The sequence below is a fragment of the Pseudopodoces humilis genome, chromosome 8 (genome assembly GCF_049639895.1).
Source record: "Pseudopodoces humilis isolate 2021_Gansu_Grassland_sample_001 chromosome 8, ASM4963989v1, whole genome shotgun sequence".
Taxonomy (NCBI): Eukaryota; Metazoa; Chordata; class Aves; order Passeriformes; family Paridae; genus Pseudopodoces; species Pseudopodoces humilis.
Window position 1 is genome coordinate 14,205,933 of NC_142207.1, and position 110,006 is coordinate 14,315,938.

At 46.0% G+C, this 110,006-nt stretch overlaps 1 protein-coding gene across 2 annotated transcripts; it reads right to left on the reverse strand.

Annotated features, from left to right (window-relative positions):
* Positions 1-824: 824 nt before the first annotated feature.
* Positions 825-93,631, reverse strand: MARCHF4 (membrane associated ring-CH-type finger 4). 2 transcript variants are annotated; one of them, XM_088059041.1, is made up of 4 exons: positions 93,173-93,631; positions 26,808-26,969; positions 17,756-17,948; positions 825-1,241 (listed from the first exon to the last, which is right to left on the reverse strand). In XM_088059041.1, exons 1-4 carry the CDS (start codon positions 93,629-93,631, stop codon positions 880-882), a joined length of 1,176 nt encoding a protein of 391 aa, XP_087915167.1. In that variant the 3' UTR covers positions 825-879. The 2 variants fall into 2 exon arrangements, 1 of the variants encoding a protein (XP_087915167.1); XR_015773111.1 differs by lacking the exons at positions 825-1,241; positions 26,808-26,969; positions 93,173-93,631 and adding exons at positions 17,318-17,601; positions 20,298-20,426.
* Between the last annotated feature and the right edge of the window lie 16,375 nt (positions 93,632-110,006).

Below are 110,006 nucleotides of genomic sequence, written 5' to 3' on the forward strand. Positions count from 1 at the left end.
AATCACACCAGTACTTGTGCTTGAAACACCTGCAGAACATTTGTACAAAATTTGCCAAAAATGCCTCTACGTCAAATAAAGGTCATGGAGCGCCCTCCCCCCTCCCAGTCCTACCCTCACAAGCCCCTTGTCAGGAACATTATGAAAAAAACAGGCTTCTTGGTGAAATTTGGGTATGCCTGGATTTTGTTAAGATTTTCTTAGTGAGATGATTCAATCTCTCTTCTGTAAGTCAATACTTGAAAAATCCCCAGCTGTTTCACTTCCGGTACCCCACAGTAAATCAAACAAGGCTCCAGTGACTCATAAAACAAAACAACTCATAGCCCTGGTTAATTGGAGTCTGGAAAATAAAAACACTCCAAATATTTCGTTCTCTTCCATGTTTCTATAAATCTCACACTATGTGTGTGTTCGTGTGCGCGTGCGTGTGTGTACGGGGGCTGTGCACAGAGCGTTACCTATTCCAGGTAACGGAATTTGTAAGACATGCTAAACCGTCTGTTCCTCTGCTTCCCCAGAACTCTGCCTACTCAGTTTGTAGTCTGTATTGCACTTGTTTTGTTGGTTTTTTTTTGTGATTTGTGTTGTTATTTTTTTCTTTTTTTTTTTTTTTCTTTTTTTTTTTTTAAACAGGCTGGAAAACATTAACCTCTTTAGCATGAGTGTGCAGCTCTCCCTCCACCTGCTTTTTTCCTTAGCTGGCCAGGTGCCGCCTCTTATATCTTGTGCAGTTACTGAAAAAAGAAAAGGAGAGAAGGAAAAAAAAAAAAAAAGAAAAAAAAAAGGAAAGAGAAAGAAAAAGGCACACCATGCTCCTCTGCTTTATGAGTTCTTTGTCTCCTCCGCTTCGTGTTAAGGCCTCCTGAATTCCTCGGCTCAGACCGTCGTGACCCTCATGACGAGCTCTCTGTTACTATTAGACTGACTCCTCTGTTCGTGAGGCCTCAGGTGGCTGAGTATATGCAGGATGGTATAAGCACAGTGGTGGTCAGAGAGGGTGCCTGTGGCATGGCCGGCAGCCCGTGCCCCGCTGTCGGCTGGAGCGGAGTTAGTGGCTGTACCACCAGTGGAGGATGAGTGGGTGGTTTGGGAGGAGGGGCGCTGATTTGTCCTGGTCCCTGTTTTTTGCTCCTCCATGTCCTTTGTTTTGTCATAGTTCAGCACTTTCCACTGCTGATTGACCGCCTGCCACCGTTTAAAAATCCGGTAAACCGAGGGCCCTTCGTGTATTATTAGACCTGGAGGGAAGGGGGAAAGAAATAAACATAAAACACAAACAAAACTTTAGAAATAACCACAAACCTTCCCCAGCATCTTCCCCCAGTTAGCTGGTTAAGATCAGCTCTCCAGCCGGTGCCTTCTGAATGATAAATCCTGTATTTTAATTACTGACAGGCAGAGCGCTGGTGCTCCTCCTCTGCTGGATCCCTTTTCCCCCTGAATTAAAGGGATTACAGTTTTATCTCAGCCATCGATAAACAGATCGTAAATGGAGCACAGTGAGTTCTGCTCTTACAGCAAGAGTATCTGTTTACCAACAAATGCCCAAGGTTTATCTCTCACTGGGCTAATTTTGCATGCTGCATAGGCATGATTCACCAAGCCCAGGCGTGTGTTTGGAGGGGGTGTAACTGCAGCTGACGTGTCAGTGACGGCTGCTGCACCAGTGCCGTGTGTGTGCACAGCCCATGTGCACACCCCACACAGCAGCAGAGCAGACACACATGTGGAAGCCAGAGGCAGCAACTGAGCCGAAAAAGAGGTCTGTCTATACCCAAAAGTGGTTTGTTATCCAAGGCAAAGTTTTGCTCATCTGCAGAGCAGGTACCTCATTGAATGGCTTCACCATTCTGGGTCAGGATCAAGACTACCAAAAACCTTTCTAAGAAGAGTACCTCTCCTGCCTTCCTTCTTGCTTGCCTTGCAAGCATAAAAATACAGTAACAAGACCCACAAGAATCAATCCCATACCTGAACAAAGGGGCTGACTTGACCAACAATGCATAGAGAGATGATGGACACCACAGAATTAAGTGGTTTACAGCTATTCCTGATTAACCAAATGCTACAGCTCTACCCACCACCTACCTTTTCCAGACAGTTCTAGTTTCTGATGGCAGATAATTACTGGAGAAAACCTGTGCCACATCAGACCCCAAAATATCTGAAGGTCACCTTACCCTTAGGGCTCCCCATTACTCACTGATGGGATGCAGCCACTTGGTTTCTTAGTGTCAGCATCTAATGTTAGAGAGTTTAAATCACTGCTTCAGTACAGTCTGAGTTTCCAGCCTCCCTGGTTCTAAGCATAACTAGGAGCCCTGCTGACTTGATCACAGCTTAGTTTCAGGGGGACTCACGTTCATTGAAATGGGGTGCTGAGCCTGCTCACTGGCTGTAGAAGTAACTCCATTGGATAGCTTGTATGCAGATCTGACTATTTTGGAACAGGGAATGATGTAGGGCACTACAGTACAAGAGAGCTCTACCCTCTGGTTCCCACAGGCCACTAAGATTGCACAGCTGTAACCCTGTACTGCTGCTGGCTTTTTATAACCAAACCTCATGATGTCATAACAGAAAAATGTGGGTTTTCCTCCCTGCTTTGAAACGTGGCTGAGAATTCTGACGTGGTCTGATCAAAGCATCAACCATAAAAAAGCAGGACTTAGGCAAAGCCTGCAGATCCAGCCAAAGAGACAGAGCTTTGAAGCATGCCTGAAATGGATCAGCCCATGACAAGGGACATTAGACATACACTTAAATGAGCTGTCTGATCAGTAATGAATGAAATTCCACTCTGATCAATGTTTCTCAGTGTTTCTCAGAGACCACTTTAAGCCTGGGATAAAAGAGCCAAAATGAAATGTTTTCTCTTTGGCTGTAGAACATCCTCCATAGAATCAAATCCATTCTACAAAGTATTAAACATCGAGCCAGGATTGTAAATCTATTCTTAATTACCTTATCACAAATATTTAATGCGCAGCCTGATTCAAGAGGGCTGTTTATAAAATTCTTGTTTGTTTGCCTTCTAATTATAAATGTTTATGATCTTATGCAATTAACTGTGTGATGCTGATGGATGGGCTGCTGAGTCAACTAAGCAGCTGTTTTCTTAGATAGTTTTGGTTTCCAAATATTTATAAAAGTACAAAATAACTTGTTTTCATCTATATTTACTGGGCACTAAATTACTTATCGATTTTCCAGTGTCAAGCTCAGGAAGCTGTAAAATTATGAAGGAACCAAATGGAGTGGTGGGCATGGAAGCGGAAGTAACAGTGATTCATTTACAAGAGGAAGTGCCAAGAGTAAGCAAGAATCTTATCAGTTAACATCAAGCTGCAGGATGCTTAATGCTCTCACTGAAACAAATTTTGTCTGCCTCAGATAAATTAGGATTGGAATTCCTACATTCAGCTCTGTGCATCCCTTAACAAAGACACCCCTCCCTCAAGAATCATTCTTGTTGACAGAAGTGAAATGTTCAATTTAAAGGCCAGAATTCAATGGGAAGTCCTTCAGGAAGGACTGTATTCAACTTGAGGTGTCCATTTAGAAGCAATTATTCCATAAGCCAAATCCTCTGTGTGAGTGTGTAAGATTGCAGGTCAGCGTGAACTTCTCTCTTTGTTCAGTCCTCAACACAGAAAAGTCTCTATCAGAGTTTCAGATGGATTCTAGGAATATCCTGGTCCTTTTCTACTCCTCCCCATTTTATCTCACCCTCTTCTGCTTCACAAAATCTTTTCTCAGTGGATCCCCTGTGAAAACCATCATTTTCAGAAGGAAAATTTCTGTGAGTTGTACAAAAAACTTGTTACTCCAGATTGTTGCCTGCTTCATGAAATCCCTAGTTTCTAGTGCTGGTGAAACATGGGAGTGAAACTCCCATGGAATATGGGCACTCATGATGTGCTGCTCTCTTTCCCATTTTCTCATATAGAGACCTGGCTGGACCAGCATTGGATGAAATTCCTTGATCTGAAAATTGTTGAAAGCTGGACTCTCTTGGGATTAGATGAGACAGAGGTGCATTGGGTCAGTGGGCTTTTAAGAAAACTGATCAAGAGAAAGGTTCTCTTCCAAGGACCAGAAGGGCTGCTGGAAGAACACTGGCAGATGTAACAAGGGAGTTGTTTGTACCTCTGAATGGGGAAGCGAGGATCAGTTGCTGTACCACCATCCTGTGAGATTAACCCAAGGGGTTGTGAGCCTCCAATTTAAAGTAACTTTGGAGCAGCAGTTTCCCAGAAATGACATGATGTAAACTCCTGAACATGGTCAGCCTCTGCCACCAAGTGATATTTTCCCCAGAACTTTCTGCCTCTAATTAACCTTCCTCTTATTCCAACACTTGCCATGCATTTTCTTGAAAGAAACAGGTAAATTTTTGGGGCAGGAACTGTTTCACCTGTTTGCCAGTAAAGAAAACCACCAAAACAGGGCTTCTGCTGATAGTGGGTGGCACATCACCTCTGCACTGACACTCATATTATCTACAGGAGGAAAAATCACAGTCCATTCCAGCCAGTTACCTTCTCAAAAAGGCCCTGTCCTGTCACCTCTTGTTTCCACCTTCAGCAGGACTCTACCTTTTTGTTTTTCTCTTCAAATGCAATTTCATCTCAGCCAGACAGCTGCCATGCTTTACCCTGTTTCTGTTGCTTTCATTATTGGGTGTCAGGGGAAGATTATGGCAGCTGTGATCAAAGCCTAATGTTTGCCTCCACAGCAGTTGTGACTCAGGCCAAAGTAAACCAAGCTTTCTGGGAGATAACACTTTATTTGCCAGCCTTTCTCTCTGTTGACATCATTGCATACACAAACCCTTCTCTCCCTTTCTGTGAATTCTTTAATCTTTTGTGACAATCTCAAATTTCTGCACTTTTGTTTCCAAAGCTCCACCAGCTCAGCCCTCACTTATCTTTTTGCCTTAATCTTATCCTATTTGCTCCATCCTTAGTTGCCTTTTATCTTGACCTAAGAACAGGAAAGTGGATGATGATAAATCAAGAGAAGAGAACCAGAAGGATCTGTTCCAGGAAATAAAGACTTGGAAAGGGGTATGTAGTGTCTGGCATCCCTCACCATTGTGTTCAGGTCAGTTCCAGCTGAATATGACAAGTTCTCTGAATAGCCTGGCATACTTAGATGCTCCTGTGGCTGATACTCAAGGCTACAGAGCTGTGGTCTTCAGGAAATGGGGAAGAGGGTGAACCAAGGAGCAGGGAGAGGTAGTTCTGTAATAGAAAACAATGTCATAGCATCAATGCCACTCTGTACTTGGGCTGATTTGGAGGACAGTTGTGAACCTCAGAGCTGACCAGGCTGGGAATGAGGTAATGCTCTTCTCCTAAATCCTGTTCATCATCTCCAGAACCTCTTCATTTCATCCCCCTTTTTCTGCAAATGAACCCCCCAGCAGGGTGCAGGTCCCAGACCAGAGAGGTGCAGAATCAGCACTGTAACACCCCACCTGCCTTTCAATTCCCTGATAAATAAATAAATAAACTTGTATGTCACTGTCTTCAGTACAGTGTCTGGTCCAGCTTGCATTTGGGATTCTGATTTCTCATTCCTAAAGGTAATGCTTTGCATTTCTCTTTATTCAATTACATCTTGTTGATTCCTCCAATTTGCCAAGATAATTTCAAATTTCAAATGCTGATCTGATCCTCCAAAGTGCTAATAGCCTTTCCAAGCTTGGTGTCATCTGTGAATTTTATAACAGCACATCCTATTTAATTATCTAAATAATTAATAAAAATATTGAAGAGAGCAGAGCCTGAAGGACTCTCCACTTGAAATGTGTTTCCAGTTTACAGCACACCACTGACTACTACTGAGAAAGCAGTTTCTCCATTGGCTCTACACATACATTACAGTTATTTAATCTAGAGCATGCTTCTCTGGTAGGAGAATCCAAAGCACCAAGAGCACTGCCCAAGTCACAGCATATTAAACTAACGACTTCCTCCTTAGCCACTAGCACAATTACCCTTCCAAATTATATCTGGTTATACTCCTGTGCTCACCAGTTGGTTAGCTAAAAAATATTCTGTATCTTTCTATGAATCAGTTAAGCTGATTTGCCCTTCATTTTCTTGATCCTCAGTGCCTACCTTCATTATCTGCTAGAGATAATATTTAAAGCTAGGTACTCTGCTTGCATTTCCCTGGCTGCCTGGCACCTCCTGCATCCTCCTCAAGTTCCTGATGATGAAATGCTCATGGGTCAGCCACTGTTCCTGCAGCTTCCTCTGAAGTTCATTAGGACATGCTGACAAGGACAGAGCTAACTCATTTGAATATTTTTGAGGCTGTTCTTTTCTGATTCTGCCCTGGGCTCCTTTCTCCTCATTAAAATTATTTTGGTTAAGTTTTGAGGACTGAAATAAAGGCAACATTTAATTATTTGGCTCTTTGTTATCAAATACTATTTGAGCTCTTAGACTTGCCTTGTTCTTCTTCATGTATGCTTATGGACCCAGTTCTTTTTGCCTTTTGAATCTCTGGATGGTCATCTTGGGGCTCAACTCTGACAGCTCCCCATACCTATGTGATTTCTAGAGCCTTTTCATTAGTTGAAGGTCATTCTTTCTGCCTTTTGTGTGATTGCAGCTTCTGATTTTGGGTCCTCAAAGAGTTCCTGATGCAGCCTCTGTGCTCTCTTCCCACGCTTCTGAGCTTCCCCTTGCACAGGCACAGTTTGCTGCTGTGCCTTTAGTATCATCCCTTTTGGCAGCTGGGAGCTGTTCACAGCTCTTTTATCCTTCAGATTCTCTTCCCAAGAGACACTCACTGCTCTGCTCCCCTGGGGCTGCTGCCGCTGCTTTTCTGGAGCCCATTATCCTCACATCTTACTTCAGCTCTGGAATGCTTTCATGAAACAGTTGCTTCCCATACAAATTACTGATACATTTAAATTTTCAGGGAGTCTTTGCTTTCTGGGGAAATTGAACAGGAAGTATAGATTCCTTCGTAACTGTCATCTCCACTCTCCAAAATACAGGTTTTGTCCCCAGAACAGTCCACCCTGCATACAGGAGTAGTTCATAATGGTTAGCCTGGAACATGTGGTGCTGTCTTTTAGACATTTCTGGAAGCTGCAAGCACTGGACCAGTGATCAGGATTTTTCTAGTCCACAAGACTTCAACCAAAGGTCTGCTCTGAATAATGCTGGAAATGTACTAGGAGGGTGTGCAAACTTGGCAATTGCTAGCATTGAATGAGATAAAGTATAAATTGAAAATGTATTCATAATGATTAGAGCTCGAATGAATGCTTAACATATGGAAAAATAATTAGCTGATTATAATCAGGAATTTTCTTATCAATCATTCTCAATGCACTTTATTTTTTTTAATGTCTAAAGAACTGATTATGTATGAATCTGAACTGTGTTTTGGCTCAGCAGAACTGGGATGTCTGCATGGCTGGACTCTGTGGAGTGCTGTTATCACTGGATGACATGGCCATCATGGAACCCATGGATCTGGGGAAGACAAAACACTCCTTCTGCTAAGTGCGTTCACTGTAGTGAGGATTCACTATCACACGGCTTTCCCAGCAGTGGGAGAAGATCCATGCTCAGATCTCCTAGGCCACAGGCCCATGACTCCAGCACAACTGCAAGTGAGCCCCTCAGAGACTGATACCTCCTCAGAGACTGATACCTCCTCCATGGCCAGGGAAGAGCTCCCACTAGTGCACACAGAGAAACTGTTCCCAGTCCTGATGAAGTATTTTATGGAGGTTTGAACTCTTCCTTTGGGTCACTACAGCAAAATCAAGCTGGGCCATAACCTTCAACTGCTGACTAACCAGAAAACCTTGTGTTTATTACAGCTCATTTCTCCTTGTTCAAAGGCAGCTGTGCCTCAGAACTTCCTCAGTGCCTGGTGGGGCAGGACACCCTCCCTCAAGTGCAGTGAGAGCCCTTCTCCTTCCCTACTCCCTCCAGTCCATCTGGCAGAGCCACGGGAGCAGCAGATCCCATCTGGGCAGGTCATTATGCTGTGTCCCAATCTCTCTGCAGCTGTTAACACCCACCCCCAGAGTCAGCAGGAGCCCTGTCAGGTGGGACATGGATCCAGCATGCTGGCACCTCAAGGAGTCACCACAGCTGCTGCTCCACCAGGTGAGTGATCCTGGGGCAGACTGTGGGGGGCTGGGAGGGGAGAGAGAGCTCTTTTACTACTGCTGGGAGTGCCTGGTATGGCAGCTGGCAGTGTGTCTCCCCCAGGAAGCACTGTGATTTTGCAGGATGTGGCTGAACTACAAGACAAGAAACAATTTCCAGGTTGTGACACTGCAGGATGTCACGAGTTCACAACGTGACACAAGTATGCAGCAGTGATTCCTGTGTGCACAGGATGCCACAGGCTCTTCTTGGAAGTGGGAGCTGTCCACCCCACAGACATGGCATTTGTAGCTGTGGGAGAAGGAAGGCTTTATCCAGCAGGATGAATTGAGTTGACAGGTAGGACTGCCTGTCATGGGGCTTGTCAAGCTCATGGGAGCTGGGGGTAGGGTGCTGTAGGAGCATTTGGGGAGCTTTTATAGCTGCAAAATAATGCATCTTCTCTGCAAAGTGCTGCCTCCATCTCAGGGCAGCTCTGCTCATCCATGTTCTCCCCAACACATGGGCTGGGCCCTGTGGGGTTGAGCTTGTATGGCCCAAAATAAGGAAATGCTGGCAAAATTAAGGAGCTGAGAAGAGATGTCCAATGGAAATGAAATTTCATTTTATTCAGCACTCCCACGTGGTTTGCTTGCAATGGGAAAATAACAACAGCTGTCCTGCAGAGATGTGACAGAGGAGCTGGGCTGACCCCTGGAGCTGCACACAGCAACACCATGGCCCAGGAGATGCCACAGTACTTCCAGCTGTAAACATACAAGTTAACAACCACTACAGCTTCCTCCTCCTGCACTGCCTAGACCAGTACTTTTTTACCCCTTGCCTCAAAACACTAATAAAAACCACCCTAAATCAAAACAAGAAATAACAGTGAAAATAAGTAAATTGAAACCCAAAAAAATCCTTGCTCAGGCAGTAAGTAAAGCATAAACCTAAGTACTCCTATAAACTCAGCTGGCTGTGGACAACTACAGCAAAGTGGATGTTGTTCCCTAAAGGGCTCTTGTACTCCTGTGGTATTTAATTCACAGGGCACAATAAAGCAGAGAATTAAAGGGCAGTCTGTAGTTATGCAGGCAGCAATAAATAAGACTCTTCTTGGAAAAAGCAAGTAAGTAAACAGATATGGGAGCTTCACCCACAGAACAACCCCTTGCTTCTGAATCATGCCTTTTCAGCACCATTCCCCACCTGTGTGTCTACCCATAACTGTGCCAGGATGGGAGGGATAGGGCTTGCAGGCAGTACTCATATACCCTCTTCCTCTCCTAAAGTTTCCCCTCCTTGTTTTGTAGCTAGGACTGGATAGATCCTCTTGGAACCTTTTTTTCTCTCTGAATTTAAAATGGATATAACAGCAACACCCCACATCTTGAAAAGTCTTTGTTCAAGAGGTGAAAGACACTCATTGTGTGCATGACAGATACTGCAAGGTCTTTAAAAGAAGGGAGTAAATGATAATTTCAAGCTACATTGAACAGAGCACTAGTGTCTAGGTGATTTTATGGGTCTTTTATACCTCCAGATTTCCAGATATTCCCCAAAGAAGTCCATGGAGTTGAATATTCATGGTGAGGAGAGAAAAAGCACGTGGCTTCCACTTCATTCTGTTTGCACAATGGAAACCATTCCTCCGGGTCTGGAGGAATTCTGAACCTTCCTATGCCATAGCCAATGTTACTCTGACCAAAGCACTGCCTGTGTAGTCATGCTGATCCTCAAACATTCCAGGGACACTCTTTTAAAAGGAAAGCTAGATGACACCACTGTGCCGCACAGGGCTTGGAAATCTGCCTTCACACTTGCTTGGAGTGAGACCTGAAAAAGTCACATTGTTCCCCAGAATGGAAGAACACATGTGTATTTGCAGACAGGTTAAAATGTTTCATTTGGAATTTAATTTTTTTTATATGTTGTATTCCAAATTCTGACAATGAATTTGAAATACTCAGCATGAGCAGTCATCTCTAAATGTTAAATCAAAATGCTTTGTTCAAGAATGATCAAAACATGACATTTGCTTATTGAAAGTAGAACTAATGCCTCCCTCTCTGCTTTTATTAGCAAATGAAATTCTGTAAGGAAAAATGAGAATAGTTTCACATTTTTTTCATTTTCTAAGGGATGCAGGTCCTGTCTGAGCCAAATTCCTCCAGACTATTCCAGTACTCTTTCACTAAGAGAAATACAAACCAATTAGGAGAGACACAAAGGTGAGTACAGATCACGTTTGCCATCCCCCTGGGTAATGCAGGACACATGGGCTAAATTAACCTGAGATGCCTCTGATGTGATATGTTGGCATGTGCATTGTGATGGCTTCTACTGCCTCACTAGAGTGAGATGTGGGCATCCTTCCCCTCCAACATACAGGAAGGCATCCCAAGGATGTGAGGTGGAAGGTGTTCAAGGTGCAATTTGGCCAGCCTTTTGTGGGACAAATGTGTTCCTGGGTGCAGCCTGTCCTGTGCTGCTTTGTTCTCCACAGCCATGACAAAAAAAGTCTTCAACTGCAAACCCAGAATTTCTGTGAGATTTCCAAAAGCCTTTCTTTCACCTTGGGTGCTGTGGCCTCTCTGCTCCCTAATAATGTCCCCACAGGTCTCGCCTCGCCTTCTCCCCTGCAAAGGTCTTCACCTCTCCCACAGTGGCACTATTCAAAATTAACAAAGGTGGTAGAAGCCAAGAGGACAAGGATCTGTTATTTCTGATCTGTTTCTAGCTAGGATCTCTAGGAAAGAAAAACATGGTCCTTACTTCTCTGCAAATACAAGGGTTTTCCATCAGAGCTACAGACTTTTATGGCTGCATTATCCAGGTAAGTGAATGCTGACAGAGGCTGAGGGGCAGGTAAGGGTTTACCTGCACCTATGGGATCTGCCAATGCTGAGCTCACAAGTATGACAGCAGTGAAAAAGGAGCTGAGTGTGGCTAAACTCACAGCAAAAGTCTGGAGAAGAGCTGTGAAGAACACAGAAGGGTTCTTGATGTGGCCGTGGCTGAGCAGAATGAATTGTCCCATCTGGCATAGTATGAATATTGTGGATCCAGCTCTGCCATGGGGCAGAGGGGCTCAGGCTGTGGCTGTTGTTCATGGGTCTTGGTGCAGGAAGAAAAGCACTGCTTCAGGGAGTAATCTCTAGGAAGAATTAAGTTTAGCAACTTAACCCATGGGCCTGTTTGCAATATTCTTCATTACAGCCTTTTGTATCTGTGTTGAAAGATGGCTCTGCTGGTAGGTAGTCATCATCAGTCTCTAAGAGGTGATCCCAGAGATGATTAATGTGGCTTCATATTAATCTCTTCTTACCTCTGCTTCTGGCTCCCCACTGAGCTGGGGACACACCAAAAGCAGCCTCATCCACTATGCATGGTGGGGGGTGAGTCCCCTGTGGTCTCATCTTTGACCACAGAGTTAATTCCCTTGCTACAGCCACAACAGCCTGCCATGGACCACAGCTTCCACCTCCAGGAGTAATGTGTCTGTGGGATGCAGTCTGTAGTAGGAGGAGTGACAGGACAGAAGGCAGTTGGAAAAACACAGCCTGGCACAGAACTGAAGACTTTTTTCATCCCTTACTAGATAGCACAATTTGTGCAGCTGGCATGGGAGATCCTACCAGCTGCCTACAAGGAAATTTCCTGCCATAGTGTAGAGGTTGTGACAGGCCAGATGAGTGCTCCTGCCTCTGCCCACATATGGAAACTTAACCCAGGGACACCAGGCACTTGATTTTGTCTAGGAATTTAGTGACCAGGAAAGCACCATTCTGATTGTAATGTATCACACTTGAAAGCACAAGATGCAGTTCACAAGGCAAAAGAATTTCTTTTTTCCCTCAAAAGAAGTTAATTATGTTGCCCTCATTAAATGCTAAACACATTGATCCACTGGAGCAGAGAGCACCATATGGTTATTCACGATAAAATACATCTCTGGAGCCCTGTTGCAACAGTGGGACCCTGCTGGAGATGGATGTGGGGAAGGGGTGTGGAGCTGAATGCACACATGTGAAAGCCCAGGTGCTGCTCGGATTGTGCTTGCAAGCCAAGTTCATTCCCTGCAAAGAGGGAGAGGGTTCAGAGCCAGGTCCAAAGCTGTGTGTCTTTGCTCAGCAGCGACTTGCTGGCTCTGCAGAGCGGCCGGAGCTGCGCTGGAGTCCTATGGGCACATGGAGCCCCTGCAGCCCTGCCCACTGCTGGGAGCACACAATGCACACGTGCTGGCTGCCCTCTGCTCTCTTATGGAACAATCAATGCAACAGTGGATAAAAATAGGTCCCTTCTTTCAGGGGCAGAGGGGTGGCTTGTCTCGATTTTGCCAAGCATCCAGTGTTCCTGGATAACAGCCAAGGAGTCGGTGATCAGATTAGCTTTGCAGCACTGCTTCTCCTGATGCTGGCCCAGCTACAGGGCCCACAATGATTGCTCCCCAGGAGGGACCCTGCCCAGCTGCATTGAGAGCCCCATAACCTGCCTGTGGGGACTGTTCCTGTCTACACAGCCTCTGTACAGCTGATAGATCAATGATCTGCTCAGTGTTTTTTAAAGCATGCACACTGTGGCTAAAATGGGTGCAGTGGTGAAGCAGGGCTCACAGTGAAGAAAAGGTGACTTGGCAGCCTAGCTTTGTCCCAACTGCCTGCTCTGAAGGTGGGACCTGGATCTGGCTACTCCAATTAGCTCCAGTTTACATGCAAATTAGGTAAGATGTGCATAAAGAGCATGGCAAGGAGTGCATCAGGCTGAAAGTCATGGAAGACATCTGTATATTCTCACAGATCTTATCCAGGTATGCCAAAGCCATGCACATTTGCTATGTGGGCTGCTGTCAGGTCTCTCCTCCAAAAACTGCTGAACTTCTCTGCCTTGTGGTCTGCCTTTAGGGTGTCATCAAGCCAACATACGGGTTTAGTGCTTCCTCAAAACTGATTCCTTACTGCGGTAGCAATTCTTCCAGCTTTGTACCCTGGGGGACTGTGCAGACCTGAATGAAAGCATCTGCTTTCCTTTTGAGAAGGCGATCAATATAGATGAAGACCAAGACCCTGAAGACACCTCATTTCTCAGTTTCATTTTTATTTCATTGTGACTTTGACTCCTAAATCCTTTGAATGCTGAGGGCCCAAGTGACCTGGCTAGATAACACCCTGAGGCTACCTTAGCCCGGCATTTCCTCTAGAAAACAAAGCTCATTTAAAACAAAACCCCATTAGTCTTGGCAGGAAGCTTGAATTGTCACTGTTTCAAGGAAGCTCCATTAATTACTGCTCCCACTGCACTATGAAAGATCAAATGCTGAGGATCGTTTTTAATTGGCTATTGATTTCTTATGTTATTACCTATGGTTGTGCTGAGATGCTGTCAGATGTACTGGATGCTTTTGATTATTCTTTTTGGCAGCTGGGATTAAAAACAGCAGGCAGACATTTCCTGATCTGTAATGGACTGCCATGGTGTGCCAACAAGAATCGTCAACTGGATGAATGGTCCTGCTCTGCCTATCTTGTGCTGCTGAGCTGCAGTGCAGTTTTGAAGGCAAATACCATCAGGGACCAGGCAGGGAAAGAGCAGGAAAAGCTTCAAAGAGCACAAGGATTTACTGCTTTCAGAAGTGCACTGCTGTCAGCACCGAGGCAGGGTGAGCCAGGGAGCAGGGACTTGGGCACGGACAAAGCAGAAGTGCCCATCAGTCATTGATCCAAGGAGAGGCAGATCAGATTACTTTTGCATTGCTGGGGATAACCCCCAGCACGGCAACCTCAGGGATGTGTGATCCCAAGCAGGCAAGCACACACAAACCATACCGACACAGCCCTACACACACAGCCTGCTAATGGCCCCCCTGGGACATGCTTCTCTCTCAGAGCCCATCTGGGGATGCCTGAGCCTACTCTGTGACATGCTCTCATTAGCTGGCAGAGTTCCTCCTTATTTAACAGGAGATGCTTTCCTGTTCTCCTGACCCCAAATGACACCTTGTTCTACAAATGTCAACTTCCCCTAATTGCACTTTGACAGAGAGAGAGGCAAACACTTCCTTCCCCCTCCAAGGACTGTCATTTAATTAACAGGCAGGTATCTCTCAGGATTTACAGTCCAGATCTGAGTTGCTACTCTCTCTACTCAGTAACTGAGGCCTGTGAAAGCTCATTCAATTTATCTGTGTGTTTCGATAACCATATTTCTGCTAATCTCTTGCTATGCCAGCTTCCTGGATTTACCTCTCATGGACCATGGAGAGAGCAGTTAATCAAATGAACAGTCCCCATCTCAGTTCTCATTCCCTTCCTGGTTCCTGATCTCAGACATCTGTGTTGTAGATGACTTCACAGCAGAGCAATACCTATGCTGGCACCATCACCAGTTTCTAGTTTAATCCAACCCTCATATCTGTTCTACAGACATGACCAGAGATAGCACAGATGAAAGAGAGAACAGAATCAAAGACATCGAGGCTGGCTGGATATCAAGAAGCATTTAATTTGTTCCTCCTTCACAAACTAGGATCATCTCTCTGCAACCTGTTCTTGACATATGCTTCCTAACAGGTTCTTAAAAAAAATCCAGTACTGGAGGTTCCCACAAATCCCAAGCAATCTTTTCCAGTGCTTCTTGCCCTCCTGTTAGATGTCTGAGAGCAAGGGGGAGAACAGTGCTGAGAGGCCGTCTTGCACATCTTGCCCAGATGGACATAGCTTCTGGTGCTTGGGGCCATACCATCTGTCCTGCTGGTCATGAGGAACAGACTGGTTTTACTTTGGTTGTGGCTTTTGTTTTCATCATGGGTGAAGAGGTAGATAATGGTTCCTGTCCCTTCCAACTGTTTTTGTGGGTCATGCTAGGATCTAGAAAATTCCAAAGAAAACTAGTATATTACTGAAGGTTAGTGGCTGAGGAGGGTCAAATCCAGACCCCTGGATTTTGTTCCATGTATCAATAGTCTCTGAGTAAACAGACGTATTTAGAGAGTTTAGCTTGGAGATGATCTGACCATATCAGAACAAATGAGGATAACACCAGCCAAATGTTCTGTGCTGAGGGAGCTCTATGTGCAAGAAAGTACTCATGCCCTCACCTTTGACTCCACACTGGGAAGATCAATGCTGCCATGGGATTGCCCATGCAAATTGCCACCTAAATCCCTTACTGACTTGGTAAAGAGGAGATCACACAAAACAGCTGGGCAATTGCTGACTGCCTGTCTGATTTTAGTAACACCTCTGCAGAGTTGGTGACTTCTCCAACACTGAGACTCCACAGTTCCAGGGGATGTGTCCTGCTGAGCACCTCTAGTGACAGGGTATATAAGCCAGCCTCCTGGACAAGAGTCACTGGATACCCAATGGATGTGAGACATCCAAGTACAACTGAAGTGCAAAGTGGCAGGAGCTACAGAGGAGCTCTGTTTCAGCACATCTGCTCTTCAGTAAGTACCTTGTCTTTCAAACCTCTGCTCTGCTAGTGAAAGAAAAACTTGGGGGTCAAGCTGATGGTAGAAGCAACTGGAATTCATACACTTACTGTAGGACCTATGGTATCATATTCTGCTAGCTATGGCTGCCCAGCCTGTTACAAAAAAAAATGTACAGACAGCATCTTACATTAGCTGGAAAAAACAAGTGTGGTAGAACTGAGTGCACCTAATGTCCTGCCCTTTCCCCATGACTGAGCATTTCTTCCTAAATTTTTCCTACCCACCCACAGGCTAAGTAACAAAAGAGGAAAAGGGCTCTACTGCAGAGGAGGAGACACTGAATTGCACAGACAACACTCCAGTATTTCAAGATCCATTGCCACTGTAATTATCCATGTGAGGTTTTATCCTGAACTTGCAGAAGTGAACTAAAACCCAGGGGCAAATAACAAGAGGCTTTGGGCCATGCTGGCAGTCAGGAGCAAAAGTTTCAATCTCCAGAGCTGCCTTTGACCACTTGTGATCAAAAGACCCTACATGAGACAGCAAGGTTTGCAAGAAGGTTGAAGAGAGGGGGGAAAAGCTGTTCAGCAGTGAGGAACTCACTTCAAGCCTTCTAGGGAGACATTGCTGCATCCATCACAGCTGCACAAAGTTATAATGAATGAGGAATTCACCTCAGTTGTGGTGTTCATTGAATGGGTTGGATTGAAAGGGACCTTAAAGATCATCTTATTCCAACCTGCTGCCTTGGGCAGGGACACCTCCCACTACTCCAGGTTGCCCAGAGCCCTGTCCAGTGTGGCCTTGAATATTCCCAGGGGCTGGGCACCCACAACTTCTCTGGGCGACCTGCTCCTGTGCCTCACCACCCTCACAGTAAAGCATTTCTTGCTAATATCTAACCCTACTCTCTTTCAAATTAAAGCCATGACCCGTGTCCCATCACTACATGCCCCTGCCCTAAGTCTCTCTCCAGCTCTCTTGTAGGCAGCTTTACATACTGGAAAGCTGTATCCCCAGAACCTTCTCTTCTCCAGGCTGAACAACCCCAACACTCTCAGCTTGTGTTCACAGGAAAGAATTCCCTTAGATCAGTCCCTTCCCCTGGCCTGACCTGGCCTTGCCTCTCAGTGGGAACAGAGCAGCCTTTTGGCTAGTGCTACTGCAGTCCCATGAAATCTGCAGGGCTGAGGAGAAGTCACTCAGAAAAGAGAGATGACCACATCAACAGTCACAGCTCCTCTGGAAGATCTCATTTGTCACTGAGTTTGATCTGGGCAGGGGAGGAGGAGGTGGGGAGGTGAGTGAACACACACGCTCAGCTAGTACTGAGCAGAGCTCATTTCCACTGCTGAGCTGGGAGAAGCAGCAGCAGCAACAGTTGGGATTGCAAAGAACAAAAATACACTACACAATCAAGTTTTACACTGCAGGGTGGCAGGGACAGAGGGCTGGCAGCATGCACATATGGGCTTTTCTACAGGAATGGAGACAGAGCTCACGTGCTCCAGAACATCCCCTCTTCTGGATAAGCATGGGTGGGCTCCTGGCAGCACGGGCAGACGTGCTGCACACAGCCCAAGTGAAGCCAGTGCTGGGCGGCTGCTGAGTGCCGGGTAAGAAAACCCACGTACAGACATGTTACCTCACTGCATCTGTAATGCTTCCCACTGGCTTTTGAGCTTGTGGGAAAGCCAGCACGCCTGGCACCCCAGGACTGCCAGCTGTGCAGGGAGGAACATGAGACAGGGGGATACCCCAAGTCACGACTCTGAAATGTTCCCGGGAATGGGACGTCTGCTTGTTCTCTGGCTGGAAAAAAAAAAATCAAAGCTCCCAGCTTAGGGCATTATGCTTAATAGTGACATCAGTAGAGATGGAAATAAATTTATTTCCCCTTAGAGAAAAATAAAAAAAACCCTGCCTCCCCCACTTCTTGCTCTGAAGAGACGTCTGTTTTTCTCTGGTGTTTTTGCTGGTCCCTCTGCCACCCCAGCCAAGGAAACATTCTGGGGCCACATAGACGAGCTGAGAGAACAGTGAAAAACGGGTCATAAAAGCACAGAGGAAGAAAAGCTGTGGACACTCAATCCAAGCCAAACTGTACGGGCTGGCTCCCCACTCCTCTCCACAGGTGAGTGAGCGGGCGGCCGTGGCCACGCTGGGAGATACGATCACCCACCTATACAGACAATGTCCATGAAGCCGTACATTCCATAGCAGATCTGGAAGAGCAGGTCCTGGCGCTGCCACTTGGCTGAAGGACTGAAGGTCGACCAGATGAGCCACGAGATACTGGCGATGAGGAAGAGGGAACCCAGGATGGCCGCTGCTATCTGAACCTTCTCAATGACCGTCAGAGAGATGGCCTGCCACTGTACAGGGGTGGGGGACAAGAGGAAGGGAGGAAGGACAAAAGAGATTAGTTACCTGGAGCACAGCACCATTTAAAACCGTTGTAGTGGCTTTGGAGATCTCAAAGAGCACCTATGGTTTTTACCCTGTCCACACCTGGGATGGAGCATGGCAGCTGTTCAATAGTGCATGGCCTTGGGTTTCTTGACAGCACTGCCAAAGAGGCAATGGAAAGGAATCCTGCATCTCACCAGGAAAGCACAGCAACCTGAGTGAGGCAGGACAGATGAGGGCAAGACACCAAAAATAACATCACCGTGACAGTAGATCTCTGATGGCTATCACAAACCAGTTCAGTTGCTCCTTCAAATAGAGGCCAGGCAACATCCTCAGCCCAGGATATCCTCAGCCAGTACCATAAGAATAAGTATCTCAAAGAACCAAGCTTTCTTTTGAAGGCCTCACATGAGCTGGCTCCGTGCCACTTTGTAAGATCTTACATGATCATAGCTCTAGGTAGGATCTCACAGTGGCAATGCACATCCCACAGAACTTGCTACAAACACAAGTTGTGGTCAGGACACCCTGCCTTTAGATGATGACATATTCAGGCTGTGTTCCAAGGTAAACATCAATGCTTCTTCCTCAGAAAAAGAAAAAAGTAGAAATAACTCCTCCAAATCCATTCACTTTGTCAAATAGCTTTGTATAAGCTACATTATAAATATCCCAAGTCCTGACTCCCCTTTGTCATCCAGCATAAAACCTCCCCACTCAGATTTACACTGCTGAGACAACCGTCCTATAAAACCAAGAGCAGAAATTGGTGTCTTTAACAAGAGTTGGGGACATGGTCCATAGCGTCTCCTGCAAATCAAAAATCAAGCGTGTAAACAGGCTGAGAAGAGACAGTCTCTCCTGGCATCGAAGTATATAGGCCACCTCTAGCTGTGAGATACATGCCCTTGAAATCACACTGGGACTGGCAGGAGGATAAACAAAGATGGACTTCAACCTCCTGAAGATACAGAGGATTCAGAGGAGTTGAAAATCTTTAGCCTAGATTCAGTCCAAATTCAGTGTCCCTGTGAAATGACAGTCTTGTGAGATCTCAGTGCACTGCATGTTTGTCAAACACAGCCTAGGACAGCAAGATCACCCAGCAAGCCTTGTCCCATCCTTCTGCAGTGCAAGAAAGGAGTTCAAGTACTTAAATGCCCAGGCCAGCCAGGAGTTAGCAATGTTTTTTGCAACAGCTTTTGAACCCTGACTGAAGTGTGAGAAGGACAAGAAGTGACTTGTGCTGGTACAGGCATGCATGGCACTATTACCAGACCAGTGAACCCCTGAACTGAATGCACTCCCCTAAAAAGGGCTGCATTTGGAGAGGAACAAACTAGAGCTTCAGCTGGAGGCTGAGGTCTGTGGGTTGCAACTGAAGGAGATTCCTCTGCCTCTGCCAGCCTTGCTCCTTGGCTTACATCCGGCAAGGGCAGACAGCCCTCAAATTGTCTGCCATGGATGTGCAGCATCATGAGGTGGGTGGTACCAGCTTATTTGGTAGTCAGCCACAGAAATGGCCACAGAGCTGCTGAGCAGAGAGAGCACTTGTTTCCTACTGAAGCAGGACTGGGCTCAGCTAAATCCAGTCTCCTCCCTGGGCTCAGATACTCCAGACCCCTTCTTGCCATCTGCCCCAGCAGCTGACCCAGCCAAAGGCAAACACTTAGCACCGAGGACACTCAGTAATCTTTTCAACAGCCCATTCCCCACTCTGCCACAGCCCGACCTGCTCCATGCCTCCGCCAAATCCAGCCACACATCTGGCCCCTTTGTGCCACTGACAAGGTCACACACTGAACAGCCTGGAAGTCCCAATGCTGCAGGGGTGCTGGAGTCCACAGGAAAGGCACAATGGTGCAACTCCTCTCCTGACATAAAGCAGAGCAAAGGCCACCCAGCACCCATCACAGATGGGTGGCTTCTGGGCTTCTGGCTTCTGAGGATGGGATAAGCAGCTCTGCCATCCTCCCATCAGCTCGCCAGCATTGTTCTCAATACTATAAGCCAATAAAGGACAAATTTGCAAGTAATGCCATTAGCCCAGAGCTCCAGGACTAAATTCATGTGGAGGGGAAGGAGCTTGGCTATGTGCATGGGGTTGCAGTTTCACCCCTGCAGCTTTCCCCAGACCTCACCTCCCCTTCTGTGGCCTGTAGCTAACTCGGAGGGAGTGCTGGGAGCACAGCCTGGTGCTGCATGAGAAGGCTTTACTGCAGGCCCCTCACACCAGCCCGTGTGCACCCGTGCCAGCCAAATCATTCTGCATCATTTCTCTCTCTTGAGGAGGTAATGGACTGGCTCCTCACCATCTGCCTGGCACACTGCAAGGCCTCTGGTAGCAACAGGTCCTTCCAAGGTAGCAATTAGAGACAAAGGGAAGAGAAGAAGGAACTGTTTTCTACAACCAGAAGCCATGTACAACCAACACCATGGCTTTGCAGAGAAAGAGAGGCTTCACAGTGTAGCATTAAATACATTGTCAGAGGGGATGGGGTTCAGAGAACAGATGAGTTACACCTGAGTGCAAACCTCAAACCCTGCTCCCCTTGGCTGGGAACAGAGAGGCTGAAACACTGGCAGGGACAGTGCCTGATGCTGCTCAGCTGGCAGCGGCTGCTGGGAAGTTCACTGTGGTGATAATGAAGAGCCTGGAGTCTGTCAGCTGTGCCAGGAGGTAGGAGGCTCTCCCCCTGCATCTGGCACTAAGTGAGTGACACACACAGCAGCAGTCCTGACTCTGTTCAGAAGGTGGCACTGGGGTGTGATTACCCTCTGGCAAGGAGGTAAATGGGTCAAAGCCGAACATTGGGGAAAACAGCCAGCTTGCAGAATATTTTAATATTTTCCAGTTTAAAAAAAAAAAAAGAAAAAGGTAAGTAATAAATGTTGTATTTTGTCTCTGGCAACCCTGAGAACTGCAATTTAGTGTCCCACATCTACCTTGAGCCACTAATAACAAGAGTAATTATTTTTCTTTTTTGAATTCCATTTTGCTACAAATCTTAGTGTATGAGATGGAAGATCTTAGCATGAGACAGAAGATAAAGCCTGTTACCCCCATGAGTGCTCAGACAGAAAGGCCCAACAGCTCTTCAGAGGTAGAATGTGCTGATGAATTTCAGCTGTAGGAGCTGGGCTTGATGTGTCCCTGCACCGGCAGCCCTAGGAGCTCACCTCAATCACAGCACAGTGTCTTTCAGATTTCATAACAGCCTTTAGAAAATCACCCCTTTTCCTAAGCCCTCTCCACCCTCATTATGGCCATCAGACCAGGGATTTGGCAGGTGACCCTATCATCCCTGGGTCACCACTAGAGCTGCAAAGAGAGGTCTCAGCAGCTCTGGAGTCCCTTTACTGCCACATCTGAAACCCACAAAGCTCTTTGAATGCCTGGCAGCAGACGCAGCCTCCTCTCTCCAAATCTCCAGCTCAAATGTTCAATATCTACCAAGATCACAGTGTCAAGCAATCCCACCTTGTGGGGAGAGACCTAAAGCTGAGCCCTTCTTCCCTCAGTTGATAATGACTCGAGCTCCTGGTAGCCACTGAGCTGCACTGAAGTGCACCTATAACAACTCAGCTCACCCAGGCTGTCAGTCAGGGACATGACCTTTAGGCAGGTAGAAAGCTCTACAGATGCTCTGCCAGTGCTGAACAGGGCAGAACTAAGGACTTGGTGGTACCAGAAAGCTTTAAAGGCTCCATACAGGATAACAGGATCAGCTTTGTGAGCTCCAGACTCAAATGGCTTCAGAGCATGCCCAAACAGCTTTCTGTGATGGTCTGCCACCCGCACTGAAATAGTGCTCCAACCCTCCAAACCATTCTGGAGAAGCTGTCTGGAGATGTCTCTCTGTCCTCTGCTACCACCCCCCTGGGACAAGCGCTTTGGCACATCACCCATGCCTGCAGGTGCAAAACACTACTCTTTCTCAGACCAATTTCCCCAAGTTTCCCCATTTTGCCCAAACTGAAAAGCTCTACAATCCAGATACCTCAGAAAGAGCTTCTTAGGAGCTCACTTCTGACATTTATGATGACTTTAGTCAGGGTCCAAGCTGGGACTGGTGCCTTCGAGTCATGTCACTCCCTGTCTCACACTGTTCCATAACCTGCAAGTTGTACTTTAGACAAATCTGTTTCCCTGTTTGCTTCAGTGCTTCTGCTTAAAGGCTTGTAAGTGAAAACCTGCTAATGCAACACAGATAAATAATGTTGTCACTATTTAAGGCCCAATCTGTATTTCCTTTTCTTTGGCACTTGCAGTCTACAAAGGCTCCCAATCACCAGCATGAGCATATCCAAGGCAGATACTGCTTGCAGAAGATGTCTATGTTTTACTGCAGCAGCTTGCAAAGAAGTCTCGTTTGCTGGAAAAGCCTTCCTGCACTCCCCTGAGAGCTCCTCCATGCCTGCCTCAGGCAGTTCAGTTTATTTTTATTGCTGTATCTGACACGTCCCCTTAATACGCATCATTAACATCCAGAGCTGTGCTAGTCAGCAATTTAATTCTCAGACCCAGGGTCACAAGCAAGAGGAGGTTTTTCCTAGAAGGTTGGAGAGGATCATTTGTAGCACTGCTTAGGTGTGGCTCTCCCCTTCCTGCTGTCCCAAGTTCCCGGCCATCCTCCTCAAGTATGTTCTGGAGGATGGATACTTCTTTATAAATTCACCAAGCAAAATTAAGCCACTGTTGTGGCATAGCTTCCCTGCTGTACACTTACGGATGCTGTGGCTTATTCAGATACTAGAAAAGCAGCAAGGAAGAGGGGGAGTGGGGCCAAGTAATGAAAATGGGCAATGGTGAAAACCTCCCTCCTCCATGTGCCAGGGCATCTGGTAAGACTCAGGCTACAGCACCGGTATCCTGGAAAATTCCCATTATAATGCACAGGCCCCAAAGTCTCTCTTGCAGTGACTGCACCCACTGCTTGCAGCCTTCAGCTGAAGCTCAGCAGGGACCAGCAAAGCTCATGCTTAACACAACTGATTCAGCAGGCTGGGACAATCAGGAGACATCAGTAAAGTTGCCTCAAGCTTTTTAGCTCAGGATCTCAGGCTGAAGTTCAAATACCCTGTGAGCTCAGCCATTCTTGCAGATGTGTCCTGATGAAGAGGCCATATAAGAGCACTCATCAGCTCCTAAAAGATCATCACCATGGACAAAATGGAGACAGAGGAGAACACAGACCATTTCCCAACCCCAGCACCGGATAACTGGGGATCTTTGGAGCTGAAACAGCCCGCAATGCAGGAAGAGTCAGAGATAACAGTATGTCAGAACTGAACTCCTCAAAACTGCAGACAGTTGTTGGGAAGGTTGGTTCAAACAGATTTTCTCTCTGCTAACATCAGAGTGGATGTGGCTCAAGAGTGACTACAAAGGAGCTGTATAGATTAAATACACATCAGAGGCCCATTGAGGCAGATACCTACTCCACTGTGTATCAGCACCAGGGTGCAGGAAGTACTATCACGTGCTTCTAAACCCCTGTGTCTTCAGGGTCTTTTTAAAATCATAGGCTTTAAACAAGTATTGCCATGGAGGGAGGCATTTAAACCCTCCAAGCCCGTGATTCCTGTCTTGGTGACTGGCAAACCGGAGAGCAGGAAGATGGATGGATGGATGGATGGATGGATGGATGGATGGATGGATGGATGGATGGATGGACAGACAAAGCTCTGGATTTCCTGGTTGCTCACAGCTGATGGAGTATTTTTTCTCATTTGTTGCCCGACTGCTGCTTGGCAGGACACCTGCTATGTTCTCCAACAACTTTAATTTCCCAGTCTGAACAGGTTAGCAGTGTTGCTGCTTTAAGACCCTTGCTCTTAAATGCCTGCAATCCAGGGAGTGGGGTGGGTTAATTTATAGAGATTAATTCTGCCAAAATAGCAGACTAAAGGTCTCTCTCTGGTATGAAACATCATAATAGCCCGGAGGCTGGAAGGAGCCTGTGTTAATTATGCATGAACTCGGCTGTAACTTCTCTACCCACACCATGAGTCTCCAGACACATCTGGCCCATGCTGTGCTTCTGAGCACTCCAAAAAATGTGCAGCAGATGTCAAAGTGGGCAGAGAAACATGCAGGTCCCAGGGAACATGTGGGTATTGGATGTGCTGCTCTGCTCAGACCAATTGGACATGCTTCAGGGAGTCCAGGGTCTGCCAGCTGCCTGGATTTGGCTTCCCAGCAGTCTATCAGATGAGAGGATGCAGGAGAGAGGTAGGCCATGTTACTGGTTAGAATCTAGCCAAGCTCAGAGCATCACCCAAACAGATTATAATTGACAAAGACATGAGGCCTGTGTGGTCCTTGCCTGTACTATGGTTGGTCTAGAAAAAAACAGATGACCTTGACTTCTTACAGCATTTGGCCTCCAAAAATTGTGCTTGAGAAATTCAGAGATTTCTTGTAAGAATAAAGCTGGGCCCAAGTTCCAGCAGATCCTGAGAAGAAAGGTCAGGGACTTTGAGATATATCTGTATGTCCAGCTGGACTGTGTTATCCACAAGTGGGGTGCAGGCCAAGCAGAAAGGATGCTCCTCCCACCTGCACATGCTGTGACTTGTTATGGGATACAGTGCTGGGGCATGGTAACTCCTGTATCCTCTCTGCCTCCTCTTCCCAGCATGTTACCAGATGGTGAGAGCCACTGAGAAATGAGGCATTCATAGTGATGGGTTACAGGGGACCCAAGCCCTTAGTCCTGGTAGGAAGTCCTGGCCTGGTCCATCAGCCACTTCCCACAAGATTTTGCAAATTAATGCCTATGTAGCATCTGCTTCCCAGCAGTGCCTTTGTGCTGGCACCAGACAGGGCACCCAGGCACGCAGCTGTAACTCTACACACTGCATTTATTCCAGGCCAAACGTCTTTTCACTCCAGTTGCTTCTTCCCATCCTCCAAATTTCCCAGTGCTTCTGTGAGAAGTGCTGTGAAGTCTAAGCCAGAAATGTGAAGGTTCCAAGCCCTGGATCTACACAGTCCTCTGGGACTTTTGCTCCTGGAGCCAAGCTCTCTAACTCAGCTGTTTCTGCCACTCAGCTTTTGTGTTCATGGCAAAGACCAGCAGATCAGGCCACTTTCTGACAGGGGAACCCAGAGACAGAGAAGCTTTGCACAGGCTCTGAAATATGTGTGTGTGAGGTGTGAGCCTGTCCATGTGCACCTCCCAACAAATTTTAGCTGAGTGAGGAACAGGAAGTCATTGACCCATTGCCCTGAGCCACATGAAAGTGCAGAGCATTTGGAAGTCATTCATTAACGGCGGTTCTGGAGACACAAACGCTCACAAATTTGTACTCGCAAACCTTCAGTGCTGCTCAGCATTGCATCCCCAATCTGAGACACAGGAAGCATTAGGGCACTTGTGGAGCAGCTTTCCAGAAATAAACAAAAGCTGCTTTGTCCACATCTCCCCTCCTGTGTTTCAATCTGCTCTGAGTTACTAGAGCCAAGAAATTAAAATATTCTGGGTCTGAGGCTTGGGATGAAACTACTGATGTGTCCAGCCCATGGCTCATGGAAAACTGAATCAGAAGCTGTAGGGACTCTCAGAGAGCAGGCAGGTATTTTCTTCCCCTCAGCAAAATTCTCCCATGATGTCCCCCTAATTTCACTACTTCATTTAAGTTTGGAGTCCTAATGGGTTGTCCCTTTCTCCTCAATGTGGTAAGCGACTTCAGGCCTAGAAAAAACCACAGAGAGATCGCAGTCTGAAGAAGAGAGCAGGAGTTTGCATTCCCCTACTCCCCTGTACAACTGGGCACCATCACCAGCGCTGTCCTTGCCCCCTGGCAAGAGAGCGACCTGCGGAGGCGCAGGCACTGGACAGCCCAAAATCCCTACAGACATGACCCTGGTCTCTAAACCATTGTAATGCCTCTCCAGTCCAGATGATGCTGATTAAGCAGCAGTACCTGGATGTAATGTGCATCCTTACGGCTGGGGCACTAATGGTGCTCAGCAAAGGCATGCAGCAATTAATGCATCTTCAGGCATTGCTCCCGCAATAAATCAATAGCTATTAAGGATAATTTATCCCATTTTTAAGTCACACAGGTTTCCCCATTCTGAATCCTGATTTTGAATCACCAGTCTGTACTGCAACTTATTCAACTACAGTGCTTTACAGATAAGAAAGGATGTGGGTCCTTGGATGACTTTTACAGACACTCACATCAAGATGTGCTTTACCTGTTGTGTGCACATCTGCAAAAGTCCATCAAGAATCAGGCTTGAAGAGACCAGAGTATCAGAGACAACACCTCTTGTGCCATGCCATGATTGTGGGAGAGCAGTAAAGTGAAAAAGGTGAGATCGGAGAGGAGAGCTCTAAGAACCCTCCATCTGCCTCCTCCATCCCTCACGCCAACACAGCAGAGTCTCAGCAGGAGGAGATCAGGATTAATGGCACAACTATAAACACTCAGTCACAGATTGTGTGCTCTATTGCAGTAAATCCCACAGTGGCCCTGTCCTTGCATGGCCCTGGAGACAGGCACACCTGTGGTCTCCAGTGGATGAACACATTTGAATGGCTGTGAGGTGTTAGTGGAATTTTCAACAGGAGGCAAGTGAATATAGGAATTGCCAAGGACAGAAAGAGCAGACTCGCAAGGGATGCTCACAGAACCACTGAGCAGAACATGGGGCCTCTTTGGATTAAGTCCCTAGCAATCCTTTCTAAGTGTCTCAGACATACGAATCCCTGTGCACAGGGAAGGAAAACCCACACAGGTAAAATCCACTTGCTCCCAGAAACAAAAATTGAAACAAGAATAGATAGACTTTGAAATGTCTCTAGTACCTTTACCTGCAGAGGGTTCTTTGTGCTTATGGCAATGACGTGATACTTGTAGTAACACAGCTCACAGCTCCAGCAGCCTCTCTCGCTAATCCATTTGATCAGACATGGCTGGTGCGTGCACTTCACAGATCCATCACATCGACACGGGCTCAGCAACTCCCCCTGAAAGAGACAGACACCATCAGTGAGGATTCCCTCCTTCCACAGGCACGGCACAGCACAGCACACGTGGCACAGCGTGGCAGAAGCTCCCACATCCACCATTTGAACTTCCTTTTTACATAGTTTGGCTCAGGCAATTGTGCTGCTTCCATTCCTTTTCCCTCTGATAATGCTTGGCTGATGTGAACCAAGACTCAGGGATGTAATGGTCTCAGCTACTGGGGTCTTACTTGCCTTGTCACCACTGAAGGAAAACCTAGATAAGCACAACTTTTACAAGACTCCAGAGGACCCACACTGACCCCAAACAGTGGACACACCTCTGTTGGCAACCACATGCCACTAGTTCATTGCTCAGGTTTTTGTCTCTCTGCTGCCTGTTTTACAAAGTGAGGTTGGAGGTGGTAATAAATTGTGAGACAGTCTCTGCCGCAGACTGATGTCCTGCTCAGACCAGGGTAGCTTCCTTGAGCCCAGGCAGGCAAAAGGTCCTCAGATTTATCTCCACACCATCCACTTTCCCCAGACAGTCATACTGGTGAACTACAGGGCTGGCTATTTGCACCCTAGAAGCAAGCAAGAGGAGAACAAATTGTGTCCTGGCTTGTGACCCAGATGGTTATGAGTGGTGGCAGAAACACTGAACCTCCTGGCTCGGTCCCTTGTTTCTGGTGTAGCTTTTAACAGGGTATCCATGAAGACACCGTATTATTCAGATCCATCTTCTGTCATCCTGTTCACCATGGGACTAAATTCCTCTCTGCACACAAGCTCAGGAGCTCTTTACAGTTGTTTGCCATTGCTTATTCAGGTTAGGAGAGAGACATTACATTTTACTCTTCACTGTTTACTGTTTAAAAGCCATAGTAAAGATTCCAATAGTGTATTTAGCTGTGCTCCAAGATTAAAAAGGTTTTAAAGGCAGAATATCTATGGGACAGAGAAGGTTGAATCATACTTTCGGCACTGCGGAGAAGATATTTGCTTACAGCCCAGATCAGCCTCATCACTAGCCTGATGGAGCACCAGGATAATGGACCCTGGCACTGGACACTGCTGGATATGGTAAAAGACATCCATTCCAACTGCCTCGGGTTATGCACCAGATCCTGTTCTTGCTAACCCTGGTGGGAAACTGTCTCAGCTTCTAGGTCACTACATCAGGTCTCAGGACCTGAGGAACTGAGGACCCCACTGGGCAAGAGTGATACTTCTGTTTTACAAAACCTAATGCGAACACGTTAATAGTTTCATTTGTTTCAGCTAGGTGACCTAAAAATGTCATCTTTCATGAAATTTTACAAAAACTGTAAATAATTGTTTATGTTACAAACACAGCCTTGGCTCTGTTTTTCAGAGTTTTTCAGAGTTCAGAGTTTTCTGTGTTACTGGTTTTCATTACATATCGTAGGGGATACAAAGGGAGAGGGGGAACAAGGAGGGTTGTAGGCTCCATGAACCTTTTCCACCTGCAAAGGGGTGACATGACAAGCCAGAAGAAGGGAAGCAGGGAAGGATTAGATGGGAGAAAGGTGCACGTGGGAATGAGCACTGACATTTAGCAAACTCCCCATGTGAGGTCCAATTTGATGGGCTTAGGTTTGGCTGTGCATGTTTGTGCCTTGGCTGAGACTGGGGTTAGACATCGCCAGTGTGATAAGGAGCCCAGACGAGCAGGTACTGCCCGACAGGATGCAAAAGGGGAGGGACCAGAATTTGGCACAACTCCTCTGTTTCTCCGGCTCACCAAACCTCTTCCACACCAAGAGCCAGCCTGGTACATGGACCACTGCTGTGTGCCTCTGGTCTGCCCTTTTCATCTCAGCCTTATTTTCTCAACAGCTTCACTCCTCAGCACACAAGTGCGGCCCCAGCACTAAGGAGGTCACGCAGAAACCTCCCAGATCTGCAGCATCCCTGCCTTTCCACTTCACTGCTCACCAGGGTCTCTCTTGCAGGGCTCAAAATGGTGAGTACAGGACGTGGGCTTTGTCTAATGAGCAGCTGGAGGCATCGATGATGAGGGATCAGAAATGGAGCAGAATGGAGCAGGAACTAAGAGCAACAACCTCCAGGCAAAGGCAGAGGGGAAAAGCTGTAGCTACAGCCTGGACTTGCACTGGCTTCTGGGGCTCTGTAACAAATGAGTCTATGAAATCTGAGCTTCTCTCTTCAGAGCCAAGAGATGTTCACAGATGTCCTACAGCACCATGGGGACCCAGTCTCCCTCCCTAACTGGGATGCTCAAACACACAGTCTTGCCAGCTCTTACAACCTCAGGATTCAACTGTGGAGATGAGTCCCCCAGTAACTTGATTTTAGCAAATGTAGCAAAAACTCAATTTATCACATTTTCTCCAATCGTCTGAAATATTACATCCTTGTATGTGGCACACAGCTATTTTTGCATACTGTGAAGCCCAATTCTGTCCCCAGCAGGCATTTGTAAAAACACTGCCACATGCACACACGCTCACATGCAGTCCTCTACCAGCAGAAAAACAAACACCAGGGGCATATTAAAGGAATACATCCTTTGTACAGCAAAGGAGAAGGAGTCTCATTGCTGGCTGTACAGAGAGCTCAGGAACAGACCATTGGCTGTGATACGCAAGAAGGTTCTGCTGTACAGAGTCCTCTTCTGCCAAAAGCTACAGGAACACAAAAGCAAACCCAAAGTGAGACACAAATCACAACTATTAGAGATAGAAATGAAATCCCTAACACACATTTTTGCAGGTTTGTAGAAGATGGGTCTGCACAACATATTCTCCAGTGCTCAAACAGCAGTATTCCCACCAATTCCCTTTGGGGACTGCTCTCCAAAACCCTTTGAAGGGTCTATTTCCCTACTTCACAACATTTATTTTTGCAATTTCCCATGGTAGAGTTATATCCCATCACTGAGATGAGTCTAAGCAGCATTTTTCCTTTGTCAGTAATTCATGGAGAAATGCTCCCCAACAGCAAGCTTCCTCCTCAGCTTGCTCACTACCACTACACTAGTTCTTGTTCTTCTGAAACACTCAAGTGTGCTTTGGAGTCAGGGCTGCCTTTAATTTTTTCTGTTATCCAAGTCTAAATTAGCAAAAAAACAGAGTTAAAAAAAAGGAAAGGGTGCTCTGTCTCAGCCACAACCATTTCAATATACGCATGAAATACTCTTCCTTATTTCTGGAAAGAGTAAAATCCTAAGCAATTATATATAACATTCTTCCCTGTCTATCACTGTGATGGGAGCTTGTCTTGAGGAGCAGCAGGGGCAAGGCCAAGCTGAACTGGCTTTACCCTGAGGAAGACAATACTGTAGGAGATGAACCAGTAGTGCAGGTCTGCTCCAGCTCTGTCCTTCTGCTCTGGACTCCCAATCTGTACCTGCTGCAGTATGTCAAAGTGGTTAATGATTATCTGGCCCCTGCTATTTAAAGCCTACTGGGAGGAGTGCTGAGAAAGGATGGAAAAAAAGAAGACTATTGCCGGCGTGCTTGTGGTGCTCAGTATATCCAGGGAGAAAATAACCACGTCAGGAGCAGTGTCACCCCTGTTGAGTGCTGGTGGCAGTGTTTCGCCTGGCTTTTATCTGTCATTTATCAGTGCTGGGAGCCCATTTGCACACTGCTACCACAGCTGCAGCTGCTCACCCACCAGCAGGCAGACATAGGATGTGTTCCCCAGACCTGTTCTTTTAACTGCAAATTAAGTACAGCTAATTTGCCCACCCAGTCTCCTTTAAAGAGGGCAGGGCTGCGAATGACTGTGTTGCAGGGCCAGGATGTGGTTCGTCTTCTGGGTTGGCCCAGCTGTGCTGACCTATGTCTGGTGCCTGGGCTGCTCCTGAGCACCAGTTCACCTAGGAAGAGCCATGTTACCAACATCCTGTTATCAAAACCATTAAAGCAAACATTTTGAAAGCCAGTGCAAACTGTACAGAAAACCAAGATAGCTGATGGTGATCTTAAGACCTGCAGTTTTTATTTCACCTGTGCATTCCCTGCTCAGGTATGCAAAGTAGCACAAGCATCAGTCACAGGAGCAGTGCCCTGAGTAAGAGCAGGTGAATGAGAAGGTGCTGAAGGAGTTGTCCTATCACAAGGGCTGCCATCTCTCTCTGGGGGTGTACATGCAGCTGCTGCTGCTCACAGATCTGCATGCATGCATCTGAAACTGCTGGCATTTATCTGAGTTTGTCTTGTTTGCAGGAGGAAGCCAGGGTCATTTAATTTCAGGTCTTCAGCTGCGTCTCCTAAATATACTTAAATCTCCATATTGAATTTAAATGCAATGGGAAGTTTTACTACAGCAAATAAATGCCAAATGATTTCTATATTAGGAACATAATTACAGATAAATTAAGTCAAATGGCAAAGAGAATCCCATTGTTACAGAGCTGGTAAACTTCAATAAACATGTACTAATGACCACTCTGTCTTCACACACTTTTAAGAGTTGCCCTTCTATCCTTTTGAACTAAACACATGTGACTACCAGCATCTCAAATGCTTCCCTATGCATGCAAGCACTGTGCCAGCCAGCAGCAGGCAACAAGGGACATGGAATAGGTATGTGTATGTGTGTATATATATGTATCACACTGCATGAAATTCTCCAGCACTGGGGGAAATTGGCACAGAGTGCGGACCCAGACAGGAGTGGACCTAGGTCTCCTGTGATGTCAGGACAGTACAGGACATGGTTATGAATGGGGCTCTGGTGAGATGCCATTTCGCCAGGCACCCCAGCAGAACTGGGTACTGATCCCAATCTCCATCTTGGTAGAAATCTGCTGAGAGACTTTTCTTGACCCAGCTGAGGGAATACCCCAACTGGGAACCTCCCTAAAATCTGGAGAGCCTATAGGAAAATCTATGCAAGTGATAAGAAAAAGAAATCCAGACTGCCATGTCTGTCATCAGAACTGGCTCATCCTACAGCTCCCCCACAAGACCTGGTATCCCCGTGGCATGCAGAAACAGCACTGCCCATGGCAGGCAAGATCTGTGTGCCCTGGGGTGCTATGAGTACCCCCGTCCCAACATCAAGACAAAATGCAGCCCCATAAAGTAGAAGAATCCAGCTCTGGACAATTGTTTCTGTTGCTCAGCTGTGATTTTAAGTCCGTGACTGCCTGGCTGAAGCCTCTGGTGTGTGCTCTTGGCCTGGCAGCTCCCTGGGTCAGGACCATGTCTCTGCAGGGCTGAGCTGTGGTAGAAGTGTGGGCCCCTCTCTAGGATTCCTTAAGCCCTCAGCAGAACGAAGGAACAGCGACAGCTGGGTATGTCAGGCTGGGGGCTCTGAGATGGGCATGGTGGGGGCACAGCTCTGCTTCTTCATGGTCTTCTGCAATTTTCCATGGATATTAGCTGTTCTGGCAGCACAGTGAATGGGGCACTTATCTTTCACAGGGCGATGAGAAATCCAGCAACAAGCCTGAGGCATCTCTGCCATCTCCATGAGCAGACAGGGATCTCAGCTTTGGTGCACCCAGCAAAACCATCACACAGCCCTCTGGGACCATCAGGAGCATTTTCCTGATGTCTGGGAGCGTGGGCGCTGGTTGGGAAAGGGATGTGTCTCACAAGGTACTGAGCTGAAACCCAACATTTGTTCCACAGTGAGTCTTGTCTGAAAAGCCATCACGTTTGCAGAGCTCCTGATGCTCCAAAAACAACACAAATTGCCTTTCCACCCACAGAGGCTCTGCTGCAGCACCTGCAAAGAGCGCTGGGGCTGCCACGCTGCTCAGGATTTTTTTGCACCTCTCTGATGAAAACATGAAAGGTTGCAGCCACAGCTGCAAGGAGGGCAGGGTGGGACCTGCTTTGCATCCTCCTTCTGCTGGAAAACTCATTCCACCACTATCACAAGAGGCATGACTTCCCAGCTCAGCAGCTGATGCCCACAGCCTCTGGCTTTACCATGGACCAGGGAAATTTTAAGTTTTCTCTGCGCTTTCCTGTCTGCAGTGTTTTGTGCCTGTCACCACTGCTGAGACAGACAATGACAGAGGTGTCAGCTCAGAATTTGGGAGTGGGATGGAGAAGTGGGAAGGGAGACTTACCATTTTCTGAGCATTACTATTCCCCTTGGGGACTCTTCTGTCACTGCAGAGCTGGGGGACCATCAACTCATCTGGCTGCTCATCAGGATAGGAATGGAAGCTTGCCCATGTTTTAAGTCAAAACATGTTTTTTTTGGTTGAAGCTGATGACTCAAGAGTCTCAGCTGTGCTGGAGGCAGACAGTGGGTCAAATCCCTGTACCCTCAAGCCCAATAACAGTGCCGGGATGTGGTGGAGAGGCATCTGATCGGTCCCTTCTCCAGGCTGTTCAGCAGAGAGCAGGAAAGTCCCAAGAGGTCCCTGAGCTGCACCACTGCACTGGCTGCCCTCTTTACCAAATGGCCCTGCTCCTTCTCTGCCACGTCTGAGCAGGATGCTCCACAGCAAGACCCCTCATGGCACTGTCTGTGTGCCCCCAGGGGATCCCCACTGCTTATGAACAGGGATGGGAGCCACATCAGAGAGGCCTGAGGGCAATCTCCATACTCCACCTTCCCACAGGGTAAGCAACGGTGCCAGACTCAGCCAGGCAGGAGCAGGGATGGGTTTCCTCTGCACACAGATCATCTCTCTGCTCTGCCAAGGAGCAGGAAAGAGGGTGCCTTCTTTTCATCCCTTAATTGCTAAAACCTTAAAGAGTTCTGCTGGGCAGGAGGGTGGGAGAGAGAAATGAAGACAAGGAATGAAATCTCATGAAGAAAGAAGGAGGAAGAGGCTTGAGAAGTCTTGGGTGCAGAAAGCCCAGAGCATTTAGAGAGGCAGCTCTGGCTCCCTAAGACAGGAGCCTTTGCTGTGGTGACTCATCCTGGAAGCAGTCTGGAGTGGTGGCTCTGCCCTCGCTCCTTCACTGATTTCCAGGGGAAGGTGATTGAACACAGCTCCACTGAGCTTAATGTGAACTGTCAGGGAGCTGCGGCACATTCGTCTTGATCACAGAAGAGAAAACAGGAAAGTTGCAGAGTTTAATATAAAATATTTGGAAATGACCCAATCCTTTTTCATTATAAAAAAGGAAAAAAAGACTTAATCTAGGCTAGGGCTGTTTCAGTATTTATCTGACAGCAACTTGGTCGTGTGTTTGCCCATAGCCTGGTACTACCCAACAGCTCTGGGAGCTTCTTTGCCACCACTGGTAAAGGCCAAAAGAAGTTGGTTCAGGAAGGGCTAGGTGTCTCGTGGCTTAACACCAATTTCCTTCACAGGAGCAGAAAAAAATACATTTTTGTGAGAAACAGAGAACCACAGGGCATTAGGGTCTGAAGGACAGACCCTAATGGTTCCCTTATCTGAGAGGAAAGATGCTGAACTCCATCTCCACATGTGGGTTTTGCCAACAGACAGGCCCTTCTCAGAGGAGATTCCCCTGAACAGGAATCCTGACCCACCAGTTTTCCTCAGAACAAATAAACAAATGAGAGCAAATCAGAACAAGTCAGTCCTCAGAGCAAATCAGTTCCTCAGCAAACACAGGGACCTGCAGGCACTCCTGTCATGTTGTTGCCACCAGCGAATCCATGACAAAGCAGCTGAAAGTGATCCTGAAAAGCTGTTCCACTAGAACAAAGTCAAACCTCACCTGAAATATCTAATAAGGAATCAGGAATTAATTATCAATGGCCAAGGAGCAGAGAGGTTACAATATATGGTATTTATTTGCTTTTCTCTCTACAGAAGGATTTTCATAAGAAAAATTACTTGACTTATGTGTTCTACAGCCCACTTCATCCTAATGTCATTGAACATGTTTTTGATTAGCTGATTTAAGTAATTCTTACTAAATGTTGCTTGGTTGCAAGGAATCAAAAGGCAAGTGTCTCAAATATCACCCGCTGTGCCTCATCAGGTGTGATAATAGCACCAATTAAGTGAAGAGCCTTCAATGCACAGAAATCACAGTGCTGCACATGCGAAATCAAGATACCTGAACAGCCCAGAGCACTTGGGTGTTGCAGCAAGGTCAGCTCCACACTTGTCCTGAATACAGAGTGGAGCCATTTCAGCATCCCAGAGAAGAAATGTTGTAGTCTGTCATAGTCCTGGGCTATCACCCAAAATGCTGATGGCTTTAAGCTTCTGGAGATTTACTCAGAATTATTACTTACTCTTTCATGAGCTACAACACTCTAGTTACTTCTGAAAAAGAAATCCACTCTTGTTTCACTCTGGCTCTTCTTAATTAAAGTATTTCAGACAATACTTAGATTTATTCTGTGTGAGGTACAAGAGTGAACTCAATTTTGCTCCCTAGGATGTGATGCTGGGATAAATCTGATGCGACACCATGAAGCCAAATAATTCTTTCAGCACAAATCAAGTACCCTTAAGTTATGGCTTCTTGTAATAAATCTTCAATCAATTAAAGAGGTTTTCGAGGTTTTCTCTTCTTTTTTTTTTTTTTTTTTTTTTACAAATGGCTTTTTCACTAGAGAAAGCCTCATCTAAATAATTTTTTTTCTAAATATACTTCTTTTTTTTCATGGGAAAAAAAAAGATAGCAATTATTCTTTATTATCTCTAAGTTCAAAGTATAAAGTTAATGCTTTCAGAATGCAAATACCGAACAATGCAATTCTTATCCGAGATGTGCTCAGCAAATTGAACTTTGCAGCTACTTCCCTGGGAAGCTGTTCATAAAGATATTCAGCTAATGGCCATTTCAGGAAACATTATGCCATCAGCTTCTGAGGAGCAGCCATGGAAAATCCATAGAAATGGATGCTGGTTTGACTCTCCAGACGGAAGACCTCTCTTTTAATAAAGACAGTGAAACAAACAGACCAATAGGCTTTCTTTTTTTTTATGCCTTTTTTTTTTTTTCCCTCAGATAAAGCTGAAAAACTCTTCAACATTAGAGCTGAGAAAATCTGTACTCTGTAATATTCGCTTAATCTTCCTGGGTTCTTCAGGAATGAGAAAATGGCCAGGTGCTACTGGCAGCAGAACAGCAATGCGACGCTCCTTCCAAAAGTGCAGCAACTGCTCAGGAGCTGCTTCACCCTGGCACCAGCAGCTCATCAGTGGAGGGGAGCAGAAGATGATGGCAGCCAGGATTTGAGGGTTGTCCTTTTCCATAATACCCTCAAGTGATCCCCTGTCAGGACCGAGGGCAGCATGGTGAGGAACTGGGGGGACATGTGCACGTTCAGTAAGTGGAAGCCAATAATAAATAAGGTCCAAACAAAAGCACAGAGCAAACGTCCACTTCTTGAAGGCGGTGTTTCCCAGCTGGGAGCGGAGATGAGGACGTGACAGGAGGGACTTTTCCAACAGGTCTGGATGGGAATGGTTATGCAGGAGTTTTTCCTGCTCTATTTGGGATAGTCAAAACTGGCAGCTCAGAAATGGAAACCCTCTGAAGCTATGTCTGTCTCCAAAGCTGTTTGTGACTTCTGTGGCGTGAGGCAGAGCTTGAATGTGGGCTGCTGGCCTTGGGTGCACCTGGGGTGAAGGCTGAGGACAGCCTGGCAGGGGGCTGAAAGCAGAAGTGAGGTGGGAGACAACACACACATGGCTGCTGCAGCAGCCAGGGAGCTGTGATATAAAATAATGAGCGTGGTTTGTTTACTTTTGGCTTCGCTAGCTCTGCGGGACTGAGCTGTTTCATTAAGACGTGTCCTGATCCACTTTTCCTTTCTGCCTTCCAGACTCAAGGAGAAGAATATGCAATTACAAAGTTCACTCATGTAGAGCCCTTCAATTACTGGGTAACTCTGTTATGGCTTTTCCTAACGTTACAAGATTCGTGCAATAGGACATGACATCTGAAGTAATTCATTTTTCATCTGCTGATTAGCAGAAATTAAAATGGTTCTCAGAACATCCCAATTTATGTGAGATCAAGTTCCTTATCATCTTAGTGGTGAAGGCATTCATTTTTAATGTCTCAGGCAACTCTGCAAGCAGAGATGCTGAACAAAAATACATGAAGGAGGCATCAGAGGGGATAAGAGATGTCCACAGGGTCCACAGGGTGGTGGAGCTCCAGAACCTTGCTTTCCAGTCCTGCCATAAGGTCACCTAAATGTCTGGCAGAAAATCAAAATGCTTGCTGGCACAAATATGCACTGAAGGCAGAAGCACTTCCTTTTGAAATGATGCAGCTACGGAGCGGAGTTAAACTGTCTTTACTGGCAGTGAGCTAAAACCCAGCTATAAATATAAAGGGTTTCTTCTACAGGTGTCTGCCAGCAGCAGCAGAGCAGCTGCCTGCTGGATGCACTTGTGCCATGATGATGGATACCGCTCAGGATCCCAACAGGCAAAACTGCCAGCAGCACCTCTCCAGTGGGATCCAGGGAAGTACTCTCGGGGCTGTGGTGCGGGGGTGGCAGCTCAGGGTCACCCTGGAGGACTCAGGGGGCTGCAAGTCAGATGGAAGAGCAAGAGACAGCATGGAGCAGCCCAAGTCATGGGATTAGGGAGAGGATAAAAGCAGAGTGTCTCATACCATTTGGTCATGGCAAGAGTGGTCACATTGCCCTTTCATTTGCTTTCTATTTTCAAGGCATCCTGGGAAAGTAGGTGAAAACTGGGAATAGGAGGTGGGGAGCATGCTCTTGCTGACTCTCAGAAGACCATCCTCCCCACCACTGCAGGAGCCTGGTCCAGAGCTCATAAACTCACAGGCCCACTTAGCTGAAGTGCAGCGAAAATACACTGTGGGAAAAGAGAACAGGCAGCTTAATCCCTAAATCCTTTTGCCTAGTGTGACAGCTTTCCAGTCAAGAGTGGCCCAATAGGATAGAGCCAGAGGCACCACTGGCACTGGCTGCACTGTCCCCAGGGGAAGCTGCACAACATCAATTATGATTTTTTTAGTGCTGGCCTGGCAAAAGGCCTCCTGTATATGAAGCTGCATAAATCCATGCATTTCAGTCTTTGCCTGCATACATCTCCTGGAAAGCCTTCTTCTGTTTCCCTACTTCAGCTGGGGAATGCAGCTTTCCCTTTCACAGGCACTGTATGAAATAGAAAGGAGAGAAAGTAGAAATAAATGTAAGAATAGCTGTAACATTAGTCAAGTGGGCTATAGAGGCCATTTTCTTTTTTGTATCAGTCTTTTGCACAAGTTGAAGTACAGGTTTACTAGTGTGTGTAAAAGAGAAATACACACACACAGATGTGCATATATAAACAGTGCCAGGACTCTGAGGTTTCAGCACTATCAGTGCACAGATATTAAGCATTACATAGGGCTGACTTATCTGACTCTGCACTAACCTTTTGAAGATATACTGATTGGCAATTTACATACTAAAAAATACATCAACACAGAGGCAGTGTCAGATGCTAAGCACAGCTATGCTCCACTCCAGCGGTGGCTGAATTTCAAACAGTGGCCAAATCATTTGTATCCCTCAGCATGAAAGATGCCCTATTGAAATATGAATTATTATCTCTCTGTTATTGGTCTTTATTGTGCTTTGTCAAATTGGTTCTCCTGCTCTTTTCCCATGGGATTAGCTGTGTCAGATATAGAACCTGTTTGTGCCAAGCAGGATTCCTCCTACCCCACCTGGATTAGTTTAGCTCACTGAACTACATTCAGTCAGACTGGGCAGTGGCCTTCTTCAGCTACAGGTTAGGCTGCCTTTCTCTGAAACAACACATCTTCTCTGTAAAAACTTACAGTTCTCTCAGCAAGTTGTGTCTCCACACAGGAAGGGTCAAATATCTGTTCCTGAGTTCCAGTGGCAGAGATTTATGGTCCATCTAATCTGCACTCAGCTTTTAGGATGGGATTGTCCTTTACACCCACACAGCTGTTCTACTCCACTTTCTGGTGCACCAAGCCAGGAACAACATGAAAATTCTCAGCCCACTTCCCTGACAGTGACCTGCTGTATTCTGGCAAGTCTTGTCACTCCTTCACTATTGTTCATGCTGCAAGCAGCTGGGATGGAAGAGGATCGCTGGAGAGAGAAGAGGAAAGAGGGAAGTTGTTCTCATTGCTTTGCCCCGGCTATCATGAGTACAAAGGGGACAGGACTGCAAGTCCCAAGAGCTGAGTTCTTTTAGTACAACACTCCTGGGCTTTGTTATGCCAGAAAGATTTTAAGAGATTTTTGAGAGCTCCTGGGCTTTTTTTTCCTTGCCTTTGCAGAATTTGGGTTAGTAGAGAGATGAGCAAAGAAATTATCACTATCCACACATGTGTATTACCTAGGAGAAGTCCCACTAACTGTCCAGGGCAGGGTAGTCAGTAACAGTGTAGTGTAATCAGCTACTCATCTGCTCTTTGGTGTCAAATGCTGAGGAGTTGTGTGAGCAGAGCCGAGAGCATTCAGGCAAGACTAAAGAAACTCATTACCCAGCTATCACCCTCCACAGTGATGCTCCAGGAATGGGAAATGCCTGCAGCAGGCACAGATGCTCCTCATGGGCTGCAGTGTGATGGCACACACATGCACAGCCGTCTGGGGATGGCACGGGCTGGGGGAGCCCCGGCCCCAGCTCTCCCTCCCACAGCTCTGCTGATGTCCTGCTGCTGGGTTTGGGGAAGTCCCTATGTCGTGATCCTTGCTCTGTGTACCAGACTCTTAAACACCACCCAGGGACAACTGTAGACTTCATTTATCTACATGTGTCCACAGTGTGTAAGGATCTTGAAAAAACAAGGCTGTTGAAGAGAAAATCATTAAGCATGGCTGGCCACCTGTCTGCATGGACATCGATCTTCACTGGTGTGTCTTTGTTGCTCTGGCAGCTGGAGCATTGCCAGCCTAAAGCACTGGGGCAGCCAGTTCTGCTCTGGAGGCAGGTCCCATCCCTGCAGCAGCCCTGTTCACCTGCAGAGGTGCTTTAGTGAAAGCTGTTTTTTAGAAGCCCTGCCAGTGTTCTGTGACAGAAAACTGACACTTTAAGGAAAAACAAATTGTCTTACTACTGCACAGCCTCCTGGTAAGGGGGCTTCTCCTCTTCAATGTGTTTACATACAAATTCTCAGTCTGACTTCTGTGTCCTGGGTGAAATGAATGGGCAGTTGCAGATGTTTTTTTTGTTTCCAAAACGAGTACCTCCAGCTGCCATGCAAACCTGAGAAGGGCCAGTGCTCTGTGGTCCCTTGTGGCAGGGATGGCAGTGCAGGGTGGAGGTGCCCTGGCAGAGATACAACACCTGCATCCAAAGGTCTTGCCCAAGCTATGTCTGCCGTCATCTCTTGTATCCACACATTTCCACAGGTACTAAATACATTTTGAGGCTTTCCTTTTGAGGGGCAGTGAGTATGAAATGGAAGTGGTGCCTCCTGGCAAGGGTACAGCAATCATCCCAAGAAGCTGGAAGACTTCTGGCAGCCCCAGAGCCTGGAGGGTGAAAACACTCTGTGTCCTCCAGACCTTTTCCTTGTGCCTGGCCACATTCCTGGGCTCTGGCAGTCATCAAGGAAGCCGAACAAGATCTCTGAGTGGGACCTGCATCCTAGGCTTCACTGTTCAGGATCTCCAGCTATTTTGCCCTCCTGCTGCTGGAAGGAGAGCAACGGGTTTTGAATTTTTAATTTAATTCCTTCTCTTTATTTCTTTGGAGATAATGGAGATGAAAGTCTGCCTGGTAACAGTGCTGAGGAGCACATGCACACAGGGGGTAGGTCTTGAAACGTGCTCTGCTGCACTGCCACGTGTTTTAGGGCTGGCTGTATTACAAACTGAAAGCAGGGTGTCCAGGTCCCTCCTGACCAGTTCGTTTTCTGGTTAAATTCATTGCTTAATAGGAAAAAAGTAATAATCCAAGCCTGCAGCTATTAGACTTGCCCATCATAACAGAGGGGAGCTTGCCTCCCTCCTTACCTTATTAGGTTTCAAGGAAACAGGGACATAAGCTGAATGAGAGTTTCCCCAAGGTGAGCCAAAAACATGGGCATGTTTGTCACCACAGGAATGGTTTTATTTGCACAGCCTGCAGGTATCTGGGGCACACGAAGGCAAGGCTCAGTGTTTGGGCTGGAGCAGAGGAAGAGGGCAGGCAGAGGGGAAGCAGTCACCTGGCTGTAATGTGATGGAAGGGAGCGAGGTGTGAAGCTGCAGAGGAAACAGAGATGTGGAGCTGAGCTGTGAGCAGCGCACCCAGGCTGGCAGCAGCGCAGAGCTGGCCTGTGCTGCCTGCTGTCCAGAGCAGCGAGCTGGGCACAGGGAGCCAGGCACAGGGAGCCTGTGGAGATTTGTTATTTGCCTTTCCCTATGGGGCAGGGACAAACCACTGCTAGGACGTGTTAAAGTCATGCCACCTCGAGACTGCTGGCAGATCCCTGCCTTAGCCTGGGTGATGCTTTGATTCTCTGCTTCGGGCCTTGGGATTTTGGGCCTTGGGATCTCAGGGTTGATTATCTGCTCATCGTCCCAGGGCACAGGGCTGTCCCAGGCTTTGCACTGTTCCCCAGCTCTGCACAGATCCTTGCACATTGTTTTCCAAAAGCAAACACAGTGTATTCCCTGCATTAACTGTGAAGCAAACTCAGATATGCACAGGCAGTCACTCAAACCTGCCTCACTCTGCCATAAGCTTCCCTTTCCTCCCTGTCTGTGCTTTACATCACCTCTCTACAGGCATGAATTTCTTCTTTTTTGTTCCAGACTGTCAGGAAGAGATGGAAACAGACAGCTGCTTATCCTATGTCATGTCTACCTGCAGTGTTTCTCAGGAGGAACATCATATATTACAGCTGTGAAAGATGATGGGACAATACCTTAGACCAGACACAGGGAGTGAGGGCCTACAAGGGAAATGCCATAATTCATCACTGGTGTGGGTGTAGTCAGGCTTTTTACACATTGGTACTCAGTTATGGATATTGTCACACATAGAAAAGCTTCCCAGTTCCCACCAGGCAGCAGAGGGAGGATCCTAAAGTGCCCTAGAATGTGAAACAGTCCTACTACAGTTTTTAAGTATTAATATAAGCCTAAAAGCATCCTGTCTATAGGAGAAAATATTTCCAGGCACCTAACTTCCAAAAATACACTCTGAGGAGACCCCAGGGCTTCCCCAGCTCAGACCTCTCCTGCAAGGACCACACAGCATCTTCACAGCCCACCTGCAGCTGCTGCAGCATTCCACCTCACCAAGATAGACCCAGGAAAAAGCCCATTTGGTTTATTTCCACAGTCCTGAGGGCATTATCAAACACACCTGAGTATTCTGTGCACATCTTTTAAGAGTGGAAAGTGAGGCTGTTTTAGGGTTTGGATAAGGTAGTGGGGTGTCTTCTTGGGCTGGTGGCCAAGAGCAATCCCAGGGTCCCCAGGAGGGGAATCTCCATAGCTGCACTGCTTCTCAGAGCAGCTCTGAGAAAGCAAAGACCTGTCTGGGTATGGGTTTGCTATGGGTCACACAGGAAGCTTGGGAGGATTTTGCTGGCTCTCTGGTGCTGCTGCTGCTATTTGGGTGGCTGTGTCCATGACCAGCTCTGCCAAAAACCATCCTGAAATCTTTAGTAGGGCCAGGGAAGATAGAGATACATAGAATGGAGCCTGTCCCTCAAAGCAGGACAGAAGGAGGCTGAGCTCCCTTTCAGTCAGCACTGTTACGGCCTTTGTTTGGCTTCAGTGAGGTGTGGTACGTTACTCTGAGCCATGCAGGATTTGTTTCTCTGGGACAGTGACAACGTTAGGCTGCGTCTCCTTTCTAGTAGCTCACTGGTCCTGCTGCCTCATGGGGAGCAGGTACCACTGATTTTTATCACCCTCCCCTTTCTTGTCTCCATGGACATGCAGTGCCTGCATGTGCTCTGTGAACTCATTCCCAGGCATGGATTGGAAATGTTTGATAATGAAATCCAATCTAGCTTTATTGCTAAAACACAGCTATTTCCATGCAGAAGGAAAAAAAAAAAGAAAACAATGAAGAAAAAAATCTGCCAGCCTGTGGTGACCAGAAAACACTTAAACACACCTCTCATCAAGGAATTTGCCACCTGCCCCAGTCTGTGCAGCTCCTAGGGGACTGATTTGTCCTCAGTGCAGCCAGGTACAAACCGAAGTGTGAGCTCTGAACTGAGCTGACTGGGATTCCTCCTGCATCCATCTTTATTTCCTTTGGATGTTTCTCAGATAGAGAATTTCTCAAGAGCAGATTAATGGCTGAATGTGAGTAGGGAGCTGACATGAGCTTTTTAACCCAATGCTAAACACACTTCATCTTTAAGCATCTGTGGTTCAGAAGCCCCTCATAGTACTCCAGTCTCTAGAGAAGACTTTCAGCTCTGCACAGTGCAGGACTAGAAAATGAGACTGCTGTAGGTGTAAAGATTGTAGGTTATGTCTGATATACCTCACCCTTGCTGTGTTTTATGCTCCGGACTTGTTTCCTCTACCATGAAACTGAATACAGACCCTCAGACAATGGGGAAGAAATGTTTTTCATCTGAGATCTGATCCAGTTCTGATTTTTTTTTTCCTTTCTTGAACCTCAAGAGTTTGATATGATCTGGTGGCTAAAAATAACTTATCTGTCCATGAACCACTGCTTCTTTCCTGTTTAAGGACTGGAATAATGGGTCTGCTCAGATAGCTTTTTGTTGTTTTGGTTTTTATTTTTCCTGTGGGTCAGGCCAATTTTTCACTTCTATCAGGTCAGCTGATGAAAGCTCTCTGCAAACCTTGCAGTGGACTATGGGACTGCACCTACACCTCCCTGCCCTATCCCCAGGCTCACAGAAACATGCCATTGCAACCCAGAAGCCTTTCAGGTAGGCATTTACCTTTTTCTGTGATTTTGCAGTAATTCTGTGGGTTTGTGAGTTGTGAAGTGGTTGTTGGGAGTGCTGTTACTGCTCCTTGTGTTGCTGTGAACCTGTGATCAGGCACTCACCTCTGACCTCTTGTCTTGGGCTCCCTGCAAATGTAGGGAGCAATAATCCACCCACCATAATATGTCTTTAACTATCATTTTTGCAACTGACAGGATAAGGTACTGTGAAATTGAAGACTGAGACTCTTGGGAACAATTATGAAACCCATATCCTAAAGATGCTCATTTCCTTCTTGCAATTCTGTGCTTTCATTTATACTTCAGGCAAACTATTGTAGCATGTATTTTCTGAGAGACAAGCACTGCCAGCAGCAGACTGGAGATGCTGCTGAGTTCTTTGGGATGCTTTTCCTCAGGGCAAAGACTTTTTTTTCCCCTCTATTCTACTGAATGGCTCATTAGATCCTATTTAGGTGGAAACAGTACTTATTTCACTTGGGAGATACTCAGAGCTGTGTACCTTGCAAGCTCTCTCTACCTGGAATTATTTTGAAGGATGCTCCTCTGCAATACTACAGTAATTGTAAAAAGATCACCCAGGTGTATTAGCAAACTGGGAGCTTTGAGTGATAATGTTAAATAAGTGATAAGCTGTTTACTAATTTGAGGTTTATTTGTTCCCTCATGTGTGTGTGAGTTTGGAGCTGACTGCTTTCAGTGATCGTGCCTGGTTTCAGAATTGCTTGTCCTGATTTAGATTTGCAATACCCAGAGGGGGTTTAGCACAGGGGAATACCCATGCTAGAAGCAGCAAAAAAAGGTTGGAGAAGCACAGGTGGCCCTGCTGTGTATGTGGCCTGATTGCAGCTGCAAGGTCAATGAGGGAGAGTGATTATTTAGCAAAGTTCAAAGAGAAGCAATGGGAGACAGTGAACAAAAATCCCCTATGTGGCAAGGGTCCACCTTAGCCAGGATGATGCTCTTCTGGGCTGGGAAAGGTTTTCCCCTCTCACTGACTCTTGTCCAGCCTCCATGTGTCATGAACCACGATGCTTCTACTGTTCCTGTGGGTATTGGGAATAACACACCTTTATACTCACAGTCAGATAAAAAAAAAGCTTAAATGTATTCAAAGGAGGCTCTTCTAGAAAGAGAGCCCAGCTGGGTTTAATTTCAGAGGAAGGAGTTTTTGGTGCTGAGATTTTGTTGCCTTGCACAGTAGCTTGACAGTATCTCCTTAGGGAGAGCAGACCAGGGCAAGCAGCTCCGGCTGTGGTGGTGGCCAGCCACACGTCTGCCCTTGCTAACTGAAGTGAAAGCTTTTGTGTTCAGACATTGGAGCCTGCTTTGAGCAGAAAGATGTAAGAATGAAGAGAACACTTCAGCCACCAGCTCCAGCCTCCTGTTATTGCATATCATAAATTTGCTCTCAAATGTGCTCTGCTTCACTGTAAAATCAGTTCAGTTTAATGACCCAGATCCTTCTGGAATGTTCCTCCAACAGCTCCCTACTTGGTCAGTTGGAAACTCGAGAGTTTCACCCTAAATTCATTCAAGCTCTACCCATATTAAATATTCCTGTTGCAGAATAATTTGGGGGGCTTGAACTGCTCTTTTCTCTACCCAGAGTTACTTCTCTGCTGTGTATTGATAGGGACAAATCAGGTCAGCAGTTGCTTTTTCCCTGGGCTCCCAAGCTCCTGCTCAGGAGGCTGCCCTGGGTTTGTGTGTAGCCTGTTTCTGCACTATTGAAAAAGCCCTCCAAGCACGGTGTGCTCCCTGTGCTACCCTGGGCCAGCCTTGCCTGCATCCAGACACAGGTATCAATACTGCAGAGAACAGTGGGGAGACCCTGTTTTCCACTGCGGTGTGGGATCACATTTGTCTTTTTTGGTCCAGAAGCACTCTGGTCACTCAAAATCACTGATCCCAGACTTCCTCAATGAGCTCAGTTACCTTCTCTCTTTTCCAAAGGTAGAGATATCAAACACAAGGAACCATCATCTTTCTGCTTTTGATGTGTGCAGGACTTTACAGCAGCAAGTGCAGCAATATTATTTGTACCAGAAGGTGTATACTGGAGCCTTGTGAGATCAGCCTGTTTGAGGTGGAAGCCTCACAAGTTACTCCTAAAGCCAAAGGGTCTTTAAATGATGGAAACCCCTAGCTACAAAAAGCCAAAAATATGAAAGCAAAACATGAAGGAGCACAGCAGCAAAAGCCCAGATGAGCTGAAGATTTCCTTCAGTAAAGCAGAGCCCTCAGTGTCCCTCTTGTCTGTGCTTCCCTTCAAGGCCCAAGGCACACAGTGATGCTCTGAGCCACAGAGCTGGGATGGGGGAGAGCTGAGGAGATTTCCACTTCTCTTTAAGGGCAGAATTCCTATGCTTCCTGCTCATCAATTCAAATGTTGCATTGTCCAAACAATTCATTACAAAAGGGAATTAAACAAACATCTCCTTTCATTTTCCACGATAATAGTTTTATTCCCGGGAAACCTTGTTTGCTGCATAATAATTTAATGGGTAAAAGACAAATATACTGATTAACTGTTTCTAAATTTACTCACTTGGTGCAACAAAAGGAAGCTTAATCTTGCAATGATGTGATTTGAATGATGGGTACCTTTGAGAGGCAGGTCAGGATATGAGGTCAAATAAGGAGCTGTCCTGGGGAAATCTGCTACATGTGGGGCAGAGCACTGAACTGGAGGTGGAGGTTCAGACCTTTAAAACACCCTCAGTGCCATCCAGTACAAGGCAGTCCTTCTCCCACGTGTGCTCAGGCTGGCTGTGGCAATGGCATTGTCATACCATGACCTCAGGTTCACAGGATGCACAAGAGGGAAGTCTGGAGTGTGTTATTTTCTGCTTGCCATCTTTTAAAGTCTATGCTATTTTCAGACCTCATCCTGTGAAGCCAGTGGGAGATTGCAGGCAGAGATCTTGAAGTGCTGGACCTCTCTGGTGTATCACCCCCCGGAGCACATGGGCAACAGTACTCAAATAACGCTGCTAGAAAAGCGATGAGGTGGTGAACGCATTTACTAGCACCTTTCTTCTGCTGCTTTTGCAGAGGAAGGACACAGTCCCCCAGCTGATGTTTCAAATCCCCCATGGCTTGGTGAATTTGGCCTCTGGGTTTCAGTGTAGCCTGTGAACATGGCTGGTGGCCAGTCTGATGGCTTACTCTGCAGTGAGACATCTTCTGTGTCCCAGCAAGGGAAAACCCTGAGTCAACGGTGATGCCTCATTCAACGGTGATGCTCTGATGTCTGGACTGGATTAATAACCTGGTCAGCTTCACACAATAGTAAAGAGGGAGGGCAAAATCCAAGAGGCTGCCACTAAAATGAGTTCATTCAAGCCTGCAGCCAACATTCCAGATGTTCTGAATCTTCTGGGACATGTGGCAGAAAGGATAAAAACAACAAAAAAAAAACCAGCTCAGCTCTTTAACACTTAATTCACATAAATTTTTATGCTTTTTCTTATCCATGTGTCTATGGCTTGTGAGAATATGAAGGCACTCTAGGAATGCAGGCAAAGATTTAAGCCATAATCCCTTCAATTTCAGACATTTTAAAAATATAAATGCACCAGAAGAGTAACTGCGTCTCCCAGGTCGAAGAGATGTTAGTAGTATGTGAAAGGGAAGGTCAGAAAGGACAAAGAAGATTCAATCTTGCTCTCCAGAAAATTCAACAAGAAACCTCTTTTTGACTCTGCTGAAATTGGGACCTTGAAGAAAGTGTCTCCTGTTGAAACATGCTGAGGATATTTTAAAACCAGATTAATAAATAATTGGACCATCTGCATCAGAGTCTGTAAGTAGAGTGACACATGGAGGGTGTCTGTAAATGGAACAGCTTCAAATATGCAGAGTAAAATACACAGTGGAATGGATTATTTTTTATCCAGAATAGACATAATTATTGCCCATTTGCGTCTCAATGGCAAGCACAATGAGAGGCACTGCCTTAGAGATGGGCTGATTTCTCCCAAGAATGGAACAGATAGACAGGAAAAGATTGTGCCTGCCCTGCAGAGGTGACAATCATATTACTGAGACAGAGCGGGGTTAGGAGCAGTACCAAGGAAATGGTTTTCCTGAGGCTGTGGAGCAGCCTCCTATTTCCTAGTGTCCAGCTGGGCCCCTTTGCTGACAGAAGATGATATTGCCTCTAAGGCCACCAATATCTGTTGAATTGCCTCCCATCACTCCTGGGCACTGTTTGTCCTGCACTGGACAAGTGTTTTAATCAGTGTTCCTCTTGGGGCTGCAGCAGTGGTTGGGGTTAATGTTTCCCAGCCACAGCCTTCATAAGAACAAGGTCAGACCAGAGCTCACTGAAAGAAGCTGCTTCTGGACCAATGAGTTTAATAACTCCTAATCCTTCTTTCAGGTGTTTTATTCTTTTTTTTTTTTCCTCCTGCAACATCCCAAGAAAGCTTCCCAGCTGATGCATTGTGCTTTCTTGTGCTGCTTTTCTATCTGTTAACTGGGTACCCTTTGGCTCTTGTACTGGAAGAAGTGATGAGTAACTAACTGTTCCTCGTTCTTGATGTTGGATTTTATAGCTTTCTACCCTGAAGTCTCCACTACCATTCAATTGCTGAGCCAAGGTGAACTAGTTATTTAGCTTCTTGCTTTCTAGAAACACACCAAAGGAAGGTGGTGTATTTTTTTTGGGAAAAATGTCTCATTTGCATAACCTATAGATAGTAGCAACATCAGCCTTTTTTAAAACCTGAAATGAAGAGGAACATTGAGAGAGGCAGTGACAGCAAGAGAAACAGTTTGACTGAGAGACAGAGTGTGGGATTTATCACATCTAGTGCGCAGTGCTCCCGTGCAGATTCTCCATCTGAGCTTGGTTCCCTGACCTCCTGTTTTAGGGACAAGTCAGGACAGGTAAGAGAGGACCATTAAACATCCGCAGCAAATTAATTAGTCTTGACCCTTCCTCACTGAGCCATATATATTATTGAGCCATGTGGACACTGCTTAGTTTCTAGATGTTTCTGAAGGTATTTGGAGTGCAGTGTGCTCACCTTCCCTTGAACACCTAGAAATTTCTGATCTCAAAGGCAGAAATTATGCCTCAGAAAAACTGAGATGCGGTATTTTTAGTCTTTTTTGCTGCACAATCACACTGACTGGAATTTAAATTTTTTATAAATGCAAACATGTTTTTGATCAGTTGATGTCTCGTTATACACTAATAGAATTAGCTTTTATAGGGATAACTCCTTATTTTTAAATTGTAGTTGAAATTGCATTATGTGTATGTAGAGGGGAGACAGTCTTTTCTGTTTTGGTTGATTGAAATATATCTTTACTGTGAACAATGCACATCATATTTTTTAGAGAACAAAAAAGAAAAACCTGTATGTCACTTCAGCAGTTTTAGTGTCCTCGAGAGCAAAGAAAGCAGCAGCATTAGCATGAAGCAGATGCTAAATATATAAATACATGCCAAAGACCTAGAAAAGGGTCCTTACTCATGGTAGCAGTGGAGTCTATCTCTAAAAAAAATATAAAGGAGCTGAGATAATTACACAGATATAAAGACTTAAATCAAACTACAGAGGAGTAGAGCATCCCCTTGAAAAAAGGGTGAGTTCCACCTAGGTGGTAGAACAGCTAGGGATTCCAAGAACAGCCAGGCCCTAACTTTAGGTAGTGTGTGACCTAAAGAATGGGACAATGGCAGGACTGTACCCATGAGTGCACAACTTCAGGGGTGCCAGGAGAAACAAAGCCTGCAGCACCTCCCTCCAGGCACTGCCCTGTGCAACCAAGGCAAGGCCATGACCAAGGAGCTCACCTGAGCAGGTGGTTAAGAGATGATGGGAACTAAAACGTGGGACAGCATGGAGGAGTGAAAAGAGCAGTGTGCCTTGTGGGTCCCACCCTCTCCCTTGCCTCTGTTTTCCCTAATGTGAATGTCAAAGAAAAAAGCATGAACAGAGATGAATCAAAAGAGCTGTTCTGGCCAGGATGGACAAGACACATCCATGCTGCACCATCAGGATAACCCACGTTCCCTGCTTCCATCTGAGGCAGTATGAGGCCAGTTCCTGCTGGCACCAGTGGGTGCTTGGGCACAGCTCTACACTCAGCCCCACCAGCCCTCACCATGTAAGATCTTCCAGTAGAGTTTTCAGTGATAACCTGTACCCAGACCCTGCAGCTGATGGGATGGCAATACAGTATTTGTGAAATCATGGCTGCCTGTTGCGCTCTGTGGTCTTACAGTCTTAACTCTCAAGGGTAGGAAGTTAGTTTTCATGAGTAACTTTCAACCCAAACCACCTGACCATTCCCTGCTGAAATTCATGACTATGGGTTGGGGCAAGATGGCTGTCAGTCTCTGTAGGAGATTTGGGACAGGAAACACAGAGGTAGCTCCAGTTTGCCACTGCTGGTAGGTTTGATAATGGCTTAATCCTCATGCAGTGTCTCCTCTCTGCATCCAGGCATTCAATAAATGTAAAGCAGAAATAAAAGAACTGCCTCATTAAAATCTGGTCACAGAGCAGGAGATAATGCCCCTGTTTTTGTCAGATATGAAGTCATGCAAGCCCCAGCAAGGAAGGGAAATGATGGATGGAGTAAAATGTACCTCCTGTCCCTCAGACACCCCCCACTCCTTTGAGGCCCCATCAGTGGCTGCAGTGAGCACTGGCAATAATGAATGACTGGCAGCACTGCATGGATCCCTGCTGGAGAGCTGTCAGTCAGGGGCTCCCGGGAGGAAAGAGTGAGGAAATGGGAGGATCCTGATTGAAGAAATAGCCCCTGATGCAGATCTCCAGTGACTAACTCCCCACCCTCCTCACGGGATCCAGATGCAGCCCTGAGGGCTGATGTCTGAGTTGTGTCAATGAGGCTTTCTCTCCCTGCTCAGCACTGACACCTCCATCCTTTTGGCTTTATCACTCCAAACTCCCAGTTGAAGACTAGTTCCCTTGCTCCTGGCCTTTCCTTGAGCATGGCCAACACTGGAGAGCCACCTATCCCTTGCTTCTCTTTAACCAAAACTCTCTGACTCCAACCCAGCACTACTAACACATATCTGTGAGGATATCTTGACATCTTGCTCCTGCAAAACCACGTAATTTGGGGCTGTGGCCTAGAAATAAAGGTCAGCTCTTCTCCTGATAGGACACTCTTCATGGGCATTCACTGACCAGGATTCAGATCAGTGAGCCAAAAAGGAAAAAGTGCTATTTTTTTCCTGATTCCAATCCCCTGAGCACTTGGATGCTGAGAATGCTCTGGCTTTCCAGAAAGGAAGCAATACCTGACCACACTGGGGATAAACTCCCAGAGAAGTCAGGCAGCACTGAAGTTTCAGATCGGAAGAAAGGCAATGGACACAATGTAAGTCTGGATCTTAGAAAAACCTTTTCAAAGAGCCTCTGAAAAGGCCCTCTGCCCCAAGATTTAGTTAGCACTTTTAAATGCACTGAATTCTAGATATGTGCTCTGGGCAGTGCCATTAGATGAAGTGGAAGATTGGAGCTGATCTGAAGTGACCCAAAAACTGCTGAATTCAGGTCTAAAACCTCCCCTGGAGGGTTGCCCTCATTAGATTAGTCTGACTCTCAGACTTTGGTCTCTTGTGGAGATGCAGATAGGTGCAAGAAGATGAGATTCCACCTGGAGTACTGCATCCAGCTCTGGGGTCCCTAGCACAGGAAGGACATGGATGTACTGTAACAAGTCCAGAGGAGTTCCCTGAGGATGATCAGAGGGTTGGAGCACCACTCCTATGAAGACAGGCTGAGAGCTGTGGGTGCTCAGCCCGGAGAAGAGAAGGCTCCGGAAAGACCGGACTGCAGCCTTCCAGTACTTGAAGAAAGACTTTAAGAAAAATTGAGGCTTTTTAGCAGAGCCTATTGTGACAGGAGAAAGGGCAATGGTTTTAAACTAAAGAAGGGACAATTTACACTTGATGTAACAAAGAAGTTTTTATGGTGAGGGTGGTGAAACACTGGAACAAGTTGCCCAGAGAGGTGGTGGATGCTCCATCCCTGGAACTGTTCAAGGTCAGGTTAGATGAGGCTGAACAACCTGATGTAGGTGAAGATGTCCTTGCTCGTTGCAGGGGGGTGGGCTAGCTGACCTTTAAAGGTTCGTTCCAATCCAATCTATTCTATGACTCTGTGACATCCCCAGCCTGGTACCAGCTGCCTACAATGGTTGATCCATCGCTGCCCTTGGGATGTTCCCTCCTGCACCACGGTGTGTGCAGTGTGAACACACCTTCTCCCTGTCACGGCGGGGGACAAGGATGATGCAGGAATGCTGCACTGCTGGATGAGGCTGTCTTTGGGGGCACAACCTGGTGGTCCATGAAGCTGCTCCAGAAACACCATCTCATGTTTCTGCAATGAGCAGTTGCTTTCAAACCCCCCCTGCAGCACTGAGCACCCAGTATGTGAGTACAGAAGGTGCTCACCTCAGTCCTGATCCCCACAGAAACAGGCAGGGAGGCTCAGGAAAGCAGGCAATCAAAATTTTTCCTTTTCCCCCCAAATTTGCACACTGTAGTGACAGTTCATGTTAGCTGAAGATCTCACAGGAGGTCTTAGGCAAAATCTGGGTTCTACCCCCATTTCCTCTTAAAAAGAGAACCTTGAATGACATGTTATTTTTCCTGAGCAGCACACAGATTTTGGTATGGGCCAGTCAATAGATTTTCAGAGAATTCCAGAGAAGAATTAATGCTAACATAGGACAACCACCTCCAAAACTGACCATGCAGAGCTAGGAGCAAGAAAAATAATACAAAATCAATTTATTTGTGTGCCATAAACTGGAATCAGTCTGTGATAACAAGTGCAGGATGCAGATCGTGCAAATGAGGTCACTGCATGGATCTGGAGCTGAAATGTTGCAGGTCTCCAGACAGGGGTTGGTTTTCCATCTTGGCAAGATTTCGTAGACCCCAGTGTCATCTGGACTTGACAATTCACTCACAGCAGCATCCCCCTGTCACAAAACAGTTCACAGAAGTACCCAGACACCATGTCTTAGATTGCAGTATCTCTTTGGTCGATTGGCAAAAAGAGAACATGCACTTGGTGGAAAATATAGTGTACTGTGACTGTAAATACTATGTGAATTATTAATTTGCTGTTTACTGACTTCAATATTTTTCTATTCAATTATTCTCTATAGATAGAGCAAAGGCCTGCTCTGATTTTTAAATAATACGCAAATTATTTTTTGCACATATTTACAGGAAGAATTTTTGCACATCTTTTTATTTGAATAGATTTTGAATTATTTGTTGCATGTTTTATTAAAGCAGCTCTTCAATAATTAAGGAGAGTATATAATTATATGTAAGGCTACCAAATGATTCATATTGCAGTATTTTTTAGCAACACATTGAGAGTATAACCCCTCTCATATGAACTGTTTTTCAGGATTCACAAGGTAGGGGAATCACTGTCTCCCATTTACTGCTGGGGAGATGGAGGCACAGGAAGGGCAGATGGTTCAGGGGACTAAATGTCTACTTAAGAGTTAAACCCAGGACACAGGACCCACTACAGAGCTCCAGCCATCACACACTACATCTTCCTGGCATACTTTGCATTGCCCTGTAAGACCCCTAACCATACCCCTGTGAACAAAGCAATAATCGCCCTGGAAAAGGAGGGAGTATGAATAACTAAAACCCTTATTGCTCTTTGGGCATTCTGCAGGCAGTGATTGACCTCAGCATTCAGAAGAGAGGGTCCCAGGTCCTTTGTGTAGATGACATTTAAACATTAATGGCTTTAAAAGTTAGTTGGGAGAACTTGCTAACTCAGGAAAAGGAGGGCTCATGTTTTGGCTGGAGCCAATTGCACACATCGTGATGTAATCTATTCTTCACAATATACAACTCATTTAAGGCCCTGCAAGCTTTGAACCATTTAAAGCAGCAAGAGGGTGACTTTGAATGCTGTAACTGTAACATGGTGGAAAACCCTTCAGCTTAAGGGTCAGGGAGTTTGGAGATGTCCTGTTCCTTCCCAGCCATAAGAAAATTAATCCAAAAGGGAGTGTATTTCTGGTTAAATGCAGGGATCCCAGCCCAGGTTTCCATTTATTTATTAATTATTTGCAGCAGTAACCCCCAGACACAGAATAGGACTGGACAGTGATATAAATCTAGCTGAAAAAAAACCACATAAAATTGTAACAACTGATCCCAGAATCACAGAATATTCTGAGTTGGAGGGGCCCCACAAGGATCATTGAGTCCAGCTCTTAAGTGAATGGCCCATATGGGGACTGAACCCACTACTTTGGTGTTATGAACATCATGCTCTGACCAACTCATCCAAGGCAATATTTGCTCCTAACTCTTGCTTTTCATTTAGTGCAGTCCCAGCTCTTTGGCTGAGAGCTATGAATCAGGCTTCCACCAGCACCTTGTAAACATGACAGAAGAGGTCCAGGCTAGAATGGTGAGGGAGCAACAATGGCAGAGACCAGTCCTGCCTGTGGGCAGAGATTTTATGGAGCAGCCTAGCAGGAAGATGGGCACTTCAGGAACTGGAAGTTTGCTTTCCAACTTTCCTTGACAATAGGGAATAAACCCCCCAGCGATGAGCTACTCACCTGTGTTGTTTTTGTTTCTCCTCTGAGTCCTTTGTGTTGTCTGTCCTTGCTATGAGTTTCAGAATCAACAAAGGCAGAATTCTCTCCTAAACTGGACTGACACATGGACCATGGAGTCACCATGCCTCGTGGACAGGGCAGTGGCAGAGGTGAGCAGATGTCTGGGGCCCTGGGCTGTACAGGGAGCCCTTTCGATTCACCACACTGCTGCTCCCCCTCTGCAAAGCTTCTTGCATGTCACACAATCTTATTCCACCTGATGCACAAACTGGCAGAGCACATGGCTCCACTGAGTTTCTCACCTCCCCTCTGATCTCCTTCTCTGTCCTCAGCAAGAAGCTCAGCAAAGCCACAGTTACCACAGTTTGGGGGTAAATACTGGGGTGGTTACCAGCACATAACTTGAAGCCTTGTGCCCTTAACAGTGACAGTGATGTCCATTTTGGTTGTGGATTCCAATCCCCACCTGGAACTACTCAGTTTCCTCTAGGAGCCTATGTAACAAGTGTTCCTGAAAATAATGCTATTCCCAAGCTCTGTAGCTCATTTCTTCCTCATCCCAAAGAGATGTTGTGGGGTGGGCTGGATAAGGCACTCCAGCTCTCAAAGCTGTGCCTTCCCCGTCAGCTGGGAGAACTTATAATTACAATTCCCATTATTGTAAGTTGTGCACACAGCCTTGTAAAACATGACACTCTAAGCCTTTTAATTGCCATGTTTTGAATTCTTGCCAGCAACTTACTCTCCCCCACCCCCAAAGACCCAACCCCCAAAAAAGAAATTATTCAATCAAATCTGTAGCACAACACCATAGCTATAAGAGAACCCAGACTGCTGCAGCTGCAGGATTTGGGGCTCCCAAAGAGCTGTCCTGAGACATAGTTCACATGGGGCTGTAAGGTCCCTCTCACAGCTGCTGGCAAGGTCTGCTCTTCCCATGGGATTAGTACCTCCAAGACCCTGGCACGACCCAGGCTCATGGACGTCAGCTGCTTCTCCCACTCCCCAAGAGGATGTTTGAACTTAATTAGTTCAACCCCTTGATCTTAGACCCTTTTCTGGTCCCAAATGCTCAGCTCATGGTAAGACTCTCAATCCAGACTGCAGGCTGCCAGGAAAGAGTAAGCTAGCTTGCCAGGAAAACTGGGGTTCAGCACCTGCACAGTAACAGCCAAAATAGCCTAGAACCTCTCTGTGTGAACTTTACAGGCAAAGGTGGGTTAGTTCCTGTTCCCTGCCCAAATTTCAGCTTTCTTCCAAGAAGAAGTCCCTGTCCTTCAGCTCAGCCTTTTGCAGAGCACTTTGAATATCTGGCCCCATGTAAGCTGTTGCACCTTTGGTGGCAGTGACTTTCTTCCCCTCCCACCACGAGTTCCAGCAGCAGGATCCCAAGCCTTGCCTTTGCACGCCACTTTGGAGCCCTTTAAGTGAAAATAATGTCACAAAAGCAAAAGATCTGTATGCAGCAAAGACTGTGTGGATTCAAAATACTAATACTTTTTCTGTCTGGAGCATATGGGGGACCTCAAAGGGTTTTGGAAAAAATGGTGAGACTCTGATCATGTTGTGATGTGGAAAGGCAAAGAAACCATGTGCAGTCAGAAATAAAAGCAAATGGAGACCATGAAGATCCAAAAAGGAGACAGGTGTCCTGCTTGCCTTTGGCTTCTCCTACACATGGGATATCTCACTGCGATCAGAGGGGAGAAAAGGGAGCACCAGGGCCCCAGCTCCCTTTTAAGGGAGCTGTTCTCCAACCAGACAAGAAAGAGCAGAGTGGAGCACACAAAAGCACAACATGGAGATCTTCCTCAGAGCCAGGCTCTAGCAAGAGCCCCAAGAGCTGCCATCTGGCTCTTTTCTAATCCCTCACCAAGTGGACTTTCATCATACTTATAATTAGGGATAATAATTTAAAGAGATAGTTGAATAACCAAATCTGCTAATCCTTTAGTGGAGCCTCTACCCTTTAATCTCTCTCTGGTTCACTAATGCATAAAAATGTAGCTAGGCACCCACTGCCCTCATTAGAAGGAAACTTTACCCTCCTCCTCCCAGCCTCAGAGGCCTGCCAGTGATGAACAGAGGGCACAAAGGAAGCCCTGTGACTGCTTGAGACATGCAGGAACTTTGAAAACACCAGCCTGAGCTTGTTTCAAGACCGATGTCACAACCGTGGCCGGTTGTCAGGGAAACAGGTTATCAGCTATCAAAAACCATCCACGAGAGAAATGTCACAAGGAGAGATGGCAAGTGGGGCTGTGAGACCCTGCATTTGGGCAACTCTGACTTCTCCAAGCCTCTTGCTCCATCTGACCAGATGGACAACCTTCCCTTTGCTATAATTTCTGCTGTCACAAGCCGCGCTGCTCTCCCTGTGACAAAGCTTGGTTTGCCACCAATGGAGTGCTTTTGTGCATCCCCTCCAGCCCTCTTGTTTGTACCCTGGCCCCTGTGCTCCCGTGGTGGGCAGTGGGGAGCCCACTGTGGGGATCAGCAACACCAGTGCCAGCATCTGCTGGGTAAGAGCTGACGCACTTGCTGGGCGAGGAGCAGTCGCAAGTGGGAAGCCATTGTTAATTAATCAGATACGCCATGTAATGGCATTAATCACAATCAATGTATTAGACAGGGACGATGAAGATGCTGTGCAATCTCTGTCAGATAGCAAATACACCCACACATTCCAGCACAGCCACACACAGTTCTTGGGATGTCCATGCTCTTCCCCTGATCCTCTTGGCTTCATGACTGCATCAAACTGTCTTTTTGCCTCTGCTTCCAGGATCCTACCATTCTCCTCTCCCCTGCCTGCCTCACTCTTCCAGTCTGCCTGCCTCCCTCTCCCCTCTGTCCTGCCTATATTCCTTGTTTTTCTCCCATGATGTAATTTGGAGAGCTGCTCTGAGAGGCACCATCTCATCCACACACGCCTCCATCTCCAGAGCTGGCAAAGACTTTGGGAAAGGATGGGATTGAGACCTTGATGTGCTGTTGTGTAGGTGGGCAGTGCAGCCTGTGCTGCTCCTCTTGGAGCCCCTCTGCTCCACCAGGAAAGCACGTTAGCCTTCACCAGAGCTGAGTGACAGCAGAGTCTGCCTAAAAATGCAACATGCTCACCCCATTCCTCTCAATTGCTCTTCCCCATGTTTTCCTGAGGAACAAACCCCATCTTCTCTTCTCCTGGTGTCCCTCATCCCAGGACCAAAAATTTTGTAATGGAAAGGCATCTGCACTTGGTTAAAGGGTCCTTCCAAAAAAAGCCACTCCTCCCTTCCCACACACAGAGCCACAACCTCACTGCACAAGCTGGAAGAGTAATGCACTTTCTCTGGCAGCTGCCACCACAGACGTAAGAGGAATGTTTGAGATAACAAGACTTCATTTCAAACAGGAACAGTTTTCATGGCAGGCACAGTGAATAAATGTAAGACATCTATTCTTGCTTCACGTCCTGCTCTCCCTAACACATGTGGGAAAGAAAGCCCAGACATACCAAAAACTTTGACAAAGCTAATCAACAGCCTATTTAAAAACAGAAAATGCCTTAATATTGGGTTAAAAAAAAAGAAAACTAAATGCAATCCATTAAAAGCACATGAGAGGATATGAAAAACACTTTTGGAAGCTAAATAATAGTGAAAACATTTTAAAACCCCCAACAAATTGGCAGAAAAGCCCAGCGAATCATTTAGAGCTGTCTGCGCAGGCAGCATTAATGGCTGGGTAATTTATGCTTCTTCACAGCATGGTCTTGGGGCAGGTCACTCAGGGAGGGTGTGTACAAACCCACCATGTCTTTGGCTCTGGAGAACTAAAGGCCCTTTCCTGCGCTCATTCAGACTGGAGGGAGTTTTTCCACCTGCACTGGTAGCAAAAAAGCAGATCAGGAAGTGGTTTTTGATGTGGAACAAAGCAGCTTGTGCATGAGGTCTCCTGTTCCCCAGGAAGGCAGTGCCATCAGGGCAGGAGCAGTCTGGAGAGCCCCACTTGGAGCTGGGAGCCTTAAGCACAGTCTCTTGTGACCAGGAGAAAGGATGTCACACAATAGTGAGTGAGGGGCATTTGAAGAGTCCTATCACATGTGAAGGATGACAGATTAATTGTGTACAAAATGTGCTTTGGGGCTGATGAAGGCTAGCAGCTTCCTCTGAGTGAAGGAGAAAGCAAAGCAGTCACTCTGGAATGGACCATCGAGCATTGCCAGACTCCTCCTTGCTCAGCTGCCCTCCTGCTACCTTTTTCAGACCCTGATTTGTGGGGCTGGAGACATTTTTGGGTGGAGAGATCTGGGAAATAGTGTGGGGCAACAGGGGATATTTTTCATAGAGACCACTCACCCTGATGACTGTCTTACTCTTTACTTTCCATGTTTTCATGAGATTTCAGGAAAGCTGAAGATATCCATTTAAAGTGGACCTTGTGGGTTCTCAGTGGAAAAACAGAGTTGCTGGAAGTCCTTTGAGCACCAGCTGGAAAGCCTGCTGTGCCTTGGTCAGCCTCAGGAGGAGAGCCTGATTCCCAGCTGCACTGGCTGGGAAGAGCCTTTTCCTGGCAGAGAGCATTAGGCAGATTGGTGCTGGAGAGGTTGCAATGCCTGGCTCAGATGGCTCAGGTATGATGGGACTGTCACCACCTCTGAGGAGCCTGCACTGGCTGCAGGTAATGAGCTACAGCCAGAGCCAATCCCAGCTGGATTTGTCCTCACACAGCCATGTTGGACAGCCACCAGATGGATGGTGAGTGGAAGTTTAAATACTGACCTGAATGATTGACATCTTCTCTCTCATCTCACCACAAGGCCATGAGAAATGAGACAAAGCCAAGACAAGGTCAGGATGTCTGCTCTTGCAGCTTATGAGAGCAGGAGCTGGACCACAGCAAATCTCTCTCTGCCTCCTGACAGCTGACCTGGCTACTTAGGTGGGATGAAGAATGTGTGTGGAGATCTAGACCTTGCCCAGGTTCAATACTCTGAGTTCACAGGAGGCTTTACTCTGATTAAGACCCATTTCATCAACTAGATGTAGATTAAAAGATGAACTGTCTGATTTATAGTTCTAGTTTTTGAGCAGGGAGAAGAAACCAGAGATGATGAAATAGTCATAAGTTCAAAGTTATTTTTAGTTTGCTAGTGAATGAGTCTCAAATGACTAAAACAAACAAATCCAGCTGGGATTAACAAATTGTACATATAGAATTGTATACCTGCTTTTGGAATCTCGAGCCCTCTTCTTCCAGCTAAGTTTCATGCCACCTTCTTCTTACCTTAGCCACCTAATTTACTATTTTTGGCAAATAAGTTTTGGGTGTGTGAAGAATAGCATGGTTACAGATTGTGGGATATAAAATAGTGGTTGATTTACACAAGAGTTTTCTGACCTGACAATTTTTATGAAGGAGACTTTTAACTGGATAGATCAAGTTGCATCCCAAGGCAAGCATCAATCCCAAGTAAAGGACTCAGACTTTTAAAAGTAGTTTTTCTCTCTGTGTCATTCCCCTTGAAGTGGTTTCTGAATTTTTCTCCTTTGAGAACCATGCTGACTGCTAGTGGATGTTACTCTCTCCTGCTGTGGTCTCCTATATCCCATCTAGCAGAGCTAAAATAGCCCAGCATCCCTCCTTCAGACTTTGCCTTCTTCAGCTAAACACATGGCTGGTGTCTTCATCTTGTCCAATGGGTCTCCATGCTTGTGACCATGCCAGAAATCCTCCTCTGCCCTGGCCTCCCCAGGAGAGCTTGCCAAAGACATGGCCATGATTTTCCTGTCTGCATGAAACACCCAGCCTGCTCGGTCTAGCACTGACCTTTCCAGCTGCAACACTGAAAGTTCAAGTTGTTATTCCCTATATCTCTAAATACATTTCATGTAACTTCTATTATGCAGAGCAACCCAAAACAAGCTCTCATCTTCCTCTCCACAGACGATGCCTCTGAACCTCATGTCATCAGCATATTTCAGCAGTGCATTGGACCACCAAGCCACTCTGTCCTTCCATCTGTCCTGCCCCTGATAAGCAAAAACCACCATGCAGTAGCACTAGGCTCTGCCAGCAGTGTGGGGACTGCAGTTCTGCAGCTTACTCTGAAAGTGTTCAGAAATGAAGAAAGCTGAAGAGAATGCAGGTCTTCCTCAGTTACACATAATTTTGTGGGTTTTTTTCCTCTTTTCTTATCCTTTAGTTTTATAGACTATGTTTTCCAAACCTTCTCATGTTCTTTGTTTTTTAAGGTGCAAAAAGAAATGTGAACCCGTAGATGTATACTTTGCCCAGAGAAATTGTGAATGCCCCATCTTGGCAGTGTTTAAGGCCAGGTTGGATGGGGCATTGAGCAACCTGGTCTATGCTAGGTCCCCCTGGCCATGGCAATAAGGTTGGAAACATGGAATCTTTAAGGCCCTTTCCAACCCAAACCATTTTATGATTCTACATAGTAAACACCCATAACTGCTGCGTAGAAAAGAATCTTTGCATGGGGGATTTCCTCAATGTTTCACAGCTCCTTTTATAGTCCTGGATGGGATTAGCATTCCTGAGGCTTGAAGTTATGACCCATGACTTCAAGTACAAGTGGTTAAATATCCTATCCATGTGTGTTTTGTGGAAGTTCAGGGGGACATTGAGGGGACATTTTAAGAACCACAGGGGCACTGACCTAAAAAAGTCAGCACTCTGATCCACTCACCCTGCCCAGCCAGCAAATAATCTCCTTGCTTGCAAAAAAAATGTAGTCAGTGTTAAGTTACATGCTTGATTCACTGATGAATGCATTTAGCTAGGATTTATAACCAAAAATACAGGAGTCTCCTTAAACTCCTTCTCAGCATTCATAAGGATTAATTATTTTTAGTCTAAGCATTGCAACTGAGTGTATCTGCTACCCAAGACCTTTCAAAGGAGAGAAAGGGAACTGGGTCCCCATTACTTGCACAATTTCACAATTATTATGTGCCCTTACCTGCTAAGCATCATCTGTCCAACCCCCACCATATCACCTTCTTGGAAAAGCAGATTCTTCCTCTGGAGAAGTCCTGTTGCCCTGGTGCCACATAAAGGCATCACTTGTACTGCCCAATGCCCAACTCACCTACTTGACACATGGAGAGGAGGTGTGCCTAGAGGGAGACTAGAGCACAAAGCAGGGAGGCATTAGACTGCCACTAAAAGTAGTAATTTACCATCAATGCCACTGGTGTTGGCAGGCCTAACACAATTTCATAATTCTGAGGAGAGACCCAGGCAGATGACAGAAGCAGTGATTTCCCCAGCCTGGTGAGTGCCAGTGACACTTGTCTGAATGCCTTTTCACCAGGACTTGTTTGGATGCCCTTTCCAAAAGTGTCACAAGAACTTTCATTCCCTCCAGTGGGAAGAGTCACTGCCATTCTGACTGAAAGCAAGCTTCTTGAGATAAACACGAGGTTTTCCATCACTCTGTGGACCAGAGGTCCTTAATTCAGTAACACTGCTCCAGGCAGTCTGTTGGGTCTGGACTGGGAGAGTCCCCAAGTACCAGGCAGACTGTGATGACATTGGGGTCATTTCCAATGATTACTTTTCTTTATACTCCCCCTAAAGCTTGGAGCTGTTTTCTGCTTAGTCTTGTTGCACACTAATCTTTTTCTGTCCCATTGAGGATTTCTGAGTCTTGAGGACTCTTCAGTCCTTGGCGAAGCTGGACATCCCTTTCCTTGTTCCACAAACCAGAGAAAAGAGGACATGAGAGGCTTTGGGGACCTGATGCAAAACAATCTAAGCACATTAAGCCAAATCAGCTACTAAGGAATTCATGTTTCACTGACAACATGACAAAACATCATGCAAAGACACATAATTGAACATCTTTCAGTCCCCAATGCAGAGGCCTATCCCTGCTCCTGGGTGACAGCAATCACAGAATGTCCTCAGACTGCCAAGATAAAAAATGTGCCTTTACACTGAGGGAGAAACCTGTGATTGAGGAGTGTGGCTTAGCCAGAAATCCAGAGGCAGAAATCCCCTTCAAGACTTGGCAAGCCTAGTCAGGCATGACATGTCCTGGCTTTAGAGCAGTTCTGTTATGTGAAACCCCGGTCCCAGTGTTAGCAAGGTAAGAGATCATGAAAACAGCAATGGGAACAGTTATGTGAAGCTGCTCAAACTTACAAACTTCCAATAAGTTTCAGGCTGAGCTTTGGATCAATTCTTATTCCTTCCAGATTGCTTCACTCATCCCTCCTGGGTACTCTTGATCAAATCACAAAACTGCTGAGCAGATTCTTACAGCGTACTTTCTAATAAACCGTTTAGGAAAGCAGAGTTGACAGCATCTTACAGTTTTTTCTTCTTTCTTCTTTTTTAAGCTAGCTCCGCAGCCTCTGCCAAATTCAAGGATGCCAAATATGATCAGGCTGTGGATGGCACCATTCGTTTGTGTCAATCCTCTTCATACTAGATGAGCAGACAGGACATATGGGCCTATCCTTAACGAAGTGCACACAAGAAGTAAATGGGAAATTTCTGCAAATCAGTAAACTTCTAAGTGCAAGATTAACCCAAAGACTGCCAGATGTAGAAAGGAGCTGCTCTAAGTTAAGGAATTTGAGAAATGTTCTTTCACCTCCAATTCCTGTAAATCCATCCTGGAAGAAGATACAGTGGAGAGGTCTCCAAGACTATACAGTACTGTGCTTCATCTCCATGGACCAGAGTCTGGCAAATCAGCACCTCAGAGTTCAGCCTCTCAAACACAACCTACACCTTATCCTCATGTCTTGAGGTTAGTCTGGTCATCTGAACCATCTGGAGTGTACCCTGACTCTGCACAAAACTCCTACAATTTCAGAGGTGAAAAGCAGAACTGTGAGTCTGTGTTTGGGAAAACCTGTCTCTCTAGTGACTAGAGAGAGAAGCTTAATCTGCTTAGCTTAATGAAGAGAAGGTGAAGACCTGACGTGACTGTAATCTGTTGAGTACTACCACTGGGAGAAGGCTTTCAGCAGTGGAGGGCTTTTTAATCCAGTAGACAGGCAGAATGAGATCCAGTAGATGGAAGATGAAGGTGAACAGATATAGTCTAGAAATAAAGTGCATTTATTTGAAGCAGTGAAAGCAATTAGCTGTTGAAGAACTTACAGAGAGATGTGCTAGGCCCCCAAGTCCTGAAGTCTTAAACAAAAACCAGTTATATTTGAAATTTTAAGTGTCACTGGGTCTGAAATGAAGGAAACCCGACAGAACTTCACACCATAGAGAAACCAGGAGAGTTGTTTTATAAAAGAACTGCTTAAAGAAATCCATTAATTTACCTTTGTTTCCTAAAGGTTTCTGCATGGCTGTCACCTTCCAGCCACAAGCTGTGCATTGAGCAGTTACACACATTCTCCACATGAGTTAATCAGGCTCTTGATCACTTGCAGAGAGTCCTCCTCTCCACTTCCATTTCCAAGTGTTCTAAGGTACCTGTGACCACAGCTCGACTATATGTGACCAGAATAACCTGCCTCCTTTTGCAGCCCAATCCCCTGCTCTCTTCTTCTGCTACTTTCTCTCTGAATCTCTGGGGCACAGGAATTCCCTGTCTCTCCCTTGGATGTTCTCAGAAGCCACAAATGCATCTCAACCCAGCCAGAACATCTGTCTCCCACTTTGGAATGTGTTTCTTCCTGTTTCTGTGCTTGCTGAGACATGAGGCTCACACTGAGTCCCAGATGCCTCTCCATCCCCCACCTGGATCCAGTTTTTCTGGCCAAGCAACTACACTCCGAATAACAGGAAAAGTTCCACATGCTGAAAGGTTTTACTGACATCCATTGGGGACCAATAGGCCACATGTCAAGAAAATTGAGGACTTTCTCTCCTAGTTACTGCAGTCGAGGCAATGACCTGTCCCATTGGCTTTTTCCATTCTCACTGGCACACTGAGCCCTTGCCAGAGACCTTCTCATCCAAACCATTTGAGACACTTTGGGAGTCCAGCCCTGAAGCCCTTCCCTGGGGCACAACATGCTTGTGCTCTAATGCTGGCAGAAATGCACACACCAATTTGTACCTGTCCCAGTTTTCCCAGGGACCCCCAAGAGTCTGTCCAGTTCTCCAGCTCAAACTGTGAAATACATGAGCGTGTAGAATGGAGGCATTCAAAACAATGCTCAGCCACACCTGAATTATCAACCTTTGTCAAGAACTGCAGTTCTTTGGATCATCCCAGCACATGTCAAATATATCCTATTGCTTCAGCATCACTGCTGTGTGTACTTCTTTCCTCTCTCCTGCAGTCAGAGCTACCTCATCTCTGCCATCACTGCCATCTCTATAGTGTTGCATCTATGACTAGTCACACCAAGTTTTGCTCTTCCCCTTTTTAGCATGGCTTGTAATGGGAATGATGCTTGCAAGACTGCATAGTTGGTAATACACGGGCCTGCATAAAACCCTCAGTAAATAATTTTTTAGTTGTTGGCCACTTTCAACCTAACTTGGCAAGTATAAGAGGGTTCTAAGATAAAATTGCTTATGTGTCTTGAAAATAAGAGAATGCACAGAAGAGAGAAACCTTATTACAAACTGTCAGCATACAAAAATCAATGCACTGAGCTGAATTCCTTATGAGACTCTGGAGTGTCCACACAGAATGGAGAGGATGCAAAGACAGGGTCAAAAACGCCTTGGTATCCTGGAAATTGCTTTAGTTCATATGGTTAGGCACCAGAGAATTTCAATGAAAGGCACAGAGGAAAGCAGTCTTCATCAGCATTGATCCCCATTTTCTTCAAGACCTCCCTGAAGATCCCAGATCTTTACTGCTGGAATCCACAGAGCTAGGACCAGCTGCCAGCATGGGAAACAGTGTTTCCAAGGCTGTTGGTGGAGGATCCTCCCATCCTGAAGACATCTAACAAGCAGGAAGACCTCATTTTCCAGGCTTCTCTGGAGTTCCCTCTCTGCCTGCAAAGCAGCTATGTCAGTTGGTGTGACTGATGTGCTGAGGAGCAGAGAAGGCAGAGACTTCACCAAAAATGGGCTGGGAATTTTCCCTCCCTAGGGAACCAGGAGGTGTTTGATGGTTCTACTATATGAGGAAAGCCCATCTGCCAAGAGCAGAGCGAAATCCAGGACTGGGGATTCCTGCCTTGCGCAAAGCAACTCCAGCAGGACAGACTCTCAGGCAGAGCTGGAGAGCTGAGCAATGGGTCCAGCAATAGCTAATAGAGCCACTGGGACTTAAAAGTCATGCTAAGAGGGTCGCTGCTGTAGCACTAGATCAGATGTGGCTGTCCCATGCCCTGAGCCTGAGTGGGATGCCAAGAGCACAGAGTGCTCCTGCTGTGTGCAAATGTGCTCCGCACAGCTTGGGCAGCCTCGAGGGTCCTGCTCCTTCCTAATGACCTGGTGTTATGTGTGGCTGTGACACAGCTTCTGGCCACATACTGTCCCTGCTTGAGGCCGATCCTTGGACTCCCCCTTGGATTTATCAAGATGCCCAGTAATTCATTTGTCTTGGCTGCTCCTGGGATGGTGTGCTCTGTGCTGTTAATGCTTGCCCAGTGCTTCTCCAGCAGTTGTCAGCTACACTTGCATTTAATCTGTGCAAAGCTGGGGCATGCCAAACAGAAAAGCAGTGCCAAAGACTCTGCAGGTGACACCCACAGAGGAGGAGAGGAAAATAAACAGGTGTGAGAGCAAGAAAATGGAAGTACTGGACATTGCTGCATAAAGCCCACTTCTGCTGCCTCCTCCCCTCAGTGTGACAGCCTGTCCATGGACTCCCTCAGCAGTATTCCCATCCTGTGCTGGAGCAACGCCAGCCTTGATACTGCAATGTCCCTATCCTTCAGATGAGCTCTGCCTGAGGGCTATCAAATCTGCTGGTGCTGATGCTGACACCTATTAACAGCAATAGCACGGCTGGGGCACTGCTGGGATATAAATCCAGTGATGGGAATGCATTGGCAGTCAACACTGCTGCGTGGGAGGGGTCGGTGTGTGAGGCTGCATCAATGTGCATTTTGCTGGCACAGGCAAACTCCCTGCCCATGCAGAGAGCAGCTGAGCACCAGGCCTGGTGTGTGAACCAGAAATCACCCAGCTGCCTTTAGCTCTGCTAAAAACCGATGTTCCCTTCTGTTAAAGACTGCCACTGACTCCTGACAGAGCCAGAGCCTTTGTCTCAACCTGCAGAGACCGCAGCAGTGTCTGGGAGAGGCACTGGTGTACAACCCTGTGTGCGGAACCACCAGACAGAGACTCGGAATCACTGCGGCAGCAAGAAAGCGTCACTGCTTGATCTCCAGGGCCTTTGAACTCCATTTTCAATCCCTGCTCTGCATCCTCCTGCTCACAGAAAGAGCATCAGAAGGTGTAGATGACTATGTAGGCAGAGGAGGAGGAAGGGCTGAGACGCAGAGAACGCTGAGGCTCCCAGCACAGCAGGAGGAATGGAGACAGGGATGCTGGGGACATAAACAGCAATGACTCTCAAAGGGAAACTGGCAGGGTATTGTGCATGACTTTCCAGTTTTTCCTACCTCTCCTTGTTCACTCAGTGACACTTAAAGCAATCTCCTCGAAAGACATTTTTGCACAGAGTGCTGCTGCCTTTCATGTTTCCCAGGGCTGCAGCAGCTGCAGTGGGAACAGGAGGAAGGAGAGCCACAACCAGGTAAGTGCTGGGCCCTGCTCCATGTCCCAGGCATGAGCAGTGGGGAGAGGAGAGAGATTTCTTTTGGTTCTCCTGATTAAACTCCAGCTGGCTTTATTTCCCATTACACTGTTCCTCTGAAAGGCCAGGCTGCACACATGAATTTGCTACTGTGGGGCTACTCCCCCTGAAGAGGTTGCTACAGAAATACATTTATTTTAATGAGAAACCAAATTCTATGACAGGATTTGTTCTGAAATGCAGGGACATACAGGAGCTTGTCAAAGAGGTATCCCATGAATGAGTGCTATCCATCCTCAGTTGCCAGTGAGTTTAAGATCCAGGTGCTGGGTTCTGCCTGCTTTTTCAGACCAGGAGCTGGGTCTTCAGGGTTGTTCCTCCTGGTTTCCAGTTCTGGTTCTGTAAGATACCTTACTGTAACCAGGTGCTGTCAAAAAACAGGCACGGATGAACTTGTGGGCATCCATGCTTACTTGAAGATAATAGGTGGAATAAAGCACCTGGACACAATGAAAAGTCAATGCCAAGAAGATTATGATCTATTAGACAGTAAGGGTCATTAAAGGGAAGAGATGGCAAGCTAGAAAGAGTGACAAACTGCATTTCCTGAAGCTGAACTTCCTAAAAAGACCTATATCTGAATGCAGCACGTCTTCCTTTGACAGCCCTTATAGGCTGGGATGTAAAGCAGAGGATAGGGGTGACCTTTTTTCCCCGTAGGAGATAAGTAAACTGAGGCACATTCAGCCAATTAAATGGAGATAATCAGTGCATTTCTGAGAGCTAACGTGGAGACACCCAAACTTCTCTTCCAGGCCATAAACATCTGTAGTTAATGACGAAATGTTAATTACTGGCAATCAGCTAATGAGGGTAAAAGCTGAACTAATTTTCTGCTGCCTGTAATGCTACTCTAGACCGTGTTTTGCCCATCAGCTGAACTGCTATTTAAAAAGAGGATGAAAAGGAAAAGGGAAAAAAAACATTTTGGCACCTCGCTCTGCCTCCTCTGCCAGACCAGATTAGTGCAGGGGGGAAATTCTCTAGTGCAGACAAGCCCTAGTTCATCTTCCCATGTCAGGCAGGGAATCAGCTACAGGCTGAACACAGGGCCCTGCTACCCAGCCCTGCTTCCTGCTGCAATCAGATCAAACAACTTGATGGAAAGGTGAAATTTCTGTTTCTTTATGGTGCTAAGAAAAGACTCTGCACAGCTGTGTTCCCCAGAGTGGGACAGGCACAATGTACTGCCCCTCTTTTTGCCCATCTAGGGTATCAGCCCCACTCAGCCACAGCGTGGGCCAAATCACCCCCTTGCATTTTGAAGAGGCAGCTGGAGATGACCCTCCTGGAACAGTAAGCCAGCATGTATTCCTGCTGTGCATGAGTAACCAGCAGCCATTCCGGAGGAGGCTGTGCACTACTGCTGGGCAGAATGATTCATCTCTATGCCACGGACATGGCAGCAATAGCCCTGTAACAAAAGGCAGAGCCACGGGGTAATTTGTCATTATGGTGACTATCAGCCTTGGACTGATCAGCCTGGGTGCTCACATCCCTGATGCCTGCACTAAAACCTCTCACTGGCACCAAGGAGGGAAAGACAACAAGCCGCAGTCACTGAGGATCTGGCCCTAGTGGAGACTGAATTGTACAAAGTGGGTTTGGGGTTATGAAGATGAGCCACGGGGTTGGAGATTAGCTGTAGTGTTGTCTATGACACAGTAAAACTAACTTTGACTGGCACTGTGCTTTACCCTGCCATGGCACTGCAGGTTCATGGTAGCTCCATGCTTGGGGAGCAGAAATGCCAGGCTGAATCTCACGCAGGATGAGCAGCTAAATGTCCCTTATCCTCTCACTTAGTTGCCAGGGACAGCTACCTCTGAAAATTGCTAGCATCAAAATTAACTTTTAAATCTGGTATTTCAGATCAGTCCCAAGCCCTCACTAAGACCCCTTTTCCTAGGGATTTGTCCATGGCTGCTTTCCTGTGATGGCATCAAATCAGGCTCCTCACGCAGCACATCCCAAATGCTGTCCTGTGAGCCTTCTCTACACCCCAGGGGAGCATGGGCCCACACACAAGTCGATGCCATGGTCCTTCACTGTGCTCCTCCTACCTGGTGGATGCTTTCAGGCACTAATGCCCATAGATGTGTTTTCTGTCCAGCTATCAGCTGAAGAAAACTCCTCCTGATTAAGCTGATTCCCAGCTTTTTCATAAAGCTCCCCCTTTGCTGACTCACCTCCCCACTGCCACGATGCTGACTGCCAATCAACCGCTACTGCTGGTGCAATTAATTCCATCTCCCTCTGCAGCCCCAGTTCACTGCGTGCAGGGACAGCTATCACATTTCATGCTCTAAAGGGCTTAACACCCCACTACACACACATACATCCGCACTAGCAGGGTGGCCAGGAGGGCGACTGGAAACAGACTAAAGGAATTGGAGGTCTCGGAGATGAGGCCACCCTAAATCAGATTTAGTGGGTGAGAGGACAAAGCAAATGTTGTTGGGCAGATGCTTTCCATAACATAAGCCTCTTACCTGTGTCAGTGCTGCATCTGTCCCACTGCACTGTGGGTTAGGGTCACCTGAGCTCTGCATCGTCTCACTCGGGATGCAGCAGCAGCAGTGTCCTGCTAGTTCTTCCCCCAGTTAAAAGCTACCTGCCTTGCAAAGGGGCCAGGCAGAGAGGTAACTGGAGGACAGCAAATATGTTTAGTGTTTAGTTCCATGCAGAGCATCCCCTGCCTTGGCACTAAGGCTGAGCTCATCTGGGCCGGGACGGATACATCCCATCGCACAGCATTTCCTCAGATGTCTGTGCCAGACCTGAACCTGGGGAGCTACAGTGAGTCCAGGGATAGCTTAAAGGGGGGGACCATTTTGCTACAGAGCCTGGGACTGGGAGACAGCACTGTCATAAATCCAAACACCAATTCCTCTCCATCTCCTGAAATATAACTCCGAACCGCTCCAAAGCTCCCCAAATTCAGCACATTTCCCAGCAATGCCACCACCCTCTGGGCTGATGCCATGGAAAAATACTTCTGGATTACTGCTGCCAACAGCTCCCCAGTTGACTGTAGTGTGAAAATCCTACAGGTCACTTTAGCTTATGATACTCAGGCTACATTTTACAAACGTGCTCTCTCCGTCTCTGCTGGGCTAGAGCAAATGAGCTGTGTGACTGGTGTGCAGGGGCTCTGCACCTCTCCCTCCTCCTGCAATAGCACAACATGGCTGGTTGATGCTGCAAGATCGAGTCGATAACTACTATTGTTATTATCTTTACTAATCAATAATAATGTCCTTATTTCCTCTTGTAGGGCTTCTCAGTACATCCTTGCTTATTTATCCTCCATCTTATTTCCATCCTGAGCTTACAATCAGATCTGGGCAGGCGGCTGCCAGCACTGACCCAGCTGCCAAAGCCCAGCCGCACTCTTGCGAAGTCCCTTTCAGAGCAGGGACAATTTGACGGACTTCAGCCAGCCTCCCTGCAAGGAGGGAGCCTCATGGAGCCAGGGCCAAAGCCATCAGCTCCTGTAGGCAGCTCTGTCTGAGCTGAAAGGGCTGTAAGTACCTAACATCCCTCCAGGGAGACACCGAGACATCTGCGGCAGCTGTAAAAATATATAAAATGAGGCAAGGTTAATAGCGGCTATCTTGGGCATGTGTGCTCGTGTCTCCTTTCATACTGTCTGGGGGTGTATAATTGTTGATGCCTTCACCCCGATGGTCTCCCTGGGGAAAAGGGACAACACCGTGTCCCCCGTGCCCAGGCAGGAGCTGGTGTGGGCAGAGGCTCACTGCAGGACACACTGGTAGAGCAGAGATCTGCCACAGGCTTCCAAATGCCAGGTGAGGTGTTTCGTATTGGCACCATCCTTCTTTCCTTCCTTTAACCAGCCTTTATGCCCTTCCCTGGCTTCCCATTCAGCCCCTTTCTAATAAAACCAGCTGGTCCTACCCTGCCTGGCAACACCCCTTCAAAAGCCACGGCAAATTCCTGAGCTAAGCCACGTTATAGCAGTGAGAAGCCACTGCTCCATGAGAGAGCTCTTGCTCTTCGGGAGAATAAAACTCGTTCTGCTTAATTGCTCCTGGCAGCGCACTCTGCCATAATGAAGGTGGGAGCAGGGTGGCAGGGAAAGGCAGCGCTACTTCTTTGCACTGAGCCTCGAAATCCATCCTTTTGTGCTAAAAGCACAATGCGAGGCTGGGCTCACTCCTTCAAGTCACTCATGCTGGGGAAAGCAGCGTCTGCATTGAGCCCAAATCCTCCCTGCACACATCCCCAGCTCTGAGCGCTGGGAGGAGGCTCGTCTTGCTTTATTTTTAATCCCATGAAAAACCTAAAGTACGTCACAAGTGAGAATCTGCATTGTGGAAAGGCTTTTTCATAGACCCTGTGGACTCTGCTTCATGCACCCAGAGGGCTCTGAAATGGTTAATTTTGCCTCCCAGCTCCCGGGAGGGAGGGAGGGATGGAGGGAGGTGTTACTATTTGCGGTTTGCTAAGAGGACTGTGAGGTGGATGGCTGAGAAATAAAGTCTGTGGCCTGATGGTGCTTCTCGAAAGCATTAACACACTTTCTTCCTTCTCACCCACAGGCACAGTGACGTTTCACACTTCTGCTGGGGTCTGGCTCTCTGGAGACCTGATAGCTGTTCCCTAATGCCTCTCCTTTCACAGCAGCTTAAATAAGAGTCAGAGCCAGTGCCACCATCAGGAAAATGGCTCCTCTGCAAATCAGCAATGTGGTGCCAAGCCCCACGTGGAGGCTGGGAAAGCCTACCCTGTCCAGTTGTGGCACCTAATACCAACTCATTGCAGGAGAACAGGAGAGAATTTTTTAAAAGAGGAAATTAGTAACTATTTAAAGGAATATGAATCAATTATGTCACATTTTTGGAGGCCTTATTTTGGTTAAATAAAAGACTATGCAGACACAAAACCAAACAGGACTCAAATAGCCTGGACTTGTAGGCAGGCTAGAAATTGGTCAAGATTGCCTGGCCATCCCCAGAGCAGGGACTCTCTGGGTCAGTCCCCAGCAAAAGCAGATAGGAAAGTAAGTCCCTTCCTGCTGGTGCTGGGTGTGCTCAGGGAAACAGGACAGCCAGACCTGGCCAGCTGAGCCCATCTACCTGTCCAGAGCTCCCTCTTTGCCTGGCTCCTCCACTGGGGCAGGCTGCATTTTATCATCACTTTCTCCCTTGACAGAACAGCACCAGATTTAAACCTTTCATCTACTTCCTTGAGGGAGAAAATGAGCAGCATTTCAATGCAGGTGTCAGGTGACCACACGCCTTTTGATAGCTAAATCCCACAGACAGAAACAAGAATCCAGAGGCAAACAGGGAAGGTATTTTCCCTTCAAAGAAGGTGCTGTAGTGAGGCAGAGATACTTCTCTTTTTTTCCTTTCTTTGAACGTCATAAATGAAATCCATTAAGCAGTGATGAGCAGACAGCACTGAAAACAAACACCAAATTAAGCACACCCACTCTAAGGGAGAGGTTTTGCCTGCCTTCTCCTCCCACACTCCTGCCAGGGAGGAAGGTGAAGATGAAGAGAGGGCACCTGGAAGGACCATTTCTGGGGGCTGGGCTGGGAGAGCTACTGGAAGAGGGAAGTGGGAATGTGCCATAGGAGAAAGGGCCTTGTGTGAGGATGGTCACAAGTGTGATGACTCTGCAGTACTGAGCTTGGGAAAGCTCTGGGAAGTGGGGGTGTAAGAGAGGTGCTGCTAAGTGGGGATCTGAGGTGATAGTCACTGTGAATATATTGTTGGGGTGCCTCAGCAAGATAGGTGGAGAATAATATTGAAAGCAAGGAGGTTGATATCTGGGGAACAAGGGTCTGATGTTACACTGGAGGGACCTGGCATAACCTACAGTAAACCATGTTGATGATATGGGAGGTTGAGGGTTATCCAGGGAACAGAGCAGAAGCCATGCCAGAGGTACAGGTAAGGAAGATGGTGAGCATAGACAGCACATCTGTCCATTCTTTTCCAGCCCAAATTTTCACTAGTTAGACATTAATTTGATCTCAAAGTGCAGCAAGTGAAGGATGGCAGTACCAGCCCCGACAACGTGAGTGGGGAGCACAGGCACCTCCTGGGCATCAGTCATGGACTGACTGCTGCCACCAGTTCAAGAGGCCATAGCTTTGCTGTGCTCAGTAGGACAGGCTCTCGTGCTGGGCCAGCTCCTTTGTTCAAAGGTTAGTCAGACAGAAGTTGGGACACACTGAGATGGCTGCAGGCAGAGTCGTGTCAGAAGGCAGGCAAGTGGGTGGGCTTGCATCTCCGCGTGCTTAAGGATCTTCTCCCTGTAACACTATCCTCCAGAATGAGAAGACTAAAACCTATGACCAGTGACATTGCAGCCACTTCTCAGTCCCCTCAGCCCGTTTTTTTTTAAGGTCATAGAATTTAGACTGAGAGGTCCCTGGATTTCTTTTGTCCAACCTTCTGCTCAAACCTGGGCTAGCTTCAAGATTGCTCTTCTTAATTTTGCTGAATTGTCAAGATGTCAGAGGACTGAGATCCCACCATATGTCTGGGTTCTTGTCTCAGCACAGCTCTGCTCTCACTGTGAAAGTTTGTTTCTGTACATCCAATGAGCACCTCCCTTGCTGCAACTTGTGCCATTGCCTCTAGACCCTCTGGCTCTTTGGTCTTTATGCTCTGACTTCAAGCAGAAGGCAGCAGATCTCCCCTTTCATCTTCTTGCCAGACTGAACCAAATCCCTCCACCTCTCCTCACATATAATGTGCTTCTGTCCCTTTAACATTTTAGCATCCCCCACTGAAGTAGCCCAGATTGTCAATATCTCTTTTGTGCTAGGGGAGTATTTGGGCACTAAGAAAGATAACTATGAAATTGCAGCTTGCAACCACCTTGTACAGCCCTTCTTCCCAGGATGGCCAGAAGACATTGCCTCCCTGAGCTGGGAACAACTTCAGTGTCACTTGGGAAAAACTGCAAAAGTGTAAGAACAAAAATGGCATGGGTCCATGCCTAAAAGTGTCACTGCCTTTCTGTTACAGAGGTAAAAGGGACTCCCTCCTGGGACAGATATTTAGATGTCAGGCCAGGCAAGGAGCTTGTTTCCTTGAAGAGCTGAGCTTGAAGTTTGCTTTATCTCTGGGCTGAATATAGCATAATCCCCCTGAAATTGCTGCAGAGTATCTTCAAATGCCTTATACTTCACTGTTGCTAGAAGGGAGTTGCTAAGTTCCTGGTATTGGGATGCAATTCTAGGCACGGTTTATGTCTAAGTCTGTGCTACCATCTCCCCCTTCTCACTGCCCTCCCAGGTGTGCTGCCCTGTCCCGTTACCAGTGCTGTGTTGGTGACCAGACAGGAGAACTGATCCAACAAAAAGCTAATCAGACTTTAGAAAAATTTTTGGGATCAAGTCCCTGGCATAGTCACTGTTGCTAGAGCTTAGAAAGGGTGGAAATGCAGAGCTGAGGATGCTGCTCATTATAGCTGCAAGGTCTTGGAGTGGCTCAGCTTGCTCATGAACACACATCACCAAGACACTGGACAGTCATCCTTACCCTGAGGAAAGGTCTGTAGATAAGACTTCACCTTCTTTCAGTGACACTGACTTCTCTTTCAACTTCAGTCACATCTCTCTTTACCTTGGGAATGTCCCTGCTGCTCCTGTCTGAATTGCTGTGCAGGGAGACACCAAGTTGGGAAGATACAGTTTCTGAACTGACTTTAGCCTGACTATGCTCACCATGGATGTTCTGTCTTCCAGCATGGCATGTCTTTTTTCACAGCTTCTACGCAGTGCAACTCCTTTGCGCAAACCATCCTGCTCCTCATGCATCCCCCAGCAAGGTGTCAGTCTTCATTAGCAGAGGAGTGTGGGGTTTTGGTGATATGACTTCCCAAGTAATCTGTCTGAATACACAGTTGTAGTGGAGCAAAGGTACTCCAGGCCTTTGCTCATTTGTGCTGGCATTGCCTATCTCAGCTGGGGTAGGGGTTCCCTGAGGTCTGAGCTCCTGAGAATTTTCTCTCAGGACAGATGCACAGAAATACCAATGTCTATACCAAGATCTGTCCCAGCTCCTGCTCTAGAGGGGAATCACTCATTTAGAAGCTTCAAGGACATTAACTCTTCTTTATTATAAATATTCAGACATATCAGTGTCAGCAGGAGATGCATCTCTCTTAATTCCCAATACTATTAACTAGACAAATAATTAAGAAATTAATTAAGCAAAAGAAGAAACAGACTGAATACCTGGGAAAATGTCTTGACACTGAGTTGCCTTACGATAATGTCTCAGGGACTTGGGGGAGGCTGTGGTACTCCTGGCATATGGAAACAGGTGTAGAAAAGCAACGAGAGAAAACAGTGGGAGCAATGTGTAAATGCTGCAAGGTAGGAAACAGGAAGGAAACAACAAGCCTTTGATATCTATGACACAGCTGGAAGACTTAGATTCAACCAGCTCAGATTTTAAAAAATCTCAATAATGTAAATTCCTTAAGCACAAGCCAAGCCTATGAATAAGAAAAATCTCTTAGTCACTTTGCCATTGATATACTTCTAATCTCATCCTTCCTCAACGATGCTGCTCAGAGAGTGAAACACTTTGCATAAATGGGTTTGCTGCTCAGAGCAATCACTCATACTTCCCCCTCTGACCCCAGGATTAGAGAAGTCCCCTGGGTTAAGGTTGTTACTATTAGAGTCAAGGGTGAGCAAGCTAAGCAAGGGCTCAAGGGAACTTTCAAGTGATTGCAAGAGAACAAGAAAAAGAGAAGGAGAAGTGAGCAGGAGGTCACCACCGTCTTAGGGAATTGCATGTCCCACACTGGTGTTGAACTGTACTTAAAGTCCTTTACAAAGAGAAATGACCCAATAACAAGAAATTATCAACATGCACATGGGAAAATAATGAACAGTAACTCAAGGGCCAACCAAGCCAACTTTTTCTTTAAAAAATAAAGGTGACATTGAAATGATGGTGCTGTCTGCAGACATGCTGAGTGCCTTGCTTGCTATCTGACATCTCTGCTGAATAGGCCCAGCAGCTTGAAATTCAGAGCCAAAGTCTGCTGAACGGTCCCTCCCAAAACAGAGATTGGAAATGACCTGCTGAAGGATAAAAAGTGACCTGAGGACCAGAGACACATACCCTGTGCTCCCATGCCCAAGAAGCATGGTGGAGCCACTTACACCCAAATGATGAGAGCCGCAGCACCATCAGATTTCAGCCTGACATGGGCCACTATATGAAGGTGAAAATATCATTCTGGATTCCAAAAGTAGGAAAACCATGGTGGTTCAGCCAAATTACACCTAAGACCACCATGAACCATTTGCCTTTTGCTTACTGCTCCCCTGTAGCACAAACACATGTGAGAACTGTTCCCAGTAGTACTTAGGTAGCATATACTGTAATAAAGTATGTAATCCCTTAATATACAAGAGCTTTCCTTATAATCCATGCTTGCGTAAACCCAGACAAATATTTAATACATTCTTATCACACCAACAGGAAATAGTTTCATCAATTCTGACAGACACATGAATTTTCAGAAGTGCCTGTCACATGTTTACTGCATCAAGTGTTGCTCCCTTTCACTGTTTCTCTGTGGAGACCCCGTCTGCTGATGCTCTCCCCATAGTAGAGTTTCCAGCAGCAATTCCAGTTGTATGCTGTAAAATGGAAAACCGTGACTTTTCAGAAGCCATAGGGTTTTTGCTGTTGGCAACACCAGAACTGGATTTTCAGTATTTTGCCAAGAGAAGGGTGTCCTCATGCAGTTTCTGCCTAGGTTTTCAGAGCAGCTTTTCTGGGTTTTGGTTAATTAAAATACAGAACGTCTTGCACAACTTTTGAACTCTATTTCTGTAAAAGAAATGTGAGGCTGCAGGCGGTCTGTCACATTATGCATGTCCCCCATGCCAAGACTATAGCGTTCTATTTGACTGTAAGTCATCCATTAGATGTAAGACAATTATTGTTTTTTAGTGAGTCATTTTTCTCTCAGTAATTAGCAGTTGTCAGTTCAAGTCAGCCCAGTGCTGGTGTCACTCAGTGACTTCAAGGCTGTATTTAAATTAAAATCTCTTTTCTCCCACACAACAGCTCACCACAAACAATATCACTTTTCCTGCCTTGTCCAGTGGAGCCATTTTGCACCATGATTATCCTGATTAGCGAGGCCAACAATGAGCACTTGCTGCTCGAGCACAGAAGGGACTGCCCAACAGGAGAAGAGCTTGCCCAAGAAAAGGCAGCTCACCTTCTTGACCCCATTTCATGGCTAAATGCTTCAAATCCTGGCTGCGGCTGTCTTGCTAAAAAAATGTCAGACTGTCTCTAAAACTTATTTTTGCTCATCACTTCAGCGTGGCCTTACTTGGCAACTTCTCCCATCTGTTTACTTCTCTTCAATGTTGTGCACGCATTTCTGAATTGTTGTTTACTTATAATAATGTGAACACTCAGCATTTGTAGAGCACCTCAGCTGAAGTGGCTTCAGTGTTTTGTAGATGAGCAAGGATCCCTTAAAGCATTCCTAGAAGTGAAATTTTCCAGTCTGCTTTATGGAGACATGAAAGGGTCCTACGTACTCTGTGTAGATGTAGCAACTTTGTGTGCACTGGATGCCCTTGTTCCTGTATAATCGATGGAGGTCTAGTCAATGTTGACAGCAGAGCCCTGGGAGTGAGTCAGCTGAGCAAATGTAGGTGTCTGGCTCTCCAGCTCCACTGCCTGCATTCACTAGGGGCACAATGTTTTCCACTAAGAAATCATTGCGTGGGCATGACTCAAGCTCTTGATTTTTCACTGCCTAGACACCCAGTCCACATGCAGACACCTACATTGTGACACTCACATTGAGGTGTCTGCGATTCAGAGCTGTGTCCCACCTTGATGATGTGCCTAGAATCACAGCTTGTTTACAAAGCTCAGAGGAGAAGCTGAGATCCTTGGTTGCTGCTCATCCATTTTCATTCACTTGAACTGGAAGAGGAACCTCCTCTAGTCAAGCCATCCCAATGGGGGAAATATTCTAAATGTGCCCTCTCAGAGCCAGAGGTCAACCCTTTACCTGGGCTGGGACCTGTTATCCAGTGACCCAGCTGCCACCCTGACTCTAAAACCTGGGGTTTGTTAATTCTTATCTCTTAGGGTAACTCTCATCTGAGAGGTCTGTGTTAGCTACTCAGTTCCCCACACCTTTTAGTCTACTTCCTTTTCTTTAGCAGAAAGGCAAACCCTGGCTCTGCAGAAAGCAGAGGTACCCTCTCCAAGCACTCATGGAGGCAGGCCATGTGGTTTTCCTCCATATCACAGTGTGCCATTGCTTAGAGGTCTTGTGACATGGCCAGGAAATTTTCTTTACCACTTGTACCATTGAGCAAGGGCTCACTACTGCTCCACAGTCACAGCCCTGACACCCCAGTGTCAAGAGAGCACTCAAGCTTAAATTAAGTTCTGAACCATCTTCATATCTTGGATCTTTCCAGGTCAGCCTGCTTTTATGACCTGGTGAATTTACAGCTGACCAGTCAGATAGAAAGATCTTTTTCAGTGGATGGACACAGAACCCTAGTAAGTGGATTGAAAAAACGCAAGACATGGAGGCCTGATCTGCGAGCCACTGTGATTCAGCACAGTTGTGATACACTGCAGATCAGCACACTGCACTGGCCATGCCATGCACACACTACTGGAGAAACAGGCGAAGTGCAGATCTCTCATTACAAATGTACCAGTAACAGCAGAGAGCAGCTCTCCCCAGCTGGGAGAGCTCTTGGCTGGTGTGTTGTGTTCCCAGCCCCGTAGTGTGCTCAGCAGAGTCCTCCAGGAAAGTGCCTCAGCAGCTGGAACTGCTGCATCTGCTTCACAGCCCAGATGTGCATCATGGCATCAATCTGCCCTCTGCAGGAAAACGTGACCCACAAATGACCATTTAATCTCCTTCTCAATCCAATTTGGCTTAGCCACGTGGCATCTGCCTTCTCCCACACTGCCACAAACACACATGTACAGCCAGTCCCTGCTCAGTGGTGAGCGCTGGGATCAGCACACGCTGCGGCAGTGCTTGTGCGCTGGCTGCTGCCTGGGAATCACAGAGCCTCTGAAGAGAGGTCATGGAGTGTCTTAATGGGAACCCAGGTCCCTGACCTCCATGGCCCTCTGACCATCTCATGAGAACCCTGAAGGCTGTGCAGTCCAGAAGCAGAGCAGTGCACTGGAGACACCAACACCGATGTGCACGTTTCAGGAGGGAAGAAAAACAGCTCAAGGCAATGTAGACACAGTGATTTAAAAAGAAACAGATTAAAGACAGTCACGTGAGTGCAGCTGTGTCCCAGCAGTTATGCCATATACGTTTATAGGTAGATAGATATCTGGCAAAACTCCCTCTCTCTCCCTTGAAAGGATATAAATCACAGGAAGGGCTGTTATTCATGCTGCAACTCACCCATGACAAGTGAAGCTGTGTCAGAGGGTACCAAACAGTACTGACCAGGTGGACAGGGTGGTCTGAGAAAGGGGACTTGAGGTGAGTATTTGTTCCAAACATGTACAGGGCATGACAAATGGGGGGAATCTGATGGTTTTCTCTATCTGCATGGATTTGTACAGCCTCTTTTTGACTCATCAGTATCTCTGGGACACAGATAGCTAATGGCCTTAGGAGCATTTACGTAGGGGTAAAGACCTTGGCCTGTACTGATGGTTGTATGGAAATGCAAAACAGTTGTCAGTCAATGTGAGTTCTGAACTCAGAGTTGTTTCATTTCCAGCTGAGCAAATTTTCTCTTATTTTACAGGCTACAGAGAGAACATACTCTCTTGTGCCTAAGCACCGCTCCTTGTCTCTGCAATACAACAGAACAAATAGCCTAATCAGGCCAAAATGCAGAGCATGCTGAAAAACTGGGAACATTGAGGATGTAGTTAGAGAAGGTGAAAATCTCCCCTGTAGCCTGTAGGGCTGGTATTGCTGCTCTAGTCACAGTGCTTAGGGGCAAAAGATTATCCGGTAAGAAAAGACAGTTACATTGCCCTGTTGGAGAGACACCACCTGGAGAGGGATGAAGTTATAAATCCTATGGAAGGAAACACACAAATGGGGCAATGCAGAACCAGGATGCAAAGAAGCAAGGGATTGATGAATGCCATTAGGCTTTTTTGGTGGCAGTGAGATCGCAGGAATGAATGTATGAATGAATGAATGAGTGAATGAAGCTCCATCAGGTGCAACAGAACCTTGTGCTGATCAGAGAAGAAGAGCACATGTTTTCCAGCTTTCATCTGTCCCAAGATCATCCCCCTCCATCTTCTGTTTCATCACAGAAACCCAATCTCAGAGGCCTTCTCACATCCACTACAGGGAAAAATAACTGGATCTAACACAAACAGAAAGCAGAGCCATAGTAGAAAACCTCCTGCCACCTTAAGAGATCACAACATTTACCCCCTAAGTTTCTGATCCTCCTAAACACAGGCAGAGCAGTTACACACAACATTTGTATGCCTTGCATTTGCAAATAATCTCTGATGTGGGGCTTCCTTGGGTGCTCTGTGGAAATCCATAAGCCTGAAGCAGTTTCTGCATCCCCTTTGGCTTACTATAGTAGTAAGAACTTCTGAAGAGTCCCTGCAGCTTAGTTTGCTCTCCTACTGACAGATGCACTTTGGATGCTTCTGATGAAAGCTCCTCCTCTTATTAAGTTGCACAGAATTATTCCTGATATTTTCCCTGCCATTCATGATCACTTAACTACAATCCTTCCCCTGATCACCTGGCTCTCCACTCCAGCTAAGTTTTCTGCAGTGATGGAGTGACACATAGAGTTCTGCAGGCTTGAGGAAGAGCTGCTGCCATCAGCCATCTACCAAAGGTGTTTCTTCAGGTTTTAAAGCAGTCCTAGGTAGGGCTGCATCAACATCCTCCCTTTTAGTGCTGCCTGAAGGGCCAGTCCCACCATTTGGCTGTGTTTGACCACCCTGTTGTGAAGTTCCCTTGAAAGAGGCCAACTGAAATAACAGATCCTGCACTGGGGTCAGTAGAGAAGCCTCTGGAACTTTTACTATATAGTCCCCTACGTTTCCTAAATGTACAGTTTTCTGAAATATTCCAGTATTGACTTCAAACTTGCTAGTTCCGCTTCTGCTGGCAGATGGATCTTTTTCTTGCCTTCTTGTAAAGAGGATTAAAAGCAAAGACAACAGAAGCACCAGAAGTTCTCAGAGCAATGGATCTAAACAGTGTGTATGTTCCCTCTGGATTGTACCTGGTAGTAAGGTGGCTTTTTTGATGTCTAGTAGGGGTGGGCCTCTTATGACAGTTCCCCTCCATGGCATCACAAACCCAGTATGGGGAGTATGCCCCACCTGGCCACACATTTTCAGGCAATTCATAAGAGCTTAAGAGTTCTACAGCCTTTATTTATCAAAGGTGGCTGTGTTTGGCAGAGAAGTTTAAATGTCACTGAGTGTATCTTGTGAACTTATAAATAGAACTGACATGGATAAGTACTGATGCTTAGGGAAGCAAGTAAGAAAGAGAGAATATTTTTCATATGTATTAAAACATATCTTGGGACAGGTTTTGAACACCTTTCAAGGCAAATAAGCCTCTGAAGCCAGAATGAGCCTCTGAAAACAGAAAGTAAAAATAGCCTGTAGAAGGGAGAATTACTGTAAGATTCCAGAAAGCAGCAATTTTAACAGAATGTTTTTGTTTGTTATAAAGAGACTAATGGCTGTTTTGATAGTAATAAGACAATGTGTAATAAATTTCTGCTATATTGCATATTTTTAGAGATTCCTGATCTTTCAAAATCTGCTTCTGTAAAGTTGAAAACCTTAGTTACAGATCTCTTTTTGCTCATCCTTTCGTTCAATTTTAACAAAAATGATTCTTGCTCAATCAAGGTTTTCTACAACCAATATTTCTGTAAGACTCACATTTGAAACAGAATCACCTCCTTGAGGTTTAGCGATTATTGGATCAAGAAGCTTCCTGGCTATGACAAAGAGAAATAACTGAGCTTTTGCTATTATTAGTAATGTTTGTTCTCATTCTTCAGGCTACAGATGGGCAGGTATTTTCCCTTGGTATTTATCTAACTACCATTACACAAATCTCATCCCTTGTCCAAATCCACACTGAGGAGTTAGAGCAGATATTTAATCCTTTCTTTTGCACAGCTCCTCCTAAAATCACTGTAAAAGCTAAGGGAAGCTCTTGTTGCTATCTTCAGCCACCTTCTTGGTACAGTAAGAAAACCAGACTCTTCTCAAAGGTATGTGGTTACAAGAGGAAACAGATACAATTTGAAACACAATGAATTATGATTATAAATCAAAAACAACCCCCCCACGTTTTTACTGCAAGGGAGGTAAAATATTAAATCTGGTGTCAAGAGACATGAGTAGAATAACTGTCCTTGGAGTTATCTGCTCTGGATATCTAGAGATCTGATTTGGTCAGATCTGCTTGAGTAGAAGTAGAACAAGATGATCTCCTGAGGTTCCCTAAAATCCTAAAATATTCTGAGGTTGTGTGATTTTGTTTGACCTGAGTTGTAACTCACAGTTGTCACTATCACCTGACATTTGCACTGAATGCCTGAGCACACCTTCAGAGAGATGAAGCTCATGTCTGGTATCACCAAGAAAAAGATGAGAGAGGAAATCTCATGAATAGCTGCAGGATGGGAAGGCCAAGAATTCTCCCGCAGGTTTCACATGTTTTTGGTAAAGGCAAGAAATAGATCATAAGGAGTGGAAAAGAATAACAATGGCAGCTGGGCCAGGTCATGACAGTTTAGCAAGCTTGACTTTATGTTGGAGTCCTCACTTCAGGCTATGGGGGCTCTAAAAATATTTTTCTTAGAAATTATGTAGCCATCCTGTCTATGAAGAAAATTTTCCAGATGTGGGTTAAATGTAGGTGACAGCACTTCTGCTCTCATATGTCAGAGGAGGCTATGAACTGTCTTTTTCCTAACTAGCTGAATCTCATGAGTGTTTTTCCAGGCTGAAAGTTTCTTTCTTTTAATCTGATGCGGAATAAAATTGTCTTCAAACAAGGAACTTCTTCCATGAGGGAAATCTTCTCTGCCAGCTAGCCCAAGGGTTTTTGAAGCTGGTTTCTAAGGATGCGCACCGTACACAGTTCTTTCTGTGACAGAAAAGACAAAAGTTGATATGCAAAGACAGTTTCAGTTCTCTGTTTCCCCAGATTTTCTCCTTGGGCACTGCAACAATTTCCCATTGTTGGAGATCTGAAAACCAAGAAGAGATATTTCTTCTCTAGTTCTTGCACAGCTATTAAGCTTCAAGCAGGAATTTCATTGAGGGAACTTCACTGCTATTACAGAGAGGTTCAGACTAGACTAACCCAGTAACTCCCTCTGGCCTTAAATCTTGTAAGAATGCCTGCCTTTTCAATGTTAAGGAAATGTTGGGGGTTTATGTCCTAAAATGTGAACTCTGTAGGGCAGGAAAAGCCTTTGCTTCACTTCTTGGTGCAATGCTTGACATATTGACATCCTGTAAAGGTTACCATCATATTAAAAAAAAGAGTAGTCAGGAGGCCAGAAGCACCCATAACTCTACTTCTGCCTCTCATAGTCTCTCTTTAATTACTTAACTGTGATTTCTCACTGATACAGTATTTTATTATTACCTACTTTTCTTGAATGCTCATCTGATCCATCTTAATGTTCTTTTAATATCACTTGGAATGGGATAATAATATTCTTGTACTTCTCTGGCACCTTAAGCCCTGACAGGTCCTAGTGTGCTTAACAAGGAGAAAAAGAAAAGGGAAGTGCTTAATTCATCAGACAGTGCAAGGTTGTGCAAGACATCAGACAGAGAAGAAGACCCAATAAAACTAAAAGCACTGGGGTGTTTGGAGGGGCAGGTTTAGCCCATGGCCCTGTACTAGCAGGAAGTGCAAACCATCCACTGAGCTTTAGTTCAGCACCTGCAGGAAATTGCCAGGGTACGTGCTGATGTGATGTGGGTGAAGTGCCAGCAGGATTTCTGCACGCTGATGCTGTGTGTTATATCTTCAACAGATCCTTCCACTTGGCTTTTTTTAGTTCTCCCAAACACTGAGAACTGGAGTAAAAAACTACACAGGATCTATCTGGGTAAGGACAGGCAACACTAAAGGGTGTGGAGATGCCCAGGGAAATTCTTGGAAAACCATTTCTTTCATCAAGATACCAGTCTTGAAAAAGAAGTGAGCTTCTTAGTTTTGACCACGCTGAAGCAGGACAATGGCTGTGCTGGGAAATTGGATAGGAAGGGATCACAGAAATAAAGCAAGAAATGAGGATCTGAGCAAGTGTCTCTGCAACCCTGGAAAAAGCAAATGAACACGATTACACAGCTGGGATATGAGAGAAAATAAGCTCAAGCTGGGCATAGGGTTAATGCCCCAAGTGACACTGCTAGCACAAGAAGGTGCTAGGAGGAAATGTGAACCACCCAATCCATAAAGTGATTGAAGAAGCAGGAGAGAAGTGGGTGGTGTGGGCAACATTTCAACCAGGACTGGCTAGAGGCCCTAATCTGTCAGGAAAATCATATTCAGCCTCGCTGAGAGTGGCTTTAATTGGGGCAGAGAGTGGCTTCAATTGGGGCAGAGAGCAGATGCCTGAACTGAAGTAATGAGGATCCATTCACTCTTCTTCCACGTGTTTATAAGTGGGCACTGACAGGAGCAGCCCCAGCCATAAGTCTTATCTATGGCTGTCATGGGATCCTTAAAGAAAAGCACAACTGCTCCTCCTGACTTTTCCTTCCAGCTCTCCTCAGAAGGAAAGGCAGAAGAACTCAAGACATTAATGATCTGAAGATTCAACTGAGCTAATGCTTACTGCATCTGCAGGCCCTCCTGTAAGGGGCTGCTGCTGGGGAAAAATGGATGCAAGTCAGTGAGGCCAAATGCAGCTCCTCTGCCGGTGCAGTAATGCCAACTGCACAGAGCCAGTGTGGAGGACTGGCCAAGAAGCAGCTCTGAAGGGCAAGGAGATCATGAGTAACAATTAATAATCATCTGCTGTCCCCTAAATAAATGAATAAATAAAGAGGGCAAACATTAGCTTGAAATGGATGATTTCTGCTACCTGTTAAACAGGATTCAAAACCTTTCTGCCTGCTCCACACTGACAAGGATTTAGCTGGATAATTGTTTCCAGTGTATTTATAGCAAAATATGGACCATTTGGTAAGGGTAACAGGAAGGATGATGAGTAGTCTAGAAAACACATCATAAAAGCAAAGGCAGAATTGGGATTGTTTGGCCTAGAGAAGGAGTGTTATGGCTTCAGTTGTCACTTAAACTTGTAAAATCCTGAAGGATGAATTTTCACTACATTTACATGCAACTACTGGAAAATACCTTCAGTTGCTTACTTCTTGGGGAAAAAAAAGAGCAAGAAGAAATGAGCAGCAGCAGGAAAGATGGGTGGGTTCTCCAACTGTGCCCATCCTTAAGAACTGGTTAGATTATCCTCTGTCAGGATTTTGGACAGCAAATCTCTTGAGGCCTGGGCACTGCCCCATGCTTGGGGCATGATCAGTGCACACATTAATAAATAGAATCTAAACCTACACAGTACCAGAGGTTATAATGGCAGTCCCAAGGAATGACTTGACAGAGGCTGCAAATGGTGAGGGCAAACAGCTCCAAATACTTAGTGCACTGCAAACCTTAGAGATGCCTCTAGCACTGATCTCTTGGCTAATGGCACATACTGTTTGCATGGGAAAGGTGACCTCATACCCTTACCTTAAACATGAACACACTCTCAGTCCAGCAGTCCTTGGTAACTTTCTGCTAAGAGCAACATGGCAAAGAAATCACACAGACTGTAGCTGTCCTTGACCTCCAAACTGGTTGAATATCAAGTTTATTTTCTCTCTCTTGTTCTGCAAATTGTTTTGCATATGCCTGTGACTCCATGGATGTCTGACAGCCCAGTTCTCCAACCAAAATGGACGTTCCCTGCAACGTTACTCTACAGAGAAGACAAAACTTTCTCAGGGATCCCCATACTCTATGGGGTTTACAGAGTTTTCCCAAGTACAGCCTGGTTCCTATGATAAACACAAGGTACTAGATGTAGGAAATAATAATATGTAAACCCCCCTTTTTTTTTTTATATCATTCTCCCATTCTGTACCATCCCATCCTTCACTCCCCACCCAGGGAAGCAAGTTAAGTTTGTGTGACTGTTGGGGGTGATGTCACCAGTGTTCAAGCTGTACAGAGAGGAGGCTTGGGTTTGATGGTACACTGGCCATGGGAGAACCTGTGCAGATAGAGCCAGATAGGATGGGTGGGACCAAGCTCTGATGTGTCAATTTGCTTTGGCCAAGAAGAAAAGAAGGAAGAGGAGGTGAGAGAAAACCACTCAAGAGTGTAAAGAACAAGAAATAACATGACAGAAGATATGTGAGATTTTCAGTATAGGGGCCTTGTCACTGGAACCAGTCTGCCCACCATGATTTCGCCTTATCTCATCACTTTGCAGAGGGCCATAGGCACAGTCCATTTATTATTTACATAGGTTTCCAGGTCCTGCTCTTTCTTTCTTTCTTCACCAGAAGAAGGTCATCACTCATCACTCCACTGCCAACAGTGTAATCTGTTCTACTGTAACCAGTGATAAATCAGAAAATGATAAAAGGTAGGTTGTGAAAAGATGGGGGAAGGTAAACAAGTCTTCAGCATCAAGCAATTCATTTTAGGTAAGCAATTCTTATTAACAAAGGAAAAGGAGAAATAGAAAAAGTTAACAAGCTATTCTGTAAGTCTGGTTTCCCATGGAAACCATATAATGATGGGGTTATTTTTTTTTTGTCTAATGGGATATACGTTCCTATTACAGCTGCTGCTCCATCTGAAGCTCTGTCCTCCATGGACTCTACAGTGTCTAGCACAGACAATGCTATAATCTCTCCCTCAGCAGGACATTTCTAGCTTCCCTCTTCTTCATCCAGCTAGTTTTCATGAAAGCATAAAGGAATTTAATGCCTTTCAGATCTCCACTCTCTGCCAGATGTGGCTGACATTAGTCAGTAGGTTTAGAGAAGGGTTGATGAGCATAACCTGTAACAGCTAACACCATCACACAGCTTTACTCCTTTGGCGACCAGATAATAAAAGGATGATGGGATGGTCACAGATATGGACTACTAACAATTACAGTGCATCTTATTGTCTTACTGAAGGGCTAGGAGGAATGGAGATGTGCAGCAGGCACATAGGACACAGTATCACAGATTTCTGGCACAACAATTTCTGACTTCTGGACTGGGCCAGCCCTAAATGGAAAAACACCAATGTGAGCAAAAGGCTGCCACAGAGGAGGCCCTTGCTGGGAATGAATTTTTGGTTGAAAGACAACCTGAATTCAATTCAGTTTTGTACAAACAGAGCCGTTCCAGAAGCAAGTGTTGCCTTTGTGGAAATAACAGTGACTCTACAGATGCAAACAATGGAGCTACATGCTTTTGCATTGCTTGTTCTGTCACTAACTGACATCAGCCACCGTTAATCATGGCCTGAAATGTATATTTAAGAAACAGTGACACAAACACAGACAAGTTCCTTCATGAAGCCTTTTATACAGGGAAAAGTGAAAGAAAAGAAAAACTGCTGCACAGGCTAGCTAGTGGCACTGAAATAAATGGGTCAGGCATCAGAGTTTCAGCAGGCACAAAAGGTGAAAACCTTGTCTTCCGGAGCAATTAAAAGTCAATGGGATTAGTGGTTTTCACTATTATTTATAGAAACCCCGCTGTGTGCACAACATTATTGAAATACAGGGGTCAGGTCCCTGCTACTGGATGCCTACACTTTCGCTGTTGAAGTTAATGGGAGCTTTGCCAATCAACTCTGTGGCAACAGCAACTAAATCTAAAATAGATGACATCCTGGGCTCCATTCAGTTGATGGCTCAAGCAAAGCTTTGCCAAAGCCAATACTATTCTGCCTGCACAGTACAGATTTTATCCTGGGACAGGTGTAACAGGAGAGGTAGGTATACAGGTGTTAAGCTTCAAAGATGGGAAAGCAGAGAGATGGACTGAATATCATAGGAAGCATCCTCTCTTCCCTTCTATCATAAATTACAATATATAGATTGAATCTAAACTGCTGCATTCCAGCATCTCTTATTCTTCAGTTTTAGCTGGACTGGCTCTTTTCTAATGAATGATTCTCCTTCTAACACCAAGTAAATGAATCCTGTAGGAACACAACTATGAAAAGGACATGATGGGAAGCCTGCACTGTCATGTGATTCAACATGTTTGAGAACAGTGTCCTGATGGTGTAACCAGTTTGGACAGACTCTGTGAAGTAAGTACCAGCATCTATATTTGCAAGTTTTCTGGGCTTTGGACATGCTTGTGATACTGGTTGCACAGTTGTTTCTTCTTCCACTCATTCATTATCATACTTGTACCCTGAATTCTGACTCAGACTGCCTCTTTTCCTCTTTGTCTCACTCTACTACTTAATTTTCCTCAATCTTGCAACGTTGCAAATCAGAAATCAGGCATCCCAGACACCTCTTCCACTCCTCTGTGCTGCTGAGACCAGTCTGTATGTACAGCAGCAATATTTCCCAACCTTAGCTCATGCCTCCTCTGCAGATCTTACCATGCAAGGAGCAGATGATGCTTTTTCCTCATGTTTGTTGTACCAGGAAAGGGTTGAGATTCTCAGTAGCTATTTCAAGTAACACATGCATATGACCAGCCCTTCAATGGTACTGACCCTTCCCTGATCCTACACAGGGCCCCCAAGAATGTGTGTTAGTCCAGGATGAGTAATTTGGGGTCACTTTAATTCTAGGGAATTCCTGAACATGGTGGGCACCTACACACTGAAGACATTACTTTACATGAGAATGAAATCCAGACATGCACCTGCAGGGGTGGATCTCACTGGTCAGGCACAGGAGGCTGGTGAGCTGTGGGGAAAGACACCAGATCCAGGGCCCTGCTCCTACTCAGTCTTTCCCTGATCTCCAGATTGGCTTCAGATGTGAAGCATGAATTTTACATGCATCATGCAAGAAATGTTATCATTAGTTGTGATGACTCTAGATATTCATAATAATCACACGGCTTTATAGTCCTTCATTAAACTTTAGCTCTTTCTTTGTCCTTCAGCAAAGAGCTCCACAGCCCAGTTACATATCACCTAGAAATGCATGTCTTAATATCCATTATTGTTGTCTTCCAATTTTCTTGAAGATCTTCATGTTCTCATATTAAGGAGCTGGTGTCCCAAAAGTCTAGCAGGAAATTTTGTGAGAAGAATAGTCTTCATCCAAGCATTTCTACTGAATACTGAGTTAAGTCCAAGCTATCAACCTGCAGGTAAGAGCCCACTGTCTGTTCTCTCTGATCTTCCATAGCCAACCAAATCTACCACTACTGACTTTTCAAATCTCCACCTTTCCAGCAAAAAAGAGAAAGAGAAACACAGATTGAAAATGATAGGTAAGAAAAGATATGCGCAGACTCTAACTGACACTGTAACAAGTGAACCTTGAAACATATGGCTTTCCAAATTATCTCAGTTTCATTTAAGAATGTTTCGCTATTTATTTTTGGCACAGCTAGCACCACTTCTGAGATCCTAAACTCCACAGTACTGCTAACTCCTTGTGACGTGGGCAAACAGTTTATCCCCTGATGCGAGGGGACTTTTCACCCATGTCTTTTTCTGCTAATCCCCATGACTTGCTTTCAGCTTGGAACCATACCAAATACTGTAAAACATTTGTGAGAGAGGAGCTCATCTTAGTTTCTTTCTCTTGCAGAAGGTTGTCAAAGATCCAGGAAAGCAGACAAAATTCTGCAAACACTAAGCATTAACCAAAAAAGAAGAAAATACTCCAGCATTTTTCCTCCTCACTTTCTCCCCAGAGCTTTGCCGCTCAATCCAGGATCTCAGAACTTGCTGACACAATGGTGGCAGGACGTTCAGTCATTGAAACCTTTGAAAATGCCGAGCAAGTCCCTGAAAGGAAATGCCATTCCCAAGAGCTGAGTTCAGTCCCCCAGCTTCCATGATGTTGAGCTCTCATTTTCAATGAAAGCAGCTGCCTTTTTCAACTGTCAGACCTCAGCAAAGTTTTCTCTTCATGCCCTCAAAACACAAGCTAGATGCTGTGATCCCTGGTCATCAGATCCACTCTTTTCTTGCTCACATCCCTGGTTTCTCTTGACTAACACACAAGGATCAGAACAGTTTCACAATAATGAGCTTTCCTCCTTCCTATGGTCCTCAGTACATTTTTAAATTAAAGAATCAGCTTACCCATAAGAGCCACAAACCAACATAAGCAGCCTAAGATATAAGCAGTTCAGCAGCCTGAAGTATCATGCATGTTGGGAAATCAAAAATTTAAAGCAAAAATCCCTACCAATTTTATTTTGCATTAGATATTAAATAAAACCTACTTGCGAAGCCAGATTACTAAACCTTTTTGGCTGTTGTTTTAGTTGGGATTTTTTTATATCAAAACAGGATTAAAACATCTTATGGAGACTCACTGTCATTTTATCTGAGTAAATAAGCTTAGAGCGCCGAACAGTCAATTTATAATGAAGACTTTTGTTCTTGTTACTGTGATGCAGCCCTGCAGATTTACCCACAGCTGCAGCAAATTCAGATGGTTTTGACAGGTAAATAAAATACTGTTTAGATCTGTCATTGTTATTAATCTGCAGAGTAAAGAACTAGCAATTATATTTTGTTTCCAAGCAGATAAATTTTCATTATGATCTTGGCAGGGGTGGTATAGAATAATGTGCATCTATGACTTCTACAGTTGTGAGGGTCCAAAACATGAAGAGTCTTTGGTCAGCTGTTGAGTTGTAAAACAAATAGGAAATAAAGGCTAAACCAGTAATAAACACCATAACAAAAAGGAACAAGGAATGTGGGATTTAGCCCTGTTGGAGTTTTATTGAGATAAGCTCCAAAAAACCAAACTGCAGGTCTTGACATCAGCTGCACCAATTCAGTGCTCAGTTTTTCTGAACTGTATGCCCCAGAAGCTGTGTCAGGATCTGACTGTGCTTTAAAATCCCACAGTTTGGGCCTCCATAATGACTTGTGCTTCCCAGCTGCTGCAGGGGCAAAAGGTTTCAAATACTCCTCAGGCAATGCAGGTGAACAAAAAATTATTTGTGGAATAAGGTACTGCTCAAGGATGAGTAGCAGAATCCAGCTGCAAATATCTTATTGCATTGGTCAGAAACCGTGAGAATCAAAAAAGATAAATCCCGGTGAAAGTCTTATGAGATGCCAGTCACGTCTGCTCAGCTCCTCACTCAGGTAGGCTGGCAGATGGTCAGCAAATAGTCTCACTTTTACAATGCAACCTACACTGGTTTTCAGTGTGGAAATTAGCATCCAATTATTTTCAAGCATTAATGTTCTCCAAGGAAGCAAGCTACCTCTATTTTCATTCTGCTTGGGTTCTATTTGCTCTGACACATAAGCCAATCTCGCAGGTGCTACGTCTTGTGTACACAGGCAGAATGGCAAGCCAGGGAAGAGTACTAGAAATGTGGAATAATGCAAATTGCCAGGAAGTGAATTGCATGGCTTCCAACTTTTAGAAGAGACGAGGACAAGACAAGCAAGAGAAGAAGGTGTACAGTATCTCCAAAAAGAATTATTTCCTCCACTCCCATCTGAAAGTCTATGGTGAAAACTGTGTTTCACAGCTATCTGCCAGCTGCATAAACCATTAGAGAAGGCTACAGACCATGGAGCACTGAGCTGTGACCTATGGAACCCTTGGTATGACACATCCAGTAGGGTTGTGGATATTGGGATAGGTTGATGGCAGGTCCCAAGGCAGGGTGTTTCCAAGGAAGCATGGAAGCCCATTCCCTACTTTCCTGCACCCATCGCCACCATCCTCAAACCAACATAACAGAAGGCAAAATCACTGCATTACAGATGTAGGCAACTTTGGGAAAGGCAGGATGTGTGCCAGAGCATGGCTGCTTTCAAATGAGAACTGGTTTTCTCCTCAGCAGAGCACACAGGTCCATGAAGGAGAAAGAACACCTGGGGTAAAACTCATTTTGCGTAAGATTTCACCTTACATGCCACAATCTGTGTCCAAAATGGAAATAGTCAAGTTGAACTTTGCAACCCTTTCTCATACAAGGATCCCCTATTATGACAGGTAATGGAATTACCCTGGGTAATAATGGTTATCTGCACATACGGGCTCGATCCCAGAAGCAGAGGTCTGCAGCCTTCCTTGCACCTGCAAGCTGTGTCATGTTAGGTACAAATGCTGCTGGCTACATGACTGTAAGGAAGTTGCCAGCCTGAAAATACATGAGATGCATTTAATTGTCATTAAATATGGAGAATAATGCTCCGGGGTGGCATCTTATATTCTAACATGGTTGTATTTGTTTCATTCTCCTGTGTGGTGGAGGGAAACTTCACTGGTTTAACCTCAGTCTGTACCATGAAATATCTCAAGGCTGCAGCTTCAGCAGGTACAATTGTAGCCATCCGTGTTCCTCCTGCAGATAGTGCTGCTGGGAGCATGGGAGCAGTGGAGCACCCGCACAGTTCCTACTAGCCATCCCCTGGGAAACACTGAAGTGGGGTTGCCTCCTGCCACGTGTTTGGTACAGACTGTAGTTGTATTTTTAAAAGCAAAGGGCACATTAAACTCCTCCTTTGCATCACTTTTGGAATCACCGCAACTGGGTATCCACAAAGCACCAGCCTCCCTCGCTGAGATGTGCTCCGCTCCATGAAGGTGTCAGCGTGTCCCTCCTCCCATGCCAGAGCCGTACGGCTCTGAGGCTGGACATGAGCGCCCGGGACAAGGCTGCCGGGAAGCAGAAAAGGATGGAGCACGCCTCCACCCCACTCCTCCCTGGGAAACACTACCGATGAGCAAAATCTGGAGCCCCGGGCCTGGGCAGAAGGCAGAGCCCCTCTGGATTTGGGGTCCTGTTCCGGGCAGCAGGGACACCCCCTCAAGCAGCAGGCCCCGGGTCCCTCAGACTGGAGCATCGCTGCCACCGGGCCCGTCGCGGCCCCCACCCCAGCGCCCACCGCCCTCGGCCGCTCACCTGCTCGGGCCCCTGGAAGCAGATCCTGCAGAGCGGGGTGCGGATGCCGCTGTCGACGCTGCTGCCCAGCGAGTAGCGGTCCTCGGCCTTGCCCTTGCCGAAGTCATCCGAGGAGGTGCTGCTGGGCAGGGAGGCGGGCGGCTCCCCGGCGGGGCTGCCCCACTCCTCGGCGGCCGGGCTGCCCCCGCCGCCGCCGCCGCCCGCCGCCCGCCAGCCGGGCCCGCGCCCCCCGGGCGGTGCGGCCCCCGCCGCCGCCCCTGCCCCGCGGGGGTGGGGGGGCGGCGGCGGGGGGGAGGGCGGCGGCGGCGCGGGGGGTCTCCGCAGCAGGAAGACCTTCAGGTCATTGAAGAGCATGCGGCAGCGGCACTTGAGGAGGCCTTGGTTTCGCAACATCTGTCTCGGACGGAGGAGCCCGCAGCAGCAGTAGCAGAAAATGCCCGCGCCGGGTGGTATTAACATGTGCCTTTCCTTGGCAGGCGGGCACGGGGGAAAGAAAAGGGCAGGAGCCGGGCGGCCCGCGGCCGGGGGGGCTCCGCGGCGGCCGCAGTGCCGGGGGGGCTGCGCTGGCCGCCGGGGAACGCACAAAAGCAGAGCCGGAGGGCGAGGGGGAGAAGTCCCCGGCAACCCGCTGCAACCCGGCGGGGACGGGAATTGAAAAAAAAAAATCCACACCAGAAAAAAACCCGACCCTGTGCTGCCGAGGGATCCTTTCCCCCCCTCCACAAGTTTGCTTAGAAATCAGCGGGAGGAGGAAATAAATCTCCCACGCCCGAGGGTCCAGGGGCGCAGGCGGCGGTCTCGGGAGAAAGCCCCCGATGAGCTCTCGCAACTCCTAAGCCTGTAAAAAAGAAGGGTCCACGTCTCCGATGGCTGTGGGGAGGAGGGAGAATATGGTTCTCTCGACAGTATTTGGCATCTCAAGTAATTTTCCTTTTTCTTCTATTTTATAATGATTTTTTTTTTTCAATTAAAAAATAAAAACCCTATCACATGAATCCCGGTGTGCATCCAGACAAAATAGCAGCTGGTCTGGCTATCAAAATGCAAAATTGGTAGCTGTTGTTATTATCAAAATTGCCTCTTTGACAAAAAAGACCTTCACATTGTTTGTGGGAAAACACCCTACGTTTTAAACACTGTACTCCCAGGTGGCTTCAGATTTTACCGTAGCCTTTAAAAGATTTCATTGTAAATATTAAAAGTCCGGAAAGAAATAATTAGCATTCAATGAGCTTAATCCCAGATGTACTGAGACAAATATATTTTTATATATATAATATATATATTATATATATTTTATATATATTTATATATTCTGACCTTCTCTATTCCAGCAGCTGTCTGGACCACACAGAAAAAAAAAATCGGAGCGAAATTGATGAGGGAAGGCGGCTGTATTATTCCCTAAGCTGTTACCATCCTGGACCAAAAACCCACGTCGAAATCGGATCTATTCTTCGCATGTAATTGACCGGGGAAACGTGGATCTTACATGGTCACGTTTCCTTTCCTCCTTTCACAAAACAGGAACGTCATCAAACGCATTGGCAGCTTGTACAGACCATTGTGGATGGCGAGGCGGTCAGGGCTCTATCAGCAATTGCAGGGACCTCCTTTTGATGCATTGGACGAGGCTCCTTCTTTCTCTCCACCACCATCCCCACCTTCATTTTCCTCCCCTTCTGTCCTCCTCCTGCTCTGACTGTTGCTCTCTCTCACAGGCATTGACATTCAACCATCGCAAGTCTGTCGCACTCTCGCTGGCAGGGAAAAAAAATCGGAGCAGATAATTCTTTTCTTCCTCCTAAAAGGCTCGGATGGAGCACAATGCGCCAGACACATGGGGCAGCATGGCTTATTTTTCGTGAGGTTCCTACCGCTTTGGCAACATCGAGCTGGTGTGTGCGTGTGTGCCTTCCTCCCTCAGCAGCAGCCTCCTCTCAGCTCTCCCATCCGGCTTGCCGTGATGATGTTGCTGTTGCTATCTCCCTTGGATGCAATGGGGAAGGCAGATTGTTTGCAGTGCGAGCGGGGATTTGCAGGAAGGGAGGGGTGGGACGTGGCCGCGCTCTTCTCCTTCCCCCGGCTTGGAAAAAAAAAAAAGAAAAAAAAAAAAAAAAAAGAGAGAGAAAGAAGAAGCAAAAAGGCGGGGTGAGAAGGGGAGAATCAAAGCGAGGAATAGAGCTCTTCCCAACCTTTGATGCCCCGGGCTGCCGGCTGCCTGCGAGAGCCCACGCCGGGGAGGAAGGGAGGAGGGGCGGGGAAGGGGCTGGGCGGGCGCTGCGGCTTCAGCACCACGGGGCGCGGACAGCTCCGCCGGGCGGGGCGGGGCGGGGCGGCTCCGCCGGCGCTGCGCCCCCGGCCCGCCCCGCCGTGCCCCGGTCCGCCGCCCCGAGCCCCGCACCGGTCCCGCCGAGCCCGGCCCTGCGGGACGAGGCCCCGCCGCCGAGGGGCACCCGGAAGGTGGCGAAGCCTCTGCGCCCCGGCGTGTTCCAGGCGGGCTTCCGCCTCTCACCGCCGCTGCGGGGACCTGTGACACACGGAACTTCCAGGGGCAGGAGGCAGAGGTCGCGAGTGCGGCGATGTCTCGGGCAGTAGTGCGGGTTTTACAGGTTCTCAACAGGAAGCCGAAATCCCACCAACAAAGTTTTCCCTAGCAGATTAATTTGTTGCAGAGAATTTCACGGTCTAATAGCTATGATATTATTATTACATTTTACTCCAACAGCGTTTTTCGCTGATAGATTTGTTTTGTTTCAGTAGCGTGTATTTCAGTAGAAATATGGGCTCCTTGTAGCCCAGTGGAGGGTAAATATGACTGAACAGTATTGCTTAATTAGAGTTTTGCTGCAAGTAATGAAGAGATGCTAAGGCCAATAGTTTTTACTCTCTCAGCCTGTTTGAAAATTTTAAGTAGCAGCTGCTGGAGGCCATTAGCTTTACTCTACAATCATCAGCAGAGGTAGCTTTCTGCACCCAGTCCTCCTATGTGTGTCCATGCAAACCCATGCAGCTTCTGAATGCAAGGGGAAACTTGGAAATACACACTGGGACTTGGTATTTGCCATTCCAGTTGGAACAGCTGACAAAGGTGCTGAGTTTGATGTGGACCAAAAGTATTATTGATACAGATTACTGATACAGTCTATGCAAAATGTCAGTGCAGTGCCTCAGCTCAGGGACCAGTGAATACCTGCAAGATGGGACACACCTCTTGGTGCCTGGGTCTGACATCATGTCAACACCATTGACGTTTCAGACACCTCAATTTGGTTTCTTCTTTAAACTTTTCTTTCAGGAGGCCACTGCATGTACCGATGCCCAGTCTGGGCTATCTAACTGGTCTTGTGTTCAAGGTCTTCTAAGCAATACCACTGATAAATAATCTGATGTCTCTTAAAAGTTGTGCTGAACCCTAGACAATGTTTTGAAATTGTTTCCCATAAAAAACGACATGATGTGCATAAACCACCGTGTCATGATTAGAAGAGGAATCTGTGTTGTTACCTAATTAAAAAGGAGCTGACTGATTATTTGCTACAGGAAAATGAAACTAGCACATGCAATTAATTTCCTGGAAATAAATTACACATTGGGATGCTTTAAAACATTCATCAATGCAGCCTGTCATTCCTCAGAAAAGCTGGGCAGATTTGCCAGTGTGGCTGTCTACAACATATTTAAGGCTTCTCAGAATTTCATACGTGTCTATTGGGGTCATTTGAGAAATAATAATGGAAAGAGCATTTTAGAGACTTCCTGTGTGTGAGACAGGCTGACTAGAGGCTGAGTCTCTGCATCCGTGCTCCAGGGTGGCTTTCCACCACCATTCCCCATGCTTTTTATTGCTTCATCTTCTTGTCTTGATGTTACCAACATTTTCAGAATGGCTCCATCAATAACAGAATTGGAGAAAAAGACATTGTCATCCTTTGCTTGTATAAAGCATCTTTCATCCTTCCCTCCTGCCCATGCCTGGTTTTACAGAAAGGATATTCTCATGGTAGAAGAGATCTTTGTGTTATACTCTGGGTTTTAATGTATGGGCTGTGTGCCCAGAGAGTTGAATGGCTGATAATTGTGACAAAATAAATAAAACAAATAACAAATCAGAGGTGCTCCAGAGGTGAGTGTGTACTATTATTCCTTTTTTTGGTAAATGGGACAGCTGCCAATGTTTTCACACTTGGATACTGCATTCAGGCCCCTTGGTATGGATCAAGGTGCCTTGCTTAAAATGCTTGCACTGGAAATAGTACAGACACTTTGGTGAGATCTCAGTGAGAGTCAGGAGGTCTGTGAGGAGGCCAGTTCAGCCTTCCAAATATTGCTTCACATGAAGCAGTGTGCAGCGAATGATGGAACCTTCTTTTACAGAAGGACCTGTTTCTGGGAGTTTTGATCCATTGTCTCCTGAGCCCACTAACAGGCAAGGGGTTAACACAGGGAGGGTAAGTCTGGGAGACATCAGCTCTGGCAGACTCTACCTCTCCCCTCCTCAGGTACAGAAAAAGGAAATAAAAACATGTGACTGAATCAGCTATGAGTGGAGAACTGGCCCCTCTTGGTTGCTTACATCCAAGCTACTGACTGGGAAATTAGACTGGGGAGATGTCCAGGCATCTCGGTGCAGACCTGCAGGCCTGTTTGTTATATAAGGATTCAGGTGTCAGGCTGCGGGTCGGTCTCACAGCAGACACTCTAACACTGGTTATCTAAAGCACAGTGTGGGCCCATTTGCCCTTAGCTACTCCCTCAACAAGGACAAAAAAAGTATTGCTATTCATGTGCCTCCTCTTCACCTCTCTGTACAAGCCATCACTCAGTGCAGAGGGGGTGGAGGAAGGAAGAAAAAGAGTGGCTAGAGCTGCATCAATACTTGATCTGTCTGTGTGGCGGCCTGATATAAAATCATATCAGCAAAATTTTATATATTTTTTAATGCTGTTAGCTCAGGGATTTTTTAAAAATGGCAGAGATAGTGAGAGGGCAAATGCAAGCAGGAAAGCATTATGTGGACTGCAGCTGAACAGCTTGAACTCAGCACACCGGTCATTGTGCGCAAGTATGTGAGAGACAGACAATATAAATGCTGATGTGGACAGAGAGGATCAGGGAGCCAGAAAGCTGCCAGAGAAACAGTCCTTTGTGTTTTCCATCCCTCAGGAAGTAAACAGTTACCTAAACCCATTTTCATGCCCACCTACTCGGTCAATAGCTGCATTGCGCCTCCTGCTCCACTTACAGCTCCTTAATGGTGCAGAGGAGCTTTGATTGCCGTGGTGTGGGCCCCATCCCTCTGGCAAACCATTACTTAAATCCAATACATTGAAGGCTCCTACTGCTTTCTCAGTGATGGGGAGCTGCTCATCAGCTGAGTACCCTCTGATTGTTTGTCACAGCCAGACTTCCTAGTTCTTTTTCCTGGACGGAGATATTAAATAAATCTCAAGTGATGTAATTACCATAACTCAGTTGAGGAAGCTTGTGGGCAGATGCAGCCAGGGGCTGGAGGGAGCTCTGTCACTTTTTTTTCTTTCTTTCTGGGCAGTTGCAAATGTGCTGATGCAAAGGATGTTGCTGCTAGAAAGCTGGGCTGAGCTGGTGGGGGTTATGCATCTTCTAAACATTCAGAAATAATCCATATATTGACTGGAATAATCTTCTCAGAGGAGATCACAAATAATTTCTGGAGTTTTGTGCATTGGTGTATCTGCTGACTTGGACAGGAGCAAAAGTCATGGCACTCCGCACACAGGGAGCTCCTGTGCTATTGCTTTCTCCCCAGGCAGGAACTGAACTTCCACTTGCTCTCTTCATGCAAAAATCATGGTCTGTCTCTGAGTTGATACAGAATATATTTTTCTATTTCCACGGCAGCTTGCTCTCTATAAAGGGGAGAGAAAAGGATTGATTCTTTTTTGAAAAATCAGGCATGTCCAGCAACAGGACCCCAAGCAAAGCAAAGTACAACTGCACATCTTTTTCTCTGGGTTCAGGAAGAAATCCATGTCTTTGTTATATTGAGCTTTCTCTACAAGCAAGCTTGAGGCCAGTCAATGTGCAGGAGAATGTGGGTGAGAAGATACTACTGCTGATGAGGACAGCCCCCACCTTTCCTCCTTTAGGCTTTAGGATTTAAAATTCAACTTGCAGTGCCACAGCACTTCTCTTCAGGACTAGACAACTTCAAACATGGAGCTTTCCTGGTAACAAGTCCTACACTACCTCCTACAAAAGGAATTCCTTGTCCCCTTGGATGACTAGTCAGAACTGTGACTGGAATAGAGTAGCTGCAATAGATGGTGTGCTTCAGGATATCTTAAGAAGGCATTCAGCCAAATGCTGAGTGGATTTAACTATCCAGGAATGTAGTAATTGTCATGAAATTCCAAGCCTAAAAGGACCTGAAAATTAGACATTTAAAAAAAAGAAAGTATATAATCAAAGGTCCATTGGATATTTCCACTACTCTTCTAAGTCAAATCAAATTTGTTTCAAGTGTCTAATTGCATTCTCAGATGTATGTTATTTTAGTGACACAAAACAGTCCTAGAACTAGCTTACACTTGTCCGACATGATTTAGAGAAAAACCAATGTTAAACAAACCCATTAGGGGCTGATTCTGAGAGTTATTCCATGGTCTCCAAATCCAGGTGAACAGAAAGGATCTAGCATGTCATGCAGCATTTGCTTAGTTATGAGGATTCATCAGCAGACACAGTAACACTGAGGATATTCCCCCTAGGAACATCATCTGGCACAACATACTCAAGCCATACTCAAGCAAAAAGTAACCGTTTTGTAAGGGAAGATTGAATGTCTGTCTTCAGGAGGACCCATACATGGCATAAAGGGGTAGTGCATGGGGACACCACACCAGGATGTCCAGGAGATTAATCCTGTGAATCCTGTGCTGAGCTAAGATCCTTCTTGAGCTACAATTCTCCTTCAGTATAATGAACATTTGGATATTTGAGACTGTTTCCCCAAATTCTTACCAATATGTATCTTAGGATTTAACATCTTGGGCTGCCCAGATAACATCCCCATCTACACCATATGCACCAGCTCCACATCATTTTCCAGGAGAAGGCAGTAGGCTTCCACATCTGCCTGGAAATGTCAGGCACAAAACACTGGGCTGACCCACAGCCTGTTAAGGTACTGTGTTGTCTCTCTCTCTCTTGCCCTGAACATGTTCCAACACACATCAGAAACACAGCAAAACTCACAACTGTCGCTAATAAGTCCAAAAAGATTCCATTGGCAGGTATCATTCTCCTTGGTGACCTCTCCCCACACCTTTGCACAAGGGACAAGTGCAGTGTCTGTCAGTGAATAAACTGAAGACTCCATCAGGAAGAGAGGAGTGTGGATTTGAAGGCAGGGCTGTTTGAGGTGGCATGGTGCAGATGATGAAAGCAGAGGGAAATAGAAGAGTGGTGAGTGGGAAAAGGTAGTGCATTTGCACCCATGGAAACAGGAACTGATTTTTGACCATCACATTTCAAAATAGCATCCCCCAATAGTACCTCAGAATGGAAACTTTGTTCTGAAAAGGAGGTCTTGGCCTTGCATGTGGCCCAGACATGGTATTTGAAAGGGAGCTTAAACATCGCATTGACACTCTCCCAGTGCCTCAGGAGCACATAAAGTGAGAGACTGTTACATCCAAGTGATGGCCCAGATCTACTGCTTCCTAATGCACTTTATGTTAATTAAAGGGATATTTCAAAGCCATACACATTTTCTTGCCAAGATAATTAATTAATTTAGAAGCTTATGTAGTTAAAGAGTTTTGTAATTACATTTTTTTGTGGGGGAGCGTTTTAGGGATGGATGCTGCCACAAGCTGAACATCTCCATAAGAGAGATGAGTGCCTGGGTTTCCCTGTGGGATGAACCCTTAGTGCTGATGAGCTGGAAATCTCCTCTAGTCTATGGGGTCATGCAGCTCCTAATGACTTGGTCCTAGTAGAATGAAATATTCAGTCTCACAGACCCTAAAAAGAAATGCACTGGCTTCTGAGCCAGTGTCTGCCTGTAGGCATCACTTCCATGCAGCTAAAGGGGCTTTTCTTTCCTAACAGGCTTGGGCTCTCTCTGGTGAAGTTTTTCAATCCTCAGGTCATAATGCAGATGACTGTGGTGACAGACTGACTCTAATACAAGCCCTTTCCATCTTAAGACTACTGTGGTCTCTCTGGATCTTCCTCGCAGAAAAAATGTGCTCTCATTCAAGATGAGGGGGAAACCACAAGCTGTCAACCCCAGGAAACACTTCTCTCCCTGCATCATCCCCAAAATCAAAACCTTGCCTTCCTGACCTGCTCTGTAAGGACATAAATTGATTCCTAGCCCTGAAAACACTTAAGCTAGATGGGAAGAGCTATAACCTCTTTGATTTATATTGGGAAACTGAGGCACAAGCAAGAGAATTCCTCCTTGGTGCCAGCCGTGAAACACTGAGCAGGGAACTATTTTACCTCATAGCATTGCTCTCTTTGAGAGCACTTTGCACATCCTTGTGTGATGTGCAAGTAAGAACACATGCAATATATCTCTGTTTTTCTTCCCTCTTTTTATGACTGAATAATCACACAATCTTTCTTCCATGGAAGTTTGACTGCTGCTGTTTATTGCCCCCTGGAAATGGGATGACAACAGCCCACGGCTCCTCCACAGCAACTTGCAAAGGTCTCCTAAGCAGAGAATTATGCCCGTTGGAGGCAATAAACAACAGGAACAGTAGAGTGACTAAGCACCAAAGATCCTGCATTTGTGTAGAAACTAGCAATGAAAAGGAGGCAAGGATGCCCTGGAGAATGGTGCCTTAGGAAAAAACATTTCCAGCATTTTCTAAAAATGAAGGTTTTTGTGCATAAAGCACAAACCAAATTTGAACCTCATACCACTGTTGAACATTGTCTGTGATCCGGGGTATGACTTCCATGCTAAGCATCAAGACTTAATGAAAAACTGGTAAATCATAGAAGAATTGGCCCAGAGTACACTGAGATGTATTCTCCTGTTTTCCCTGAAGTTGTTTGGGGGTGTGGAGATCCTGGTAGAGCCTCCTGGGTATCAGGAGAATGTGCAGACAGAGATGGAGTCTTTTCTATCTAAAGCCATCATGTGTTGGGACTCTGCTGCTGAGCTTACCCCTGACTGGTGCTGATGCTATTTGGGGAACCCTCATTTAGGCAGAAAAGAATCAAAACCTCAAGGGATCTCAGCACAGGACTCTTTTATTTGAAGCAGAGCTGCACCTGCAGTAGGACTGTCACCATGTGATCCCGTAAAATCACTGTCCCAATGAAATCCTGATGTACAAGGGGAAAAAAAAAAATCTCCTTTTGTTCTCTTTCCTGACCACCTCCTTCCTACATTTTTCTTCTTGATTCATTTTTATGTTCAGTGATATAAATTTTCCAGGTCAGTGCTAAGTCCCTTGCTTGTGTGATCTTTACATACTAGCCGACATATGCATAGAGATGAGAGAAGACCAAGTGAAAATCAATCCATCCTGCTGACACTTTTACTTATCTATTTTCTTTCCCCATCTGCCACTGCTGAACTGCCTCTGTGTGTGTGTGTGTGTGTGAAAGAGAGATGGGGAAAGGGGTTGGGATACTGGTAGAGCCTCCAATTAAAGAAGAAGAGCTCTCTACTTACAACTTTAGCTGTCCCCTTTCCTTCCTGCTATCCTGCTATCCATTGCTCCCCATATTCATTCTGCTTCCTACAACTGTGCTATCCATTGCTATCCATATGCATTCTGCTTTGTGACAACTAAAAAAAAAAGTGTCAAATAAATATAGCACAGGGCTTTTTAGTGCTGATACAAGGTGCCAGGGTGATAGGAAGCCAAGCCCACAGTCAACACCGATGGCAAAGCTGCCTTGCTGCTGAGTGCATCAAGGGCTCCCAAAAGAAAAGCACCAGTGTCTGCAGCCTGAGCTGAGCTCCATGGTTGAAATCAAAGACAGATTTGTGTCTGTAGTAGTACATTACCTGTAGACCAGGCAGAGAGGACTCTTAACACACACTGACTGTTGTATTTCATGGTTGTGACATCCAGTAGCCACACTGAGAGAAGAGACAGGAGTTTGTACTTTTAGGTTTGCATTTAACCATGCCTTCCCACTGAAGTGTACAAGCCAAGGTTAATCATGGCACACAGTGCAGTTATTTGCTCACTAGGCTTGGGCCAAGACCTGGATTTTTTCATGTAGGCTGTATCACCTGTAATAATTTCTACTCTAATCCAAGATGGCTCTGAATCATCAACTAGAGCAGGGTCCAGTGGCTATTAGGTTTCCCACATATTAAATCATTCACACAATCTCCATCTAGAGTATTTAACTTTTTCAGAAATCTTGTTTTCTCTTCCAGGAGCTAAGCCTCAAGAAATCATGACCCACCAGGTACTTGCAGAGTGGCATGCATTCAAAATGCAATTCTTTTATAGCAGTGGTGTTATCACATACTGAACTTGTTCCTGGAATGAGCATTGCTTAGGAGTTGTCAATACTTTAATCTGATTTATACAAGCTGTGTTCTTCCTCTCTCTCCCTCTTTCCTCAAATAAATGCTAATAAGTTCTCAACCTGGACAAATCCCAGGTAGTGGGATCAGTACCTGGCAATATATCAGCTTTGTTGCTGAAACCAGGGATGAAGCAGGGACAACTGAAAATGCTTTTCCCAGTTGTTTATAATTCAGCTTGAAAATAGCTTGGTGCCTGTCTTAAGTATGACTGCCCTACAGGAATACATTTCAATTCTTATACTACCGTGTGCCAATTAAGTAATTAATGACAGTGTGGAAAATCTATAAAAAAAAGTTGGTTGGATCCACAGGGAACATTAATACTGCTGGGTGTCATGCCCATGAATAAAACCTGACAGCATCTGTAAATTCAGAGGGAGCTACCTGCTCCGCTGTTAAGAGATCAAGTTCAGGTGCTGATCAGAAGATTTTTAAGACCTGGTCTTCAACTTGTCTGCAGATTGGAAAGTATTTGCAGGGCACATGGAGGTTAGTCTTTGTTTTTCAGTTGTCATTTTACAACCATATGATGCATTAGATATCACAGGACATGAATGTCACCGCTTTTAGCCTTAAATTCTGTCAGCATGATATTGTGCCATGATGCAATCTCAGTCAACCTCTTGATTTGATTTGTCCATTGCTTCACTGTTCACTCCAGGTGGGCTTAGGGTCCAGTTCTGCAAACAGATCTGCAAATGAGAAGTCATACCCACAGACCTTGACATCCAGCATCACTTTCAGAGCAGTGCTGGCATCCTGGCAAAATTACATGGAAGTGGTGGCCATTTCCAAATTTCACTTGATCTCAGAGGCAGTGCTTGGTTTCTCTGTGTTTCAGTGAATCCAGATGGACAACAGGGAAAGAATCAAGGGACTTGCTGAAAACCCAGCTGCTGCTTCAGAGCTTGGATTTTCCAGGTCAATACATTTCAATTTTTTTTCCACTGAAAGAGAGAAGAGAAAACCTCACTCTTCCACACTCAGTCTTCAAGCTCCTGCAAGAAAATCTTAAAAGGAATTTCTTGCCTGTTAAAAGAGGAGACCCACTCCCAACCCACACTTCTGCACTGACTGTCTTTGATTCAATAAATTCAGTATTTGTACTGTCTCTGTATGTGTGCACCTTCGCATGACGAAGAGATCCAATCAGACTTGCACTTTGCTCCTTTCTATGGAGTAATATGAGTAGTTGCTCTATGGAGCAACTTCTGAATATGAAAGATGGAAAATGTCAAATAGATCATCAGAAATAACTGTGGTTAAAACATATGATCAGCAAGGGAAATGTATTGCCTCAATATATTATCTAGCATCAAAATGTGCATTTTATGGTAGACAGCTATGTGATAATCACATGATCTGTCCCCTAAAACTTGGATCTGATTCCTGGTACAGACAAAAGAAAGGATTCAGTGGACAGCCATGCTGAATGGGAGAAGTAGTTCCTTTATTCTTGTATAATTAAGCTAACTCTCCTCAACTGTTACTGTTATCATTCTTATGCTTTGTAATCCTTTTTACTAGACATAAATATTCCAAACAACAGTAGTTTCTTGGATCCCAGAAGTTGAGCTTAGACAAACTTTTGCAATTCTCAAACCAGGCCATGAGCAAACTTTCTGTGGATCCTTCATAAACCTTTCTCAGTGTTAGGCAAGAATCAGTATGTTACACAAAACATCAAATGAGAGCTTGTAGTTGAATTCTGACGTGTTTGACTACATGACAAACACTAAATTTATTACTTATTGTACAATGTATAATATCTATGTTTATTTATAGCCCCACTGAGGAAAGTACAACTTTGTTCTACTCACTTGTGAAGAACCCTGCATACCTGTGCCACAACAAGAAAAAAAAATATTAATTGCATTACCAGTCCATTGAGCTATTCATGCCACTCCTTCTCCCTCATCACCCTGTATTAAGCCTTTTAAATACAAAAGCATTGTAAATCTTTTTAAATGCCAGAGGACCATTTTGCTAAAACACTATCCATCTTAACAGAATGTCAGATTTCTGAACGGGAACGACTTCTTTGGTGGGAACAGGCCTATAACTTACACTGCTTCTCATTTCCTGAAGCACTGGAATTGTGCTGCTCCCTAATGTTATTTTATTAAGATGCGATTTGTCATCATATTGCTGAAAACAAGATAAAATGCTGGCTAATTAAATTCCTTATTTAACTTGATGAGCATCTGCTTTCTGTAGTCACATTCTTTCAAACAGAACCTTTATGGCTGTTTCTCAGGATCTGGCTATTACGATTTTTACTATGATCAGAAAGGGGAAATGCTCTCCCTAAACACAAAGCACGTGTGCTCCCATTGCCTATGACCCTTGTTGTTTATAGTAAGAGACGTATGGGCAGATTGCAGCAGTACCTTGCAAGCACACTGCCCTGACACTTCAAGAGCACTCCCTGTTGTGGAATAATTGCTATCCCACGGAGCCCAGTGGAAATCACTGAGACAAGCTGGTAGCAAAATACTGCAGCTGACAGCAAGTGTTTTCTAGATCAGGCTGCTATACAAAATATAACAAACAAATCACCTTGTGACTTCCCCGTTCTGTAGCAGATGAGACTTCCAACACAAAGGAAAATCTCTGTTGAAGGAGCAGGCTTAACAAGCTTAAGCAACTTCAAGTTGAGCATGTGCTTGAGAGTGCTGTTTGTCAAGGCCAGATTCTGGCTCACTTTCCAAGAACTGCACTCACAGGTTTCTAAGATGAGAGTAACCTTCCTCCATCATTGGTTGAGTGAAGACTGGGGTAGAAGAGACTCCTCTGCTGAGTCCACATCCCTAATTCAAGCAGCAGTCTTATGTTGCTCCCATCTAAGCCACAGAAGAGGATGGCAAACAATTGTATCAGAACCCACTGTAAGCTCAGGGCTCTTACGATAGTCTTGAACATGCCACAAGTCTGGGTCTGTCTCTTGGAAGACACCTTGGCATGAGACCTTGCATCCCACAGAACTCCAGAGGTGCTTTGCCAACTCCTTTTGGTCTGGATTATGCTTTGAAATCCTTCAAGGAAAGATACTACTCCTGTGAAAGAGCAAAGGACCGTTAATATTACATCGGTGTAATATCACACCAGTGACCTCTGATTCTACTGCTTAAAGGGTATCTCCATATCTCTGGGTTTCTTATGCACCAGGAGGAGAAAGGGCAGAGAACTGTGGTGTGGCTAGCTTTAACAAACAGAATCTCAGCATTTGGCTTCATATAAATACAAGGCCATAGGATTAGCTGCTTATTCTGAGCTTGAAAACCAGGCCAATAATTTAAGCTCCAGAATAGAACTAGGAATGCAACTTTGGTTTGTTTAACTTCATTTCCTACAGAAATAAACCTTATGCAGTTAAATTGTCTCTGTGTGCACATGAGCCTTTCCTTCTAACTTTGGAATCTTCTGCCAAGTCAACTGTGTTTCACAAAGATAAAGTTCTGTTTACCATCTGAACAAAAAATCCCAATCAGTCATGTAGAGCAGAGGGGTGTGCTCTGCTCCAATCTTAAGCATAAGATATTGGAGCGTCTGCACTGCCACTGCCCTCACCCCAGCTGGATCACAGCTATTGTGTTAAATGCTGGTGACACAGAAGCTTTGGAAACATTGTTCGAAACTCAATGTAGGTTGTGGGGTTTTTTCTCTTTTAAATTTTTGTTCTGTGTGCCAATGAGCTGCCCCCCACACTTGGGCTGCATCACACAAAAGATCATGCGTAGACTCAGCTTTGCAGCAGCTCTGTGAGGCAGTGGCCAGGCAGCAGAGTGGGGGCCATGTGCTGTGCAGACCATTGCTCTGGACTGGAGCTATAGAGGGGAATCCAGCCAAGAAGGACAGAAGGCAGAAAAGAGACCCTGCAATCTGTACTATAAACAAGAGCAGGAAGGCTTCAGCATGCCAGGGAAGAACAAGCTGTGTAGATAAAAGAGGCTGCTTCAAAAGAATGGAGGGTGACTAATTTTTCTTGCACCGGGTGGCCAAAAAGCAGGAAAAAAGAAGTGGTCTTCACTGAGCTGGCAGTCAGAGGAGGGGAACAACCTTCTCATGCTAGAAAAACTCACAGAAAAAGCCCTTTCATCAGAGTTTCAAGAACAGCATGATTCAGCAAACTCCAAATGTTGTCTTTGGTCCTACAATGATGCTCAGGGAAAGGGCCTGAGCTGTCAAATGGGCTAAGAGGCCATGGTCCTCCATGCGCCTCAATAGCAGAAGGAAAGTAGAGGGGATTAACAGCTGCTTAAGAAAATAAATCAAGGGAATGGTAGAGGATGCAGAGTCAGCACCTCCCCAAACCCAAACACAAGTCTTGAGTTCCCCATTAAGCAGCTTTGACCTCCTTGAGGATCCCAAACCACAGCAGAGTAAGCACACCCCCACAGCCTACAGAGGACAGGTCTTGTAAAGAGTATTCAGGTCCAAAGGAAAAGTTTCTCCAACTGGAACAAGCTCTGACAGTCGAGATGACTTTCTCTGACTCTCCTGCACCACAACCTTCTCTTAAAAGCCTACCTGTATGTCCCCAGTCCAACCACTTGACCAGTCTTAGCAGGGTAGGAACAGATAACATGGGATTAATTTATTTTAGAAGGCGAAACTACAAGTTCTTCACAGCTGGTCAAAGATTGGTGCAATTGGGCATTGGTTATGGTGTGTCTGAGCTCAGTGTGGGCTACCAAAACCCTCCCAGAAGCTGGGGCATCTCAGGACCCTTGGCCTGGGCTGATTTCCAGTTCTCTGTTGGATAGCTTTGCTACACACAGCAGCCCTGCATGCAATTCAGCCCCAGCAGAGAATGCAGGATGGCCACACATACAGGAGGAAGCCAGCTCTGTTCATGTGGAGAACCACCAAGGTGTGTTGGCAAAGCAGTGAAATAGGGCAAATATTTTCAATATGACAGTAGTAGAACCTCTAAAGAGTATACCAAGACCTCTCAAAAGATAATCCATGAAATTCCAGAATGGCTCTGGAGTTTTGGGAAACTCGTAATTCAGATGTTAGCTTGTGCTCATGTACAATACAGGTATTTCTGGCTCATTTGGAGCCAGCAGTCAGCCAGCCCAGCCCATGAAAGGAGGTTTAGAGCATGATCCAAATAATGCAAAGATCCTGCTAAAAACAACACTGAGAAAACAATTTCCTTATTTTTTTTCAGTGATGGGAGCATTTCTTTGGAAGGATGTGAACCATTTTTCTGCAGCAGAGCTGGGGTACACCATCCCTCCCAGGATTTTCACTCTGCATCTCTGCCCCTGACCCAGTATGTGGAGGGTGAGTCCAAGCCACTGCTGGAAGCATGTTCTGACTGAAAGGATACCTGGAGTGCACCAGTAAACTGCTTGCAAGCGGCCTCTCATTTTGTAGGTCTGTTCTCTGCACGGCCAGGCTGTTCCTTGTGTCTCGCTGAACTTGTGCCATATGGAGCAAATGCTTCAACGTCTGTCTGTGTCTGCCTGACCGTGCAACTCAAGAGCTCTCTGCACATGATGCTCTGCTCTCAACATTTGCATGAGCTGGGGACAGTCCCTGAATGGGGCTTTTCTCACTCTTCCCTTGATTTTTTTTTCCCCCACAAGATCTCTCAAAGCATAAGGAGCCATTGCCAGAGAGCTGGAACTGGATAGCTGCTGGCAGGGAGACGGTAGCTGGAAACAGTTGTGGGGTTATGCTCTGCATGTTCCCTCTCTCTCTCTCATCCATATGTGACACTGGGATCTGGTTTAGCTCTGGGCAATCAAAAGTGCGACAAGAAAGAGAAAAAGACAGTATCTCATCCACTCCTTTCTCTCTCTGCTGTGTAGCCACCTGGAGTCTGCTGGCTTGCAGGGGAAGAAAAGGCAAAGGTGGAAGATCTGGACAGAGACCATGGGGCTGTGCATCCCTTCCTAGCAAACACACTCCGCAGTGAGAGGACCTGGAACGTGTAAAAAGGTTTGCTTGTTTTGCTTGAGAGAAGCTGGGGCAAAACCATGGACCCAGATGTCTCCCTAGCCTGTGGTTTTCTTTAAAAGCAGTGTGTTTGCAAGTGCCTGTGTGCATGTGGTGTGCTCATGTCTGCCTGTGATTCCCAGGTAAGGAACAGCACTCCCAGGGTTGTGGTGCGTGTGGAGTTGCACCTCACTCTTCCTGCCTGCCTTGTTTTTTTCAGGCTGACAAGCTCCTGACTAATGGCAGTCACTGCTGTTTAATCAGGAAGCAATTTAATGATAACCTTTTCTAATTAACCAGCAGAAAGAAGAATGAATAAACTGTGAAACA

What these genes read in the sequence shown, in the direction of transcription:
- MARCHF4 (XM_088059041.1), bottom strand. Translation starts at nt 93,631, where the DNA reads ATGTTAATACCACCCGGCGCGGGCATTTTCTGCTACTGCTGCTGCGGG. An exon ending in GCTTCCAGGGGCCCGAGCAG is followed by an intron (nt 26,970 to 93,172) that starts GTGAGCGGCCGA and finishes TGTCTCTTTCAG; the next exon opens with GGGGAGTTGCTGAGCCCGTG. An exon ending in AGAACCCTCTGCAGGTAAAG is followed by an intron (nt 17,949 to 26,807) that starts GTACTAGAGACA and finishes ACCCCTGTACAG; the next exon opens with TGGCAGGCCATCTCTCTGAC.